The sequence below is a fragment of the Chroicocephalus ridibundus genome, chromosome 1 (genome assembly GCF_963924245.1).
Source record: "Chroicocephalus ridibundus chromosome 1, bChrRid1.1, whole genome shotgun sequence".
Taxonomy (NCBI): domain Eukaryota; kingdom Metazoa; phylum Chordata; class Aves; order Charadriiformes; family Laridae; genus Chroicocephalus; species Chroicocephalus ridibundus.
This window is the reverse complement of record NC_086284.1, coordinates 196093169-196236547: the sequence shown is the minus strand read 5'-3', so window position 1 is coordinate 196236547 and position 143379 is coordinate 196093169. Positions and strand designations below refer to the sequence as shown.

General features: G+C 39.7%; 6 protein-coding genes across 12 annotated transcripts in view; 3 read left to right on the top strand and 3 right to left on the bottom strand.

Annotated features, from left to right (window-relative positions):
• WASL (WASP like actin nucleation promoting factor) overlaps positions 1–45829 on the top strand; it is a 51152-nt gene extending 5323 nt beyond the window's left edge. The window contains exons 2-12 of one of the 2 annotated variants that reach the window (XM_063323297.1): positions 22193–22327; positions 23441–23527; positions 24071–24167; positions 29237–29260; positions 34042–34210; positions 37517–37559; positions 37928–38081; positions 38839–38856; positions 41250–41770; positions 42911–43019; positions 44797–45829. In XM_063323297.1, coding sequence (XP_063179367.1) covers positions 22193–22327; positions 23441–23527; positions 24071–24167; positions 29237–29260; positions 34042–34210; positions 37517–37559; positions 37928–38081; positions 38839–38856; positions 41250–41770; positions 42911–43019; positions 44797–44858 — 1419 coding nt within the window. In that variant the 3' untranslated portion in view covers positions 44859–45829. The remainder of the gene's footprint in view (positions 1–22192; positions 22328–23440; positions 23528–24070; positions 24168–29236; positions 29261–34041; positions 34211–37516; positions 37560–37927; positions 38082–38838; positions 38857–41249; positions 41771–42910; positions 43020–44796) is intronic. The other variant, XM_063323298.1, reaches the window with a different exon arrangement.
• Positions 45830–64602: 18773 nt separating this feature from the next.
• On the bottom strand, positions 64603–67431 carry LOC134511801 (uncharacterized). Its single transcript, XM_063326374.1, has 3 exons — positions 67387–67431; positions 65560–65877; positions 64603–65197 (listed from the first exon to the last, which is right to left on the bottom strand). The coding sequence occupies exons 1-3, from the start codon at positions 67429–67431 to the stop codon at positions 65162–65164; spliced, it is 399 nt and encodes a 132-aa protein (XP_063182444.1). The 3' UTR covers positions 64603–65161.
• Positions 67432–68204: 773 nt separating this feature from the next.
• Positions 68205–74421, bottom strand: LMOD2 (leiomodin 2). The gene is made up of 3 exons (XM_063323296.1): positions 73940–74421; positions 68749–70083; positions 68205–68389 (listed from the first exon to the last, which is right to left on the bottom strand). Exons 1-3 carry the CDS (start codon positions 74210–74212, stop codon positions 68363–68365), a joined length of 1635 nt encoding a protein of 544 aa, XP_063179366.1. The 5' UTR covers positions 74213–74421; the 3' UTR covers positions 68205–68362.
• Positions 74422–85448: 11027 nt separating this feature from the next.
• ASB15 (ankyrin repeat and SOCS box containing 15) lies at positions 85449–99513 on the bottom strand. The gene is made up of 10 exons (XM_063323295.1): positions 99428–99513; positions 94038–94166; positions 93477–93529; positions 93250–93381; positions 92668–92826; positions 90363–90608; positions 89587–89758; positions 88646–89216; positions 87922–88075; positions 85449–86453 (listed from the first exon to the last, which is right to left on the bottom strand). The coding sequence occupies exons 2-10, from the start codon at positions 94151–94153 to the stop codon at positions 86281–86283; spliced, it is 1776 nt and encodes a 591-aa protein (XP_063179365.1). The 5' UTR covers positions 94154–94166; positions 99428–99513; the 3' UTR covers positions 85449–86280.
• Positions 99514–103220: 3707 nt separating this feature from the next.
• On the top strand, positions 103221–107164 carry NDUFA5 (NADH:ubiquinone oxidoreductase subunit A5). The gene is made up of 5 exons (XM_063323293.1): positions 103221–103334; positions 103766–103810; positions 105496–105612; positions 106334–106399; positions 106958–107164. Exons 1-5 carry the CDS (start codon positions 103314–103316, stop codon positions 107057–107059), a joined length of 351 nt encoding a protein of 116 aa, XP_063179363.1. The 5' UTR covers positions 103221–103313; the 3' UTR covers positions 107060–107164.
• Positions 107165–107314: 150 nt separating this feature from the next.
• On the top strand, positions 107315–138953 carry IQUB (IQ motif and ubiquitin domain containing). Of its 6 annotated transcripts, none has more exons than XM_063323287.1 (12): positions 107315–110956; positions 111454–111931; positions 113136–113297; positions 113401–113576; positions 113821–113976; positions 115927–116137; positions 120221–120396; positions 125200–125370; positions 126700–126876; positions 128557–128805; positions 132812–132997; positions 135114–138953. In XM_063323287.1, the coding sequence occupies exons 2-12, from the start codon at positions 111487–111489 to the stop codon at positions 135279–135281; spliced, it is 2277 nt and encodes a 758-aa protein (XP_063179357.1). In that variant the 5' UTR covers positions 107315–110956; positions 111454–111486; the 3' UTR covers positions 135282–138953. The 6 variants fall into 6 exon arrangements, with proteins under 6 accessions (XP_063179357.1, XP_063179356.1, XP_063179362.1 ...); XM_063323286.1 differs by having other exon boundaries at positions 107315–111110; XM_063323292.1 differs by lacking the exon at positions 111454–111931.
• The last annotated feature ends 4426 nt before the right edge of the window (positions 138954–143379 follow it).

Genomic DNA, 143379 nt, shown 5'->3' with positions numbered 1-143379 from the left:
CCGCATGTGAACACTCTACAAGGCATTGCATCTTGTAGCTGTATGTATTTGAGACAAAGCATCAATTTGCAAAGTGTGATATTTGGTTCAGGAGTAAGAGACAGAAATTTAGGTGTTAGAATCCCACCATTGTCAGTAGACATCACTGACTTATCTAAATCTCCTATTCAACTTACATTAAGTTAGAAACTTACAATTATCAGCTGAATTTCTGTCTTTGTTTCAGTGACTGTAGTGGTTACATCTCTCCTGACCATGCTTGTAGCTCATGTGCTAGACACATAAACTTGTGTCTTGACATGCAAGGTGAGTCCTGCTACAAATTTCAGTCCCTGTGTATGTTACTTATGAATTACGTGTTGCCAAACAGAAGGTGATCTAGTAAATAGGCCTGGAACAAGTACCTCATTCCATTAAGACTTCAGTGCTCTTGCATTCTCTTCTGAGCTACTTTGTAGATCTCTTCTGTGTTTTGGAGATAGTCAGGTGTCAAAAGTCTCCTAGCGTCTCTGTGGTTAATCAGCTGGTCAAGTATGCCACTCATGCTCCTGATAACGTGCTGTGGAATCCTATAGGGTACAGACGCAACAGGATGAAAACAATTTGTAGTCACAAGCAGTTGTGTTGTAACTTATCAGCTCTTCACAGCTAAGAATCAGGTGGAGGAATTTAGAAGAGCGTGAAGTTGTAAGACTCAGATGAACAGTCATGTTTTGACTACAAGATTTCCTCCAAGATGTCCAGATACCATTTGTTTAGGAGAACTCCTAAGGAAGAGGTAGCTTCTTGTTAAAAGATAAAGATTGAGTTTACTATTTCACGCAAATGTGTAAATGGAAAGACTCTACTTTGTTTCTTCTTTAAAGGAGAATTGATGTGACATCTCTGCATTATCTAATCATAAATATCTATTTGAATGTTGTCACTATAACGTTTCCTCTATGAATGTTTCTTCTGGAGTTCTCAAGGGTTTAGTATAAGCCCAATTTGTAGCAAGTAGAGTGTACAAGATCTATTTTATACTGTGCAATTTCAGGGTAAAAAGGTGATAATGGAGAATTTTCTAACTTTAGATCTTGAATCTCTTCTGTCTATGGAGTTCTGGTACTTCTGGTACATGCAAACTATGACCAGAGTTCTGGTACTTCTGCCTGAAAAAAACTTCCCTGTCTTCTGTAGAGCTTCTTATGACTTTTATTGCTCTACTGTTAGTGTCTGTAGTAGTGCAGGAATTAAGAAATTGTTTACTGCTATCATTGGTAAGTAGTGGCTGCAGGTGCCAGCAATGGCAGCAACTGCCACTGTCAGCTCCTAGCTCAGTGCTGGCATGGAGTGAAGTGTTGAAGTGGTTTGCGTATGATGAGGGAGCATCATCTAGGAACTTTGCAGTAGTTCATTAACCAACATGACACAAGGTTTGATTCTTTCATTGACCTTTTATAGGCAGAGCTGTCTGCAATGGAGATGGGGTTTGTTGAGCTTTTAAGCGCTCAGTTTGTTGAAGAAAGTTTGCTGTTCACTTAAAGCAGCGTGGTAAGATTTATGGTGTCCTCTCTTCCAGTAAGTGTGTTTCGTAGGCTTGTCTCTTGAGGAATCTTTGCAGTACAGAAATAAAATATATTATAGTGCAGGAGACTTATGGTTTCATGACCTAATACCTAGATAATAAAACATAGGAAGTAACAAAAATGTGTCATGGGCACTAGACAGAGTTGCTTATTGGTAAGTTAGGGTATAGTTTCCTTGAGAAAGGTTGGCATTATGTGTTACTTGGGCACAGAGGGACTTTTTTTTTTTCTTTTATTGGTCAGTTTGTTTCCCTTGTAACAGTAAATCATGCAAAGTGGATTTAGGGGAACTAGAAGTATATCTTCATGGGTGGTTTTAAACAGCCCACTCGACCAGGGCATGACTCAGTCAGATGCTGTACAAGATAGTTTTGTTTCTCAACATATTTGCTTGGGTACGCTAACTCTGTGGCTTCCAGACATGTTGTTTATGCCTGGATAACCAATAAAATGGGCACAGTAGGTATGCAGTTACCTTCAGGGACAATTCCAGTTAAATTCTAAGATCCTGAAGTGTGCTGTGATCTTCACGTGACAGGAGCAGTGTTCTATAAGGGCCAAATGGAAAAAGAAGAGATGTCATGCAAACAATCACTGTGACACTTCCTTAGAAAGCTGCTCACTTGCTTAATTCTTCAAATTCAGTAGTGTATTTTCAGCTACCTGTGAGTTAAAGGTATACATCCTGACACCTTTTCGTGTTTGTGTAGTGAGTGACACATTAGGCATCTCAAATTAGAATGCCAGTGTTAAGAATACATGATTCTGGAAGAAGTTCATTAAATGAATTACTCAGTTCCTGTAGACTTCATGTTCTGCGGAGATCATTGCTGGCAAGGAAACTGGTGCTGCAGAGCTCCACAAAATATTGGCGATTTGCAGATTGCAGCTCACCTTAGGCACTTGCTTTCATACCTTCATCCCCACTTTGTTGAAACTGTTTTCCCTGTACTGTTTATTTGACTAGCCTTAAAATCCTCACTCCAAGGCATCCTTTTTTCTTTTAAGTTTTCTGAGAAACGGTGTTAACGTATTTTCCAGTTCTCCAGAGTGTCTAGCTGAAAGCCGCAAGATCACATTAAAGCTTGCTAATCAAGGTCATAAGTGTTTCCATTTCTGTAAGATGGTTTCACACACCATTTTCCCCTTCAGAATATTATGTGTAATTCAGAATTCCCCTGCATTTGTCTAATTTCCCTTCAAATTGAATGTGTTACTTTGCCTTTATCCCCCCCTCCTTGTTAATTAGCCACTATGTAGTATCAGAGCGGTAGAGTTATACAGGAACCTCTCTCTGCTCACCAAGCATATTTTGTATGCAGGGGTACTATGCCTGCAGCTTGAGAAACACCGACCTAATGAAAGAAAATGTGGCCTTCTCCTCTTTGAAAAGCTAAGAAAACTGTCCTACATTATTTGAAGTCTTAATTATGAAAAGATAACTCTTGCCTCTAAGATAGCAAACGCTTTTAAATAGTGCGTTTACTTCAAGTATTATCAATGATGGTTTTCCTAAAAGTTAGGCAGCACTTGGTGCGATTATTTGCAAGAAAGGTTAAGTTAAAATACAGATTCCTAGAAAAACTTGAGTATTTAGTAGCAAGGCCTAGTACTTGTCTTGCTGTCTAGGCTGAAGAACAACAAGAATATTTGAATATGGGAATTTGTCATTAAATTGTAAATGCTTTCTTCCCCCCCTCAAGGTGACAGACAAGAGATCTATTTATCTGTATGTGATTTATGGATAAGAAAATAAATTAGTATTAATTTGTTGTATTAATATATTTCTGTATTGGGGATAAAGAAAAGTAAGAGATGTTTTATAACCTTCTTAGTGCATTTTATAGCAGAAGCAGTAATTTATTGACTTAAAAAGAATCTTAGTTTCTATGTAGAAAATAAAGCTTTAAGACTTTTATACAGCAGATTACTTTATAGTTGATAATGGTATTTTAGGAATCAATTTAACCGCTATTTATTTTGTAAGTCCAGTCCTGCTGATTTGCTTTGAAGTCATGCAGAAGATAGTGACTTCTGTCCTCCGAATCTTGTGTCTCAGCTTTCATTGGGGTCTCCTTGCACTCTTTAACACACACACACACACACTCTTTTTTTTTTTTTTTAAAACAAATATTCTGTCCTTCTGTCCCAGCAAAAGGGTTTTCTCCCCGTATTACCTCTTTCCCTCTTGTCCCTCAAGTGCTTCCAGGATCTTCCTTTCTCCCTTCAGCCCTGTATGTGCATGCGCAATCTGCACAAAGATCTCCAGATAGAAGTGTCTCTCCTCCTCACCATTCTTCTCTCTGCTTTCTTACCCCGCTACTTCTCAGTTCCACAAGTGCTTTGTTCTTGCTGGTGAACTTTGTTTCTCATCAGACATGTAGTCGTTCCCATACCTAGTGCTGGGATGGACCCAGTTTGTATTCTTCTAACTTACCAGAGCATTGCACGAGGAAAGAGATGAGGAGAGGAGACAGTCTCTATGCCAGCCAACTGTTTGCTGCTGCATACATAGAGTGCACTTCAGCCTGAGCTATGGCCATTAGACGTTTCTCTCCTATTTCACCTTCACTGGCCCAAAGTCCTTGTTCATGTTGCTATAGAAAAGAGAACTTTTTGTGGATAAGAGGGGGGGAAGCAAAACCCAGAGTATGATATTCCTCAGGCTTCTTGCACTGCTCCACCCTCCATTGCTGCTTCTCCAGGGAGGACCAGACTCTCCAGTTTGTAAGCTGCTATATTAAGAAACCGTATACTGAAAGATACAGCTTCAGCAACTCCACAGGCTCAGATGTGAAACCACAGAATTGCTTAGTCCTGCTTTGAGTGAACCGTAAGTTATTTCCTGCTCCTCTAACCATGTGACAGCTCTCTCTGAGAGCAGCTAAGATGTGGTCATTCTTTGTCGGTAGACATTTTTTTCCTTTACTCCCCCTCAGTCAGCCAAAGCAAATAGAAACATCACTTGGCTTATGACACTAACTATACACAAAGGCATCCAAATAGGCTCCTTTCTGTAAAACTGTGCTTGATTTTTGTGGTTAACTGAAAAGAGGAAGAAAACTGAACATCCTATAGTGGTAAGTGTTCTGTGCAATATCACAGGCAAAAGCTTCCCCTTGCGTTTGCAAAGAAGGAAGCAGTAGATTCTAATAAATAAAACGCAGGGCAGTTTTTTCTTTATTTGCCTTTAGTCTGTAACTAAGAGGATCTCAGGTATGAAATTCATTTTATAACTGGGCACACAGAATTATTAGCATTTATATTTTTAGTAATCTAAAATTTTCAGAAAAATAAAGGTTTGGGGCTTAATTTTGTGCAATTTTATATGAACCAGTGTTTTTTAGCCATACAATGGCTGTTGTCATTTGGACCTTTCTTAAACAATGTTGGCCTCTTTAGGTGTTATACTGCACTGGTAGCACTGTTCGCAGGTTGAGTAGCTGGAACTTTAAATTTAAAACTATACAAGATTTTAAAATGTCATTGCAACAGAAAATGCTGTTTGCACTTGATCTCTAGAACTCAGTAGTGACTTAATTTTAAAAAAATAATTTATTGTAGCTTTGTCTTTTGAGGGATTTTTCCGTATCATATTCAGGTGCCAATATTTATATACTTGAGAGACTGCTGCTACATCTGTATCTGCACAGAGCATGCCCTTCCTTGCTTTAGTTCAACCGTGTACAGGATGCTACACACCCAGTTGTGTTGCAGTTTTGTTTGATAGGATGAATGGAGATGGATTTGATGCTAAATGTTTCTCTAGGAGATGTAGGTCTTACTTATTTCATGTCATGGTCTTCACTTAATCTTTTTATGTCATTTAGATGGTCTCTCTTTCAGTGCTTCAGTTCTTCATTGAGACTTTTCCTTAATAGTCTCTTTGAACATTTCTGGCTTTTGTTGCCTGTAAACAACAAATCCTGTCTGTTCCTCTGCCCTCTGTTCATATTGTTTATATGAAAGTTGTTTATTGAACGAGTGTTCTTGCTGCTGCTCCAAGCTTCACACTGTGCAGCCAAAGGGTCCGTCCCTCCCACTGGCCATACCTGCCTGGACCATACCTTTCTGTCCCTGATAACCAGAACTGACAGGCTCAAAATGTGAGATACCCACCTAGGGTACGTTGAAGCTTAGTAGCAGAAGGATGCATCTTGTCCTTTGTCTCACCTCTGGTCTGTCAGCCAGCTGTGCTAACAGATTGATGCTAACAAACATAAGTAGGGCAGTAGCATGAACTCAGGCGTTGTTCTATGACTGTCCATGGTGTTTAATTCGTTGGCACGCTTCCTGATACAGGTTTGGGTAATGCTAGCTAGTACTTGCCCAAATTAATGAGCATGGTTTTGGGAACAGAATTGGTATAAACACAGTTTCTAATACACGGTATGGGTAGGGCCATCCTTATCCAATTTGCATTGTGTTGGGAGGACAGAGAGAGTTCCTGTGCAGATGTACCACTTGCTATTGGATCCAGAAAGTGTCCCTGGTCCTGGTTACCAATATTTGTGCAACCAGTGAAAGCTACCAGGAGACAAAAGCAACTGTAGTGCTGAGGATGGGGAGATGGAAGTGAGCTATCTGTTCTGGTGTTGTCAGTAGCGTGTACATCACAGAATAAGGGTCAGCTCTACTGCTGCTTTCATAACTGTCCTCTTTGACATCAAGCCAGAGTCAAACCTGGTTTTTCTGCCAGCAACAAAATTCAATCTTGTCTCTCTGCCCCTAGAAATTGCTTTTGGAAACCTGAGACAGTGCAGGTGACTAGAAGTTTCCAGCAGATGAAGTGTGCCTGTGCATGTAACAGCCTACTGCGGTGGACAAATTATCAAGTGCATCTGATGTACTGTGAACACAAGCTCGTGAGGTTCCTGGTCCTCTTCTCTGATTTCAGGATAAAAAAAAAAATAATTATTTTGTCTTTTGGTAAGGAGATCTGGCAAACTTGTAGCTGTGCTTCTACAGACTGCATTAGGTACAGCAGGGGTGACCTTAAGGGCTCCTGTATTTCACTTACTGTGCTTCTTGATTACAGAGCACTGGCATAGCAAGAAAACGAATTCCTGTCTAGAGCTCTCTTTTCTGATGAGTCGTTTGTAAGTAATTTAAGAGAAGTTCTGTGCATTTTTAGAGACTCCAGGGATGTGCTAAGGTCTCTTGGAATCTTCCCTGCAGCTGCATTTTGGTGTGTTTAGCAGTTTTCTGTCAGTTCAGATGCAACAATTTGTTTCCCACTTAAGCTCCAGAGACAGTTATGCTACTTCACACCCTAGAACTAATGGTGGTTTAATCATCACATACTTTGTCTGTTCTGGTCTCTCACCTTAACCATTGATTCTGTGTGGGAGGTAAAGGTGCAAGCTCATGAACCTTTTCAGTTCTGTCTTGTACATCCACTAGATCTGTTCGTGTTTAGATGCCTCAGTTCTGTAGACACTTAGGTGAAGTTTTTATTTTATCTTATTCCCCTGCCGTGTCCTGTGATCTCCTTTTCCCCCTCAAGCCATATTTTTTTCCAATGTCTGCCTTTATAAGTCAGCACTGGCAGGAACTGGACCCCTGGTGATGCTTGTTGCTGTATGAGCAGTTCTCCCACAACAGGTAGCCTTTGCTTCAGAGCAGAAGGGAGATAATAATCCATCATGGATTTAGAAGCTGAGTGCGTTTAGTCTTAATTTCAGGATGGTGACTTGCATGTCAGTTCTGGCTGCGATAATTGTTCTAGCAATGCAATGACTCAGTCCAGTATCCGTATCACTGGAAATAACTTCTCCAAGGTCGCCACATACAGACAATATCACTGTGATGCAAGTCTGAATTAGCAAAGGGTGTTACGTAGTTGGCTTATTCCAAATAAACAAACCAGCCATAAATAAGGATGCCTGCCATGCATCATCAAGGCTGTTTTTTCACTTCACATGCTTTGGGCGCTTCGTTGAAGTGCAACATGGTGCCCTGGTTTGTCGGAGTAACCTGGTCCTGAAGTGACTGACATGTCGCTTCTTTGACTCTGGGATTCTTCAGAGGACTGTAGCGTTTGTCGCTGAACTGAAGCTTTTCTGTGGGGATTGGCAGATTTAGAGACCTTAGTTCCACATCAGCTAATATAAAACTCTGTAAAAGTTCTGTATCGTATTGCACATCCCATGGTAGATGGCAGAGGCTTTCTCCTGAAGGATGCACTTTTGAATAATAAATGTTCTATGGGACACTTTTATTGGTGAAGCTGGCTAGCCTTTCAGTTTATTCTGTACATTCTGCTTCATCTTCTGTAAGTAGTCCGTGCACCCAAGAGTGGATTCTGGACTACCAAGAAATGAAGCTTTATTTTCTTTTTTCCCCTCAGGCTTGCTCAAGGACTCTCTGTGTTATTGGCACACCCCCATCACCATCTTCCTGTAGGTCTGTAGCACAGTGTTGAGGTTTCTGGCAAAGAGTTTAATTCCTAGATCTTTTGAGGATCCAGTTATACAGACTTTAACCTGATGTTCATAAAATTCACCATGCTGAACCTCTAGCATTGCTATTATGTTGGTCCCACTCCTGTGATTATTTCTTCCAGGAGATTGGAAGAGATATATATTTATATACTCATATAAAGTCTTTTGAGTAGGGTGTCACTTTTCTTGAACTCTATCTTAACTGGGTAATCAGCTTGTTTTCTCCAAGCTATATACTCCTGGGACTGATATTATCTTTCATATATTCAACATCGAGAGTTTTCTGTTTCTGCGCTAAGGCTGAAGCTGTTCAGGTGCTCAGAGCACTTGGTGTAGTTAGTTGATCACAAAGGAAGGGAATATCCATACAAAAACTGGAAACTCAGTGTCCGCTTTGGCACGGGATACCTTCTTTCAGTCATTGGCGTTTATGTTGTATCAGCACCTTTATGGAGGAATATCTCATTTACAAAGGTGTTACACACCTGAAAAAATTAATTACTGTGTCATTAATAACTTTTTTTCTGTTTAATGGTTACAGTCAGTATTAATGAACGTTTTTATTCTGTTAATGGGGTGTAATTAACACACTATGACACACCTGTCATAAAAGCACTGTAACTTACCATTGCGTAAGTGGAGGTTTTCAGAGAAGTGACAAACACTTGAGCTGACTGTAAGGCTGTTTCCAGCTCTCCCAAGCAGCAGGAACCGGTGACACTGGGCATGTTTAGCCTCACTGTCTGCTCCAGAACAGACTCAGAGACTTGCAGAAAAGTAGCTCAGAAACCGAAACGTGTAACATTTCAAATCTGATGCTTGATTAGGTTAATGATACTGGCTCATTGGACTGATGGTGCAATACAGATTGATTGTTTTCAGTATTTCATTTTCACTGAGATCAAAAGTAAAGCTATCCTAAGATCTTTTTCGTTAAAGTTATTATTCTGGCTCAACTTGCTGTATTTCTTTAATTCTGACAAACTCACCAAAAAGAGTAAAGGTCTGTTTCAGATCTAACATTTCTTCTAAATGTTCTTTAAAACAAACATTCTCTGTACTAAGAATTTTTAAAATATCTTAAGCTACTGAGTTCATGTTAAAATTATATTGGTGTGACTTTGTGGATTCTAAACTCTTGTATTGATCTAATAAACATTGATTTTTTTGTTATTGTAACCTTTGTTTCTCACATAACATTTAATGCTACTTCAGTACTGTTGTAATAGAGTGAAATAATTTTTATATTATCTGAAAATTCAGGCTGATACCTTCTTTTAACTTTTCATGTAGCATATATTTTTTTATTGCTGCTGAGCTATGTTCACACGTTATGAACAGGAACACAGCAGTACTGGAGAGCTAATTATCTTAATTTTTTTGTGGGGATGCTTTTGTTCTAACCCATCCAAACATTTGAATATTTAAGAATAAAAGATTGAGAATAATATCACTGCTTCTGTTCCTCAATTCTGCCTATCGTTGCTCATTAGAACTGGTGCGTGAAGTTGAACTACCAGCTCTGCACTAAAGGAAAAAATAAGTATTGTGTGATTTTAAACTGGAAGCTGGTGTCTGGAAATGGGCACCAGAGTGTTGAGTGCAGAGGAAAAATGCATCCTGCTGCTGCCCTCTTTCTACAGCACTTTTCTTGTATACATAAATACTTTATCATTAACTGTAAATATGTAGATTCTTTACAGTTTTTGCTGTTCTGGTTGTGCCCGGCAGAGTAGGCATCCTTGTGGAGAAGTGACATTCTGGCACCTTATGGAGTTACAGAGGAAGAATTTTGGCTTCGGGGAAGGAGCTTTCCCATTCAGCAGTTCTCTGGGCATTTATTTTTGGTAGTGGGTAGTAAGTTCAGAAAGAAAATTGTCAACTCCATTGTTAATATCTGAGTTTCAAAATTGTTCTTCATCTGAACTTTTTTTTTTAAAGTCCTAGCTTGGCAGAGGTCAGTTGTATCCATTTCTTTTTTAACGTTGAAAATTGAGTATCGCGAATTCCCTTTCTTAAGCTTTTTTTCCCATCAAAAACTACACTTCTGTATTACCTTCGTAATAGATAATCCAAGGGGAAATCCAGAAACACAAATTATACAGGGGAGTTTGAGTAGAAAATGAGGGTTTGTAGTACCTGGCCTGAGAATTTAAACACAAATCTTGAGCTGCAGAGCCCGTGCTACAGGCTGTTGCTGAGGGCAATCTCTTAATGCAGTTTCTAAGAGGCATAAGTAGTAATGTCAAAAGCTAAACTAAAATATCTTTAGCGTCTTTCATTATGTCACCTTAATCCTTCATAAAAGAACCTATATATATATGGGATGATGATTGCCATTATTGAAGGGCCGTGTCAGAGCTGGAATATAGTGCATAGTTTTCAAAACTACTTTCGTCAGGTGATTATCTTGTTCCTCTGCTATTGCCAACATCAGATTTAATTTTTTCTGGTATGTGGTCTCATGATTTTCTCAGTCCTTATGTACTAAGACTGCAGGGGTTTTTTGTTGCTCCGGTGTCATGGAAGAAACCCCTGAGAAATGCCAGATAGGTGGGAAATTACTTTTGTTTCATAAAAATAATTTTCCTTTTGCCATTAAGTTTTGAGTCATGTGCTCTTTATTCTTACATCTTAAGGATCAAGTGTTAAATATGCTGTGTAAAAAGTGTGATGACGACTTCCAAAAGCATTAGTAAGTTTGTTACGAAGAGTTTACAGCTGTGGTTTGTCTAAAATGGAAATAGGTGACTTACCTTAAGCCTGAGATTTGCGTAGAATTGGCCACATAAGACCACCATTCTGTGACACTGCTTCCAAGATACTAAAGTTTGTTTGCGAGCAGGTGAATTTAAGTGGCTTCTGGCCTCCACAGAGCATTGGTAAATGCAGTGCTTTGGACCTACGCAGAAGGAGCCGGTACAGGCAATGACAGTTGTAACTGTTTGCTGTGATAAATGTCACTTTACTGAAAGGGCATCCCTCATGGTAAAAGAATATCTCTATTTCCTTATCTAAAACGGTCAACAGTGACCAGGCTATCAAGTATTAGTCATAGAATACCAGGTTGGTAGGGACCTCAAGGGTCATCGGGTCCAACCTTTCTTGGCAAAAGCATGGTCTAGACAAGATGGCCCAGCACATTGTCCAGCTGAATCTTAAAAGTGTCCAATGTTGGGGAATCCACCACTTCCCTGGGGAGGTTATTGCAATGACTGATTGTTCTCACTGTGAAAAATTTTCCTCTTGTTTCCCCAGGAGTAACTCGAACCAATTACGCTGCATCTTTTCCATGTGACTCCTTGTGAAAAGGAAGCTTCCATTTTCTTTGTAGCCACCCTTTAAATACTGGAACATGGTGATACCTCCCTGCTCCATTTGGGGAGAAAACTAACACTAGAAATGTGGAAATAAAGTTGTCTTAACCTTTGCTAATAGCAGAGAAGATAATGTAGACACACACAACCCCCCAAAATAATGGATTTCAGTCTGTGGCAGCATAATGCTTTTTTTTTTTTTTGTCTTTATCTGTAGTTCTCAAGGCACTCTACAGAGTTAGAGGTCCATATCACCATATTACAGATGAGGAAACTGAGGCACGGGGAAGAAATAAATGCAAACATTATGCAACAGGCTATTGCCAGAACTAAATGAAAAATAGTAGTCTCGCACACATTCAGCTGATGCTTTCACTATTAGGTACGTCTTCTACTCTGAAAGAGCTTTTAGCATTGTATCCCTGGAATGAGCTTTGAATACAGCCAGGGATCATAAGACTGCTACACCTTCATGCTATTTTTTCCCGTCAGTATATCTACTTTCTAAGACTTACAACTGGGAATAACCTTTTTGATAGCAGATTCAGTGGTTGGTATAAAAAAAATAATCTTATGTACAGTTATGACTTTCCTTATATTTCTGACTTGAATTATCGTAACTGTTCTGTTCAAAGCTGAACTGCTGAAGGAGGAACTAAAACCTGTTGTGGCACAGTAAAAGTGGTGGTGGGGGGGGTTTGCATCTGTAAGTAACTTTATGTAAGTGGATTGAGTCTGCTTTACAGGACAGGACGCAAGTTGTATGCACAATTGCAAGACCAGTTGCTGGCTATTATTCAAAGAGGTTTTACTTTTAATAGCCTTTTCTCAAATTTTTTAATATTTTGAAGGGGTTTCTTTGTTTTATGTTGGCATGAAGTTGATGTTTTCTTACAGAAGAGATTTTTTTCTTTTAAAACAATGTAAGCTTTTTTATTTCAGTGTTCTCAAATTATCTGAAGTCAAAATTCCATATTATTTTCTTTCCTCAAGTGTAAAGATCATAAGAAAAGTTCACCTAAATGTTACCTCTACAAAGCAAATATTAATATTTTTTTTTATTTTTTTTAAAGCTGGACCTGGAAGTACCAGTAGGTGCTAAATAGCATTTTCAAGGGCTCATTAGTGGATATTCCAGAGCTGGGATAATCGAGGAATTCCTGAGGCTTATGTTTCACAGACTTTTTTTTAATCAATTTAACTGTTGTTCTGAAGACTTTTACTTGTGAACATGATGATACATGTAGCATTAAGTGGGTCTATAAAGAACTACAGTAGATCTATCTTAAAAAAACCCAACAAAACAAAAAAAAACCCCAAACAACCAAAAACACCCAACACACAACCCTGTTTTGGTTTTTATGGAAGGTAAGGGTCTGAATTCTAATATATTCTCTCAAATCACTCTTGTATGTTCAAAGTAGCTGTGAAGATCTGCTTATAAGAACCTGCATTAAATATAGAACTAGTGTGTAGCATCTGGAAAAATGTGTAGAAAATGGAATGGTTGGTGAAGGCTGAAGAAAGAGGACCATAGTGCATGAAGGCAATGGTTGCTGGTAGAAGAGAATGTCGAGTCAAAGCAGCTGGTTCCCCTTGCAGCTGAATAGGCAATGGAAGAGGACAAAAGAGATTCGAGCTCCAATTTTATCCCATGGGCTGCTCGAAACTCCTGATTCTTGCCTTGAATCTGTATGGCTTGAAATGTCAATCTGCAATTACTGTGCATGACCATGAAACATAGTTTTGAGAACCAGTTAATCTACATATCTGTACAGTGCTCTGTTTGTGTAAGGATCATCCTGGTCTTGGGAGTCTTAGTTAATTTAAAATGGCTCAAAATTAAAAGGTAGACTTTAACATTGCATCTAAAAATTCCCTGAGCTTTGAAAAGGAACAGTCTTACGTGCCTTGATTTTGAGTGTCTTGGGAGGTTGGGGTGGGAGTGGGAACTGCAAGACACGGTATCATTCTTCTGTAGTGAGAATTTTTGCTCCGTTGCAGTAGGACAGTGGCAAATTTTTGGACGGCCTGTGCGCAGCACACTTTTATTTGTTCTGAGAGTTTCTTCATGTGTAATTTTAACAACAAAACCCAAATAACTGCGTTTTGTCATGTGTCTGCTGCTTTCTGGCCAGCCACGATTTCATCAGCGCTAAGCAGTGAGATGCAGCTGAGTAAGCTGCTAACGATGCTGTGCCGGACAACAGGAAGTGACAGCGTTCAGCCTGCTCGTCACTGAAAACCCCAGGTTGTCTATGTCATCTGGTAAATGATCTGCTAAGCTGAGATAGACCGGCTTGCAGTACTATAATCTGGAGAGTGCTTGTGGTTATGGTTATGTCATATCTCTGTCAGGCTGAAGTTTCGCATGTGTTGTCTGAACTGAGGTTGTAGGATTTAAAAATATCTTTATTCCGCGTCTGATAAAAACATGTCTCTCTTAATTAATCACGCGCTGTTTGATTTGGTTTTATATGTTATGCTGTTTACCCACATCTTAATTGTTGGTCTTGTGTGATCCATAGTTGAGCAACAAGTGTTTGAAAAGGAGTGGGTCAGCTCTAGCTGAACTGGGGCGTTCTGGGAGGTACTGGAAATGTAAATGAACTTGTATCTGAAGACACTTAGAAAAAATGTGAGCTGTCTGTAAGTGCCTGACCAAGGATTAGGAGTGAAGGATCGCTTTGCTAGACAACTGCAGACTTAAGTCTGGACAAGCACTTTTATAGTTCAGTTTTGTTAAACAAGCAGTCCCTTGTTTCATCCCTCTTTTCTTGTAACATCACTTAGTGATTGCTGCTACCTTCTCCACATCAGTAAAACATCTTCAGTGAGGATATTGAAGCTGACTGAAGCTGAACAAGGCAGGGAATCTGTTCTTGGGTATTAACGTTTTTTGTTTTTTTTTTTAAAAATGGGTTTTGGTCTCTTGATCTCTTAAATGTCTCGGGCTATGATGTGTTGTGTAGAACTGTCTTTTACCTTAGATTTAAGATCTTTCTGTTTCAGAAATGATAGGAAATACGCAAAGTGGCTTTTTGACATTTCAGAAAAACCTCCTCTCTTCTTTCTCCCTTCAAATAAGAAAAAGGCAACATCTCTTATGCAGTGGCTTTATTTTTAGCAGAGCTTAACTTTGTGTATAGGTGGAAAAAATATTAATGTCTTAGCATCTATGCATAGTGCGTTTTTAAATTAGTGGGTGGTCACAGGAAATTAAAAAATGAAAAGCAGTATTTGAGCTTAAAATTGAACGCTGTTGGTGATTGTGGCAAATAATTTCACAGGCAGTAGAACTGGTGAGGCCTCAGTGTCTTCAGTTGAGTAATTTTTCAGCTTGCACCAAATAAAGCTTTTCTCATGTGATTGGGTATTTACAAAAAGATCTCTTATGTCAGTTCTGTCAAATAATGTGAAATCTTGCTTTAGTTTTCCTGTCTGTGGAGCAGTCAGTCTGTCCTCTGAAAATAGTGTCCTGTAAATGGCATTAAAATCAGAAGATTGTTTCCAGCTGCTTAACTTGTTGAAATCTGCCAGCAAACTTCTGAAGTTCTGTATTTCTTCTTTCTATGGGAAACTAGTTTAAAATCCTCTCCTGTAGCATCTGAAGGTGACTTTTTTTTGCAATACACAATTGTCTTTAAAGGTAAGGTCATTAGTAATTTGTTAAATATGTCTTTAACAGCTGTAATAGCTTTAAAAATTGAAATAAATACAGTTTACCCAAATTGCAAATAAAGAAGTATCCAAATCCCCAGTGAACAAACACTGTCACATGTTGGATTTATTTGTGAAGATTTTAGAGGCAACCTAGTGCAAAGACATAAATTATAAGCCAGTCTGAGAATTGCAAAATGTAGCTTCCTAAAATCCAATTTCATAGTAAAAATAGTCCTTGAAAAGTATTTTTATCTACAGAAACGTATGTGTACTATCAAGACGGTATCATCACTTTTTTTTTTTTTTTTTTACAAGATGCAGTGACCATAAATAGCCTGATCCACTGTTCTTGAGGGGGAAAAGGCTAAAAAGACAGTTGGATGCATCCATTGTACTTATTTTTCTGTCATCTGGGGCCATGATCCTTGTAGTCCTTCAGACGAAGGTGTCAGGAGGAAGCAAAAGCAGTCTGCCTTTAGTGTCGCAAGTCTTTTCTCCTTGTGCTGTTTGTTCCTATCTCCATCCTTTCCCATCTAAAACTGCAAAAGTAATTACAACTTGACACTTGTGAATGCTTATCGAGACCTTTAAAACTTGGTGAAAGTGTTGATTTGTGTTCATATTTCTTGCTGTTATGCCCGAATTGCAGCTAAACCATCATACTAGACACCCATGCTAAAGAAGGTTGGATTACCCACTATCCAGGGCTAATATATATTGTAGTATTCTGAACCTGATTAAACTCAAGTTTTCGAAGTTTCTGTAAAAGCACTAGGAAATATTTTTGTCTACTCTAGCAAATGCCTCTGCTACTTATACTGTGGGAATTGTTAGGGAAGTATACTTGCATGTTGTTTATGTGCCCTAATTGGTTGGGGATCATCTGAATAGTGGCAGGCTTACTCAGTTAAAAACACGGTTGGAGGAGATTGCAGTGTGTGCCTTCTGTAGGATTGCATGGTGATGAGAACATTCACCCTAGAAGTGGGTTATCAGCTTTTCCTAGCAGGAAGGGAACACGCTGTTCCCACATGGCAGGAGACATCCTCAGTGCCAAGAAAATAGCTACGTTTTCTCTTGAAATGGGACCTCTTGTGCAGAAGGGAAACCAAACCACCAGAAGGAGCGAGCAGAGCTTGGTTGTGTAGGCCACCAAAGGCCTTCCCATGAGAAGGTGAGGAGGTTCCAGGGCCTGGTCTCTGCAGCAGGTTTTGTTTATGTTTCTGTATTAAGAGTGATGAGAGAAAATGCATAGCTGGGTCGAGCACCGCAGAAACGTTTTTGGAAGCTATGTATGTTTATGACACTGAAGATAAGGTAATTGCAGAACAACATGAAGGTATTGTCAGTCTAACTCTGGTTTTGCTTGCTTTGAATAACAAGAATTTATTAAAGTATCGACATCTAATGTGTAATTGCTTAAGCATAAGCTTTTTTGAAATAAACTAAGATTTCAAGCAATATTTCTACTTGATTGGTTAGTGTTACGCTTTGGATTGTTTTTCTGCAGAATGCTCATAATCGAGAGAAAGAAATGTCAGCCACTGAGTTCTGTCTAATTGCCTAATTTTCTGTAGATTAGTCTTGATGTTTTATAGAGTTAGCTACCCTGCATTCTCACTTCCGCTTTTTTCTTATTCATGAGTATTAATGAGTTTCTATATCTTCCATGACTCAGATAATGCTAGGCTATTAGAGATTGCCTTGGTGCTGAAGCTTCCTGTCCTCACTGTGGTCAAGATCAGAGTTGCACCTCACTAAGCGTTTTCCACAGTGAAGTGGTACTTGACGTTACCACGTCTCTGTTCCTGAACCCTGCTGTCTGAGGAAGATTATTACTTACTGCGGTTTCAGTGTCAGTGAATGGCAACAGCCCTTTATTCTTGAACAGCCACCCCTAGAAGCACACTGCAGGCTGTTGTCTTGGTCTTGTGTCAAAGAAGAAATGAGTGACCCAGGAGCATCCAGCATCACCTGGTCAAGCTTCAGCATGTTGGTTTAGATGTAATGAGAATTGCCACCATAGTAGGTCTTAAAGAATGCCCGCCACACGTACCTTCTCACCATCTGTACTATTGATCAGGAAAAATTTTCCAGATACCTACTTTAAGGAAAATATAATAAAAATATTGATTTCTATTCTTACAGGGTTTGGATTACACACAGCTATTCACCATAGCTTTTTTTCCCCACAGAAATCCTCAAGTAGCTAATTGTGTTCACAGTGACTTTCAGGCTGAAAGTCTTCAGACTGACTTCATGAAGAAGCCACTGGCATTGTATTGGCATGGGTTTTTTTTTCCAAGAGGTTACTCTGCTTGGAAACAACTGCTGCTGCTTGTATTTTTACATTACAGGGCAAGGTCTGTTTTTCCCCCGTCTTATTTTTAAGATACTTCCAGGGACTGGGAAGTAAAACTAAGAAAAGCAAGTCTGTCATGTGGGATTAAATTACGTACATCTGCAGGGGTCTGCACCTTTATTGGAAAAACTGACTCTTAAAATTGGAAAAAGATTGAAAGTCGCTGCTGGTGTGTCTTCAGTAGTACTGTCAGCATGTAACAGCGCTGAACCATTAGGAGAATACATTAAACTTAGTTACATTTTTACAAGCACTGAAATGGGAGTGATTAAGCACTGGAACAGGTTTCCCAGAGGTGATTTGTAGCCTTTAAACTTAACTGGACAGGACCTTGAGCAACTGGAACTCTAGGCTTTTAATTACCCTTGCTGTGAGCAGGAGGTTGGACTGTAAGACTTAAAGAGCTCACATCAAACCAAAGTTATTTTATGAGTCCTTGATCTTTACACCACGAGCAGTTGTCAGATGTACGTGAACATGACAAAATCCATCCCGTTGGGTCTTGAACTGCATTCTGCTCTGGTGTCTACTGACATGGCTGAACATCCTCTTACAGCCTTAGTCTTGCTGCTGCTCTTTGTTGTGACTTTTGGCCCGCTATATTTTAATGTCTGTAGTCTCCTGTAATTTCTTAGCTTTTTACAATCCATGTCAACCGTAAGCAATCTAGTGCGATGGCTCTTTGTTGTAATGAGATGTGCCACTGTCTGTGTTGGCTTGCTTAACTGTTTCTGAGAAACACTGAGTTACAGCAAGTCATTAACTTGACAGGCTACTGCAGCAAATGTTCACACCAGAAGCTGATCAAAGTACACAGCTACCTGCTGCGCGGTTGGAAACTATCAGTGGCTGCTGTGATCACATTCTACAAATGTGCGATGACTAGTTGTGGCTACCTTTTGCAGGCAGAAGGTGTTTTCAGGAGCCTTTTGTTGCTACCACATATCCTGCAGTACGTGTGTCCAAGGATGAGACCAGCTCTGCCAGTGAGGCGGCCAGCGTACGGCTGACAAGACCAGACTTACTGTTTCATAGCTCATCTGTTTGAGGGGTGTGACAAGTCCCTGGAATCAATGGCATGTCCTCCAGCTGGAGGCTGACTTTGGAAAAAATAAAGGGAACTGAGGGGGTTGGAGGCTCATCTCCATGGCCCATCAGTAGTTGGTGGGCTACCTTGTTTCTTTCCCCTGTGCACCTTTTCCAAATATATAGGTATATAAAAAGGACAAGGTCCTCAGCAAAATTGTTCAGCAAAGCAGTAGTGCCAACCTCAAAATCCTTCTCCTGAAAATGCAGTAATAACTTTAGGTATTAAGTAACAAATCAGCTTACTATATCACAGATAATACATGAATTACATTGAGTATTTAATGGCAGTTCTGTCAATTCTGTCTGTGAAATCAGTGATGTGACCTCTTGTGAAGAAATATTTACATATAGTTTTAAAGAACCCATACTTTTAAATGCAACATTCTCTTCAAGAATGCTGTGAGAAACTGAGCTGGGTCTATCAATTGGCTTCAAAACAGACAAAATGAATGCTTATTCAGAAAATGCAGTAGAATACTCACATTATGATATTTGTGTAAATGTTCTCAGATGCTGCAATTTCGCAATTAAAGTTGAATTTATTTTTTTAATTGAATTTACGTTGCTAGTATTCATAATGAATAGCAGTAGATGAAGTTTATGATTCATATATTTTCACAGCTTCTAGATTTTGCAGATAAGTTTGTAAGTTTCCAAAGGCTGTGGATGATTAAATATTTTTGCCACTGTCTTCCAGAAACTGAATAGCATAAAGCACGGCAACACTGTTTTGCACGATGAAAACAGTGGCTGAAGTAAAACGAGTTGGATTTTATTATCCTTGTCCCTCCAGAAATACACCTTGTATTTTTTCCTGTATTGTCCCTCTAATAAAAAATGATAGTGGTGTAACAGTGGAATTTGTAATTATATGTTCTAACATGTGAAAACCTCATGGCAGTCTGTCAACACGAGGAATTTGCACAATGCTAATGAGTAAGTTAAAGTGTAATTGAACTTAAAACTTGGTAGGCCTCAAAACAACACCTACTTTAGACTCAGTGAAATTGTTCTCTAACTTGTAAATTAAGCTCTGCTTATAGGGTATCCAAGTGTACATTAAATCTATTATGATTATGCAGAATGAGGACACACTCTTTTTGTGTAATATTCTTCTGCCTACTCATGGGGTAGGTGCTGGATCAAGGTTTTATATGCAACTGTTGTCGAGTTACGACAGTTACTGGTTTACCCAGGTAATCCAATTGGTGCTTTTGCTGCTAGATACGATAGGAAGCGACATGTGGGGAACCCTCTCTTGATACAGATCCCTGTCTTCTATGGCTTGAATTTAAGCTGCTTAACTCCTGCCAAGACCCCCCCATTTGTGTGGGTAGTCCTGTTGGGGGAAGGTTAGTGGAGCTGGACTTGTTTTGGAAGGCTGAGACGGCTTCTTGCACAGACAGTGGGATGATTGCTGTGGTTGAATGTGATGTCTTCGTTTCAACTGTAGAGTGACCCACCTGTGCTCCTTTTTGTTGTCTTGTGTCTACATGATTATCAGTTCAACAATGAGATGATATTGGAGAAATGAGAGAAAAAGCTGTTAGCAGAAGTTTTGAACATAATCTGGCCAGCTGTGCTCAGAATTATGTCCTTGCCTGTTGCAACATAAGGGGTAAAATGGCATCTCTTATGCCTGTAACTTAATGTCAGCTGTATCGTTGTGGTAGTATGGCTAATTCAAGAGTCACTTTTTACTCATCTGACAAGTCCAGTTATGATTAAATTATTCATATTGCTCTGTAGGTTATAGGGAGATAAGTTTTATTCTAACTTAGCTGTAGAGCATTTGAGGAGGCAACTGCAAAGCTTTCTCTTCATCAGTCGGTCATGCTTTGACTTTTTCTGTAGGCTAGCAGAAAGATTAGTAGTCAGTCTGACAACTTCGTTCCTCCTTGCAACCACCTCTTCCGGAATTATATCTGGACTTGTGAAAGTTACATCACAGTTCTTGGGCAAAGGTTGTAAACTTCCCCAAGGAGTAGCTGTCAGTCTTGACTATATTACTTTGACTCTATTTTAACAAAATTGGAAAGTGTTTTGATAAAAAAAAATACTATGAAACTTAGGTTATTCTTTTGGTTATTTTAAACCAGTTGAAAAGTATGACATGGGTGATAGAGATATGTAGTAGATAATCTTATAATATGACAAGATATGCCTGCATTCAGGATGTCAGCTGTTTTGGCCAGTAGTTGGTGTTGATGAAGGCAAAGTAATGCTTGTAGAGCGGGTGGGGAAGACCTCATAAGGAGCCCATTACTCAGAATAGATATGATCCCTCTTGCAACTGTAACAGATCTATCAAAATATCTGCTTAGTGTTCCATATTGAAAAAGGAAATAAAGCTCTTTAACTTACAGAGAGAGAAATAGAGAACAAAACAGAGAACAGTGTGATTGTGACCCTGTGTTCAAAAGGCTAACAAACTGGATTCATACGGAATCTCATCCCTGATCCAAGAAGGATGTAGTAGGACTAAGTAAGATCATGTGAGAGTGACAAGGCTAATTTAAGTGTAGAATGATTTTTTTTTATTTTTTCTTGGTACAAGAATGACTTAAAACTTACCATTTCCTAAACAGTTGGGAATTTACAGGGTGAAGAAGTGTGACGAATATCTATAAAAGCATGGAAAGCCAACTATGAGGCCATTAACACCGTCTCCTAGTGTAAGAACAAGGAGGGACACTCAACTGATACTAGCAGGTGGCAAACTTTTAGGTAAAAGTAGCTAACTATTCACACGGTACATAAGTGAACTGAGAAGTACAATCCTGCCTCGTGTTGTGATGCCCAGAAGTTCACAAGGGTCTGAAGAGCGATTAGATAAATTCACAAAGGAAAAAACCAACGTGTGCTGTAAAACGCATATGGTGGCTCATGGGAGCTTTGAGGTCCATCCTGCTAGTCGCTGGGGGTATACTCCTGTAGTGTAATGGTGTACTCTTGTATTCTTACCTAGGCATCTGGTGCTGTTGGAGAGTAGATGGTGGGCTAGATGGGTCTGTCCCATTACAGAGCCTTTAAGCTTTATGTCCTTATGACTTGGCTGCTAAATAAATATTGTTCAAATGCTCCAGTTTTCATTCACTCGTCGGACTCTTAAGGTAGGACATGTGTATACTAGAAAATGTGCTGAGGAACATTCCTAATGACTGAAGCAGTCTGGTGTGGAATAATCTTTATCTCTTACTAAAATCTCTCAGTTTGAAAACCGGACGATTTCAAGTTGCCAACTGGGAAGGAGCCTAGCTCATGTGAATGCTCAAACCATGCCCAAGAATTTGAGGAGTTTGCTAGTTGGCATGGGTTAAAATCATGCCAGAGACCATTTGAACAATTAAGCAATGTAAACAGTTGCGTTCGAGTACCCGAGAGTGTTTCCAGGCGCTGTGTAATTTACAGTTCTAGATTGAGTATTGTATTTCTATCCAGTTTGAATTACTGAACAGAAAGAAATTTAGTTGCACAGTGGGGCTTCTCTGTTACTGCCATAGTTACTGGTCTGCCAGTAACAAGAAAAAAAAGTTCATTGTTCTTAAGCTGTCTAAATCTTGCATAGAAATGACAATCTAAAGCATAAAAGTGATTTGGGGTCATTTGAACTTTACTATGTTACCACCTGGGAAATCATCAAAGTTGCTGCTTGGAACAAGGAACAAAATTAAGAGATGCTTTGATAAAAGATGAAATGTAGAATTTATGATTTTTAACTTGAAAATAATAGCTACCTTTTCTTTTTAGACGATGTCTTCAGCAGTTGTTCAAATATATGCAGCAGATCGCAATGCCATGTGGTCAAAGAAATGCTGTGGTGTAGCTTGCCTTGTAAAGGACAATCCGCAGAGGTCATATTTTATCAGAATATTTGACATTAAGGTAAGCATCTTTTTTTCTTTTTCAGGCTCTTCAAGCTTGGTTGTATTCATTCTGCATTTTGAATTGGATGAGTGTAGGGTGTCGTAGCTACAAACTCATAGAAATTCTCAAGTAAATGGTTGCGCTTTAAGCGGCGCAGTTACAGTGCTTATTAATAGGCAAGTGCAACTTTCTTAGGTATTCCAAATTGAAATTATTTCATAGATGTCAACTTTTATGGATGAAATAAATACCAATACCATTTTCTTACAGCTCACAGAAGCTGTCATGTATGGATCTGATTAGTCAAACTAGTGAAAGTTAACACTTCTGTACAGGTGGCAACAATCTTTTTGTTTAGTGTGTTGGTGCATGTGAAAACTGCAGGACAAACAAGTGGGGCTTTTTCCCCCTCCACAATATGTACATTCATACTGAAGATCTTTGTCCTGGTGTATTATTTCACTCAAGACAGTGGGAACTAAGAGATGAAGTGTCCAAGATGTGTTTTCATAACAAAAATGATACTGAGAAGCATAAGTCCTACTGACTTTGCTGAGACATTGGAAAGCTTCCCATTATCTCTACAGCTAGGAACAGCTTGTTATCTGTCAGCGTTCAGTGCCTGAAGTCTCTCTGATTTGTTCAGGATTGCCATTTGGCGCTTGCATTTGACTTTGTGATTTGGTCACTTGACTATTAGACTTAGTGAGAAACCTGTTCCTTTGGTGCTGAACTGTAATGCTGTTTAAATATATAAAACTTTCTAAAAAGGTGAGTTTTTTGTTCCCTTTAAGTTAACTGTTTTCAAGTCAAGCCTGACATAATACCATGAAACTGGAAGTCTCCTTTATTGCTATTGCTGTTATCACTGTATTCCTATCACTGGTCACTATTACTGCTCCCAGCATCACTACTGCAGGATTGTAGAACTTGAAAGATGCAATAGTCTTCCACAGCTCTACCGCAAGTTCCAGTATATTTTGATTTTGATTGAGCTCATTCATTGGATTAATAGCAAGGCAGATGTTTAACACCATGCAGTTTCCAACTCTTAATAGGTTCTATTGTGAAAGAAGTTAAACTCTGCAATTCATCTAAGTTTTTAAAAATACTTTTTTTTCTTCTTTTCAGGATGGGAAATTATTGTGGGAGCAGGAGCTGTACAATAACTTTGTATATAATAGTCCTAGAGGATATTTTCATACCTTTGCTGGAGATGTGAGTCTCAACGTCTTTGAATATCTATTTTAAAATGCCTTTTATTTGAACAGTAGCTGCTTTTACTATAACTGAGGTTTTTATTTCATTCTGTAAACTATTTATAAAAGTACAATATTATCTGTGTTCCTTGAAGCTTTTTAAGCTTATTATAAAAGGATGTTTTAAATCTCAACTAGAAAACTTAATCCATAGGACACAAGCATAAACTGGAGTTTTTTATTTTCAACTCCCTTTAATGAAATTAGATTTTGACTTGCAGATGATGTTTGTGAAGTATCATATATTCTTAAAGCACAATTTTTTCTCTCCCCACTTTGATTTCAAGCTACAAGATTTTGCTCAGATTTGTTAGCCATGATCTCTAGAAACTTGATTAGTAGACAGACATTCCTAAGATAGAATGTTTCACTAAGACTTAGTTCCAAATTTGCAGTGATGATTTTTTTTTTTATTATACCTTCAGAAGGTCTAAGAAGACATTTGAGAAAGCCTTTGAAACATTTTCTTAGTCATGGGTGGGGGAATATTAATGTTTTTCAGACATGTCAAGTTGGTCTTAATTTTGCTAATGAAGAAGAAGCTAAACTATTCCGCAAAACAGTAACAGATTTACTTGGACGACGGCAGAGAAAATCTGGTAAATATTCAAATTAATCTTAAATTCAGGCTTGTTTATGTTGTTCTGGGGGGAGGCAGGAAACTACTTCTATGTCTGAAAGCTACTGGAGGCACTATTGCCATACTTACATTTAAAAGCAATTGTGTTATTAAACTGTGCTTCTTTTCTCTATTGTGCAAAAATAATATTTTTCTGAAATAATGCAACTTGATGCCCCTTGCTGTAAGTTTCCTTGTCAGCTGAGACTACAAGGTTGTGGTGTTTGAAAATATAGATCAGGAGGAAGCAAAAACGGTAAGCTGTCAGTGGGAAGACTAGAAATCTTTCTGTAAGCTGTTTTCACATTTGACTAAACCCTCTTTTTAGCTCTGGGCTGTATATAACTGATTTGTTTAAATTCATCCCAAGTGGATTGTAACAAAGATTTTACCATCTGGTATGTTCAGTAGTTCATGTGAATGAATTTTTGGCGTTGGTCCAGCGTTTAGTAGAGAAATATCTTTTATGCCAAACTAGTGATCTTGGCGGAGGCTAAGAACAGGAGACATAATGTGCCTATACTCTCCTTAGCAGCACAGGCCAGTCTGAAGCACAGCATGCTTTTTGCCAGCTGCAAGATGCCTTAGGAACATGGTCAGTGTTTTACAGGGAGCTCAGGCTTCCTGCAGATCTTGTCTTGGTCCTTTTCCAGGGAGCCCATAAACAACTTGCCTGTCTGACAGCCATATGTCCATGAAGAATAAGGTGATGTAAAACATGGGCTGGGAACACAGGGATATGCTCAGGCTTGCTGTCAGCTGTAGCGTGGACTTGCGTCCATTCTGGAATTGATTTGCACTAGCAGTGCAGCGTAGACTGATACAAAGGGAGGAAGCCCTCATATGGGAGTGCCATCCGTGCAAATATTCTTGGGAACCTATGTGATCTGTATGTATTCACTGGGATTTCATTCCGGTACAGTGACTCAGGTGGAGAACATTTGTTCTGGAAGCTTAAATGTCTTCTTTAAGATTCCCTCTGCTCAGAATTAGAGTAAGTGCATAGGGTTTTATGAGAAGTGGGGTCATTAAGAAGTGTCATTAATTGTTTCTCATACTTGTGCAAAAGTAATTTTGCATCAGCTTGCATCTCTTCTTCCTGAAGTTTCATTCTACTAGGTGTCTAAAACACAGTGCTAACAGTGCACAGACATGACTTGGGAGGAACTATGTTTGCCTTATTGGCCGTAACAAACTTTGTTTGAAAATGGTGGTTCAGTCAAACCTCCTGTTCACAGGACAGAGGTTCACCTCTGTCTTTCCACATAGTTGTTTGCGTTTTTTTGGGGGTTTGGTTTTGTTTTTTTTTTTTTACAGGACCACAGAAGTTTTTCTTCTTTAATCTTTGAGATAATATCTTGGGGTTTGTGCTAAAACTCATGTTGTAGGATTATCTTACTCCGTACGTTGTCTTTTAACAAACAAACAACTCCCCCTCCCCAAACACTTACAACTTGAAGACAACTTTAATTAAAAAAAGGAAAAAAAAAAAACTAAAACAAAAAACTCCACCTTTTTTTTTTTTTCTTGTTAAGAGCTGCAAAACAAGGATTGAAACCAATCATGAGATTCCTTAGTCAAGCCACCAGATGGAGTTCTGTATTTGTCATTGATGCGACTGTATCTAATTGTGCTTCTGAAATGCTTGGGCTTTGCACTTGCCCAAGTCAAAGTTGATTTGCTGCTGGTGTGTGTGTGTGTGTTTATTTATAAATGCTTATATAAAGCCATTTTTATATAATATCAATGATATATAAAAGTTCTATATTATTTATAATGTATATATAGATTGTGTATTCTAATGTGTCTTAACTTCTCAAACACAGAAGTAACAGTCTTGTAGTTTTGATGCTTTTCTGTTTTAATGGGACTTTTACTCTCATGCCTTCCAAAATATCGTTCATTTCATGGCAATGCCACCTGACATGCTTTCAACCCAAGTGAGTACTCCATGTGATCACTTAGCAGCCTGTTATACAGTTCAAGGCTTGCTAGGAGACCTTTCCAGGAGTCTTATGGAAAGCTTGTGTTGTTGGAAGGTAGCAAGAACAGCAGTTCTGGTTCACAAAGCTATGTCTTGGTGCTGAGCCTAGTACACAAAATATTGTCTAACAGCTGCAAGAAGAGGTATTCTGCGCTTCCTCACTCGGCTTGAAATGCACTCCAGTATACAGACAACTCCTGAGTAAGTGCATCTGGAGCTCCAGAGAGGTGAAAGTTTGGCTCCAAATAGAGAATGTGCAAAAACTTGCAAATGTACAAAATATCCAATAGAGAATAGAATGAGGGAGAAGGACAGAGAAACAATTATTGATGTGGTGTTGTCTTAATCTTTTTAATATCAGACTGGTTTTCATCTAGCTAAATTCTGATTATTTTTTTATTTTTTTTGATTTTTAAATTCAAATTCTTAACCTTAGATTAAGAAGAAATTACTATAATTTAATAGTTAATTTCTTAATTTTTTTTAATTCATCTTAAATTCCTAATTTTCTAACAGAGTTAATTTCTCTGGTAGACTTACGTAAATAATCTCTCCATTTACTACTTAAACTGATGCCAAATACTTCCCCTGGTAAGCAGGTTTCTCTCCTCAGTGCTTGTCAGCATAGTATATTCTCACTTTGGGTTTCTTGCACGGAGGTACCATTAGTTTTTATTTTTATTATCTTGCCTTGGGAGTGTTAACATGTTTACACACAGCAGTGTCCCCTCTGCATTCTGAGCAGTCAGCCATAAAAGGGCAGCAGAGACTTGTAGAACAGAGGCTTGTCTTAACTGCCTTTCTGAAGTAGGAGGCTTCTTGACTAACGTTTTATGGACTGCTCGTAGCTCATGGGTGGGAGCTCTGTTAGCCCTTTCTGAAGCTGCCTTGTTCCTCCACAAGCTTTTAGCTCCTGGTCCTAATGCACTTCATAAGCCTCAAGCTGGATATTTTATATGTGTGTTTTTTTCTTTTTAATCTTTGGGCACAGCTTTTTGGTTTTGCTGCCTGGGAGACAACGGCATCTCCGAAGTGCTCAGCTTGCATTGGATTCAAGTCTCAGCAGAGATCATTCTCGTTTCCAGGAATACTTACTAAAAAGAGCTGTGTTTTTTGGACATAGGCAGCTGGTGAAGTTGATCTGTTTTGGATCAGTAGGCATCTCCGTTTTCAAAAAAGGAGAAATCCACCACTCTCCAGTCTGGTCCTCTGCACTTCAGAGCAGGAGTTCGTATTTTCTAGTCAGCAGTGGGAACCACAGAAACAGATCTAGTATCTTTGGGCCACCAATTAATCTTTTATATACCCAGCAAAAATTACAGGAAGCATTTAAAATGTCTTGCTTTTATTTCCACTATCTTTTCTTTTGAACTCTTTCTTCTAATGAAAATTGTAATGGATTCCCATGGTTTGGCCCAGGGCCCACTTAACACTTCCTATGAATACCTTCCGCTTTTGCCAGCTTCCCATCCTGTGCCAAATGACTTGAAGTCAGTCCTGCGCTCCCCTTTGCTGTCTCTGACTTGTTGAATAAAACTCTAATTATGTTCCAAAAGTTGAGTTGGGGTTTGGGTGGTTTTTTTTTTTTTTGGCAACACAACAACAGTGGTTTCTTAAACTGAATATTCTAGGAAGAGAAAACACAGTATTTGGCCAAAAATCTTCTTTAAAAAAAAAAAAAAAAAATCTTCTCCCCTCAGACCTGATACCTTTTGCTGAGGCACCCTTGCAGAGATTTTCTACCTCTGTGCCTAAAACTAATCTGCCGTGAGCTAAGAGGCAACTGTCTGTCTTTACAAGGCTTGCTCAGCAAAAGTTGATTCTCAAGGGGTTTTGGTCACCTTCCTCCTGAACGTTTCATGACCTTGACAGGTTCTTTATTCCTACCTGAAGATCAGCTGACTGATAGGAGGCAGATGTGCCTTGCACATTTAGGATTGTGTATTTATTTGTTTTAAAAATATTGCTAGGACATGGTCAACACCATCTGTGGAAGCTCCTACTCTCTTCCCCTTATGTTTGTGTCTGGAAAAAAATAAAAGAAGTTAGCAGTTTTTCTGGGATTTGCTTAAAAGCGAAACGTCTGTTACAAATTCTTATTACAAAACTCTTGGGGGTTCCAGTTAGATTTCAGATACTGCAGATCTGAAAGGGAGTGACGTACAGCCTTCCTTGTAGAACCATGTTTTTTGGTGTGATGAGATGGCAGACTGCTTGCCCACAAGGCTACTGCTGCTTAAGAGTGTGTGTAGGTACACAGATAGGGTAACTGTGTACTGGAGGTTTTGAAGGACAGTTGCTGGGTAGGTAAGTGTCATTTTGGGGGGTTGTAGGGTAAGTAAATGTGGTGGATAGGAATTAATAACGAGGGAAATCTCCTTTAAAGGAGGATTTCCTGTTACAGGCTGAGAGTACTGAGGTGTGAAGTGTTTACAACTACATTTTCAATCATTGAGCCAAATTCTTCATGGTCTGTGAAACAGTTTGCCACTGCAAATAGAGTACCAGATTAGTACTAAGGTGATTCTAATTCTGTTCTGTATTATTTATTTCCTGTGGGATAATATAGGTGAAGTGTCTTGCCCCGGTGTCCTAGTTTCTTTGCATAAACCCCAAAATAATTATAATGTGGTTTAGGTTTTGTGGGAGAACAATACTATATAAAAGTGCTAATTATATCTCAAATAAAAATGAAGGAATAGTTTCATTCAGTGGAAATCAGAAAGCATGAGGTTTCCAAAAGCTTACTTTGATAGGTTATACCAAAACAGCTGCTCTTTGAATATTTCACCTCTACTTTGGAGTCAAAATGTCTGAAACCAACTCAGTAGCTATTTCCTTATGCTCCTACTCAGTTTGCTTGCTTGAAATAGGTGCTTATTATCTAAGATGGGGTTTTTATTGTTCTGTAATGCTTTGTTTCAACTGCACAAGTAGGCTTTAAGGATATTAATAGATTCTTAAGTATGAGTTCAAGGTTGTTGAAAGCTTCACTAGAAACTGAAATTTAGAATGAATTTTTCCATAATACCTAGGAATAAATATCTCTTTTTCTTTTTCAACAGAAAAAAGACGAGACCCACCAAATGGTAAGCATTTTACATGAATCACTGCATTTTATTTTTTCCTACTGCCGTCATGGTTTGTGTGTAGTTTTGTTTTGGACTTGTTCAGGGTAGTCATGTGGTGGCAAAAGCAGTAAACTCTTATTCTGGAGGCTAGTTATATTTGTTTTGTTTCTGTTCTTTGGTATTTGTTTAGTTGTAGCTTGAAAGACTTGTGGCTTAGCTGGCATTCGAAAAGAATGTTTTTGGAGGAACATGTTTCATTGCAAATAGGACAGAGGCCCTTCAGCTTAAGCTGAGAAGAAAGCTTTGTACTTTGCAATCAATTTCAGTGTACCTGGCTAACCATGTAAGGTAACATATGACAGAGGACCAAAAGGCTGTATTTGTCAATATTAAACTTTTTTTTGCATGAAGGTTTGTTTGCGTCTCAGGAATACATCTCACTGGCATGAAAATACAGGTTGCTCAGGAGATCCTCTCATTAAATGGATGGAAGGAGTCAAAAATATGTATAAATATGATCAAAAAACTTTTTACCATCTATTCTAAAATCAAGTGAAAAAAGCATATCAATGAACATCAAGTTTGGAGTCTTTGTAGTTCTGATTTCACACTGAAGTTAAAAAAGAATTTCTCCTGTGGTATTTCTATTGGCGGTCCGGAGCATAGGTCGTATCACTGTATCTGTTAGTTTGCTACTGGAGCAAGGGTATAGTCAGCTGATCATCTGAGGTCCCCTTATGACCTGACGAGGTAGTCTTAAATTTATACTAACCAAGACATCCAATTATCTCAGTAGGTCACCAAAATAGGTAGTCCATAACTAATCCTGAATTATGGGAACTGCTGATATCTTTTTATATCCCAATAAAGCCCACCCCACCACCCTGTGGAATACTTCTCAAAAAAAGTACTGTTTCTTTTTCGTAAACGTTAAGCTTTGAGGAAGTTGAGGCAATCATCAGTTTAGACCAGGCATTTTTGGTATCTATTCCTTTAACTGAGTCTGGGTTGTTTAGTTTTGAAGCAACCGAAGTAATACCACCCATTATTCTTACCAGCTTCTCTGAGCTTTCTGAAGGTTTTAACTGCTCTGCTGCTTAAGTGACATTTGCTTCTGCTCACCTGAACAGTGCAGCCCTGCTAGCAATATCTACAGAGCAGGTGGGAAGGAAAACAGCAACCCACCACAAAAATTTAGCCTTTGTCTCTACTGTAAATGCTACCAACAATAACACAAACCATTTGTTTGCCTAGTTTGCTATCTGTGATTAGAAATAAGATTTAAGAAAACTGAACGTGTAAAATCTAAGCCTGCAAAAACTTTTGTGCTTAAAATAGTCAGGAAACATTTTTTGAGAAAAATACTCGCATACTAAACTTATATTCATTGGTCCTGTGTTTTTATCCTGAATATTCCGTGCAAACATAGGTTTATACCAGATGTTTCGGGTTTATAATCACTAGTCAAAGTCCTGCGCATCTCTGCTTTGTTTCCCTGGGACATCCACATACTCCTTCACAACCTGTCCATTTTCCTTTTTGGATTCTGTGAAATTCTATAATGCCTGGCCTCTCTGCTGGCAAAGAGCTACGGGTGGTCATGCCTCTGTAGTCAGAGATGAGACACGGTCAGGGTATGGCTTATAGCCTCAGGTGGTTATGCTCTATACAGACTCTGCATTTCACTATTTGAAATTCAGTCTAGAGCAGATATATCCTATCAGCATGTAACTGGGGAAAAAAAAAAAAACAACTGTTGTAGTATGAGCTAATTTTTGTTTTATGCTCTATATGCAGTGAAATTCTATTGGGGAAAAAAAAATGGAACACCTGCTTTTTGTGTGCTGGGTATCAGTGCATAATTACCTTTAAAACTGAAAAACAAGAACAGTCACATTTCTGTCCTCACATGATCCATGCTTGAAATACGGTGGGGAATTTTGTTTTAGTGGGGCTTGTTCGTCTGGATTTTCTGCATGTGTTGAACCTGCATGGAAAAAGCACTCTGCCTTTTTGTGTGATGTTTTCAATAGTACGGATTTAAGATTTATTTTTCTTTTTTGTAGAATTGCAGGATTAAAATCAAATTGGCATTAACAGTTATGTAAAATGTATTAGTCTGTAATTTCCTGGGATTTATGTTCTACTCATTTGTAATAGCTAGGTCTCTTTATGCAAATAAAGAAGAGTTATTGTCGTTCAACTGACCTCTTAGTGAAGTTCTGGATGAAATAAGGATTTGTCAGAGAATTAGATTATGAGGGAATCTTTAAGAGCCATGTGGCAGAATTTTGTTTCAGATGTTAACTAGAACAGTTTGCATTTATTGTAGGGCTGTCTGTAGTCTGGGACAGATGCCTAGAGAGGTTCTAAATAAAATACAGAGACTTTCGTAGAATTAACATCTCAAAATGTTCTGTACTACGTTTTCTGGAGCACCTTCTGAAGATGTCACAGATATCGATAACAGTGGATGTTTAAGGCCACTATACTGTCAGGTACTTCCCAACGATGAGCTCTATATGCCTCTCTCATCTTCATTTATTGAGCTGTCTACACCTGATAGGGAAGGTGCATGTCTTATGATGGGAAAAATTTTGCTGGATATAAATATGGCAGTTCTAGAAGAGTGCAATTCCTTCCAAGGTTCTTTTATCCCTCGTGGACATCTAAGGTCTAAACCTGATGGTAAGAAAAATTTTCATCTTCAAGAGTTTGCTATGATCTCTGGTATGAACGTTGTTAGTATCAAGGAATTAGCATCAGGCTATCAGTCCTTAATTTCAGCTCAGCTGAATAAAACTTCAGTTTGCAAATGGCTGCTGCTTTAAATGGTTAAAACCGTGTGTGTTTACTTTATGATTTTACCTGCAAAATGGTGTAATTTCAAAGACTGTTAGGGATTGTGAGAAGAATATCAAGAACTTCCTAGAAGTGCTAGGGTACATGTTTCTTTTTGAACCTCAGTATAGTTTTTGAAACTACAAATATCACTGTAATGGTGAGAAAATATAATAGAAGATTAAAATGGTAAAAAACTCCTACAGTGGTTTTGGTTTCTAATCTAATGAAATTAAGACTGTAACTTTCAATTAAACCTGAAGATTTACTGAACTCCACTTGTTAAGTTTTGAGTTGATAGTATTTGGCAGTTGGTGAGTTAATGCTAACTTCAGGTGTAACTAACAGTACAGATTGGTTTTGGTTGGTTGTATGTGGTCAGTTTGGTTTTTGGTATTTTCAAAGGACAGTTGTCTAGATTATAACATTTCTAGATAAAAGCATTTCTGCTTAGCAGAAAGCACTTTAAAAATTCTTCCTGTAGTTTCAATGCAGTTTCAAATCTTGTTCTTTAAGACTCCTACAGGAACGTAGGAGTTGTCATATGGGTTTAGATGAGTTTTGTCTAGCCCAGTGTCGTGTTTCTGTTCTTGTTTCTTGTTCTGGCCAGTGCTAGGTGTTTCCCACTGAGGAGTTAACAGAGCTGACATTTGGAGTTTATCTATTGTATTGTCTCCTTCTCCTTTCTGATTTGGACTTTAGTCTGTGAAACCTAAGGCTTGTTGGTCCTTTCAGAATACTTAGGAGAATTTTGAATTATCCATACAAAATACAGTTACAAAACATGTCAAAAAAGGTTCAGATTTATCAAAGTCTAACTAGACATTTTTATCATCTGCCCACTAAGACTGTGTGCCCAAGTCTTATTTTAATTGATTTGCTAAGCATTGGGTAGTAACTCACAGCAGAGCAGAGGATGCTTTTCAAACTATTTCTGGCCAAACTGGTCCTAAATTGACTGCTTGGTTTCTATTTTGGAAGAATGAGATCGCTTATCCTTTTTGCAGGTTTCTTTTAATACGTGTGTGTGCATAAATATATGAAAAATGCATAAACTGCTTCTTAGTGTTTAAATACTACTATCACTTACGTCAAGGGTTATCTTCTGTCAGAACTGAAAAAGCCTGAGTGGAAAACTTGCCAGGTGTACTTATTTGCTAGTATCACGCAAGTAATAGCATACTAAAATGCTAAAATTGGCGTGAGTATAATTCAGGTGCATTTTAAATAATGAGAGTATAATGAAGAACAAGGTTTGAGAACATAATTCATAATGTGAGTGTTTAATTTCTATTTCTGGTGCTGTTTGCACTGTCACTGCTCTTCAAGCTTTGTTTCTTATCTGGGGCTTTTGCAAACGTGTCAAAGTATAAGAAATAAGAAATCCTGAATAGCTCCATAGATACCGTCAAGTATTTGAAGACAGTAGTGTGTCCAGAGCAGCCTTCTGAAGTTCTTGTGATGCTCTAGTTCTGTGTGCGATGGCAGAAAGTGTTCCCACTTGGGACTTAGTAAGCAAAGGTTCCCTCTCCTTTAAGATCAGTTTATTGTGCTGCCAAGGTGATCGCATGATGGCTCTTACTGTTTGTGGCATTCCTTTAATCTTGTCTAGGATTGTAACTGTGCTGAACCTTAGTGTGTCTTCTTCCATGTGATTTGAGCACGTAAAAGCTCTTTAGTTTCAAATTACTTTCTTGGCCAAATTTGCAAAAATCAAATTCTAATTTAGAAAATCTTTCTGCCGTTGCTCTGCTCTAGCAACATGTTTTGTTTTTTTCTTCAGCAAATAACTTAGTTTATGTTTCTGACATCCAGAACCCAGCCAGATGCATGTGGCACAGAGGACTATGGCTACAGTACAAGTATTTTGCCACTCAAAAAAAAAAATAATAAAATTGTAGGTTAAATATGTCTTTGTTGAAACACAGTAGTAAAAATCTTGTACTTTACCTTCACAGGCCCAAATCTACCAATGGCAACTGTTGATATCAAAAACCCGGAAATTACAACTAACAGATTTTATACTCCACAAGTCAACAATATTTCATATACCAAAGAAAAGAAGAAAGGAAAAACTAAAAAGAGAAGATTGACAAAGGCAGATATTGGAACGCCATCTAATTTCCAGTAAGGACTTTTTTGAGTTTGGGGTTTATTTTTGGTGGGTTTTTTTGGGTTTTTTTGGGGTTTTTTTGTCCGTTACACTTGCAGACGCTCAAGAGTTAAATGTGTGACTGTTGTGTGTAACCTGAACTACAGGGAATGCTAGCTGGAATGGTGCAGGGTTTTATAGCAAGTTAGTTTATACACAGGTGAGGGTTTTACTGCAACTATAAACAAAAAGTAACTTGCTATCCTAAAATAGTTTAGAAAACAATTTGGCTGCATAAAAGTGTCTTATTGAAGTGGTCAGCTCCATGCGGAGTCATATTTATCCTCAACGGTCAACTCTTTAACACTGTCATTCTTACAGCTGTGCCTGCTGAGCTGTGCTTCGTCATACAACGTACACATGCGGCTCCTGACTTGTCGTAACAGCAGAAATGACAAAGCCATATTTTTAGCTCTGGCTTTCTGTTTACAAACTTACTTATTCCTGGTATATAGGCTACTAGTACCCATATCTTGTGATGAAAGTATATGTGCATGCTTATACCTCTTGGGAATGGGTTGGGTTTTTTGAATATTGTTTCTTATGTGTCTTCAATCTTTTAGAATAGTTATGATGTATCATTTTAAGCTTCATTTTCATGAAACTTGGGTTTGGTCAGTTTACTGAATTAACTCTTGTTTTCCTGAACTATAATTTGGTATTTTAATCTTCTGCCGTTTAAAATAAACATACTTTATTTGCTTAAAGCAACAGGAATTTAAAGGGCTTGAGTTAGTTACTGGAAAGATCAGCTTCTGTGAAGTATTAGCAAACCAGTGCGGGGTTTACATGCCAAGTGCATGTCTTGTTCTTTTGAACCATTACTTTGCATCGTTTCCACTGACGTGCCTTCCCAGAATAAAACTCCATAAAAGTAATGCTGCTATTATCAGTTACAGTAATGTTACTGCACAGTGTTTTGAGAGAGTGCTCTGTAGAATGGGCTAGTGGACAGAAAGTTAAAGGAGAAATGCGATAAAATGCTTCCCTAACCAGACTGTGCTGAGACAATTCAGACATCAACCACGTTCTTTCTGATCTGCGTATCAGTGAAGTGCTGCATCTGTTAATGTCACGTAAACTGAAAAATGCAGAAAAGGAGGAAGAGTGAAAGAAAGAAAATTGAATAGTGATTGGTAGCTGGTCACTGTTGTAGCTCTACTGACGCAGACTTCAGCATATGTGGACAAAGTTGCAAATAATAATTTCCATTACTGTGTTTTACCTATGATCAGAATTTGTGGAAGGGGCTGTGCAGCAGCGCAGATATAAAATGACTTTGAGACTTTGTTTATAATGTCTCTTAGGTTCTGACCGTTGCAAAACACTATGTGCACTCATAAAATATTAAAGACCTAGAGAAGCTCAGAATAAGATGATAAAATATTTAATGAAGTTGAAACAAAAGATATGTTCCCATATCATTAAATGTAACATTAAATCCTAAGTGGTGAACCTTTGCAAAAGAAGATTGAAAGTCTCTTCTGTTCAGCTTAAGGTCTAGTTAAGTTTCCTGTAGAGTGCAGCTAAGTGTCATCTTACTGTGCAAGATACTTTAATTGCTGGTTTTGTACATACATATGGGAATTGGTGTTTGGTGGTGTTAAAGAAACATGCCAGTAGGATAACTTGTGTGTAGCTTGAGCTGTGATACTGGTGAAGACCAACACTATCACTGTTTATGCCTAATCAAAGTTGTCATCAGTAGGTACAATTTTTAAATGCCTTCTGTTAGACAGATGTGGACTTCCAGTGTTCTGAGAAAAAAATAATCAAACTACACTTAACATTAATATAACTTTTTGCTGTATATGTTCTTTTAAATAACATAACAGTTGCAGCTACCTGATAAGTATGCATTTTCATTGAAAAGACCTTTGAAAACAGTGTGTTACAGTGAATGCATACAAGTAACTTATTTTACTCTGAAAGATGAAAAATAAATGAGAAATAATGCTAATACTAATCCATGTAGACTTTAATATCAGTAAAGTACACTAAGCTCTGCATCGTATGCTCACAAACTCTTAAAAGGGCATCGTGAATTGCACAGATCAGAGATACACGGGTAAGATTGTGTTTGCTGGTAAACTTCTGTCAATTTCCATATGCCAGTTAATACATTACAATTGGATACGAGACTATGTATTAGGAAATATGTGTCGAATTTATGTTAAACAAGCTGTAGCTTAACATCTAGAATTCTGTAATCAATAAATCATCCTATATTTGGGCAGTGAAAGGCATTTAAAAACTTAGGAAAAACAGAGGGCTTCCCGTTTTTTGCCTTTTCTGTAGCGTAATACAATCTTTAAACCAGATTTCTTCTTGCCCCTCAAACTAAGTAGTTAACTAATCATAGTTATACCAAGACCAAAACGGATCACTGAGCTTCAGGAATCTCATTAAGAAAGAAAACTTGTGCTGTTGGTGGTACTAACAGACCCAAGCAAGAATATAAGGTTTGTTGTGCAAGGTACTGCATAAGGACAGCGCGACGGTCCTTGTAATTTGACAAGCTTAGTCTAGACCGTGTTGGCTACTAATGGCTCACCTGGTATTTTTAAAACTTTGAATTGGACTTCCTGAAGACTGCGTTGTGTTTCTAGAACTGGCCGTTGGCAAAAAGAAACCCAGAACATGGAGTGTTCTGTCTTCTGTAGCCAACAGCAGCTGCATGAAGTAGCTTGGAGGGGCACGAGCTCTTCTGTCTTTTTAGCTCATTATAGCATCACGTCAAATAATACTTTAGTAGACACATGAAATGGCTACTAGAAGCTTAGGAAGATGGCAACTCAAAACAGTCCTGACTTTTTGTTGAAAGAAGGAAGTGAATGGAAGAAGGGTGAGGAGAGAACAAACAGCGATGGTAGGGAAGAGGTGGTTTTCCAGCTGCATGACCCTCAAGACGTTGTCAGTAGCGTGAAGTCCAGTTACTGTATATGGCCAGACTTGGTCTCCCTTGATCTTTGTGCAGTCCTTCCATCACCGTCAATATACTATAGCACAGGGTGGGATGGAGCCTTCCTATTTTGCCAGAGACCATAACCTAAGGGGGCAAAATAACTTCTCCACTTGGGTTCTTTGACACAAGTCAAAAAGTGGGAGTAAAAGAAGTTTTACTATTCTGTTCTCAAGCGGGGCACTAAGAAATAAAAATTGCTTAGTGTCTTATAAGCCTGGAGGTAGAAGCTGGTAGTAATTTCTAGTTACCTTGGTGTCCTGTTATTGTAGTTAACAAGGTCCTTTTTATGCTGATTAAATGCACTTTTCTTTTTTAGACACATTGGACATGTTGGTTGGGATCCAAACACAGGTTTTGATGTAAGTAATTTAAGAAGCTATTCTAGACACTGAATAATTAAAAGCTTTAGAGGCTTTTTAATGTAAATTGTGAAGATCAGCATTAAGTAAACTTTATTGTATATCAAAGTAGTTATAAACTGTGATTTTTATAATATGATTCAAAGACATGTTGGAGTAGAAGGGAATAGGGGAAGACATGCAAAACTTTTTGTGCAAGGTACTGACTTGTCCTAAAATAGTCTTTTCTGGCTGAAAGGTCAACCCAGAGAAATGTCTTTGGCTTTGCTCTTCCTTTTAACTACATGGTTTGTGGGGTTTTTGCTAATACAAATGATATTTTTAAAAATTCTTCCAAGCTACTTAAAAGCAATGTATCTGGCTTGCAGGTGAACAACTTAGACCCAGAACTGAAAAACCTGTTTGATATGTGTGGAATTTCAGAGGCTCAACTAAAAGACAAAGAAACTTCAAAGGTCATATATGATTTCATTGAAAAAACAGGAGGTGTGGAAGCTGTTAAAAATGAACTGCGCAGACAAGGTGGGATTCTTCTTATTTCCGTATAAAAATTAGCAGGGCATTTTTTGCCTTAAGGATTAGCGTAGGAGCTGTTGGTGATGAGCAATTTTTGTTTCTCTTCTCTGGACTTCACATCACCGCAGTTGCATTAGATTTCATGATGTTTCTGTATACTATATGCTATGTAAAAATGTTGATGCATTGACCCATGAGAGTTCCCTAATGAATAAGGATCTTATTTGTGTCAGTAATTTCCAGTAACACTTAGTCTGACTGTAAGCTATACTATGCAGTATATTGCATATAGACCTTTCAGACTGTGTATGTTACATATTTATCGTATAACCTCGATCTTATAAATAAATTAAAATCCTATCTATATTTCTGTTGTCAGTGATAGTAGTGGCACATGTCTGGCAGATGTATGTGTGGTGCCCATTTACGCTGTCAGCGCTGTGTAATGAACCTTGCAACAGCTAGAGGCCTGCAAATTTTATATGAATATTTTAAGAAGAAAAAACGGTCTTTTTTTCTAATTTAAAGTAAAAAGTATTACTTTTGAGTAGGCTGATGCATTATCTAGTGGAACATAGCAAGTCAGTCTGAACATTACGCTGCCAATGTCAAACTTTCAAAAATTTGCCTAGAACGCTTCTCAAGAGGAACAGGATATAAATGCCGTTGAAATTATAGCAGTTTGAAACTAGTGAATAAATTGTTTGAGTGACTGAAGAGATACAGATTCAGGGTACAGTGACTTGTTACATTTATTCCTTAGGTCCCCCGCGGTGGAGCGGTATGTATTTGAGCTGGCATCTGAGCATATGCTTCAAAGTACTTATGCTGCTGTGTGACTTCTTTCCTAGATGAGAAACCTTAGTGCACATCTGTTTGACTGCAATACTAAAAACTATAGTCAAACTTCGTAGTATAATTTCGAGCAAAATTTCAGTTATGATTTTTTTTTTCTCAGTAAGAAATCTGTCCGTTTCTTAACTCTGTTTAAATGTTTACAGAGTTGTTGATCCCAGAGGACTGACCATAAAATTGGATTGAGAAGACTTGTCTTTGGAGTCTTATGACTAGCTTAAAATACTTTAAAAATGCCTATTTTTCTATTATGTATGCGTTAACTTCAAGTTACAGCCACCTGCATGTATGCAATTGAAAGAAAAGCTGCCTCGTCTTTAACATGCATGATGATAATCTACCTCTGTGCTTTTGGATAGAGGTAGATAAAATATTCCAGTATTTCAGTGGGTTTACCTGCAATTATGTTATTTGATGTGTAGGCTTGACTGCTGTTTGGAGTGTTCTTTCTCAACTGAAACACATTTTTCTGTGTTCTATTGCAAGAATTTCTGTGCTTACGTATTCACCCTGCTAGATGTTGACTTGAGAGTTACAGACACATTATTCTGCTCAGATAGAAGTTACTTTCTTGTTTTTCCTGCCCTTCCCCTAGTTTTTGGTACTGTTGTTGGGGTTGTTTTTTTTTTTTAGTGGCAGTACCATCAATAGAAGATTTTACATACTTTTTTTTGTTAATAGCCATGTTTAGATTAATGTGCGTTTATAAAAAAAAGTAAATTATTTCTTGCTTTGCTTGTACCATCTGTTGGGGGGGAAGGGAGTGTGGATGAGGTAATGGTGCTCCCGCCTTGCTCTCCTCCCTCATTTCACTCCAGCTGAGTGCAGACAAGCCTTATAAAAGCTCTTGAACTCTTATTTCCACAGATTGGATGTGGCACATCTCTCTGTATACAATGCAAGTAAAACCTTTCCCCCACAGGAAAACTTAAACCTTGTGTTCAAAATCTACAGACACTACAGACTCTGGAACATGACTATGTTATATATCTTTTCGGTAAAATACAGAATAACTGTCTGTAGTGCTTGCCGAGTAAATTATATTTGAAAATACTGTCCTCCAGTGGCCGAAAAGGAAGCTACAGTCATGTGTAACCAAAAAGTGGTGATTTTTAAAAAAATCAAGAATGTTGGCAGTATGTCTCTTGCAAAATATATAAAGTTTGAGAGGAGCTTCTGCCCATGTTGTTCTTTTGAAGGGATGGGAAAAAACAGAGCAATTTGTGGAACTTAAGAACATAACGCATGATTTTAGGAGGGGGATGTTTCTCTCAGATGAGCAGGGAAGGAGGCACTGAGGCACTAGTGTCTCCTGCTTCCTCAAAATCCCTTTTTTAGGGACGTCCCCTCTCTATTCCAGTGCAGACAGCCTACTTTATCAGCATTTAGCAGGAAGGATGTAATAGAAGAGGTAAAGAGGTATCTTCTTGAGTGTAATACCCTTTTCATTATTAAAGCATATGAAATAAAATGTGAATTTTCTTAGTTGTATGACGGCACCTGGATTATTAAGTAGTTACGTGCAACAACCACACAACCTAAAGTACCATAAGCCATTAGATGCTTAATGGAAGAGGAAATGAAATGGTGCTATTTAAAATGCCATTAGCGGAGCAAGTACATCTCAAGGCCACTTCATATAGAAATGATCCTGTGCATTGAGATAGCCCTGAAGTTGTTTCCTTTCTATGGTCCCTTCCATAAAGATATTATTGGAACTAATCTTCCTGAAAAGGGACTAAGAATCAGTTTATGCTGCATCGTAATGCATTAATAGGTGTTTTTGTTACTAGAAGATGATGCTTCAAAAAATATTTGCATCCTGTAATTCCCTAATAAAATAATGGATAGATTCCACAAAGTGGAAATTCTGTATTTCACTTTAAGTGTATTTTCTAAAATATCTTTCTTTTGCCTTCTGTCCTAGCTCAATAAAATTTTAGAGGATTCTTTTGAAAGTTTTCTACATTTTGTGATGAGAAATTGAAACACTACGCTTGGATTATGAGGAAAATTACTACCATAGGACCAAACCAAAATTAACGACCAAGCTTGTTTTGTGACTTTAGTTAGTCTTTGTGTTGCACTTGAAAATACATGACAGACACAGGGACTTATAGTCAACTTGGTTTGCATTAATATAAGCATAGCTTATATTCGGCTATATTCAACTTAATCCAGAACTGGTACAATTTGCACGGGCACAGAGATCCTTGCAAAAGGCAAGGCAAAGCCTTTTTATTTTTTCCGCTAGTCTCCAACAAAAGACTTAGGAGTATTGAGTAGCATGTAATTGTAAATTGTTTTGTTTCATTTCAGCCCCACCTCCACCACCACCGTGCAGAGGAGGACCCCCTCCACCTCCACCACCACCTCCCCATAGCTCGGGCCCTCCTCCTCCCCCTGCTAGGGGCCGAGGGGCACCACCTCCACCTCCTTCAAGAGCTCCCACAGCAGCACCTCCACCCCCGCCTCCATCTAGACCTGGTGCCACAGTGCCCCCTCCTCCTCCAAACAGGATGTATCCTCCACCACCACCAGTGCATTCATCATCTGCACCATCCGGCCCTCCTCCACCACCACCACCACCGGCAAGTGGGTCATCTGTTCCTCCACCACCACCACCTCCTCCACCCCCTCCTGGTCCTCCTCCACCACCAGGCCTTCCTTCAGAGGTTGATCACCAGCTTCCAGTTCCTGCAGGAAACAAAGCAGCACTCTTGGATCAAATCAGAGAAGGAGCTCAGTTAAAGAAAGTAGAACAGAACAGTCGACCAGTGTCCTGCTCAGGAAGAGATGCACTGTTAGACCAGATACGACAGGGTATACAGCTGAAATCCGTGAGTAAAAGCTGTTTCTCATCTACGTCCCCTTGGGACTTGCAAATGGATGCAGTATTGCAGTGTGAAGAGTAACTTGTGGCTGTTTCAGGCTGTATCATAACTTTTAGAGTTTTTTCAAAGTGATACTTTAAATGGTAGTACTGAGAAAATGCTTAGAACGCTTATTCGCTCTAGGGGAGTATTAGCATGAAATTGTCCCTGTTTTGAACTCATTTCTCACTTTTCAGTAAAGCTTTAAGCGTAACTCGTAAAGTGATGATACCACAGTATTGCAGCTGTAAAGAACTTTTGCAAGAACTAAGAAAGATTGCTGGTCTCCTTAATACTTCAGTAAAAACATCTAAGCAACTGCAGGGGATGAGTTCAGCAGTGATGGTACTGGAGGCAAACACTAGATTTTTTTTTTTATTATTATTACTGTATTTTTTTCCATCTTAAAATGGTCCTGTGCTCTGCAAACACTAAGGCTTCTAAGAAAGTGGCTGCCTGTGTCTAGAAAAGTGCCACTTGTGAGGGATGCCTCTGCTGTTTCTGCTGCAGCTCTGGCTATTACTATTAGCATTTCTTCTTGATGTCACTGAATATCTTTAAAATAATTTTGCCTGTAGGTACTTTTTTTTTTTTTTTTTTTTTTGGCCAGTCTCTTGCACTTGAGGCTTCTGATACAAAAAGCGTGAGGGCACGTTAATATTTATTTGCCATTACAGGTTTGCAGCATCAAAGTCTACTACTTTCAGAAGGGATTATCAGCCCAAAGCAGACCTGGTTAACAAACCCAAACAAGAAAAAATATTCTGTTGTATGTACCAAGGATAAAATAACAAATGATTATGCAACCACACAAATCGTGTCTGTACAACCATGTTAAGAAGCTTTCCTTCAGCTGCACACTCACTTCATGATAATCAGAGACGAACTATTTAATCTTGAGTGTGGACTACAGTTGTGTTGTATGACAAAAGAGGAAAAGTTGACTTTTTTATAAACAAAAACTTAGCTTGAACTAAAGAAACAAACTGCAATTTCGCTCTTCCTTCTGCCTGAAAATAAACTCGCTAATCTTATAAGGAAGTTTGTCTCGAAATACACGGGTTCTGTTTGCTAATTGCATCTTTCTAATGTGTCCTTTTTTCCAAGGTATCTGATGGTCAGGAGAGTGCACCGCCTACACCTGCACCCACCTCAGGAATTGTGGGTGCATTAATGGAAGTTATGCAGAAAAGGAGCAAAGCCATTCATTCTTCAGGTGAGTCTGATGGAATCTTTCTGACCTCACAGTGTCAGATTTTCAAGAGTTAACACTTCTACTCAGCGTAAAATATTGTTGGAAGAAAGCATGGATTTCAGCATATAGTCCAATACGGAATGCTCCAGGCAGACCCATAGTGACGGGCTGAGTGGTTACTTCGTGCTACTTTGAATTGTATAGTAGTTCGCAATAATACTGAATGAGAAATTACTAGTCAAGGTTAATATCCCTATAAAGATTTTTTTTTTTTTGTAGGACTAACTTACTTTTATCCACTAGATGTCTGATGAAATAAGTTATCAAAATATTTTGGAAGGAAGGCTTTTAATGCTTTCTGTTTCTAGAAGCCAAAGCTCTTGCAAAGATTCATGCTCTTAAAACTCTGGCTTCCAGTGTGCTTTGGATGCCACCTGCTGGATAATAATTAGATAAGTAGTGTTACTTAACTAGTCACATACTAGTGCTGAATCAACTTTTCATACTTAAGTTCTTGGGAAGAATAAGGCTGCAAGAGGATTTGCGTTTCTCAACTACCAGCTTGTAATAAACGCAGTTCAGTAGCTGCAGTGCAGCTGTTTGGTTACATCTCTGCTGTTTAGGCTTTGATACATTTTTCTTCCAGAGTTTGTCTTGTACCAAAACTGGGCTTGCAATCTGCAAACAGTTTGACTAAATGCGATATAGTTTGTTGATTTGAAGCCCTACATAGTGATCTCCAATTTTGGTACTTTACGTGAATTAAATTGGGTTTGTTCAGCCTTGAGAAAAGAAGGCTTAGGTGAGACCTTATCGCCATGTTCCAGTATTTAAAGGGTGGCTACAGAGAAGATGGAGACTCCCTTTTTACAAGGAGTCACATGGAAAAGACGATGCAGGAGGCTAATGGGTACCAGTTACTCCTGGGGAGATTCTGACTGGACACAAGAGGAAAATTTTTCACAATGAGAACAATCAGCCACTGGAATAATCTCCCCAGGGAAGTGGAGGATTCCCCAACATTGGACGTTTTTAAGATGCAGCTGGGCAGGGTGGGCCGTCTTGCCTAGACTGTGCTTTTGCCAAGAAAGGTTGGACCAGATGATCCCTGAGGTCCCTTCCAACCTGGTGTTCTGTGATGACTACCAGAAGGGGGCTGATACAGCATTTACCCAGGGAAGGAAATGCTCTTGCCCAACAAATAAGAAGTTTAATTTTAACAGGCTACAATTTTTAAATTGTGATACATATTAACAATAGTGGAAGGCTCAATAACGTTAACAAGAAATATTGATGTTGGTATGCATTACATATTTTAGAATGTTCCAGTAACCACAAAGGAATGTACTTCATAAATTTATTTTTTTTATCTGCCTGTACAGTAAACAGAAATCCTGTTATGTAGTAAACTTGGGGAAGCAGTTCTTACAGTTCAGAAGTTAATCTGTCCCTGAAGTTTAAAAACCAGTCTGGAACAAGCTGGTCACTCTGAGATTCTCTAAGTAAGAGTAATAAGTAGTAAGTGTTAAATAAGAACTTCTGATTCTTTTTCTCATAGCAGAAAGCAAGATACATTTTTTCCCTACCTGGGGCAAGGAGTGAGAAAGGAAACAGATCGTGAAAGTTAAATCTACCTAAACTGAATGTCATGTCTAGAAATCTCAGAGTATTACAAATGTATTGTTGTGACCTCCTTGAACTGAGTGTTCTGTTCTCAGAAAGTTGTGGGACAAATCAGTAACGCTTTTGTCATGTTAAATTGGTGCATGCAACTGACTTGCTTTTTTCTGTCTTACAGATGAAGATGAGGATGAAGATGATGAAGAAGACTTTGAGGATGATGACGAATGGGATGATTGATCATATATTATTATATATATATATTTTTTAAGGTGAATGATATACTAAACACTACTTTCTGTCTATGGATTCTGTAAAATTATCATGTAAATGTTCTACCAATTTGCTGTATATTTTTGTTGCCTTTTGCTTTTTTATTAATCTGTGCAATACCTCATTTAATCTGTAAAGGTTTGTCATAATCCTCTACAAAGCTACTCCCTGTTAATGTGTGCAAGTTTACACCTGGATGATCATGTACATGTGAATACTTTCCATTCCATCAATAAGGGAGTCTAAATGTAATATGTGAGACTGACAAAAACCTTAATGTAATTTAGTTATAATGCAAGAAGGAAAACACTATTTTCATACCCTACTTTTTCTGTATCTAAATTTTCTTATTAAAACCTAGTATAGCACTATGTTCTTTAAGTGATGCAGCTCTTAGTTTATTTAGCCCCTTCATTGCAAATGCAATGCTACGTGAACGTTGAGGCTGGTTTATACTATTGCATGGTTTCAAGTACGTCACAACATTGCAGTTCAAATCTTAGCAGTACGCTTTACAGAAAACAAAATCAGTACAGAAATGCACAGCTAGTTGTGAAGATTACCTTACCCTAACTGTAGCAATACTGACTGCTATTGAACAGCAGTAGGAATTAAATCCTTCAATTAGGGAACTCTCTATCTGAAGTCAAGCAGGGTGGTTTTACATTGTAATAGTGGTAAAGACATCTTTGATGCAGACAAGTTCAGTCTATTTTTTTTTTTTTTCCTTCCCAGCTCTTACTTTCAGAATGAAGAAGTGTAAATTACTGGGGGCTATACTGGAGGCTGGCAATTGCTACAGTTTGATTTATTTTTAAAATCAATTTTATGTGGTTTTCAGGCTGAAGGGCTGCGTTTAATGCTTGCTTCAATAATGTTTAATTACTTTTTAAAATTTGTAGGACGTTGGTGTACTAATAAAGTAAACATAAGTGGTATTGCTTTGCAGTCTTTGCGTTATGGTACACAACAAATGCTGAAACACCAATCCTACATCCATAAAGTTGGAAAGCCATTAACTCAGAATATACACTTTGAATAAATACTGAACTTTATGGCAATATTCTGTCTTCATATGTTGGCTTTAAGACCAAGGGTTGCGATGAAGATCAAGAACCCAATTCACAAGAATAGCATTTGAGTAAGTGGACGGAAAATGGGATTCTCATTTCACAGCTTGCACATTTATATCAGTTGTACTTCGTAGTGCAGTAAACATTGGCGTATCTGCCTATTACAAAATACTAATCTATGCTACGTGGGTATTTAATATCTGCAGCGTTAATTACTGTACTTACTGTAACTTTCAGGTAGAAGATCTTTTTAAAAACCACATTATCTGACACGGAATGTTTAGTTCAGTCAGTCATACTTGGAGTGTAGTTAATGCATAGCGTCCTGGGTCTTTGACTGTAGTCAAGCTATCAAACTAAATTTAAGTTATCGGAATTGTATTGACGGAAACCCAGTGTTGACCTGATCTTGACAGGCTGGACCTGCATGATACGGCTTGGATTTCTAACCCAGTTATAACCTAGTCTTTAGCGAATTAATTTAGTCGTATGAGAAGAAAGGAAAGTTGCTGAAAAGTAGTGGGAGAGGTAAGGTTGTAGTTAAATTATTCAGAGGATGCTAACTTCCTTCCAAGGGTAATTTAAGCACATAACTTGAGGAAAAAAATTTCCAAGTGGTCTCACTTTCTTGCGGTAACTTTTGTATTGCCCTCTGCTGCTAGAAACACTTCCTGCTAGCTTTGCTGCCGGAATGGCTTGAGCGTTGGATCGAGTGCAAGTGCAGCCTGGGGTAGCTAATGGCAGCGGAGTTAAGAACTTGTGTGTAAGGAAAATCTTTGTGTGGCTTTCATATAACTTCTGGCACTCCTCCCTTGTTTTTTATTGCATATAGGGCAAAATTAAGCAAATGAGGCCTCGAGGTTTTCCTAACATGCTGCTTGCTAGATATGTTTAGCTGTTATATTCCCAGGATTGGAATTTCTGTAATATAGTTAATAATTAAGCGTCACAGTTCATTAATCAAACTTCTGTTCCAGGTTTTGGGAGCTCTGAAGTTACCTTACTGAACAAAACTTTGATTTGTAGATACTGGCCAAAGAAAGCTTTTGGATTTTCTACTTCTTTTACTTAGTACAAAAAAAAAAAAAAAGTACACTCACATTCTGTGGTGTCCAGGTTAATATTTACTTTAAAGTAGTGTTTGTACATGATAAATTTCAGGCATAAAGACTGCGATAGCAGCGAAGTTAGTCCTAACTGCATGCTTCAGCACTCCGCCACTTGCACTATGAGCAGAAGATCGCGTTTCATGATACTGGTGCGTTGTCGCTAAACGTTGTAATGAAGGCCTCTCTTATATATTCTGGTTAAATGACTGTCCAGATAGCCTTAGCAATTAACAAACTAGCATGAGGCTTTTGTATCTCAACACTCTATGTGCATAGACAATATCAGCTAGCCACTTGTACGTATGAAATCCGTAAGAACTTCTCAATCATTCAGTTTTCCATTTATCAAACTGAAATTTTTAGTATGTGAATTTTTGAAATGTACAGTGAATAGGATGTTGCACTGGTGGCAATTCATCATGGAGCATAATAAAATTAATTTGACCCAACTAGCGTAAAACTGTGTGGTTTTTAAGTGCTAATTGTGGCACGGCTTTTAAAATAGACCTGCGTATTGATTACACGCTTGAAAAGTAACTTGGGTCGCCTCGCCAAGTTCGCAAAGCAGTAAATAGCCGCTGTCAGATCGCAGTAGTTTTCATGTCTCCGGAAAGTTGGATTGTGCTAGTGAATAAACACAATGAGCAGGAATGTGACACCCGGTGCCCCTGGCAGGTCGCGGGGCTGCTCGGCAGCTTCTCTGGAAACAGCTCCTGCTGCGGGCAAGCGCAGGGATCCAGCAACAGTTCAAGGTCAAACAAACCTGGCTTCATTAGTGAACAATGCAGAAGGGGTACTAAAGAGTTAACTCTTGTCAAGGAAGGCTCTAACTTAGGAGTTTTTTACAGATGTAAATCTTTGTCTTGCACCTTGTAGTGTTGGAGCCCAGGACACTTCAGCAGTCTGCGTTCCTCCTCTAAAGCAGCTGAAGAGCCCAGCACGTCTCGTTTTTATCTGCTGTGCGCTTTAAGTTTAGTACTTCTGAGGTTTTTAGGCTTTAAGCGCGAGGCAAAGTTGGAATTGTTACTTACAGGGTGTGCTGAGGTGTATTATTTTCTTTCCACTTAGTAAACAGAAGGTTACAACGTGCTTTTGAAAGGAAGCTTTTCTTACAATTTTGTTATTTGATGATGGTTACTTTCCCAAGTAAGACGTATGTAAAGAGGAAAAAGGAGGAGAGATCTTTTTGGTTTTGTTTTAAGACTGCTACCAACCCATTGCAGCAGCCTTTATCTAATCATTAGAGGAATTCCTGGTCTAATTAAAGTTCCTGAAGCTTAAGTACAGTGATAAGCAGCTTTATTTATAGAAAAGTGAAAATGGTTTAGGGAAGCTTAGAAGATACTAAACCTCTGTCTCTCAAAGGACCGGTGCCCTCTGGCAGGAGGGACTCCTGTGCTATGGCTTTGTTGGCTGCCTGGGGATTTCTTGTGAGCGAGAAGGAGGAAAGGGGAGGGTAGCGTGAACTAGAACCTGAGCTGGGGGGGCTTAATGTCCGTGTTCAAGCCTGACACTTCTCTCTCAGGTAGTGTTCCAACGTTGGAGGATGTTTATACAGTTGTGGAAGAGACTTTTTAATCACCAAACCGCTATGGCACGTCTGCTATTTTGAGCTTAAGAAATTAAGCCGTTAGTTGTTTGAAATCACAGATTTGAAATTAATGCAGATGCATGTTGAGAAGTAGAGTCATTCCATCAATATCGAAACATAAATAATGCGTTGATTTCTGACAAATTTTATTTCATGCTGAATTTCACGGTATTTGTGGAGAAACTGCTAAAATGAGCTAGAATAGTAATTTATCAGGTATTCACATTTTTCTCTAATGTCGTTTGGGGTCATACCTGCAGGACTTACCCATCTATAAACAGCTGAACTTGTGAAGTTGTGAAGCTTGATATATTTATTGTGGTTTTTATCTTTTAGTACTGAAGAACGTGCTTACAGGCCCTTTTGCTAGTGCTCTGAAGAGTTTTTGGAGTCTTTTTGGAGTGAAATTCTTGAGCCATTACTTCATGTGTGTGTTCTTTCCCCTCCCTGAAGCTTAATCATCTTTTCTGAGTTGTGTTACTTGAGAAGTATGAATTTTAAACTTGTTACTTGAGGATTAGATGAGGGGGTGTAAACTTTTCTGAGGAAAAAACTTCAGAGAAATTTTAAAAAACAGAACAAGTTTGAAAACAGATATAAACCCAGATTATATTTTTGTGTGTGCCAGCTGAGGGACACAACACGATCTGGAGTTTAAAGCTTAAGAAATAGGATAACGCTTGTAGCATGTATCAGACACAAAGTATTTGTTGAAGTGACGTGGGCAGGCGTGTGGAATCGGGAATCGGCTCTTCTGGATGTCGATGCCAAAGAACCAGGCAACTGCCGGAGCAGTTGAGCTGGATTTGGGGCCCTTTGTTCATAGATGGGGCTTTCCCAGATGCTCAGGACACAAGGTACACAGACTGGCAGACTGTTGAGAAATCTGCATCCTTCCCCCCCCCCCCCTTTTTTTTTTTTTCATAGACGGTACTGTAGAATTTTTCAGGTTAGAATAGTTTTTTGGACGAAAAGAGTGCTTATTTCATCATCAAGGGAAGAAACGATCCTCAGCGTATAGTCCTTTGTCAGGGTTACGCCTGTTCAGCTGTCAGCAGAGAATCTGCGTTTATTTTTAAACGCAAAATGAAATGGAAAAAAGCTGGTCTGGGGCCAGTTAACATAAAACACGTTTTCTGTGGTTGCTCTCCTGAGGGTAATGTGGGTAAGCATGAAAGGCAAGTGGCTACAGCAGAAATCTGCTAGGTAGTAGCATTCACTTTCAAGGTCCTACATCAAGAACTAAGTTTTCACCAGCAGTAGCTTTAGTTACCTACTCCTTGGAGAATATATTACTAAAACTTACCTGCTGTGCCCAAGTCAGGTAAGGGGAAGGTCAGTTCTGGAGCGCAAGCGAGCCCCTCGGCTGTCAGTTGTGTAGAACGGTGCTCAGCCCTGCGCTTTATATTTTTGACCACGCTAATAGTGGGTTACCTGGTACAAAAACAAGTAGCGAGCTCTTGGTATCAAAGTTGGTGCCAAGAGCACGTGGCAGGGAAGATACAGACGGTGATACTGCTGTTGGGTTTGGTTTTGAAATGGGGATGCTCTGGATTAGATCTCAGCATCCCATCCGGCTCCTGTCGAGGTTCTTGTCGTAGGTGAGTCAATGTAATTCCTGAGCGAGATGATACACGGACCTTTCCGTTTCTTCGCCACGTCTACAATTTGCCAAAGAGATATATTACATCTTTAGAAGTATTTTGAGATGACTTTTCCAAAACTTCTGCCTGAGTGGCATACTGTGGTTTGGAGAGGGAAATACTGGGTTTTTTTGGCAGGAGGTGTCCCCGCAGACTCTGCGTTCTTAGAAAAGTATTTGAATGTGGCACATCACATCGCTGATCTGCTTCTCGGCCAGGCAGCCCAAGGAGTGCGTTACTCCTTACAGAGAAAAGCAGTCCTTAAACACCTACTGTGTATTCCTTATGAATTACCCTAACTCTAAGGCAAGCTATCAGAGAAAGCAGAATTCTTATCAGACTAGGAAAAAAGGAAAGCTACCAACAAAATTTAAGACCTCAGCCAGCAAGATGCCTGGGAAGAAGGCACAGCCCCACTAGGCTTTTTTAGTTGCCAAAATGGAGGTAAATACATACCAAGAGTGTTCAGAGACCTTAAAAAAAATTAAAAATCTGATCACAAGTCTGCAGAAGGGCCAATAGAGTCCCGTAAAGCAAGATGAAGAAAAGAAAGGCTGTATGAAATCATTCTGTAATGTTTAAAGGATCCCTTTTGTGCTCTAAGGTCCTCCATGTGACCAGCAGAAGGAGGGAGGTGATTGTCCCCCTGTACTCAGCACTGGTGAGGCCACACCTTGAGTATTGTGTCCAGTTCTGGGCACCTCAATATGAGAGAGATAACGAGGTGCTGGAGCGAGTGCAGAGGAGGGCAACGGAGCTGGTGAAGGGCCTGGAGAATAAATCTTATGAGGAGCGATTGAAGGAGCTGGGACTGTTTAGTTTGAGGAAGAGGAGGCTGAGGGGGAGACCTCATCACTCTCTACAACTACTTGAAAGGACACTGTAGAGAGGTTGGTGCTGGTCTCTTCTCACAGGTAATTAGCGATAGAACAAGAGGGAATGGGTTCAAGCTGCAGCAGGGTAGGTTTACACTGGACATTAGGAAAAAATTCTTCACAGAAAGAGTGGTCAGACACTGGAATAGGCTGCCCAGGGAGGTGGTGGAGTCACCATCCCTGAATGTGTTTAAGAGTCATTTAGATGTGGTGTTAAGGGATATGGTGTAAGGGAGAACTTTGTAGAGTGGGGTTGATGGTTGGACTCGATGATCCCAAGGGTCTTTTCCAACGTAAATGATTCTATGATTCCATGCTGGCCTTACAGGAGCTGGGATACTCTTCTGACTCCTGCTAAACTAATGCCCCGCCTAAATACCTGAAGCGTCTCTTTCTCACAGATGCATTACCACATCTCAGCCCACACTGCTCTTGGCCATCCTGGTCTTCACTACCAGCGTCTTACTTCTGGACTCTCCAAACCTCATCATGAAAATCCAGTTAGCCCAATTGCCTTACAAATACCTTCGGCAGCCTGCAGCACGCAGCTGATGTGTAACACGTGAGCCATTTCAAAGTGAACAGAAGTTGTCCTGATGTGGATTCTTCTTTGGGGAAAAGAACTGGTTTCATTTTAGTTGAAGAATACTCTGAGATACTAAATGACCAATAGAGAAAGCTTTGCACTGATTGCTCTACTGAGCAACGTGAGAGATACATCAAAGGATAGCAGTAATCCAAGATTCATTCTTCAAGGAGTCAACCCAACATAGATCACTGCTGGCATAGGAAACAGAAAAATACTGGAATCTTTCTTTTGCTGCTGGGCATGTTGCCTGGTCTATTGTGTGGGCGGACTCTCTGGGCTGTGGACCTCAGGAAATCACATGGACCTTGGGCAGCAACTGGTCAGTATGATCACCATCGTTCCACTATTTTATGTGAGGAATCTGCCTCCTCAGTCAAGCTGCCCACCCAGTCTAGAGATGGTATCTGGATTTGGGATGAGTTGAGAGCAGCATACCTTGTACCTCCCGCTGTGGCTGCTGGCTGGCTAACCGGGTTACCTTCAGCTGCACTGCGGTGCAGAGCATTTAGTGAGACTGTATCTTCTGCCAAGTAGAAATGAATTGTCACGGCATCACAGAATGGTACGGGTTGGAAGTGACCTTCAGAGATCATCTAGTCCAGCCCTCCTGCCAAAGCAGATTCACCTAGAGCAGGCTGGACAGGAATACATTCTGGTGGGTTTTGAATGTCTCCAGAGAAGGAGACTCCACCACCTCTCTGGGCAGCCTGTCCCAATGCTCTGTCACCCTCAAAGTGAAGAAGTTTCTCCTAGTGTTGAGACAGAATTTCCTGTGTTCCAGTTTGTGCCTGTTGCCCCGTGTCCTGTCGCTGGGCACCACTGAAAGGATTCTGGCCCCATCCTCTTGACACCCGCCCTTTAGATATTTATAAGCATTGGTGAGGGCCCCTCTCAGTCTTCTCAGGCTAAACAGACCCAGGTCTCAGCCTCAGCATCTCAGAGAGATGCTCCAGTCCCTTGATAATTTTTGTAGTCCTCCACTGGACTCTCCAGCAGTTCCCTGTCCTTCTTGAACTGGGGGGCCCAGAACTGGACACAGTACTCCAGATGTGGCCTCGCCAGGGCAGAGTAGGGGGGGAGGATGACCTCCATCGACCTGCTGGCCACGCTCTTTTTAATGCACCCCAGGATATAGTTGGCTTTTTTGGCCACAAGGCTGCTGGCACATTGTCGCACAGTTACCTGTAGACATAACGTATCTCTGTTTCCTGAAAGGCTGTAGCTGCAACCCCCTGATTGGAAACGAGTGCAGTGGTAGTTGAAGTTGTTAGTCATGTTCCTCGTGTTTTCACTGTCAGAACAGCCTTTCTGTTGGTCCTGAAATCCTCCAGAAGAGTGATAAATATGAGACCATTACAGGTCTTCGTGGTTCCTGACTTTCCAATAAAACTAGATTATCTGCTTCCTTAGGTCCTTCCCCAAGCCCTTTTCAGCACTAAGCCTCTTACCATTGGCCCATTCTTGAGATGTTCCCTCACTGCACAGGTAGGACTAATGCCTTCTGGAAGACAGTAACAAGTCAAACTCTCTGAACATTTGCCATCTTGTCCATTCTTTGCCATAAAACTCACTCAGGTTGTTAGCAGGAAGACAATGCCCCGGACGAAGCTGCTGTTCTGTGTGCCAGAAGCATCTTGTCTAACCTCAAGCAGATTATCTCCTGGTGCTCCTTTGGAGGTGACTTCAAAGAGCAGTGTCCATCAGGGAGGACTGTCTGCATGAGGTAGCCCAGCAGCACGTACAGAAGCCTATAGTGAACATCACGGGGGAGACGTCCCCATGGCACAGGCCCCATGGCTTAGCGTTCCAGGGATTTAGCTGTTTTCTCTCTCAGAAACAGACAACGTGCTACTGAGAAATCAGGGTGGGATGCATCCCAGAATAGACTCCTGAATTTGTCCAACTCCGGTCACTCTTCAGACTCTGTCTACCTCCACTGGCCGTAATGAGAGCGTAGACACCCATTGTGCAGGTAGGCATCCGTACTCCAGACTCTTAGATGTAGGTGTCTTATCCGAAACCAGATCTCACCCCAGCTTGCCCTGTGCCTCAGCTGCCCCTCTGTGTAACGGTGGTAACAGCACATCAAAAGTAACGCATATAAATACACATAGACCATGGGACGGCAGTCTAGACATGCGGCCCTTAAAATATTTTAAATGCTATTTTATTTGTTAAAATTTAGTTATCTGTCTCAATTCTCAGAACAAAAACATCAGGTAGGGCTTCTTTATTTCTACCAGGCCTGGTTTTCAGAATCAGCAGACATTTTTAAGCTCTCGAAAAGAAAAACAAAACACACCTGAATCGTGTTTGCAAGGCAGAGTTAATCTGGGCATTTTGGTCATCCGTGTGTGCAAATATGGGGTCGTGCTCTAGTGTTGCCTTAAATTGTGCGTTTGAATTTACTATCTATCTCCTGTGTGATCAGAGCGCTGCAAACCCAGCATGCAGTTCCCCTAAAAAACTAAAAATAAGTCTTCATAAACTACGTGAAACACGTGAGTTCGGGGACTTCAAGTTAGGGAGCAGTTGCTGATGCCGTGGTTTGCGAGGGAAAGGTGCCGGGCGGGTTTGCAGCGCTCCCTCCCGCAGCAGCCGCCCCCGCGGGGAGTGCAGCGCCGTGATTGATGCTCTCAGAAGCTTAACTGATCCCGAACAGGGAGTCCTGGCCGGGGCCAGCCACCCGAGCCCCCATGCGGGCCGGTGGCCGATGGCCGGCAGCAGGAGCGGCGGCAGCTGCGTACGGCCCTATCGTATGGCCGCCCAGCGCTGCCTGTTTCATCTATCAGGCTTCCTTCATGACTGGCCGCGAACGGTCACACGTTTCTCCCTAAAGATGTAAAGAATATTTGTTTCATGGGTGTAAGTCATTATAAAACCGCAGGAATTGGTGCCCCCTCTGAATCCCTGCAGGTCTGCAAGACAAGGGGCTGCCGCCACGCTTTGGGAAAGCTCGGGGGCCTTGGAAGGTTTTAAGCACAGGAGGCATTCTGTTTATGGCGTGGATTTACTGCAGCTCCGCGTGTGCTGGCTCCTGCTGGTTTCGTCTTACTGCCTCGTCTGTCTCTATCGTCCCGGTTTGAAAGGGGCCATCCTGTTTTCATCAGGGTGCACGTTAAAGCTCTGACTTTGTTTGAGGAAAGGCAGCCAATGGCTTTGAAGTGTGTGATAATATTTTTGCTGCGGGATGACAGTCACGCTCTATATCCCCCCCCGCCCCGGGCTCTCGGATCATCGCGGGACATGAGGAGAAATCGTGACTGGACGTGGCTGAAATCAGATTCATTTATTTTCCTCTATTGCATTTCTTTTTCTACTATTTGCACTTGATAAATACTGCAGCCCCAGGGTAAAAATGTGTTCAGCTATTTCAGCTGAACAATGTGGTCCGTGGTTACTTAAAACTGCTGGACTTGCCGTACGTTTTGAGATTCCCAACTAAGAATTTATTAATCTTTCTGCATAATTTTCAGTGAACAGCTGCACTGTCAACTTAGAGACAGAGAGGTCTTCCAAGAAACACAAGGGCAAACGTAGCTCTTTAAATCTGACCTCCTGTTTTATTACTATGAAGACAGTTGAGTTCTAATTTAGCAGCATCTATTTTGCAGCATTAATGAAGGAAAAAAGAAACAAAGCCTTTGCCTTTTGCATTGCTAATTTGACTGAAACTGGCAAAATGTTTCTGCCCACGGCAATTTCTGAAGGTCTTGCTAAACAGAAGCCCATAGACGTGCTAACCCCAAAGTTTTTCATTCAGTCTAAATATTGGTTCCTCTCTGCACGTGTGCGCCAGTGTTTTGTTCAGGACCTCTAAGAATTTTCCTAGTGCTAACCAGGTGGGACTGTGGGAGGTTCTGTAAAGGGTTCAGGCAATAAAATGTTACTGCTCAAGTTGCAAATGGGGAAGACTCATTTCACCAAGGCTTCTGCAGAGGTTTGTGATAAAGGTACATGTTCTACCCACTGCTCCTGATTCCCAGCAGCATTACATTTTATCCAGTCATGAAATCTTCCCACCAAGCCGTATTTAGAACTACTGAACTGGAGTGAAGTCGTGGTATGGACTCAATCAGTCAGACTGTTGGGATGTTCTGGAAATAGATGGGATGGGAGCTCTGCAACAGCAAGCGCAGTGGTATGGCGGTACTTAACTAGCAATAGTCTCGGTCTCAGAGAAGAATAGGTGTTTAATTGCTGTCATACTTCAGCCTCAGGTTTGTAGAGTGGGTCCCTATAGGCTTAGTTTTTCTAATGGTCGTTGAGCAGCTCTCGTGTGCCATAGCGACCCGCTGGGGACACATGGTATGAGGTCGTCTCTGCGTTTCTCCACGGTTTCCTTCTAAATGTACGCTGTCTCAGGCACATAGCTGACGTACAAAATGCAAGGCTACGCTGGAGACGGGAGCACCTGAAGCAATCTGCACAGCACGGACGATCGGAGCCCCCAGACTCCTCTCCTGGGGCACGCGAGGGTTTGGCAGGGTTCATAGAGCACAAAGAAAGACTGGAATTACAGGCTTGGGAAGGGATTTGTTAGGCTATCTGAGGCAGTGCCCCATTACACAGAAAGACACCAGCCTGTACAAGAATATATCAAGACATCCACGAGTTCATATTACAGTTCTGGCAATCCTTGCAAGCTGGCAAAACATTTGGCCTTTGTAGCGGGGGTAATTGTTTGGCTGACTGGAGGCTGGCGCTGCATAAAGGACAAACCCCTCTGGTGCTGGAGAAGGCATTTAAAATTAAAATCAGGCTGATTCTCCACACTGCATTTTATTTATCAAATTCTTCTGATAGAGGATTTTCAGTACCAGAACAAACTTACTTTCTCCTCCGAGTTGCAATTACACATTTTATATGGGGTGCAGGTGATTGTGTAGCTGCTTTCCAACAAAATCTGTAAAAAAGATTTTTGGAATGCAGAAAAGGAGCAAATCTATATTAAAAATGATTTGTGGATTTTTTGCTTTAGAGAAATTAATGTTGAAGAGCATTTATTCAGATTCATAGTGGAAGTTTCAGTTTTATCTTTCTTTACCCACCAGAGAAACCCCTCATTTGCGTCTGTCACGTTTCCAACCACCAGAACAGGACCCTCTACCTGAAACAAATTCAGGGATTTAAAACCCTGCGTGATGCCTGCTAGGAAGTACATCCTTCATTGGTAGTGCGCCGTAAGATGAAAAGGTGTCTTATTGTTTGTTCTTGTTCAAGAGCTCTTGTCCAGAGACAGTGGGAAGAAAAAAGCAGCTTGATGGAGCTTTGGTTCAGGCTCTCTTCATGGTTTAGGCTTGGCTTTTCCTTACCTCATGTGCTCACGCCTCCCATGACACGAGCAATGACAGATGAGGATTAAAGGGGGAAAAAAAAAGGTTGCAGGGTGTCTTTTGACATGACAATGTGGAGCCCAGCACAGAGACGTGTGAGGAAAGGATTGACATTGACGAGAACACCCTGAGCCCAAGCTGATAACACTTGGGTCATGCTGAGTATGTCTCCGAGACAGTTATTAAACAGACGAATGTCCCAAAGCAAACGTGGAAAAAAGCAAGCCTTTTCTATGCAAAACACTGAAATGAAGGGAAGGGGCAGCAGGAGAAAATGGAAGTGATGGGGCATGCTTCCTCCGTAATTTTGAAAGTGGTAATTGGAGGAATGAGAAGAGACACGGAAAGAAGAAAGAAAAACTGACCATAGCTAAACCACTCTTGGTGCCGTGCAGCGTTGGAGGCCAAGCTGGTGAGAAAGCCCTTCAAGTGAGGAGTCTGACCACTGGCAGCGTGGTGCCCACCTCCGTCTCACAGCAAGGTGATCCCTCACACACCGCTTGGTGGAAAAGCAAACGAAAGCATCCTTAGTTCCTCATATATTCCGATGCAGCCTCCCCCCGGGTACTGCAGTGGGAGTCCTGCTCACAAGCAGCCGTCGGGGCATCGTGCAGGAAATTCTGCCACCGGTTAGCTCAGTGTTTGCGTTTTGAAGCATTATAGACTATCTGGTGTGAGAGGCAGGAGATCAGAGCAGAGCTACAGCTTCAACAGCTTTTCCAGACTTAATCCCTAATTTCACTTAAAAGCTGACTGTAATAAATTATGCAACTCCTGATCTGCTTTCAGGTCAGTCAGTTTCAACTCAATCGGACGTGCTGCTTTTACACTATGGTGTCCTGTGTACCCAAGTCCATTGCTTGCTTTTAAATGCCAGCAATGGCCCTGGAGACCTCCCATGACCTCGGGGCAGCAGGCAGCATCTCTTGCTGGTGGAACACATTTGAATGTTCTTTCTCCTTTGCACAGAGACCCTTGCAGCTCTCCCAGCCCCAGCAAGAGGACTGAATGGCCCTGCAGAGGTTTTCCATCCCATGGCTTGTTGAAGAACTGAACCGTTTGCCCCAGGAAGAAACGAACCCTCCAGACTTCTTCATGAAAAGCAAATGAGAGAGACAGGCACCCTGAATCTGCCCAAGAGATGCATTAACCTTTGATTTCGAATAAGGAAATATCCTATAAACAAAGCTACAGTCAAATTGAAATTCTCTTGAGACCACTGCTCCGTTTGGAGAGGGGCGTAAATATTTATCAGCTCAGGAAGAGGCTGATTTGGAAAGCAGGTGTTTAAACATTCATTGAAATACGGCACAGTGAAGTTCAAGTCTTCATTTTGAGTGGTCCTGGGCATGTGAGTCCCACCACAACAGCAGCACTTGAGACCCAGAGGCTCAGTCTGGTTCTGTCACTCCGATCAGAAATTCCACCCTGGCAGCGATGAATTGGCCCATCCCTGATGAAAGAACCACCTCCGCACCCATCACCCCGTTACCGCTTTATCCCAGGTGGCACTACTAGTGTCAACATGAGGATGAGACAGTATCAGAAAACTGACAGGCAAAGCAAGAGACAGGAGAGCAATCTTGGGTCACGCAGATCCCCAGATGTGATAACGACCCCATATTCCCAGTTGCTCGCCACCGTGCCTCTTCTGGCGGGGAATGTAGCTGAGGAGGTGCAGAGCGGCACGCTCCAGGGGGAACAGTTGACTCCTTTAGAATTAATCGCTCTCGGTGGGATCACAGCGAGCTAACTGTGCAATGAGCTATGGGCCCCGTCAGCTTCCGAATGGATGACTGTCAGAGGACCCAGTACCCTTAGCGTTGAACAGTACTAACATGCTATACAGTCACGCACAGATGAGGCCAGGCACTGCCAATCTGAGGTAGCCAAACAACCACAATCCATCGTGAATGGTCCTCCATGTCCAGTGTGGATGGTACAAAAACTAATGGGTTTACTTTCCACCTGAGAAGACAACAAAGCACTGAGAAAGACTTTCCAATGGATGGTTGTTCAGCGAGACTAGGAGCTCCATCTACTACGTATTTTTAAGGGCTGGCTTAATTCTGTTTGATCTTGTCTTGGAGCAAGGGCCGCTCTGGAAGCACTTTCTATAGCTAATTTTTATGCTCTATAGAGATAGGAAGCTGACACAACTTGCTCGATGTCCTTGAGGCACACCATGTCTCCCAGCACGGAGCTAGCAGAGCGGGATTAGAGCTCGGGATTGTCTGACACCCAGCTGTGATCTCAGTTCTCCATGTGACCTGAGGGATTCATCTCAGTGGGAATTTGAGAGCAGGAGCCAGAGGCACGGTGAGGTGATGTGGGCTGCTCAGCTGTGCTGGGCTATCACCATCCGCGGTTCTGTTGTCACAAAGAGCTTAGGGTATGGGTCTGGATCCAGAACAATTTAAGCCAAGCTAAATCCATGCTGCCCGACACTGACCTCCCTCTGTCCCTGGCCAGAGGTTCCCACCACCTCCCCTGCACCAGCAACACAGCACTGAACCTGCAGTGACAGGTCTGGGGAACTGAACCAGAACAGTCTTCCTTTTTCTTTGGTTGTTTTTCATTTTCTTTCTTTTTTGGGGTTGGTTTTTTTTTTTGGTGCTGGTTTACCTCCCCAAACTAACTGGTTGCAGGTGTGGTGTGAGAGAGGGGGCAGCAGCACACAGACAGGCAGGCATGAAGGGGGCAACAGCAGTGCTCATCTAGGGCTGCAAAATTGTCATGGAGCTGCTCCGACTGGTGTTACACCTAAAATCTGAGGATGTTTGGAGGGATTGGATCTCTCTTAGACTATTTTTGCTCACTCTAAACTACAGCAGAGACTGAAAGTTTAGCTAATGACCAGCTAGAGACATGGTTTAGTGATGATGAGTGTTAGGTTGATGGTTGGACTCGATGATCTGAAAGGTCCCTTCCAACCCAGGCAATTCTATGGTTCTATGAAGATAAGTCTGGCACGGGATGTCAAAAGTCATGTAACAGGGGCTAGTGAGGCACCCAAGCCTGTGTGCTAAACTGTGATGAAAAGCAGGAATATTTGCCCCATCTGAGTGCTGCCTGTGCAGACACAGACCTTCTGGACTGGTGATGGCACCTGTCTCACCGGCTCACAATACGGGCGGCATTTGCCTGTACCTGCCCACCCTACGCAACTGAGACCAACCTGCCGCGGTCAGGGCAGACCCGGCGAAGAGGAAAACGAAGAGCTGGAGCTCGGCGGAAGTGCTCAAGAGGACATGAAACACGAGCGCTGTTGCCTTCCAACTTGTTTGTGAAACACAGCACCACGTGCACATATGGCTGGCTTAAAGAGCAGTAAGCTGAGACCCAGCGAAGGGAGTGACCCCACTCTGTGTACACATAAACACTTCCTTCAGGTGCCTGTCAAATTCGCTGCTTTCACTGTAGCTCATTGACAGCCCTCAAGAACACTCATGTGTATGTTAATAGGAAAAATAAGGCTATAGCTCCAAATGGTTCTCAGAAAAAGCCCTGTGAAGAAAAGCCCAGGAAATATTTAGCCCTTCACAGGTAAATTGACCTAGAGCTCTGGGCAGAAAGGCAGAACAGGGTGCAGAAGGGATGCATTTCTTACCTATGGAATTGAAACTTCAGGTATCTTCCATGCAAGAAAGATAGTCTGATGGACAGAGGTTATACTTGGTTAGTCTTGTGAAATTATCTCCTAGGCCTCTCCTGGGAAACAGCCCCAATTTATCCCCCTCAGGGTGCATAAGCATGTCTCTGACTGTCCTTTCAGCTCCTTATATGCTTGTTTCTTAGGCGAATAAGTGACAGAAATGCCATGTCTTCCCTTTGACGGCATTCTTGCACAGACGACTCGGCCTTGGGATTCCCATCCTTGTGGCTTGCTTCATCTGAATTTACAACATTTCCTATTGGGCCATGGGCTGTGCTTCTCTTACCGCTTAGAAATACACTGACGCTCGTCATAGTCACTCAGCTATTCAGCCAGTTAAAACATTGCTGTTAGCTTAAATAAGAATAAAAATAAAAAAAACTTTAAAATGCATCGAATAGCTCTTGTTATGTGCAGATCTTGGAGCACACTTGAGCCCATGTGAATGTAGCCTTGCAGTATTGTGAGGCAAATCAGTACTGATATCTCCAAGGCAATTTAAGCAATATACGCGAGAGTGCACAAGCAGCAGAAGCACAGCCCAGGACATAACCCTCACTCTTGGCTCTGGGCTACATGTTCTGGCTCTTACAAGAGACCCACTGAGAATTTTTACTGTGACAACTTTTTAAAGAGAGGCCTCTTTCCTCATGTTAGAGTTCTGTAGAAAATAATGAAATTTTGCCACTAAAAAGGCCTTTTAAAATTTGTATTCATTTGAAGCTGAAAAAAAGTCAACTGTTACAGATAAAAATAAATACACTTGGCAGGCAGGCTATTGTCCTGCTTTCAACAAGGGCAGAGTTTTTCCATATTTCCATTTTTCTTTTGGACTGACCCATCCGTTTCAGACAGAACAGTTACACCTGGGTCTGGTAACTCACCACCTACCCCACAGCCAGCCGGGGGTGGTCGCCCTATTTTTCCACCACCTTCACGAAAAGAAAATAAGCCGGGGAGCAGCGTGGACCATGGAGAAGCTGTTGGTCCATGCTGGGAGATACCTTGCCACAGCTAACCCTTACCAGCAGCTCATGTACTTCATCCCGATTCATACCTTCACATTGCCTACCCGAGCTGTGACGGCACCCCTTGCCCGTAATGCTCCTCCTTTGTGGCTCCAGGTCTTGGCAGCTCGGGGTGAGGCTGAAGACGGGGGAAGCCCAAGTCCCAGCTGGGAGGTGGGATGTTGAAATATCTCCCCTCAGAAGAGGAAGGTCTTTTCTTGAGTAGCAGGTCTTAAACATAAGTCCTCTGTACTTCCAAGAGTGAGAGAACTGTCAGATAAAATAAAATGACCAAAATACTACAAAAATCACAGTCTGGCCCAGAAACTTCATTTAGAAGTGCCTAACTTGAAACTCCATCAGTGGGCTGACATTTTGCATGTCTGAAAAGAAAAATGTCTCATGCTACTTATACAAAAGTGGCCACTCCAAATCACCAAGTGCTTCTGAAGAGAATCTTCTCAGTGACACAGGCACACAACGTGACTTCTGAGCAAGGCTTTAGCTCTTGGTTGCAGACACAATTGTGTGTAAGACACAATTATCACTATGCTATTCGAGAACTTAAAACTCAAAATGCAGTCATTGAACTCCTAAGTCAAAATAAACTTGTGTTGTAACTTTTGAGGAATGAATCTAAAAATGAATTCTGTCTTAAGTGCAAGGTTTTGGAAATGGAGATCTGTCAGACCAAGACAGTGCACGTAGAGTGCTGGGGTTATCAATATGTGAACTAAATTCTGCTCCTTCTTCTACGCATTTGGTTCCTGTTGGTATCAAGTGTAGATGGTGTTAAGCCAGCATCTACTAGAAGACTTTGGCTTCCATGTCATAGTCTTTTTCTAAAGTTACATCTGACTTGCGTGGATTTGAGACTAAAGCAACTTATTACAAATTGACGGAGATCTTTACAACTTTCAATACCATTCCAGCTTGCAGATCCTGTGGAGCTATCACATCGAAAAGCATTAATATAACAAGGGCAGGAGCTTTTGTGTTACCACTTTCAGGTCTCTGCTGCTGGCAGCACACTATCCTTTTCATAAGCTACTTGCCTTCTTTTAACAGTAAATTGGTGAATTTGTCCATTCTTTTTTAATGGGAAAGCTGCTCCAAGAACATTCGTGTTCTAAGAGTTAGGAACTTTCTTCTAATTTCTGACCCAAATGCAGTCATGCACAGTTTCTGTCCTTTTTTTTTTTCTTTTCCTACTGCTAACTACGTCCTGTAGCTCTTTCCCCTTTGCAGTATTTATAGACGTGAGCTGAAATCCTTTTGAGCCTTTGTTTGGCTAGACTGATCCCACCACCTGTTCTCATCTCTCTCATAGGACAGCCTCTCCAGTTCCCCAATTATTCTAGCCATTTGCTGCCCCTCTTCCGATTCAAAACAATTTGTCCTGGCTGTTAGTTACTGGAATTGTACACACTCTTCCAGACGCTGTTTCACTTGGGCCTGCACCTGGGCATAGTTCTTGGAGCCACCTCTCCCCTTACATCCAGCTAGTGCAGGTGCCCTCTTCATGGGCACCTCATGGTAGCTATGTGTCACTGCACAACCTACAGGCAAGTCCTCCCTATTTCAGCTGTGGAGCTGCTCTGCCTTAATCATTGCTTTTGTATATCTGATGAACTTCTGAGGAAACCACGTGAGTGGTGGCATGAAAGCCTTGAATACTCACAGCTTCTCTTCTGTGCTGGGAGGGTTATGCTTGTGTTGCGCTAATGTGCGGGTAAGGGAGAGGCCTTGGCCATAACTTCCTGATCCCCTTTTCCTCACAGCCTATCAGGCCCCAGGACACCCATCCTCCCACCAGGCCATGGTGGGAGTTCCTCTGTCTTCCCCGCTGCATGCAGCACAGACTCAGCACCCAGAAATGGATGTGGCTTTGCCTGGAAGGAGACTCATTGGTGACCTGCCCTGTTTGGTGGGAAGGAAGCACCGTGGCAGAGCTGGGGGAGATGGACGGAGCAGGCTGTTGGACCAGCACCTCTACCCCCAGTCAAATTCCCCAGCTGCAGAGCAACTTGGGTAACTGTCCAGAACTTCCAATGGCGTACTCGGCAGGAGGGTGGGAAACTTTCAGAAGACGTGGAAATAATCTCTCTTGGACTTTTATAAGCTCAGATACTTCCCTAGGTGATGAATCACAAACTAAAGGGCCAAAGACTGGAACTACAGGTAACAGTCAACCTCTGATATTTCTGGTGCTTCGGTAGGTCAGCTTTTTCGCACCTTCTTACATGGCATGGATGCTCACATGGCTACACGCTGTGGGGAAGGGCCAAAGCATGAGCTGCAGTGGAGGCAGTGCCCTCTTGTTGGACTACCCAGAGCGTGGGGCTTCACAGGGTGGCACAAGCTCCAACCACCACGCAAGGCTGCAGCCATTGCCCAGTGCAACTGGGTGGCACATCACGCCTGCAGCAGCACCGCAGCGGCACACGGGAGGACGCGGTGTCAGACTCAACCACAGTGTGAAGCTTGTGTTTTCTGCACAGTACCCAACCCACCCCTCCTGCCCCTGGGCCCAAATCTGGGGAAAACTCACAGGAGAGGTTTAGTTCAGTGTAAAGAGAGGAGGCAGGTTTTGCTTCTTTTCTTCCTTGGGAAGACACAGTATTTCTGCTTTTCAATGGGACAGTCATTTTTGGAATTTGTGAGGAGATAAATGATGTTCTAAGGTTGTTCTAAAGACACACAGAGGTTGTTCCTAAAGACTTTATAACCCATTGTCCTCTCCTGTCCTTTTATGTCTTCAGTGACAGAAAGCACTCGGTTATCTTTTGCAGCTCTTTTATTGCTGACCAATTCATTTTGACAGATTTTGGTGTGTTTGTTTCTCTGACTCGTCTTTGAGAGAAAGTGGGAAGCTACCCACTGCAGAGAGTCCTATGAGTCCAAATGAGGAGCACACCTGCATCCCGGGGCTTTCTTGTCCAGACACCGCATCCAGCTCTGATAGGGGCACAGGAATGGCTGTGCAGGTGCTGGCCCAGGGGCCACCTACCTTCCAGGTCCCACAAGAGGCGTTCAAAAGAGATTTGCCTCCCTGTGACTCAAGGGAAGGGTACGGAAAGTGCACAGAGTTTACAGGCGCGACCTGGGCCCCAGGAGAAATGCCCAGTTGTGAGGTGTTTGTTCCCTGGGCAGGAACACATATTGGCACCTCTTGGCTCTTGCTAAACCATCTTCCAGTCCAGGAAGGTCTCCCAGTACCTCCCAGAGAGGTTTCATGCGCTAGCCATACAGTGCTCACTTGCCTATTTGAAAGGAAAACAGATTGCTCCTTGGAAGCATCCGTGAGGGAGCTTGGTGCCACCGGCAGCAGGGCTGACACCCACCCGAGGAGGGAAGGTGGCTGCCTTTCCCTTCAGCAGGGCATCAACACGTTAACGAGGTGTTGCTGGGGGCTCTGCTTCGCGACTCTGCAAATAGGAAAGAGGTCTTGAAATGCCTCCAAGTGAAACCACTGGGAAATTTATGTAGGCAGAAGGTAATTACCCAGATTAGACTTTGGCTAAGGCGCAGGACTGACACTTCGTGAGGGAGTGTGCCGTAGGAGCTTAAATAACCACACACGGCTGACGCTTCCGTGACTTTACATTTTAGCTGAAATACTAATCTCCATCGTCAGAGTGGGCCGCACCCCAGAGGGGACCGATGAGCCGCTTGTCAGCAACCAGTCAGCAGCTCCATCTGAGCCCTCGCAAGGGCTGTGCCCGTCGCCCTCCCCTTCTGTAAAAGAGTTACTCCAGCAGCTTCTACCAACATGAAAGATGAATCTTACCTTCCTTTTTTCCTTATTCCAGATTTTCTTCTTCTGCATTCTTCTTCTCTTCTCTTCTCTTCTCTTCTCTTCTCTTCTCTTCTCTTCTCTTCTCTTCTCTTCTCTTCTCTTCTCTTCTCTTCTCTCTTCTCTTCTCTTCTCTTCTCTTCTCTTCTCTTCTCTTCTCTTCTCTTCTCCTCTCTTCTCTTCTCTTCTCTTCTCTTCTCTTCTCTTCTCTTCTCTTCTCTTCTCTTCTCTTCTCTTCTCTTCTCTTCTCTTCTCTTCTCTTCTCTTCTCTTCTCTCCTCTCCTCTCCTCTCCTCTCCTCTCCTCTCCTCTCCTCTCCTCTCCTCTCCTCTCCTCTCCTCTCCTCTCCTCTCTTCTCTTCTTTCTGCCACTTTTCAGTATTCACTTTCTTCTATATTATCTTTTTCCGTATCAGTTTTCACCTCCCATACAGAGAGCTTCCTAACTTCTCTCTCCCTCTTTCTTTAAAGGTTTGGTTTTTTTTTTCTTTTTTAAACATTTTCTTGTTTTCCTCCAGATCTTCTCCGTTGTGCTTTCCCTGAGTCCCCTCCCTATCTTTTGTTCTACCTTGCAACTGCTTAGCCACTTCTGGCATTTGCTTAAACATTTTGCTGTTTCTCATCCTTCACAAAGCTGCTGGGGACAAGGTCTGGGGTCACAGGTCTCCTCCTGGCTGTTGTCTACATTCCAGCATTGCTTCCATCTTCAGAAGATCCCAAGTTCCAGCTTCCATTTGGTGGTGGGAGACTAACCATAGGTTGATTTTTATGCCATGGGAGACTATGCAATTATAAAGGCAGCTAAAGACTAATTGTACGTACCATATTTCCTGTGATACTGGATCTAGAAATACTCATGAGTTGTAGTGATCCTGAGGCAAGAGGAAAAATGTTGGAAAGTGTTTCAGTTAGTTATAAATTGCTTTTGGTACGTTCTAATCAATAAATATAAAAGCAAAAAGGTATCTTCACTGTTTTCTTGCCTTAACATTCCTGACAACAATGGATCCCCTCTCCGTTATGCTTCATTTCCCTCCAGGAATTTGTTCATCTTTCTGGAATAATCTGTCTCATTACTATTTCTAGATAAAAGCTTAGCTCTATTTTTCCAGTGCTACTGCAATGTTGGGTCACCTTAAATAATTACTTCTCTGTGGTGTGGTTTTATGCAATAGAAATACTAATGTTGATATTTATTGTTGAGATGAGAAAACTAATTAATATTTAGTAGTGTTTGCAAACATATATCATAGAATCGTAGAATGGTTTAAGTTGGAAGGGACCTTAAAGACCATCTAGTTCCAACCCCCCTGCCACGGGCAGGGACACCTCCCACTAGACCAGGCTGCTCAAAGCCCCATCCAGCCTGGCCTTGAACACTTCCAGGGATGGGGCAGCCACAGCTTCTCTGGGCAACCTGTGCCAGTGTCCCACCACCCTCACAGTGAAAAATTTCTTCCTAATATCTAATCTAAATCTACCCTCTTCCAGTTTGAAGCCATTACTCTTTGTCCTATCACCACATGTGCTTGTAAAAAGTCCCTCTTGAGCTTTCTTGTAGGCCACTTTCAGACACTGGAAAGCTCCTATAAGGTCTCCCCGGAGCCTTCTCTTCTCCAGGCTGAACAACCCCAACTCTCTCAGCCTGTCTTCATAGGAGATCTCCTCTTGCTTTCAACATTTTGGCCACTGCTCAGATTTCTTCATGTTAGCGCTAACTTCACACTAGCTGAAGCACCCAGAACTATAACTGATTCGAGAGAGGGAGATGTCTAGTACTACACGAAGAAGGGCTATTCATGCCATCGCCTGTGATGTGATACCTCCAGCTGTGCATCTCCAAATGATATTGGCTCTGCTTCCACCATATCATATTGACTGTTCACACCCTGCTTGTTGTTCAGCTGATATCATATGAAAGCCTTTTTCCACCTGAATGCTAGACTGCTCTTCAAGTTTCTCTGTCTGATTGAATGTCTGCACTGGGGTTAGTTCTGCCTAGATACAGCCACATGCACTTGTACTGAACAGATCTCAGTTGAATAATTCTGCTGCATCCTTAAAATATCCACATTATTTTTAACCTTTAAGTCAACATGAACTGCAGCTCTATTCATTACTCACTTCCCCTTCTGTTAGATCAAGATTTAGGACCTGGTACGTAACACGAATGACCTGATACAGCCCACAGCTTAATTTTATTTGTATATAGCCTTATGAACTATTTTTTCCCGTGTCAGTATTAAACTGCACTAACATACGGGATCAGGTATTATCCTCCAAGAAAGCTTGACTGGTGCAGCTGAGAAAGATCTCAAATTCTTTCCCAGGAAACTTCCCTAATGCTCAGGAACTTGACGCAAACAGCTGGTAGGTTTTCACTCACAGAAACCCAGGACTATGTGTCTGCTTGAAAGCTTCAAACCACATTTATTGTAACTAAGTTCATGGAAAAAAAAAGAAGAAACCACAGGTTGGTAAACTATTACATTTCAGTGTGAAGAACTTGTCCGGTGATGTGCAAAGAGATATTGAAAAGAATATCTAAATAAGCAGCAATTTCTCAATAGAAATCTCATTAAATAAAAAAGAAAATTAGTTCCATATTTACAGATTACAAGGCAAATGTATCCTTAAAGCATTGTTTCGTATGTAGCGGGTTTACTTCTTTGAAATGGTTTGAATCTAAGAGTGTACTTTGAGCGCAGCTTGCTACACAGTCTATGTTACCACCAGTGAATGGACGAGTAGCTTCTCCTTGACCACTGCAGTACTCTGCTTCTTCTGTTATCCAGGCTTTCACCGAAGGGCTTCTGGTACCTCCACCTATGAAAGGAGGGGTGGGGTTGCATGGGGAGGGTGTTCATTACATTTGCTGTACAGTCTGGATGGCAAAATTCCTACCGGAGCTGCAGACACACTCCCAAGATCCCTGTGCTACGCAGCATCTCCTGTAACAAGCCTGAACCTGGGAAATCACCCCACCTTCTGTCAAAATCACTGTCGAATAGAAATCAGTGTGCTGAGAAAAGCCTCATCAGAGGAAAGCCTCCCCCCCAATGTTTTCTTATGCTCACATTTCTAAGAATGTTATTTTTATAATATTAAATATGTATGTACTAAAATTAATTGAGCTTGCGCTATAGCTGAGCCACAAGCAGTTACTGAAATCTGATCTTACTTACCCGCCTCAATTGCTTTATGCTGCTTGCCCGAATTGCTTCCATAAGGTTGTCATGGAGAGACCTTTGTGGGGTGGAGGGACGGGTGGAGGGTCGTGAACCTTCCTCTGATTTTCTGTCCGAGACTGATTTTAGAGAATCTTTAATTTCTTTCAATATGCTGTTCTCATGCTTTTTGCTTTTTTTGGCTTTTTTCTTTTTCTGTCCATTCTGTAAGGCTTTCTTTGAGCTTTCTTGCTGTTTGATGACTTCAGCTATATTCCTGGTTGGTGCCTTCTTCTCTGGAATAACGGGGGGAGGAGGAGGAGGAGGAGGCGGGGGTGGAGGGGGAGGTGGGGGCGCAGGAGCTGGAGGCTGACTTTTCACTGGCAGTGCTTTCTTAGGGAGCTTTGGAGAGGACCAAGGTGAGCTCTTAGGTGACACATAAGGTGAGGACCGAGGCGTCCCCTTCTGCAAGCCTTTGGCCTTTGGATTGACGGCTCCATCACAACCAGACTCTTGTTGTCGCTGCTCCTGCATACGCTTTTGCCTTTGTTTATCCATATTTCTTGTCAGGATACTTGTCATGCTCATTCTTGGGCCAGCAAGGTCAAAGTGGTATCCAAGCTTGACCAGGGTGGTGTTCTCTTTCAACAGTTTAACTATGTCCATTTCCACCTGGCTGCCCATGATGTGCCTTTGATTGTGGAACCGCAGTTCAGTTAGAACTTTGTTATTCTGCAAAGCTCTCATGATGGCCAGCACTCCTTTGCCTGTGACAAAATTTGACTCAATATTCAGGCTAGTTATATGCTGATTTACCTTTAACATACCAGCAATAGCTATTGCAACGTTGTCATCAGCATGCGTGTTAGCCAAGCTGAATGACTTAACCACTGTGTTGTCCCTCAGGGCTTGAGCAAATTGGATAAGCATCTGTGAAGTGATGTTTTCAATGTTGTTCAGATTGACCTCCGTGGTGTCAGGGTCGTTGCTCCTAACTTTTTCCAAAGCATCCTCAATAACTGTTGGATTTCCGCAAGGGTGGATGGCACTGCTTTTTAAGCTCAGATTATCGGTGTCTTTTCCATCGTGGCCATTGAGTAAGTTTTGATTGTCCTTTGCACCGTTACACTTCTTGCGTCTGATGTGGTCGGAACTCCTGCTGTCCCCAGGTCTTTCACCAGCTGCAGCATTTTGCTTTTCCTCATCCTCATCATCACTGTCATCTTCATCTTCCTCCTCATCTTCTTCATCATCATCCTCTTCAGTATATGCCTCCTCAGACACTTCACTATTGCTTTCTGTGAAATATTCTTCTTGGATATCTTCTGAATTGTCTTCTTCTTGCTCAGAGTCCTGAACAGGAACGTAGGTGTGGGTGTTAAACACGATTGCATTAATGTAGCTACTGCCTTTTTGCTCAAAAACAATTATCTTGAAACTATATAAAATAATATTGAAAGCTAAAAATAAATCCCCAGAAACACAGAAAGTAAGGAGAACTGAAAATGTTTCAGCAACTAGCACCTTTTTAACAGTATTTCTTTCATATCCTTTAGAAGACAAATGCTTAGCATAAATTGGAACAATTTTACTGACGTCAATGATTTCTGCCAATTTGATACAAGATATTGCACAATGGACATAGTTAATGCTTCCTATGTGTTGGCATGTCCACAAGGGGATGTTATCTGGATCCTTGCCAGCAGAAACGTAAGACTGCAATTTCAGAATGGACGTGATCTATGAGCAACAAGTTTCTTGATTTCATAAGGACTAGACATCTGTGTCAATGCCCAGAGTCCCTTGCATATGTTAGTACATCTAAAAAGGCTAAAGGCTGCCATGATTTAGAATACAGAGAGTGTTTGCACATGTAAACATACATATTGACATGCAAAATAATACAGAATTATGAGAGTCCTGTTGAAAAGGCTCAGGATGCACTGTATGGGCTATACACCCTTAGAGCCTATTTGTGAAGAAAAAATTCAGATGGATTCCCACGGGTAACAAGCAACCACATGTCAACAATCCCCAAATGTTTGCCAAGAGCTAAGACCGCTCACCGACAGCTGTCACAGGTCAGACTGTAACTCGTTATAACTCATCGCCTACGGAGTAAACTGACTGTTTTTCTAAACGCCAAGGTTATTTTGGTGTGTTTGGTGGGCACCAAAATGGCAAATCTGGATCTACTTCTCAAAGGTCTGCCTGGTGCCCTGGTCAGCAGTTACGGTGGCAGAGGACAATTCTCTGTGCAGGAACAGCAAAAGGTCTGCACTCCAGGGAAGTCTCAGGCTCCTTCTGGAGGACTCCAGAAGCACGGCAGCATTGTATGGGCCATGACTGAACCCACACGCTGTGACCAACCTTAAACCTCTTGCTCAAAAGGTTCTCTCATGTCCTGTTTTGTCTACTGGACAAGCCATAGCCTATGCCTTTTTATATACATTTGTAAATGTTTATAAAATTTTGGATGAAATATAATTGTTCAGTATGCATTACTTAAGCAACATTCATATTTTAATGTTTGTAAAATACTAGAGGGTATCTTACAAAGCCATTACACTCTGCAGAGACACAGCGATTCTGTTTTGTGCTTCTGGAAAACAAAAGTGTTAACAACATGACAGCCTATTTTTAGGAAAGCTGTGCAGTTTTATGTTTGCTTAATTATCTGGCTCTAAAAGCGCAGGGAAAGGCTAAAATAAGAGTGATGACAGATCGCATGGTACTGTTTCACAATCTTAAGCAGATTTCTGTGCTGGGACACACAGAAAACAGACTGTAATTGTCATGTTTGAGGAAGCGTGGCTCTAACGAACCGGGACATGGAGGGGTTTCAGCCTGTTGCTGCTGAGCATTCAGCGCATGGAGGGCTTGCAGGGTCCGGCCCCGTTGCTTCTCCTGTGGATCATGTGCGGGAAGGCCCTTACACTGAGAGATGCTGTGCTACATAGAGAAACAGGGCTGTGTTTAAGCCAGGTTTGTTATGGGACTGAGATTTCTATCCGTAGCTTTTATATATATACACACATATGTGTGTGTAAATATATGTGCGCAGACTTTTAAAAGCTGAAAACATCAGGTATTCAGGAACCCATCTGCATGGCTATGCTTTTATCTACCCAGGAATATATACTACAGCCTTCAACACAGCTGCAGATGAGCAGAAGTTGGTGCCTCTAAACGGACTGCTAATACGTTTGATAACACTAGGTTAATACAATATATATGTGTGTGTGTGTGTATATTTATTTTTTTTTTAGTAGCATTTCTGGGATCAAAGGGGGAATTTAGCTTCCTGTCACATACACCATTTGGTGTCATAACCATCTGCATGCTAATTTTGAAATTGAGCACTCTTCTCCTTGCAGATCCACGGAGACACGCTCTGTAACTGTGGCAGCATTTCAGCGCAGGACTGCTGCAGGCAGCCTGCAGGCCTTCATCTTACTCCGTAGTAGTAACTCCATGAAAAGTTAGGACTAAGGTAGTGCATGCAGAGAGGTAAATATCTCTGGAGGGCAAGGCATTCACCCTAAAAGGCTATCTGCAGGATGTTTGCGTTCTGGAGGGGCTGACCTCTCACCACTAACTATAGAAGGAGCACAAAGAACCTTCTTCGATGAGGTGTCTAACTTTCAGACAGTTGAGGGCAAGAAGAAAATTGCTTTCAAGAAACTCAGAAGGAGCTTTCTTACTGCCCTCAGGGGAGGGAGCCTTCGTGCCCTCTACATCAGCATGTCAACATTTTCGTATTTACAGATGCATTTAGGAAATTTCTTCTCAGATCAAAAAGTATAGAGGCTTTTGCTGGCACTTTGGGGTTTAGCTAGTAACCATCGTTAATGCTATAGAGCCATGGAAAAAGAAAAAAAAAAAAATCCTGCCATTATATAAGACACCAAACTAGTCTTGCTCAGAAGGTTTTTTGGAACTGTCCAGGTTTCGAGTTCCAGTCTCAGCTGGAAATAAACATTAATCTTGCCATTGCCTCCCTAGGACTTGACAAACAGGGAGTGAAATCAGCGTCTGCAAGCTGATACTAATGGTTTGATGACAGCTAGTGGTCTGCGCGCTTGCCTGAAAAGACATTACACCACCATTCACAAGCAGGAGAAAACACTTATGTGTAAAGAAATCCTGGATATTATTATTGGAAACTAATTTAATCCAGGCGATTTTTCTCTAGGAAAATATTTTATCTAATGTACAAACAGCAATTATTTCCTTGTAAATGAACTGAGCTCCTGAATCAAGGCTGTTAGAAATTCTGAGTCCAGTTTTGCTGTCTTTGCCTTTGTTGCATTATTTTCTACTCAAACATGGGAAAACACGTCCTTAGAGTCAGAGCCTGGTATGAAGCAATGCTTAAAAATAAAAAAGCTACTCACAACCCCAAGTCCCCACTTTGCTTTGAAGTTAACGTGGAGCCAACGTGAAAACAGAAGTCGCTTTTCGATAGAGCTCAGTCTCACAGATTGTTTCAGCAAGGGCCTGGGGGATGCCGACATGGACATTAGCTCAGGCTGAGAGCGCCCATCGCCTGCTGGGACCAAGCCCTTCGCTCCTGCCCGGCTGCGCTCTTCATTCGCAGTCCAGGCACCGCCTTTTACTATTAACGTTTTTATTTTGCAGGACGAATTGCCTAACAAGCACTACTGGTCATTTTCTGGGGAATACAGACAAACGGTTTGGCAGATGACTCTACCCCAGACCACTTTTTAAATAATTTACAGCTACCCTCTGACCACAGCTGCCAGAGGACTCCCGAGCCGTGCCAGGGATCCTCAGCAGGAGCAAAGCAACAGAAGCTGCTTCCTGACATGCTTCTCAGCAGTCAATACTGATTTTTTTGAAGGAAAGGAAAAGGCACTTTTTTTTAGCTTTTAAACTATCCAAAAGTCCACGTCACTACCTGGCAATAATTTCTAACACGCCCTTTAAATTTTTTCCTATTCTAATCACTAATGATAGTTTTCACAGGACTTTCTTCTGTTCTCAACTGAGCGTTTAAGGCACCTCCAGAGAGAGCAAAAACCCTCTGAGCCAATGCACAGCGCTTTAGCAGGCACAAAAGTATGGCTAACAATGTTCTTAAAAATGCTACAGGAGACTGTAAGAAAACGAAATCAGTGAGTGAGGTTATGCCAGGGGAGAACAAACCCAATTTTTCTAGGAAGCGGCGAATGCCTCAGCATCTTACCTTGTCGCACGCACCCAATCTCTCTTTTTCTAAGAGTTTCCTGGTCTCCCTCTCCCAATATGCCATCAGTGCTTCCCTGCTGAAAGTCCCCGTCGGTGTTTTCTCCGTCAGGCTCTTCTGCCGTTGCCCCACCGGAAGGTTTCGGTCGGGCTCTATGTCCTCCAGCTCCCGCTCCAGCTCCTTCAGCTCCTCTTCAGTGAGAGAAGCCAGGAGCTCGTCTTCATCAATGTCTTCATATTTACTGAGCTCTCTTCTGTAGCCAAAGGTAGACATGGTCCCGCTTGGTCAGGCTGGTACGAACCTAAAGTGACCAGGCATTCAAGAAAGCTGAAGCAGGCAAGCTGTGTCTCGTTTGGTCAGCAACTGTTTCCCTCTGTAGCGGAGGCACCCTTTTAAGAGTAATCATCAGGGGCTTACGACAATGCACGAAGGGATGAAAGCATGCTCCGTTTTAAGCATCAGACGTCAGCTAGACATCTGAACAGCAAGAATGTCCCAACACTAGTGTTTGCAGGTCCCTTAAAGAGGGGGATTATTGACACACTGGCCATGGCCATATTTAGAGCAGGCGGCCAGCGGGAGAATACCAGCCTCGCGGACGGGGGGGGCGGCGGCAAATAAAACCCCGGGCGCATTCACACCGACTTCATGTCCAAATTGCAGCAGAGAAAGAACAATGAAAATCCATTTAATCCCGAGCTGCCACAGGGGCTGGAAATAAAACGCCCTTGCCGCTGTTCAGCGGACTTCCTCTCGTTTTCACGGTTTTCGAGCGGAACCGCGCTGCTATCCCGCCAAGGTGTTTGCAGGAGGTTGGGATCGGTGGGAAGGCAGCCTGCGGGGAGGAGGTCGGCGTGACAATGCCTGCAATGTCACACCTTGCCTGTAACAAATGACACAGCTGGATTATTTATTATTTCCCCCCCCCTTTTTTTTTTCCCAAGGACGATTAGAGGGGGAATCAGCTTGACATGTCCATTTAGAGCTCCTGTGAGATTTTTTTTTCACGTGGAGAATTGCTCTTTGCTGGGGGAGTGAGCAGAGTCCCGCAGAGCTCCAGGGGGACCAGCCCTGGGTGGGCAGCAGGGGCTCCGTCTTCATCACTTCTGGCAGCCCCCAGCAAACGAAGGCCTCTAGCGGCTATTTCAGTTACCGGCCATCGCTTGCTGTAGCTGATTGATGTGCAGCTGGAGAGCGCCCTTCAGTTCTTAATTTTAAATCTATATCTATGTGATCATGTCTGCTAATAAATGATATATTATTCTGATATTATTTTTAGAGACAGGTATCTTCCAATGTAAGAAACTGCAGAATGAAAGGTTAAACTTCACGCTGTTTTTTTCTTTTCTCTATTAGCAGTGCACGATGGTGAACTAGCAACGTTTTCTGAAACATGCCGGCCAGCAAACTCTGCAAAACTGTGTTGAGAGAGAGAGAGAGAGGGAGAGGAAGAGAGAAAGACGGAGAAAAGGTTGGGTTTGGTACAGGGAAGTAGGAGCACATCTATAACAACATATATTAACCTTATTAAATGGTAATACATGGTGGGTTTATTTTTAGACAGTCAAGTCAGTATTTAATGGAAATGTAAGTGAAAATAATTTCAAGTATTGCTCTTGTCCAACATCATCTCTTTTTGGTTAATATGGATTGGACACCTGAACTGACGTATGAGCCAAATTGCTCATTTAGTTGCATGTTGCTTTACTGGCAATGGAGAGAGGAGATCGAGCATGATTTTCATAAACAGATTTGATAAAGGAATTATGTTTTTCCTTTGATCATTTTTTATATGAATTTCATGCAGTTTAGCTTGCTCAAGAAGTGGGATGAAAGCTTACAAGCTTAGTCTTCCCTAACAAATGAAACACAATAATGAAGCGGACTAAAGAATATTGTGCATCTTAAAATAACATAACTATTTGCAGGCCATTTCCATTGGCCAAACCTTTGCATAAAATAAAAAAGAGGAAGATGCAGAACAGTTTGACTGATGGAGCTAAGGGCGATACCTTCATGGTGTAAGATGCTGTGATGGGTCACCTGTGCCTAGACAAGTCCGTGGGTCAGCAGAAGTTCCGTTCACTCTTTCAGCTGCACTTGCAGAAATCCTGCTTAGGCCAAATTCTGTAAAATATGAAACAGCAGGAAAAAATAATAAATACCTTTTTTCTTTTAACTTTGCATCGTGAATGCTGACATCAACATTAATTACATGTATGTAGCAGAACTCCAAGCAATTCTAATTCTTCAGTATGTCAGGACAATGGTTCATTTTATTATCACTGGAGTTAGCCAGAGAAGCACCACAATAAAATTGTCTTTCTTGGCCACGTTTTTTGCAGACAACATTTTGTTGCAAACATTTTCAGATGTGGTTGGTCAGAAAATTTGCACTGGAAAGATCGTTTGTTGGAAAATGCTGATTGAAACTGAAATGCTTTTAGAAATGTGCTGTATTTTATCAGTACAACGTTGACATGTACAACATCAGTATGTACAATATTAAAAGCAAAAACATGCCATTAAAAATGAAATGTATTCAAATATACTGTTTCCCAGAAAATTCTGAGCATTCTGCTTTTCATTTTTGCCTCAGATACAACAAGATTTGTAAGTCTCTGAATTTTCCTGGGCTGAGAGCCCGTAATACAAAGTACAAAAAACCAGATACCTGAATTGTCTATTTAAAATTTTCTATGTATAATTGAAATTTTCCAAACTCAAAGGAACTTCAAAAAGCAACACGCATTGCTCACTTTTAAAATAATATTCCAAAGGAAGATTTAGTCCAGTCCTTGGCAGCAACATGAATATTACCTTCAATGCTACTCGTTGCTGAGGGATGATACAACACTGAGCCAGTGGTGATGTTTCTCTCTATATAAAATGTCATTAATATCCATTCTAGCCATGAGATAAGAGAATTTAAAGACGTTACTAAAGATGAATAAGGTATTTTATTGTAAATGTGTCCCCTGAAGCAGGAGGGAAATTGGCACAGTTAGGTGAGGTTATGAGAGGTTTGGATCCTTTCTTGTCACTCGTGGCAATTTAGGACCCATTCTTCATAGGGAGGGTGATGGGTAGAGACCCATGAACATTCTCTAGAACAATTTTAATAAAAGTAATAAGGCTGTAGCACATGTCAAATTGCACACATAAAAAGGATGCTAAAACTGTCGAGCTAAGTACTCACAGGTCACAAAATGAGGGGATAATATTTGTCCTTGCCTGCACTGAAAGACAGTCCTTAATTCCATAATTCTGTAATCATATACTTTGATCCCAGAACCACGAATCCCCAGGACCTTTACCCTTGTTCAGTGTGCAGGAGGGATCATGCACATTTCAGAACCAGCCGGTCAGCATTTTGGTTTGCCCCTGTTCTTCAGCATATCAAGACTACCAACGTGTTTCTTTGTCCAGCGGCCCTTTCAGGAGACGTGAAGGTGTTACCACCTTTGTGAGGAGGAACGCTGGAGGTACAGAGACCTTAAGACTGACAGTACCCACTAATTTGGAGCTTAGGATTCCCTTTTTGTGTGTATTTACCGTTATGCAGCACTTATGAGCTGGTCAGGGCTCAGTTCCTGTGGGCTCCAGCCGCTGCTGAAGCTGCCCAACACTTTGACAGCTCAGATCACAGGTTCCAGCTTCCGAGAGGAACGCCGCTGCAAAGAGAGGAGCGATTCCGCTTTCCTGTTATTAGCATTCCTGCCTGAAACCTTTCGTTCTCCTTCCGCAGCCCCATTTCTCAGGCATTATACGTGTTCGGATTTCTGGGGGAAAAAAAAAAACAAATGAGCAAAAAAATAGCAGTCTGAGCATCCTGTTATACCTCCCAGGCTACCTGCTTGGTCATACCATTATAAACAGGTCAGGAAGAGAGCTTGTGCTAGCGATGTGGCGCAGTGAACTTCCTTCCATCACCGAGGGCAGGAAGGCAGAGTGTGAGCCACACGTGGTACGCGAGGGCAGGTTTATACTGGTTGCACTGGCTGCTGTTTAGGATGAATCCTCCAAAGTGCTTCGCCACCCGCTCAGAGAAAACCCAAACCGACCTCCCCAGGGCCCTGCTGAAACCCCGCGTGCAGGGAATAAACCTTTCCACGCGGAGGCCATGTAAACTCACCACTCAATCAGCAGAATTATAGAAAGGTTTGTTCCCTTCAGGACCTGGGCTGAGGTGAGAGAAAATAAGAACTGGGAGCACCCATTAAACAGGAGGAGGATTCACTCTGCCGTTTCAGACACTTGGCACCCAGGTTCCTGGCTTCGAGTGGGACGGAGCCCACTCAGTGACAGCTAGGTTGCAGACAAGACTTCCAGTTTTTCCTAGCCTGGGTGATCTATTTTCTTGGTTTTAGAAGAAGATACGCTTCTAAATGTTTTTTTCCTTTCCAAGCAAATAACTATTTCAAGCAGCACGCAACAACACTTTGTTCTGCTTCTCGCATGTTTCCACACTTCGGGCACATTGGCCCAATAGCTGAAAGGCCTCGAGAAACACCTATATTCCAAACTGGAGCACAGGAAATTCCATCTTAATATGACGAAAAACTTCTTTACCCTGAGGGTGGCAGAGCACTGGAACAGGCTGCCCAGAGAGGTGGTGGAGTCTCCATCTCTGGAGACATTCAAAACCCGCCTGGACGCGTTCCTGTGCAACCTGCTGTAGGTGACCCTGCTCTGGCAGGGGGTTGGACTGGATGATCTCCAGAGGTCCCTTCCAACCCTACCATTCCGTGATTCTGTGATTCTGAGGGGTGGTACTCACCCCCCGCAGGGCAAAACCCACAGTTTAAATTTTACTTCCACCCGGGTGAGTGCAGGGAAAAGAACAGGCAAGCACAGAGAGGGCTGCACAACCTTGTCCTGGGGCGCGGGACAGGGCTGTCCCCGGGAGAGGGGCTATTTCAGTCACGGCTCCTGAGGACAGCCTGTCAGACAGATGCGTTGGCTCGTACCGAGCCGCAGTCCCACGCCGCAGGAACGGCTCCAATTGCCATAGAGCACATTAAAAACAATGCACCACAGCACGTCTGGGCTTCCCTCATCTCTCCCGCTGCCCTCCTGCCCGCAGTGCTCGCCCCCACCAACCCCCATTGCCTTTGCACCCCTCATTCCTCAACCGGCTCCGTCCCTCCTGCCACCCCCTCACACAGACCCCCAGGCACCAGCCCCTGGGCTCTCCCCCCTTCCCCTCTCCCGCCGCCTTGTTGCTGTAGTGCCTTCTCCATCCCTGTCCCTGCAGCCCCCCGCGCCTGCCCTCCCTGCACAGCCCCTCGCTGTCTTCACCCGCCTGTTCCCTGGCCTCCCCTTCCCTCCCCTCCTCGCACAGCCCCTCTCCTGCCCTCGTGCTCTTGCCTGCCTGCATTCCCCGGCCCAACTATATCATTTTATATATATATATATACACACACATATATACACACATATATACACACAATACATACATAATTATTATATATCATTATACATATAATATTTATATATAGGATCACAGAATAGAATCATAGAACCGCCTAGGTTGGAAGGGACCTTTAAGATCATCAAGTCCAACCATCAACCAAGCCAAAACCACCACTAAACCGCATCTCTAAGCACCACATCTACCTGTCTTTTAAATAACCTCCAGGGACAGTGACTCAACCTCTTCCCTGGGCAGCCTGTTCCAGTGCTTGATAACTTTCTGTCACTTGTCTGTTTTTCCCAATATCCATCCTAAACCTCCCCTGCCACAACTTGAGGCCGTTTCCTCTTGTCCTATCGCCTGTTACTTGGGAGAAGAGACCGACCCCCACCTCTCTACAACCTCCTGTCAGGTAGTTGTAGAGAGCGATAAGGTCTCCCCTCAACCTTTTCTCCAGGCTGAACAACCCCAGTTCCCTCAAACAATCCAGTTCTCTCGAAGAGTACATATAGTACGTATATAATACATATAGCTACTATATCTATAATTATAATATATATATTTTATATCTATATATGTCTCAATTTCTGTATGCTGCTTCTACGAGCCCAGGTTGAATGCAAAGTCCAAATCAGCCCGAGCAGACACGGGGTCAGCATCCTGGCACCTCAACAGGACTGCGAGGCAGACTGATGGGACAAGCTGTAGCTCTTTGCCCCAGGAGACGAGCATAACTTGTGAAAACTGCACAACACACTGTTCCTGAAAAGGATGTGTCATCACCTACATTTAACAGTGGTATCAGCAGAGCAAATGGGATAAAGCATGCACTGGAGGCATTTGAAGGAACAATTTTTCAGCTGCTTTTCTCTATGCCAGATGATTCTGTTGTCCAGTCCATCTCTCCTGGTGATGCCGTAAACAGGGAGTCACATGGGAGAAAAAGATCTTTCCCTTCATCCATGCTGGGGAAACAAAAAATGAGGTAAGTTTAATGATGACCCTGAACAAAAAGCAATCTTTGCTTGGGAATTGGAATCAGCATCCTAACTCAAAGACAATTTTTTCCCACTGATCCCCTGCAGCACACCCAGGCTACCGGGAGGGCAGATTCCAGGTCCAGATTGTAGCTTAACAACTCAGACCCATCACAAACAGTGATCAGCTTTCACTCAAAAACATGTGCATGTGGGCCGCCTTATTGCTCAGATTAGTTTTGAAAACAGCATTCCCAACAGCTGCTGGGGACATAACCAGAAGTCTATATACAACACTATATAGCAACAAGCCATGGGGCAACTGGTAATCTAGTGTATTTTGATGGTGGGGGTGTTTGGGTTGCCTTGCTTAGTGAAGCAAGTAGTGAAGAAATGAATGGCTCTGATAGTGCTTGCTGATGGGAAGAGCGTGCTGATGGGAAGAGCGTACAGATGCATCTTGGAAGAGAAGTCAAGAGGTTGACCTGGCTGCAGGGAAGCACCAGGGAAAAAATCGTCTGGGTGCAAATAAGAACGTTCCTGCACTACCAAATTCCTCCACCTTTGATTAAAAGAAGAAAAACTCACTGCCCACATTGCACAGGCACCCGGTGTCCTTCATCCATGGATCCTGAAGGTCTATTTGATTATACAGCAAGGCATGCAGCTGGGTGCAAGCGTGTGGAAGACTTTATTGTCCCTTTTGCCTACCTGAATCACACTAAAATAAGGAAGGCAAGGGGGAAAAATAAACTTTACTGAATAAAATGTCATTCCCATCCCTAGTTCTCTTTCCTTCCTACACAGCCAATACTTTTTAATCATCTTGTGCCAGTACAATGTCATGTTCTGTAATAACGGTGCGAGATGAACCTGCTTATCTTTGACAGCACAAACTATTCCTGCCAGGGCTTTGCTCAAAGCAAGCCCTTCACCACATCTCTGCAGGCTGCCCGTTTCCTCGGTGCCACTTTCTGCCACACCAAAACGATAAACTGCTTTGTACGCAGTCATGATTTAAATGCTCTTGCTTTCATATAGCTGCTCTCATCCCTCGGGAAGAATCTCGGTGTGCTTTACAAACCTTGCCAGCAGATCTACAGGCTATATATAGAAATGGTTTCACTCCCTACTGATGTACAGCCATAGGGTGACCACAGCAGCTGCTTGGAATTATATCGCGATATTGCTCAACAGGTTTGGACAGGAGGCCACTGTATTGCAAAGAAAGTAGCACGGAACTGCTGCATGCACAAAAAACGTGGGTTTTGGAAGTGCGGTTTGGATGGGGTGCTGTTTAGAGATCTTTAGTTAACCTCTTTTTTTCCCCAAAAAAAAGCATGAGAAAATAGGTAACATCTGCCAATGTGAGCTTTATATTATTCGTGGTGGTATTTGCAAATACACAGTAATTTGCATGTCCGGGTCAGGTAGTTATTAAATTATAAGTGATTTTAAAAAGTGCATGGATTTAACCCTTTGTTAATGCCTTAGTGCCAGACAGTTCTCCCATGTAGCTTAGCTAAACCTACAATTTGTCATTCCGATAAAAATATTGCTCTATTCCGTTATACACAGAGAGCAATACAGACAGCAATGCTTACTTCTATATTTAGCATTTCCTTGGGCTTTGTAACTTTTTTTTAACAGTGTCTGTTTATCAAGATTTTTTTTAAAAGGAGATCCCAGCAATATAAACAAGGGATGCAATTTATAGGGAACTAAACACAAGCAGCAGTACTAACTACGTAAATTCTCTACTTTAGTGTCTTTATTTATATCTATTTTTTAAATAGTCCATATTAACGATGATGAGAGATCTGGGTACCATATTTACTATGCACAGACTATGCAGCCATAAGGCAATGGTTTTGCCCAATCAAATGCAGAGATTTCTACTGAAAAATGTGAATTTGAAAATTACATGTCACCAGAGCTACACTGTTATATCAATCTTATGACTACTAACAATTTACTAATATATTTTTACAGCTTTTCTGGAGAGGCACGAAACACAGGTTCCTCAGGGAATATTTCTCCTGATCGAAGTACCTCTTTTGCTGATGTGAGTGACACTTAAGGGAGCATTTTAGAGAGAAAACGCTTCCCATTGCAATATATACCTTTAAATATTTATACAGTAATTTGGTGCACTTACCCATGTACTTCTTTCTGATTTATCCAGCATTTGTTCTGGTGAAGAATCGGGATGGGTTTCTTTGAACACTGCTCCATGCATTTGGAGACAGACAGACGGCGTATTTTTGAATCAAGGTCATTATCTGTAGGGTGCAGAAGAAGGCTTTGAAGGATAGGCACCCTGGGTGGTAAGGTGCCATTTTTAATCACTGCAGCCTAAACAAACAATTGCCAGTAGAAAGGTCAGGAAAAGAACAAGGCAGAACAGAGCCATTAAGGCTGAAAATCACTTTGGTTGGAATTACTTTTTTCTTGATACCATTTTCCTGAGCAGAGGTCTACCAGTTCTAAGGCTGATGTGAAAAGAATAGTAGGGGGAAGGCTTTAAAAGGATGGATTTAGCAGGTAGAGCGGAGCTGTGGCAGAGTGCACCAGGGAGGCAAACCTAGTTACACAGAAGACACAGTGGTGACGGCAAGAGAGTATTGATTAGGTGCATACTAAAGGGAGCGATGGAAAAGCAAAAGAGATGAGACCTGCTCTATAGAGATAAGCAACCATGAATTTATGTCACTTTTCTCCACGCAAACCATAGCTAACAGCTGGATATTTTAGAAGCTTTTTTCTGCCCCAAGTAAGGACCAGAAAAACTCCCTTTGGCCTACCCCAAGGTAGACACAAAAGAGCCCGTAGCTTTGTGACTGTTTTTTTCCACGCATGACTCCCGTACTATCAGGAACAGTCTGAGAAAGGACAGCGCAGGCACAAAGAGCCGGAGACAGAACAGTAAGTGCTGCAGTGAACAGTAGAATTGACCCCTCTCAATATCCAGAACAAGGATCTGCCGAGCCAGCTCCCGAGATGAGATAGGAGCCAGCGGATGGAAGCTTTATAGATGGCACGCAAGACATTATGGCCCCTACGGGAACAGCTGGTCACATACAGCACTCATGGCTATGGTTTGGTCCTTCACCGAGCTATGAAAACGCTTGCAGCTACAAAGTCCATCTTGCTGGTGCTGCAAAGGCTGACGTAACCACTGATGAATGTCTGGCTCCTTGGAGAGCTCATCAGTCCGGTGCAGCTGCTTGTGTCAGATTTTATGAGAAACAGAGACCAAATGACACCTCTGCTTTCAAACATTGTCCCCAAACCAACAGGAGTCCCTACCCCAGAGCATGCCTGAATCAATGCCAGGGCATTTAATTACTGATAGCCAATGTCGCCCATGGGGTGGGCATGCCATGGAATTGGGTTGCGGTGGAACACCCCATGAGTCACACCCAAATAGCAGAGAAAATTAAGTCCCAGCGTTGCAAGGGTTCAATCACAGCCCAAGCAGGGAAAAAAAGTAGTTTTTTCCTACCAATTTCTTCCTCCGGCTGCTGCCTTTGCCTCTTTCACACAACCATCTGCCCTGGACCAGTTTCATTTCCTGCTCCCACCATCACGTACTCAACTTCATAAAAGCAGTATTCAGTGGCCTGGCTGCAAAACATGGGAGCCAAAAGATTTGTGTCCAATTCCTAGCTGTGCTATAAGCGTGACATGGGGTAAACAGCTCCCTTTCTGTGTCTATCTCACCTTATATTCCATTTAAAACCAAGTCCTGTCCCTCCTGACTCCACCCATTTCACAGATGCCTTGGAAGCATTAAAGAGGCTTTGTCATAATGTTGTACTTCCTTTAGTATCCAGGGGGAGGAAAAACTCTTCAATAAATAACCAACTTCAATGTTGAAGGACAGAAAAGCTTTAAAACAGGATTAGGCTGCCTTCTGTAACAGGCTACCAAACAACAAAAAGGGTCCAGGATGTATTGTTTCAAAGATCGACACAATAATAGCACGTCTTTTTAGCTTACCTCATGATATTCTAAGGACAAGTCCATGATATTTTAAACACTTGGGGCAACGCTCTGTCCTAGAGCTGAATGCTTTGATGCCGCAGGCAATGTAAGTATTGCCTGAGGCGTGTATAAAGTCCTAAATATAAACCTTGGCCCATGAACTAAAATTACTAATGGAATTTGGCTCTAGCCACAGAAAGGGTTTAAAATCTCCTGTCTAAAGCCCTATTTGATCATGTTTCCTTAGCTGGTTGCCGTATACTGTATCAGATATGTGACTACTCAGATTCTTGTGCTGTGGTCACTGTATTCATTAAAATTACCGGTATTTAAGACATTATTATTAAGCCTGTATTTTTGTTTAGGAATTCCCACAGAGAAATATCAGTTTATAGGTTATACAGCATACATGCATTTAGCCCGGTACGTCGAGGAGGCATTGGCCCATGGAGCCTTGACCGTGGACAGCCGTGTTGGGTTCACTGGGCTCTCTGCGTTCAGGCCATGCCTGGAGTCACCAGTCACCCAGCGCATCCTCCTGTCAGGGGCCTGGCCCAGACACCAGATACCTAGAGATTTTTCCAGCAAAAAAACCAGAGGACATGCGTTGGAAAGCCAGACCAATAGTAGTCCTAGTGAGAGCCGCAGCAGCAATTGAGCCTTCTATTCAACCCTCGCCATGTCCCAGACCAGTAATTTTCACTCCGTCCATTTGCTCCTGTAAATCTGTTGTGAGGACAGAGGGGCCCACAAAGGACTGATATAGCTGCCTTGGGAAGTGGAATTTATATCTCTGACTGAGGTGTTAATAAGTTATATATGACAATGGCATCCAGCAAATAAGAAGCAGCTCCAAAGGAAAGGGAAAGTCAGAGTAGGGAGCAGGGCAGACGGATGCTTGAGCTGATCTTTGGTTTATGTGAGTGTGTGTGTGTGACCACCAGCACATCTCTTAAATTACATATTTAGCTAAACTCTGACTATGCACTATGTAATCCTGACATCCACCGACTGAAATCTTTTCTGAATTTCGGGGGTTTGGACTCTTTTTTGTCTTTTTTTCCCCAAGACGGAAGGGATGGTAGAATATCAAAGGAGTAAGTGCAATCCACTTTAAACAGAATAATTTAAAGAACATTTAATCGGATGTGTTTTTCTCTAGATGTGCAGAAGCATTCTGCCAAGTGCATCACAGCATCGCTGAGAGTGTTGTTTCGTCTGGTCAAGAAGTGGTCTGTCAAATCTGTGTAGGAAACATAACTGCAGTTATGACCTTGCAAGATTCCTCAGCCAAGGGGATATACTGCTCCATTTCCTCGTTCGTCTGTCTGTCAAAATCTACTCTTTCTTTAAAACAGCCTATTTAAAGTCCCTCTAACTTTTGTCAAGCATTAAAACATGCAGTACTGCATACACCGCAGACGTGCCTGGGAGCAAACGCTTCGGAAAAATAGCCAAGAAGAATCTTTGAAGTGTTTGGAGAATTTTATAATAGGAACGTGATTTTCAAAGTACAAAATGTGCTACATTTCATGCCAATTATGTGCATTTAGTGGTTTAATTTTCTTTGCCAAGCTAAATTAGGCATTTATTTTCTTTTACAGATAAACACTACAAACTGAGAGCAGCAATTGTATTTATCATCTTCATTGGGAAGTCCATCGGGAAAATTCTTCTTTCATTCTTTATTATTATTCTGAATTCCCATTTAAAGGGTACTGTTCTACATAATTATTACAGTGTCCTTATTCTGATTTTAGCCTATATTTAGATAGTACAATGTGTTAAACATGAGCTTTAATGTACTAGTTTTGAAGACAAATCTGTTCCCATAGAAGAGCTATTAAAAACAAGTATCAAAATGTTGTCAATGTATATAAAATACCAAGCAGGTCTTCAGCTAGTAAAAAATAGTGAGGAAATGAGTCAAACTACAAACTGTATGCAGTTATTTTTACAAACTATTCTAACTGTATCCCTTGTCCATACAGATCATATTCTCTATATAGGATATAGTTCTTGAGAACTGGTGGAAGTGGAAATTTCTTCATGGATGACAGTTTCTGGAGTCTCCTTAGCCCCAAGACTTTACGTATTTTCAGACGACACAGATGTTTCAATGGGCGAGGATTATCTAAAAACAATAGTGAGAGAGAAACGGTGGAAAAAAATCAATGCCATTATTCATGACTGTAAGCCAGTTCACAGTCCCCAAACTTACTCCAATAAAATTAATACCAAAATCTATTACCTTGCATCATTATTATTTTGTCACTTCTCAATAAAATACCACTCTTTTCACTTCAAAATTGTGATGATACATGCTGCTGATATTAATCAAGCTTCTTCCACCAGATATCTGCCTTTTTGGTCTTACTTTTGGAAATACACACACTGTACTCTGTCTCCAAAGCATCCAGCTGAACACCTAAACGAGGATCTTATTTAGCATAATCAATGGTAACTGACAATGTCTCCTTTCCCTAGGTGCCTGCCTTAAAAATTGCACGTTGAGCCCAGCTGTGGCACCTTCCATTTCTGCTCTATCAATAAGGCACCACAACCAGACCTCAGGATGCTTGGGCCTGCTGAGGCTTCTAAACACATACTTATTATCAGAATTTACATCAGTCAAAAGCTCAGCTTAATTTAGCCTTCCTAAACATAACAAAACCTTTCAAGGTACTTGAAATATTAGTAGTTAAGACTATCAAATTATTTTGACGTTTCCGTGACACGTAACAAAAAGGACTTCCTCTGCACTCCAGTGTAAAATACTAAAGCAAAATTAAATACAGGGTACCAGTTTTAAACATAATTATTTTGATCTTTAACAGCTGATGTTAAATCACGTTCTATTTAAAATCAAAAAAAAAGTCAAATAAAATTAATTCACGCAAAGAGAACATTTAATACATTCCCCAGCAGATTATTTTTTTTTAAGTTAAGGTGGGTGTAACCTATTGCTGGTGCCACCAATGGTGGAAAGCCCAGGCTAATGTGTAGAACTTCAGAAGTAAAGCATACATAAGAAATAGTATTCAACTACAGTATTAGTAATTGCAAGTCTAGATGTATATCACGTAAATTGGAGTTAGGACATGACGGTACACAGATTGTGATGGTACACTCACTGTCACCCCCTACCACCTTAAACATAATGGGACCTAAAACATGCTCTTATGATAATCCTTGAATGATCAGTAGACTGGAAACAGGATGGAAGTGTGAGCCATATTCCTCAATAAAAAATTTTGTGCCCCATAGCTGTGCAATGACTAGTGTCACATGAGTTAATGAGGATTTTGAGAAGTACCTCAGTGGTCTTGCTTAACTAAAAGGGCTTCTCATGCAACAGTGACATTCCTTAATTCTCACCAGGTGCATGTTTGCCATATTCCAGTCTGATTAAGTACTTTATGACCAGTGGCAATAGGTAAAAGATCTGTCTCAATGTGAGGACCGGATGACAGGCACAACCTGGTTCTTAGCTAGTACACTCTTGGACTGCTAGAACACTTTGGGTGAATGTGACCTCACATAAGCAATTAAAGTCTCCTATAACAAATCATAACATCATTAACTGGAAGTTAGATATTTACCCAATATCTGACGTATCTCTGTCCATTCTTTCTGTGTTTCTAAGACCAACTTAATTTTTGTGCATAGAGGAACATAATCCATGTAATCTATAAAAACACGAACCACTTTTCCTGCTAAATGTTTCAACCAAGGAACAGCAATAAAGTCACAGAACTGAAAGGGAAAACACATCAAGTCATAATTTCAAAATCTGTGGAGAATGCCAAAATTTTAAAGCAATTACACAAGATAATTTAAACAAAGTATTAGCATTGACCTCTAACAGTCATAAACTGACGCCTAGGTAGGTAACTTTAAAAGCCATTTTCTTCCATGCTTAACCTTTGTGATCCCTTAATTCATGTGGACACGCCTGAAGGCTAGTAATTATTATAACATTGCTGTAATTTGCAGCACTGTTTTGTTCAACAGCGATATCTCTTTGGAAACACATCTAATCCATTGGTTAGGACAGGAACAGAGATTCCAGAATCCTGCCCCATTATTTCTTAAAACTTCCTTCCTAAATCTCTAATGTATTAACTCCAATCTAAAACTAAGTCTATGTACATAATTTTCTCTATCGCAGAGTAGAAAATTAAAAATGGCTGGTTTATTTTTAGAGTGTTTTAAAAAAGGATTTTGCCAGTATATTAATCTTAATTCTGCACAATAATCTGGAATGTTTAAAGCTGGCTAATGGAAAGAGCAAAGTGAAAAGAAGGAAGGAAGGTATGTATTTACTGGATTATCCTTTATTACAGAAGAAGTCCACCCGGGGAGAATCTCATCCTCTGGAGTTGACCACACAAAAGAATTTCCAAAGATATCTTGATGCATACAGTCAAAACACATCTGCACATTATATCCGTGATTGAGCAACAGCCTCAGCATCACCTCATCATTCAAAGCATACTGAATGGCACTGGGGAAATGCGTATCATTAACCAACATAAAGTAGCAATTGACGTTTGCTCCGTAAGATAGGAGCAACCTTACAATTTCGTGGTTGCCAGCCCTCACTGCCACAAGAAGACAGTTTAAAGGATCCTTGTTTGGATTTGCCCCTGCTTTGAGCAATATTTCCGTGCAAAGAATGTCATTGTTAGAAACAGCAAAATAAAGTGCGGTTTTCCTTTCGTCATCGTAACTATTCGAAATGTGTTCAGCCAAGAGAGTATTGACATCAAACCCATTTTCAATGAGGAGCTCGAGACACTGTGAGTTCTGGCCATCTGCTGCTGAGTGAACAGGGCTTAACCCGCTTTTCTGGATTGCAGTTTGGGATGTGACCGGAATGAGATATTTCAGGGCCCTAAAAAACAGTGAATAAAACTAGTTAGGCATCACTTGCACGCATGAAGAAAATGACCCTCATCCAGCTATATGCTAAATTACCAGCTAGACACTTTACACAAGAAGATCCAAACACAGAAGCACCAGTTTTGAGCACTGTCAAATAGTGCTCAAAGCTGTTTCAGTGGTTTTCACTTAGTTCTAAGGAGTATGTTTTGCATTTTGCTTTGTTTATGCTAAAAAACACTTAAAAGTTAATTCAAACTAATGTAACAGGCACTTCTGAAATATAAATGATCTATACATTTGCAAGTTTACCAGTCTTCTTCAATGTGACCTTGTGCCACATTCTGTCTTAAAGAAAATGTAAAGTCCAAGCTTATACTCACAGGTAATGCCCCTCATAAGCCGCTTTGTGTATGGGAAGCAGTCCTGCCCTATTAGGCACATTGCCACTTCCTCCGTATTCCAAAAGAAGGGCTATGCAGTCTGGATTACCTCCTCCGGCTGCTTCAAACAGTATCGATGCACCATCATCTGCTAAGGCCTGGACATCTCCACCTTGAAGGAGGATGCAGAGCATATAATTACATCCAAAATGATTTGCAGATCATCATAAAAACAAGCCCAGAGGACTTTCCTCTTCATTTTCAGATGTATTTAAACTAAAACTTTACTAAATCAAGAAATATTTCCTGTGGTAAATTTAAAACTCAAAGGCAAAACAAGAGTTGTACAGATACAAGTTCAAATGCTCACCTGAGTGGGGTCTGCTTTGACTATTAGTGTTATACTTGAGGATTTTCAAAATTCTTGCGTATTTCAAAAATTCTTCTTTTCATTAATTAATACCAATATAATTCTGTACAAGGGAGGGTGGGGAAGGGAGTAAAGAGAAATAAAGCAGGGCAAGAAGGTCCCTCCTTGACTGAAATGGATTAGTGTCAACTCTGCCACTCCTCTCACATGCATTATGGAAAGCTGTAAGCATCCCTTAGGTTTAGCAGGAACATTCATAGATGCTTTCTTTCCTTCCAAGAAACCAAATCTTCTCATTCATCACTACTCTTTCTTTCCTTTTCCATGATCACCCTAAACTACCTCAACAACCAGGCAAGATGTATGCCAGTGCAGAGGTGTATTTCTCTTTTACCTGACTACATACCTTTATGAATAAGATGCTCCAGCACATCGCAGTGACCATACTCGGCAGCAACACCTAATGGTGTTACTCCATATCCATCCTTAAGGTTCACATTTCCACCATTCTTCAGAAGAAGAGCAACAATGTCTTTGCGTCCCTGTTTTGCAGCTTCATGCATTGCTGACCAACGTTTTACACAAGGCTGGTGGATACTACAGTTGTGTTTAATCAGCGTGGATGCCATTTCAAAGGAGCCCCTTCTTATAGCTTGAAGATATTTTAAAAAGGAAGAAAATAATACGATTACATTTTCAGGTATGTTGCCTTGAAAGTTAAAGACATCTAGTAAGTTTAGAAAAGCTTTTCCTTGTGCACTGATATGAGGAAATTAAAAAGATTTCCAGTCCTAGAAATGTGGGCATCCATTTTACTGGTAAATAAATGGTAATGTCAGCTGCTCGGGAAATCAAGGTAAACCAACACAAGCTGGAAAATATGTCAGTTTGGAGCACAAAGGGCAAAAGCAGCACCACTTCGATTCTGAGAAAGCAGAAGCAGGTGCAACACAAGGAAAAGCAACAATAACAATAACATAATATTCAATACGGTTCTTACTTCTGAAGTTGGTGCAAACATAACAATGTCCCCAGAAAATTCCACTTGTGACTTTGTCACCTGGTAACTCTAATCCTAGCGTGTACTCAGTGGCTGTTGTCAGACGAAGTACAGTTGACATCTGTCACACTTAAAGGGCACATTCTGCCCTTTTGAGGTTCAGGATTTGAAATATTCATGGGTAACTACATCTGCAACTTATTTACACAGAAAATAGTGATCCTGAGTAAAAGTCTAATTTTACTTCTGAACTACCCTTTGGAATAGCTGATCTCTCCACTGACTGGTGGGGCAGCTGAGGGAGATGAGCATGACAGGGTGAGAAAATTTAACTTTTGTCAATGTCCCATTATACAAGTAAGAAGGTTTTTAAGAGGCAACAGTCTTCATAATGATCCACAATTGCTTTGAAGTAGAGTATTACCAAATGTACACGGAAGCAGAAACCATCCCACTAGCCAGATCCTTATTCAGAATTTGCCTTTGTACTGAACAGCCCTTTAATCCAGAGCTCAAATTAAAAGGAGTAACTAAATCATGAGTATCATCTATTAAGCGTTAAGCACCTGATCCTCGATTTCCCTAGACTAAGCTTGAAATGTATGATGCACAACAATATCTACACCCACATTTTCAGCGTCAAGTGACACAAAAACATAGAAAGCATCACATAAACAATACATAGCTGACAAACCACATTTTCAGGAGTTTGTATAAAGAGATATTTAGGAAAAAAAATTGTCATTATAAGGGGGAAAGACCCTTTTCATAAGCTCTAGTTACTCTTTGCAGGATTCACTAAAAGCAAAGGCTGAAAATAGCTTAAAAGTTTCACAGTCTTACAATTATTCAAAAGAGCTGAAACAACACAAAGCAGAGGAATCCTCTGGAAATACCTCAAGGCCTTAAAACGTTAATACAGTAATTGCATCTTATGAAAGTTAACAAAAATTCAGAGAACTGAATATCTTAATACTGATAATTGTATCAAATATTGTATGTTCTTATATTGCATTAATTTCATAGATTCTCTTCAGAACGGAGATGTTTCGACATTCAACAGAAGATAAAAGTTCATACAGCTAAATTACTCATGTATAGTAAAGTTCATTTAAGTCTTCCAATAGCATAAAATCTTCCAAAGGAATCACCTTTCTTTAGATTGGGGTATTAGTTCGAAATGCAGTTGAAGTTCATTTTCAGTGCAAGAGGGGAAGGAAATAAGACGGGAGATTTTGAAACTGAAAATACCTGTCTACTCCCAAAGAAATCATCTGATAAAATTAAAAATCTCCAATACCTCCAGACCTCCAGAAAAGTTACATTCAAGTTAAAGCAACACCTTATTCTTGCATCATACTTTTACCTTAAGACGGTCAAACAGAACCAGGTTGCTAAAGGTCTTACAGCACCTCAAGATACCAAGAAAGTGCCTTGAACAAAAAAATAGATCCCATTTTCTCAGGAGCAGCTCAGCAATCACCTAAAGCATCAGGAGCATGTTTAAGAGCAGCTCAGTGATCACCTAAAGCATCATGAGTGCTGAACTGAACACTGGGTACATTTCATCAAGTGCCGGGCATTCAGTTTCATCTAAAAAGATGACCAGCACCTAAACCACACAAGCCAACAGGAGTAGTTGGGCAAGTACTTCGCAGAGGGGAAATGCTGCCATTCACTTTGTTTAAAACCATGGAGAGGAGGCAATTACCAATGAGAAGTGGAGTTTCTCCTTTGTCATTTGTGGTATTGGGCCAAACACCCTTTTCCAATAACGTTCGTACATTTTCCACAAAGCCAGCTTTTGCTGCCAAAGTTAATGGCGTTTCTCCATCGCATGTTTTATATTCCCACATTGTTTTATAAGATGCTAGAGGTAAGAAAGTAAGAAAAGATAAAACAAAATTAAAGTGCGAGGCTATTAAGACATACACGTGTACCAGAAATCCTTAAACACTAAGTCTTCATGAAAATTACTTATAATTACGTTTAACTTAACCTAACTGGTACTGCCAACCACACTGAATAGTGCACAGTAAGTTTTGCTCTGTCTGTAGGTTTCTGAACAAAACATTAAAAATTGCCCAAGTTCTACGCTGGTGTAAATTGATGCCACTTTCCCAAAAAGAAATTTTGCCTGAATACTTATACAACATAAGCAAAATGCTCCAAGGAAGATTTGATCATACTTTTTTTAGTAAACAGTTCTAGCCTGTGGTTGTGGATGGTTGCTTATTGCTCTATGTTTCTTTGGTACTCCCCTTATCTTGTGGGATATTTTTGTCTTACTCACCATCTAAAATGATTTCAAGTATTTGCTGAATTGGCTGAGCTGCAGCCTCATGCAGTGGAAACCACCCTCTTTCATCAGCTTCATCCAAAGCATATTTCTGTTTCACAAGTTCTTGGAGCCCAAATACATGACCTTAAAAAATCCAACAGATAAAGGAGATGCAGTTGGAAAAATAACATATGGAAAGCTCATTTTTCCAAACGGACTATTTTATTTTAGGGTTTTACCTTGCTTTATGGATGTTACAATTTTCCTATTTTCCTCACTAGGCGGTACAAAACTATCAAAAAAAGAGCAGAAAATAGAAAATATAAACAGGAAGTAGGTGCATTATATTATTTATTCAATGTTTTCCTTTAGGTTCTCATCTCAGACAACCTTCCTTTGAATACACCAGCTACAATCTTGATTGACCTCCTAAATTACACCTGTTCTGTGGACATTCAGAATACTCGAAGTTCTCGAGCTAAGCGCAACTTGTGCTGCAGGCTGACCTGATAAAACTCCTAATTTGGTAAAGAATTCTGACCTGAACTAAAAATCTGTATTTGCCCCACGCTATAGAAATAAAGCCTTCAGATTCATAAATGTTTTTAGGAAGAACAAAATCAACATTTGTATTTTGTTTACTCTTTTCAATCATTGCTTCAGACAGTGCTTTACTGAGAAAGAAGGTTAAGAGTCAAACTAAGAACTGTTTTAAGTATGATACAAGGCACTAAATATCAATGTCTCAAAACACTGTTAAAATATGGCATAATCTCTAACACACACTGAATTGACAGTACCTGTCATTATAGCTGGAAGACACTGGTGGTTTGGCCCCATTTGATTCTTGAATGCTAAGCTGTATGGCATACTCAGTGAGCAGATCTTCAACCAAATCTTCTCTTTCATCCATCATTTTTTATGGTGAGCTGTAATGATGATTTCAAAATACATACAGAAACATACTGTAAGGATCATATCTTGCTTAAGGTATTTTTTATAATAAAATCAGGTGTTTCCATAAATTTCTTTTAATTTAATAATGTTTTGGTGAGTTTATTCCTAGTTAAAAATGATGGAATTTCCGTTTAAAAATGGTGAAGAAAACAACCCTGGAAACATTTATTACTAGACATGCCATGTAGGATAAGCTCTTTTTATTGTTCACACACTACATTTGTCATCTACAGACAAATACTGGACAATTTGTGAACCATAATCGAAAGCTGTGACCATCAAGTCAGTGAATATATGATTTCCATACAAGCATCAATAATGAACCGTTATCACCACATGAATGATTCCTATCAAACACAGGCATACACAAGGAATTCATGAACATAAACACATATACATTTAAAAATTACAGACACAAAAAAGAAAAACACTCAATTTTTTTCAGAATTATTCTCAGAGAGGGTCTGCAGTCAGAATGAAACACGTCAGTTCTAAGGGTGATCACACATTGTACTTATTCAGGATTTACACAAACATCAAATTATTTCAGAGAAGCTCCAAACTAACTTGACTCTTTTGCATGGCGAAAGAGCATTTTTTCCCCCTTCCTCCACCCAGGGTGGCACTGGCAGCAGATACAAGATGGATCCACCAATCAGTGCCACCTGGACACAGGATTTCATTATGTGAAAGCCCACAGGATGTCACTACGGTTTAGGTGGTGACACGTCATCCAGTTCTGAATTGAGAACAACTTTACTATCTTTCAATAGTTAAAGGGGGGCTTTAAGAAAGATGGCGACAGACTTTTTAGCAGGGCCTGTTGTGATAGGACAGGGGTAATGGTTTTAAACTGAAAGAGGGTAGATTCAGGCTAGATATAAGGAAGAACTCTTTTATGGTAAGTGTGGTGAAACACTGGCACAGGTTGCCCAGAGAGGTGGTAGATGCCTCATCCCTGGAAACATTCAAGCTCAGGTTGGACAGGGCTCTGAGCAACCTGATCTAGTTGAAGACGTCCCTGCTTATTCCAGGAGAGGCTGGACTAGATGACCTTTAAAGGTCCCTTCCAACTCAAAGCATTCAATGATTCTATGATTCCATGAAAAGTTTTCAGCTGCAACCTGTATTCACCTCTCCTCTCCTGAAGCGGATGGGGATGTTTTCTCAAACGAAAAATAAGGGATTTGAGACTAACAATACCAAATTCAAAACCTACTTTATGTTAATATCATAATGTACAAGATTTTTGGACTTCACGGAGAGGTAGTTGTACAAGAAAACATTAAAATGGTTTGTGTAACTAATTATCACTTTTAATGATCGTTAATATAGTTAAAACAACCCCAAACAACCACAAACCACAAATACTTGCAAATCTTGCTTTATTTTTACACTGCCAAGGCATGATCTAGCAAAGCAGAGTAAGGACTTTGGAGTCTCTACACTACTTCTGCAGCCATGAAGTTTAATGGACATTCACAGAGTTCAGTACACAAGCCATGCAGCTATTATTTTCAAGGTGTGAGAGTAGTTGGAAGGCTCAGTGGATTAGTAACAGAGTATGTCAAACCTTTTAACTATAGTCACCAGCTTAAATTCAATCTGATCATATCACCAACTTTAACTGTGGCTTATGATCCCTATGCTTTTTTCTAGTGATATCACATCAACTGAACGCCTTGCTAGTAATTATAACTGTAAGGTCAGGAATGTTGCTCTTTTCATCTTCCTGTAGGTTCTTGAAGTGTAAAATGTAGCATTTATATATCGTAAAAGATATACAAGCAACAAAAACTTAAGTTAATATATGCCTAGCTGTACGTACCCAAGGTTCTACAAGTGGGCTTTGTGTTTTGACAAAGTTTCTCTGATTCAACCTTAGTGGCTTAATGCGTTTGTCCTTTAACCAGACTGGAGACACCAGATACTGAATTATTTTTTTAAAAAAGTTTTAAACTACTGCTCTCACAGTTCACGCAGTAACGTACTGTATCTACCACACAGAACACTTATCATCATCAAAGTGCTGCACAAATATTAAACAATTATACTAAGCATCTGTGGTATGTTTCTCACAGAACGATCACTGTGGGGTGTCCTAGTCATTTTGCAAATAGAGAAGGAACATTGTAGAAATTATTTGGATGCCATCTTCTAAAAATGATCTTCAAGGGAAGACTAATTTCTGCATTGTTCCTGTAAATTACCATTATAATCCCATTCACAAACAGTTGACTACTTAGTATACTATGATAAAGCTTGCAAACCAAAATTAAATTAGTAATGGCTTAGAGTGAGAATGACTCAGAAGCTAAAGGTCTCCTGGATTCAGATTCCCACATAATGCAGTTTCCCACCTCTTTCAATATGTACCGGAACCATGGACCAGGTTTTTAACTGCAAGGATGGACAATCTGAAGGAAAGCGGAAAAAATTTCCACTTCAGTCCCATCTTCTTTGAAGGAAAAAATATAGAACTTTGGTCTTGACTGTCACTTCTGACTGCAAAAAACCTTCCACAAATAATAATAAAGAAATATTCATGAATATATTCATGAATATATTTTCTTTTGGAGCTTAGAAGAATAAACCTTTATGTTGTTCATAAAAGACAACACTTTTCTGAAGGGTTCTTTGTTCCTTTGTTTTGTGTCCCCAATCAAGGCTTCAGCATAACAGTCCAAAAGAACATTCCACACATTAATTTAGACTGATGAACTGGTCAGCACAATGCAGACACACGTACCAAAATTTTTCACATGCTACCTCATGTTAAATCTGCTGCACATCATATCAATGCTTAGAAGTTCTCAAAGTTATGTCCTGACATACTGAAGTTCAGGTAGAACTCCTCATGCAAAAATGATTTCTGAAATTACCAAGAACGCTGACTGACTGATGTCATGTTAGACAGGACAGACAATACGAACTTCTCCGTAATTCTAAAAAACAATGGTGACAACATTCTGAAACTCGTATGATCAAAACAAGCTTAGGAAAGCCTACCAAGTTTGTTGCAGCAGTAAGAAATTAGTAAGAAGTTGAGGTTTTTTTTTAAATATAGTTTGCTTTATGCGCAAAGGAAGGTATCCCATCCCACGCCAAACTTCCAAGGCGCAATACAAAACACAGCAACTTCAAAAAGCTACACAAAACAAAGCAGCTGACCACCTTTTTTTTTTCCAAATGCTGCCACAGGTTTCTTATTAACCAGAGTGTAAGATTCTCATCATCAATAAGGCCATGAAACCAAGCCTTTCGTCCTCATCTCCTGTTGGCAATGCACTTTGTTGACAGGCAGGAGAATTCTGAGTCAAGGTTCTTTTGTGCGTTTATCTTCACTAATTCTAATTCTGATGGCACCTTAAAGCTTCCATTATTTAACCCTCAAATATACACTCTTCTTAAGAGTGACACACCTTTTAGACAGCAAAGACAAAATCTCTCTTAGACTAGCAGTTTTAAAAGAATAAATTACACCGGCAGCTGGGAGGTGCTCCTAATGAGACTAAACAGTTAATTTACTAAGATAATTTAAGGAAAAACGTGTAACATTCATAATCTCGTTTCCTCCACAACATCTTAAAGGCAAACACCTTCCTTTCTTCACACCTTTTGTTTTGAAAACCCTCCATTTGAAGACTTGATGCCATTGCGGAAATTTTTGAAGCATCTCTTTAATGAGTCACGATCATTCTTTCAGATCCACACAGATGGACGTTCATGCCCTGCAAGCCCTATTGAAGTTGCTGTCCTTAGGAGAACTGAGACTGAAAATTATTATACTACAGCCCATCATATTATATTTACCCCAGAACCTGAACCAAAAAGACTCCTGAGGACATATTAGCCTTAGATTAGACCCTCACATTGTCAAGTCTCTAAAAAAAGGCTTTTTTTATATATTACAGTATCTTTATGAAGATGTTCACATAGGATTTAGTCCTGTAACTTGATCAATGCCCTCCAACATCACTGATTCCAAGAAGAGTTAAGAGCACAGAGCATCTTGCAGGACAGTCATTTAGTAAGAAAATCCTTTCATTTTTGGAAAAAAATGTATTGCCTTTCTACCTCCCCTTTATCTCCAAAAGAAATCAGTTTACAGGTCATCATAGAAACTTGTTTTCCTTTTTCTGGTAATACAACATCCATACCCGTTTGGTCAGCTATCTCCTGCTTTGCTGTATTCCCCCAAACTGTGTTGCCACAGGCAACACAGAGCTCTGCTTGAACACAGACTTAACCAGAAAGGTCTTAGGTAAGGAGTATTTCAGAATTGTTGTGTGCACTGTTTTCAAATTATCTTAAACCACAAAAATTAATAATATATTATAAAATGAGAAAGTTAGTAAGGCAGCAAGTGACTGTGACATGGCAGAGTAAGTATAAGGCAAACAGCTCACCACACCACAAATGCTGGACACATTGCCAGGGGTCTATACGTGCTTTGAGAGCCTGATTTGCTATATCACTGCTGGTAATACACTGTGCTGAGGTGACAAGGTACGACTGAAGCACGGATGTTCCACTAGGATCACTGTGGAATATAACAGCATGGCTGGTACACCGAGCAGCAGCAGAGACGGCCCTGCTACATTACGTGATGTAGCAATGAAAAAGCTAAAAAGCTCAGCTGCAAAATCTTCTGTTCAAGAATGGAAGGTTTGCAATTACAGACCTAGGCACTAGATCACTAGAAACAATTGCAAATGCTTTCTCTAGACAAGTTTTAGTGTTTGTATTACAAAGAATATTTTCCTTCAGCAACATTTGGAATAGTCTGAATTTTTTCTGATATTTTTTCCATTTATGCCTGAAAAAATAAAGAGATTATTTCTTGCTGTTTTCCATAAAAGAAAAAAAAAGTTTTGCTCTCTTAAATTATGTTACTGGGTTTTCATTGAAAAAAATCTGAACTACTTGCTAATCATGGAAGTTGCATCTCTCCTTGGAAAGAAGCGTATCGAGCATTCACCACTCTTAAACACATAGGTATAAAGTTAACGTTATGTGAGTGTTAATGTTATTCTAATTTCTTATCCTTAAAATAAACTAGACAATCCTAGCTTTACTCTCTATAAATAGAAGGCCCTTAGGCATGCAAAGAGGTTATTCATAGCAATAAAATAATTAATAGCAATCTAAATTTGGACTCAGTCTATTAAATGTTACAGTTTTAAACTATTTCACTGTTAGTCTAATTGGCGAGCATAACACATATTCTCACCTTTTCAACCCATTATCTTGCCACTGTTACTCTGGGGCCTGCATTTTGAACAGCCAGGAATGGTGCCCTGCAAGCTGATGTGTCCTGTGATACTTCTAAAATTAAATACGCAGTTGCTAGATAAAATAAGGACTGACCTTGTACAACTGTAACATAAGCAGACTTGACCCACAGGAAAGTATTACACATGACTTCTCTAAAATCTCGTCAAATGTAACACGAGGTCTGGACGATATAATAAGACCATCTGTGCCCTCATTGGTTCAACAACTCTCATTAAGAAAATAAATTATTTGCCAACTTAATCTCAAGGGCTACATTAACAAAATCTGGTAACATATTTACATAAACTAAAACAAATCTGAGAAGGCTTAGCCTTCAACCAGTTGTAGATCCTGCCATACTACATCACAAAACACTAATATCTCTCTCAGGCCAATATGATGCAAAACTTTACAGGTTCAATGACAGCCAATTATAGTACTTATTTTACTAGATTTAGTAACTTGAAATTGGCCAAAGAAGAAGGTGGCACAGCACCACAAACAGCAGTGATGCAAAACCTGAACAACCCAGCAGTAACATCAAGAATATCAATATCCAGTAAGCTGAACCACAAACCTGGGATGAGGAAGAAGCTGGAATTTTTTTCTCTAGCTAGACATACATGTCACTGATGTGACACCTCTGTCTTCTTTTGGTTTTAACCAATTAGTTACTATCTTTATTTAGCAAAACGAACAGACAAAAAGGGAACATAACAAATTGAAACAACAAACTTCCAACTTATCTTTAATTGTTCTGATGAAATGAAATTGTACACTGTGAACTCTTCCATACCCCATGATTCACTTGCATTTATAGAACCATAAAACTGCAAGCTTAACTAAGGCACTACGTGCATCTCATCTTTGGACACAAGATCAAGAAAACCATTTAATGATGATAAATAATATTCATTGGAACTTCTTTTGCCAGTGTGACCTACTAAGTGTGGTGAGCCTCCAAAAAAAAGCCAGTACAACAGAAGCAGACAAACAGTACTCCACTGTTAGCCAAGAGCTGGTAAGAACAGAAATATATTCTTATACAATAAAAATATCTAAAATACATACTTATAATATATATAAAGAACATATAATTTTAAATTGCTTACCTTGATTTTTTTAATTTCCTTTACATAACAAGAATGTTATCAGAACTATCCATATTACAAGCATGGCAATGTTTTGCTTTTCAGGTCTCTTCAATACTATTTTGCATTACTATCTAAATAGTGTCTGATTCTGGTCTCACTTAGTTACTACTTATAAATCCATCAGTCAATTACGCTCCATGCAGGTAAAGGCAGAGTAAATAAGACTCCTGTCCAGATATCAAATCATATGGCAATTTACAAGACCTCACAGTGAGATAAATTCACTGGTGAGACAAAAAAGGGGACAGAAGTCACAGCTATAGCAAGGCCACCTTAGGGTGCCTACGCGCTGTATATTAACACAGAGGATAATACCCCTAACAGAGTCCCCAGTCCTCCAGAAAATAAACTGTGAAATACTACGTGGTTAGTTTGGGGGTTATGGGGACTTTGTTTTCAAAACCAGGTATATTAGCAAATGTACTCTGATGACACTTCTTAAGTCTTGGAGTTGTTATATATTCAAGCAAATTACGTATTGAAACAGAGTTTGGCAATTTGGAGAAATTCCTACTGTATCACTTCTGGATTGATTCAATGAACTGTCTCATCAACATATCTTACTGTTTTTTACTCTTTGTATTAGGATGTGGCAAGGACACCTACGTGCTTGGGTTGACTGAACAGATGGTTAGAACTAGTGTTTGAATGATGCTAACTGAGCTAATTTGCTTAAAGTTCGTCAGGCACTGAACAACATGGTCAGTTAGTGTAATCAGGATCACCACAGAGAAGGGAAAACCACAGAGAAAATCCAATAAAAAAGGCTGAAATTTTTAAAGAACCTAATTTTGATATGAAAGACAGATTCTGAATGCCTTGGAAAGAAACGCCAGGACTCTCTGATGCAATTTCAAAGAACTCTTGGGAGTGGAGAAGCACAAACCCTGAATTCTGATATAAACTGTACTAATTGCTTTGCTTTAGTTACGGAATGGAGGTAGCACATATTTTATTAAAAGACTAGCATTCAGTGAGAACTCTATGATATTCTGAAACTCAGTTTGCTGGGTTTAGTTACCAGTTATGGCAAAGAGGAGCTCGTGAACAGGCCAAAGGAATTATAAAGAAAAATTTGTCCGGAGTAAACACAATATAAAGTTCCAACGCAGCTATTACCAAATCTTACTCACTATGCAAAACTCACCCTTTAAATTAGCAGCTAGGCCATAAAGATAAGACTTAATACAAGGCCAACTGGATCTTCAAATGAACATCATGTTTATCTCCACTAATAATTTAAACTGTCTTTTTATTGGTCTTTTCTCCTATTCTATCTCAAGACTCTTAATTTGAGTTTTCCACTTTCCATCAGTATTTTACAGCTTTTTTTGCTTTAATAACTGATCACATTAACTCAGAAACTACCTATTTGCCATATTATATTACAGTGATCCTCATTTTTGATTCTGCAGTTAATTAGCCACTTTCAACACAAATTCTTGGTCAAACCAATTTCACAACTAAAGTTCATAAAAGGTATATGCATGCTTCTGCTTATTAAACAAATTTCAGAATATTTATGACCATTCCCTAAGGCAGAAGGTTACCCTTAGGAAGACTTGACTGGTAAACACATGCGCATACAACCCTTTAATACAATAATTTTGCTAAGAGCACATATATATATATGTAATATTTGAATTGTTCTGCATTATTTCTAAATTAGACCCTATTCCCAGGCATACTTACTGTTGAACACTGTATCAGTTATGAATTGGGAGGTCTTTATTTTTTACACGCATGTTGCAGAAAACTAGAATTCATGTACTTCTGCACACCCTAAATACCTAAGTGTTTCAGGAAAGAGTGACAGAAGCAGACACATACTCAAGTCCCACCTACTACACCAAAATCTCACCTTGGGCCGACATAAACAGCTTCATTTCCAAGTACACATCACACAAAACTGCTTCTGGCAGCTGCCAAATGTACTCCTGAAGCTTTAAGGCTTGGCAGAGTTGTTTTGGGTCATGTAAGGGACCTTTGAAAGCAACTCTGAAGCTTGGACTAAGCTTGGACACTGCAAAACATTTTGGAAAATAAAACAACACAAAAAGTATGAACCTATAATAGTTCTGAGCACTCATTGCTGCCAGTTAGTTAGCGATCGCTTGGCAAACCAGTTGATTTAAAGTACTGCTGTCAGCCATACAGAACATACCAAACAAATGCGCACCACATCTTTGCTAGATATGTGCTGAAAATCTAAATGCAACGTACAGCACTTCTGACTTTTGCGCCACGCGTTTCTCCTCATGGCTCTTCCAACGGAGCATTCCTCATTTAGAAGGAGCCAAGTTCTACAAAGTGCGCATAAGCTGCCTTTAGCCGCTTCATGCAGACAGTAACAGAACACAGGTTTATATTTAAAATGGGTGAGCGCAGCAAGGCCCGCACCGTGAGGCACGGCCCCCGCAGGCCCGGTCCGGCCCATCCCACCCCACTCCACCGCGGCGGCCACCACACCCCGGCCCGCTCTCGGCGCGCGCACAGCGCCCCACGGCGCACTGCGCATGCGCCGGGCCCCACTGCCCGCAGGGGCGCATGCGCCTGGCGCCACGACCCGCCCCGCTCCGCCACCGCCGTGCGGCCTCCGCGCACGCGCAGTGCGGCGTCCTTCGCCATGTCCTCTACCCGGCTCCGCGCAGGCGCACGGCGGGGGTGGGCGGCGCGTCCGGCGCAGCCATGGCGGGGGCGCTCAGGAAGGTGAGGGTTCCTTCCTGTCCTTGCCCTGCTCAGTCTTGGCGGGTCTGTGGGGAGAGGGTAGGGGGTGTCCGAGCGGGGTCTCGGCTCCCCTCCCCGGCCTATGGGGGGCGGCGGGGCTGCAGCGACCGTTAGCGGAGACGGGGCGCGCTCGCCCCGTCGTGTGCGGAGGCGGTAGGCCGGGGTTCACCTCAGCGGGAAGGATTCCGGCTGAGGTGAGTTGTCATGCGAGCTTCTCCCTCTCTTCGTCTTCCTCCCCTGCGTGTGCCCGGGTCAAAACACTGCTGATTAGTGTGATTGCCTGTGCGTGGTGCGAGGCAGAGGCTCATGTCACAGAATGGTCCCTCTTAGGTGTGTGTTGAGCCGAAACAAAATAATCAGATAGCGTGAGAATAGATGCTTAAGTATAATAAATCTCTGTGCTCTCTGTGCAGACCACTGGACTTGTAGGATTGGCTGTAGCTGAAAACCCTCATGAGGTATGTCGCGTGTCTTGTTCTGTATTTAATGGGTGTCGTCAGTGAGGTCAAAGCTCTTTGTTATGTATTTGCGTACGCAGGTGTACTGGGTACCTTAAAGAGATGCCGACTTAATGAAAGTATAAAAACGTTCCAAAGTGACACAGGAAAAAAACCTAATTCTTAAAAGACTAATTAATATCATTAGGATTTATTTTGCACATGTACTTTTTGTTGCATGTGCTGATTTCAAAAACCTCCTTTGTGTAAGTACTTCTATAAACTGGTTTTTGATGTCTCTCATCTCCAACGCAAAAGCAAAGAACTCTTTAAATTCAGTTCTTCATAAATGTAATTTCTGCTTTACAAGCATAAAGCTTTTTTTCTACTTTGTTGTGTTGTGTTTCCAAAAAGTACTGAAATTACTTAGACCTATGCTAAGGGGATAGGCTAGCCTTACATGATAGAGGCTAACCATGTGGTGCAAAGCCACATCAAGGCCCTGTGATGGGAAGCACTGCTGAGAATGGGATACTTCAGTGGCTCTCAGGAACCACATTAGGTGGTTCTTGTAGCAATTGGGTACTTTCTTTTTACTTCCTCAGGCTCAGTAATGAAAGTATCATGCAATTATAGAATGGCTTATGTTGAAAGGGACCTTAAAAATCATCTAGTTGTAACCTTCCTGCCATGGGCAGGGACGCCTCCCACTAGACCAGGTTGCTCAAACATCATGCTTTGCCGCATCAGCCATTACCTGTGAAAGGACTTCAGTAATTCTTCAATTTCTCCGTGCTTTGAAATTTCCCACTATGCAACAACTCAATTTCAAAAGTGCTTCTGCTTAGAAACAGTGTCAAAAAGACCCATTGAAAAAATCATTATTGTTTTGTACAAATTATTCTAGCTCCGTCTACAGCCTTGTCAAACACCTCCTGGGTGAACTTAATAAATTTTTTTTTCAGTGACTTAAAGCCAAGAGGAAAGAAATCAGCAATGCTTTAGTTGAAGTATAGACTCTGTGCCAGTCCCCTTTTCATTTCCTGTTTTTTCTTCTTTATGTTTCTTTGACTGCAGTATTCTGCTTCTATTTCTTATTGTTCCTATAGGACATCCATTCCTCTGCAGTTAGATACAGTTACCCAGCCAACACATGGCCCAAAAGCTGCAATTTCTTCACCCCAATGTGTCTTTTATCACTGCATTTAAATCCTGCAATAGAAGTTTCAGGTTTAATTTAAATCTGTCACTCAAAACTTTGCACCAGCACGAGGAGATGTGCCCAGAAAAAATAAAAAGTAGTTATGCTTTGGTAGCTTATGTGCTTCTTTATATCTTTCCCGGGTAATTTTTCAGAAACTGATGGTTTAGACATGAATTTGCCTCATTTTTTTCAAAAGTATGGTTAGTATTAGAAACACAGCTCTTTTTGTTTCCGTTTTTGCATCAAATGTACTGGAAATTGCAACTATTTTTTTTTTTTGTTTGAGGAATCTGACAATGTTAACTTCCAAGTCCCCATAAATCCTAGTCTTACCCGAGACAGACTTCTGTGGTTCAGATTTAGTTATTTTGTTAATGCTACATTTCTGGGTTGAATACCATATCTGTATTTTGTGTATAGATAGTTAGCTAGTAGGTTAAGTAGGACAGGAAGTTAAATAATTCTAATTATGTATTTTAACCATGTATTGTTATCACTTCAGCGCCTGCGAATACTATACACAAAAATCCTTGGTGTCCTGCAGACCATTCCCAAAGATGCAGCATATAGAAAATACACTGAGCAGATTGTGAATCAGCGATTTAATTTGGTGCAAACGGTAAGTACAGTGATGTTTCACAAATGTTACACATTAAAAGATTTTTAGGATGAGAAGAATCATTTTCAAAATGACTGGCTGTTTTTCAGGAGTATATGTAACTTTCAGGTATCAATTCGGAAATAACTGAAGTCTTGAGGTTTATTTTTGTTATTGACTGGAATATTCTGATGGTGTATTAAAAAGAATTGTTAATTTCTTGCTGATGTTTTCTGTGAAAATTAGAAGAAAACATAGGGTTGTTTTTCAAGATTTGTAGAACAGTGGTAATTTCCATATGCTTGCACAAAAAATGCGTGTGTCTTAGCACGGTCCTTGCCTTTGACATTTTAAAACACTTTTTGGTATATTAAACCATGTGATACTGGTATTGTCTATTTAAGGTGATAATTGGAAGGTTGCATATCACTTTATAAAAAGCTAAGATTAAAATTTTCTTTCAAGATACATACTGAAGCCTGTAGCTGCTAAGGCTTCTTTGTATGTCATTAAATAGTACTCATTTTTTGTGTTTATTATTGAGAGTTTGATGTTTGTTTTTCAGTAAGAAAAGTGTGTGAGATTTCTTTGATAATGTAAAACAACAAAACCCATCTAATTTGATGGTAGTTTTGAGGAAGACGAGAGTGTGTTCTGGTTAAATTACTGTTTTCATGCTTTATCTAGACTTTCTACTTCTCAGTAAAACTAAATATGTATTTATATACATTTCAATACACAGGAGACTGATGTGCAAAAACTACAGGACAAACTGAATAGTGGTCACATAGAAGAAGTCATTGTACAGGTAAAGTGGGCAAATTTAACATTAGGTACAAAAGGGAGTAGTGGTTTTCAGTATTCCTTTGGCTGAGCTTCTGTTCAGAAAATTGGCAGTTTTCCATATCTTCCTTTGGTGCAAAACAAGCAAACAGAAAAAAAAAAAAATCTGAACGTGAATTGTCATGTAGTGGTTGGGGTGACCATGCTAAAACCTAACACAATTACTGCTTACATATATACTATGTATACCGACACTGCTTCTTACAGAGTCTAAATCAGTGCACAGGGCAAATGATGGAATAATATTGGGAAATAATCCAAATAGAGTGGAAAATGCCATGAAGTTGTTATTGTGAATGACTAGGTGTTTGAATATTTGGAGGTGATTCAGTATGTTTTTTAAAAACAAAACCCAAAACTCTCAAAACGCGCTGTTCCTTTTGGTATTTATAGATGCAATTTGTGATAGTCCCTGACTGTGATAGGTAGTGACGTCACTGAGATAATGAACTGAAATAGAAGTAATTTAGTACTTTGGCAATTGTATAGAATTTAAGAATTTGTGTATGGTGTTTATTAACAGGCTGAAAATGAGCTTTCCCTGGCAAGAAAAATGATACAGTGGAAACCATGGGAGCCTCTAGTTGAAGAACCTCCTTCTGACCAGTGGAGATGGCCGATATAATTTTCAAAAGGGTATATCCTCTTGAAAGTCAAAAAAAAAAGTTAATTATTAATCTATTGTTACTGACTGTCTTTAAATTAAAGATTACAACTCGATAAAAATATATTTTGTCATAATGTCTACTTATATTTAGCAATCTAAAGACTGCTTCCACTTTCTTGCAAAAATGGTTTTAAGAAAATTCTTCTCAGCTGTTGTACAATTCTTGGTTTATTTCGTTTGTGATTTATTATTAACAGGGTATTTGTGCCTCATTCTGAGTTATTTTATAATCTGTATTTGCGTGTTAACAAATACACATATAGGCCATTTGAAATCAAAATCAAAGTCGTATAAAAATACGATCCCGCCGTTCTCTCCCACCTTTGGTGGTGTGCTTTTGCCAGCCGCTGCCGGTGTCTTTATGACCACACAGATACTGAGATCAGGGGTCTGAGGTCATGAAAACTAGGCTTACAAAAAATAAGTGTTTTAGATTTCGTGTGAATCTCTGTCTTAAACTGGCTGACTTTGCTGCCCACATAAACATGAACTCTGACTCGGGGGGAAGCACTGGAACAGCCAAGATCAGAAGGGTGAGGGGGAGAAGGAAGGACTGTCCCTTCAGATGACAGCGGGAGCAGGTTTCTTGGTTACCATACTTAGCATAACACATGCGGCACAAGCTGTAGTACTGGGGTCTTACAAAGGCTTTGTATGTAAACATGTATATTTATATATTACTGATTCAGACCTTGAATTTTACTTAGTAATATGAAAAAAAATGGTAGATCTTTCTGGACACATCTGGCTAGGTTCTTTCAAGCATTTAAATGGAAACAGTGCCTGCCTCTTCTGAAAACTTCTGTTTACAGATTTAAGCTTATAGGCCCAGATTAAAATATCCAAACTAGATCTAAGGATACTGCGAGTTTCCCTTTACTCACATTTTTTCCGTACATTTTCTTCATGAAGTTCTTGGAAGGTTAAAGAATGTAGCTGTATGACAAAAATCTGGTTTGTTAAATGTTGATAAGAGTGCCACTGCACTACATTACCTTACATACTTTGTCATAGCTGTAAGTCATAGTCCTTAGGCTTGTTAAGTTTACCTGTGACATCATTATTATTAATGATTAATGACATCTTTATTCATACAATCAAGGTATTAAGGCAGTAGGACAGAAGAGAAAAACTAGTAAGTATAGCTAATGTACTGACTCTAACGACTACTTTCACTGCGGTTTTTAGCTTTTTTTTCAACGATTATTACTGTAGTTACAGAAATGTCGACATTTTGAAAATTGAAAGAGCAGAAAATGTTTTGCTTCGTTGTTTGGTTTCGAAGTCTCTTTCAGTCTTGAAAAAGGTATAAGCTGGTCTCTTCAGAGAGAAAACCACTAGATGGCATTCCAGAAGAGAACTTTGCTAAAGTTAACAAACGCAGGTTTGTCAGAATATGGTGAGAGCTATTGGAATTTTTTCTACTCTTTCTTAACTGAGACACTGGCTGAACTCTTTTTGCTCAGTTATTTTCCCCACTTCTAAAGCTGTATTTATGTGACTTAAAATAACTGTCCCAGAAGCTCATGAGCTGTGTTACAGGGGAGAGGAGGTCTTGTTCTCTTGGCCCATTGCTGTTATCTGGCCTTGTAAAACTGAGTTTCAGCACTCAACGTTTTCTGTTCCCCAAGTGCACAAATACCTCCTCAATGCAGACCCTAGTATGAGTTGTTTACTACCTTGAGGGGATTTTTTCTTTTTAAGGCTATATTTCTTAATTTGTGTTCTCAGTGATTTTTTTTTTAATCTAAAGTGTTTCTTTCACGTGACTGAAAAATAGGATAATTTCCTAAATCTCTTTATCCAAAACACTAGATTAGCCTTCACAAATGCTTTAATTTAAGAATCAATTAACTTGAGTCGTAAAAAGGTTCTACTGAGTCATTAATAAGGATTTTTCAGCTTTCTGAGCTGTTTATCAAATTCTTAGAACATGTTATGATTTATTTTCATTATTATATCATTGGTTAAATTTGATTTCATTATCTTAGCATAAATAAATCTGTGCTACGTAAGATTGCTAATTAATTAGTATTATGTTGTAGCATCAACTTTAAATAGCAGTTATTGAGACCAAAGGGAGGAAAGAAAATGGATTGCAGTTTTGAGATGTAATGGTGTATGTCTTTTGTACAGTGTTTTGTAGTTCATGTCATCCTTGTTCCTTGCTAATTTAAAAATACATCTTTGCCAAGAAGAGAAACAGTAATTTTTACCTGTGATTAACTCTGTAACTATATATCTGATACTTAAATCCAGTGTAGCAACAAAACAGCACACGCATATTTTATAGGAAAGAGAAAATGTATATTAGGAGTACTATGTTGCAAAAATTTATTTTAAGGTGAATATGCTAGCAAGGCATAAATTGGAGACTGATGATTTTGTCTGGTTTTTCTGCATTAACTGTGTTGGAAATACAAGATTATGCAAAAGATTTTATCATTATTTCCTGTAATAAGGTAAATCACTGCAAGCCTTAGAGTTGACAAACTTTAGATCTTTAAAACACTTTTGAGGTAGTCTGATTGAAGTCGTTATGGGGGTGAAAATCACCCTTTCTGCAAGAAGGGGCAAAGCCTGTTAAACCAGAAGAGCAGCTTTCAGACTGCAGTACTGAAGGCTTTGTTCCTCCTGTCCTGCGATCTGTGCCGCTTCACCTGCTTTGAGTGAGTGGATTCTAAACAGGGTACTGTTTTCACCTGACATAATTTCTGATTGTGTTCAAAGGGAGATGAGTGAAAGTTCGATTTTTTTTTTTATTTTTTTTTTTTATTTACAGCAGATGTGCTGTTCCATTAGGAAAAAAAATGAAAAATCATCTTACAAACTGAAAGTGAGTTTGAATGTTTAATCAGGTTGACTATGTAATAGTGACAAAGTGACACAAAATCCCATAGTTTCTATGGATTTACTACTGGTCCTATTCTACCCTGAGTTGAAGTTCAATCCAGGTTTTGGAAAAAAAAGGGCATTAACAGCAGTAATGGGGAATTTCTGTCCTCCTTTTGTGGTGTCGGGGTTTAACCCCAGCTGGCAACTAGAACTAGAACCAGGTCCACGTTCAAATGCTCAACTGTGAAACTTGGTAACAGCGATGGTGACATACTGTTACTGGGTATGGATATCATTTCAATGCCTGATGAAATACGGCACTTTTTTTTTTCTTTGGGATTCTCCCAGGGTTGTGACACAGAATTGTGTTATGTCACATCTGAAATAGTTGTGTGAAGTCAGTGTAGTCTCAGTTTTCCTGTAGTGGGCTGAAACATGTGGGTGTCTCAGAAATCACACCAGGAAATTCGGTTTCATGTGTTTTTAATTGTGGTAAAAGCTTTTTCGTGAGCTCATCTTCACCTTGCTATGGGTCAGGGGACAAGACGCACAATGGCCGGGTCCCAGGCCGGTGTCTACCTGGAGGAAGCAGTAAGGCCAAGTTTCTGCAAGCGTTTCCGTTCACCGCGGTGGGGTAAAATGCAGCCGGGGAGGTCTCTCGCCTTTTGTCCTTTCACGCCTTTTGCCCCAAAAATGCCTTTTCTCCTCCCGGGGGGTGTCCTCTCCCGCCGGTGCGCATGCGCGCGGGCCCCGGCCCTCCCCAGTTGCTATAGCTACCGCGCGCGCCACCGGGGACCGGCGCGGGCGGCCCGGCGGGAGACGTGAGGGGAAACCAACGGACGCGGGGACCGGGCCGAAGAGAACCCAACCCGGCCCCGCATCGCGGCTGCAGCCCGCCCGTCCCCGCCGCGCCCCGCGCCCAGGGCGGCTGCCCCGGGCGGGCGTCGGGAGGCGCGGAGCCGCGGGGAGCGGCCCAACCGGCCCCGGGTGGCGGTGGGTGCCTGCCCGCGTGGGTGCTCGGTAGGGAGTTACCCCGTTGCCTGGCGACTGCTGGGTGCTGCTTCTCCTTTGTGTTGGGTTTGGGTTTTTTCCTCATTAATACAGGATTTGGATTCTTGCAGCCCATGTCGTTTCAGTGACAGCACAGAAAACCTTAAAGTTGTTCAGCCTCTGGGTAATACTCCTCTGTAAAATCTATATAAAGATCTCTCTATAAATCTATATAAAAATCTATATACTTATCTATATAAATATATATATATATATTCTTTATATCCACATAAGAGTTATGCTGACTGCCTGCTCACAATGTCATGCAGTATTATTATTTTTAAAGACCAACGAGAAGATGTTAAATGTTTTGCTGTTAGCGGAAGCGAAGCCCTCGTGCTATTCCAAATAGGCTATTTGGGAAGAGATAGAGGAAAAGCTTTTCAGGATATTAAGTCACCTGTATGTTGTGTAGTAGAAATGTCCTAGTTTGCAATTTTAAATAGATACTGTGATTATTCTTGCAGAAAGGTTAAAACATGCAACTGATACCTTAGGAAATGGAAGATACATCGGATAGTTGCTTTGAAGTTGTTAAAATGGAAAGGTCAGGTGCAGAGCAGCCATCTGCACCCTCACAACCAAGAGCAGTCAGAGAGGCCAAGGGTGGGGACCCAGCCGAGAAGCCTCTGCTTTCAGGAGCTACAGGCACTGCGCAGTCAGAGGAGGGCTGCGAGCAGCAGTCGGCTCTGGAGGAACAGGAACAGCCAAGTTTAGCACGGTGGGAATTACCCAGAGAAGGACTAGCCACTGAAGAAGGGATCGGAAATAACGAGCAAGATGTATCTGAGCCAGATGCCCCATTGAGCACATCACCTGAGAGCACATCTCCTGTTACCAATGAGAATTATTCTACTTTACTTGAATTGAGAAATTCAGAAAGGGAAGAAAAAATATCTCAAAATTCAGTACAATCTGCAAATACAGCAAGTGGGTCAGTAACAGGTAAAGAAGTTATTAAAATGTTGGACATTAAGGCTTTAAAGACTTATGTTTTTTTCCTTCAACTTGATTATGGCTTCTTGCACCCCCTGCCCTTATTCTGTCCATGTTTGCTGGGTTTTGATCTCAAAGTGACTTTTTAAATTCTCATATAAAACATTCTTGAAAAGGTGAGTAATGTATTCTTTTTCTCAATTTGCAGTAGCAATTTGTAGGCTCATATGGCGTTTTATAGTGATCTTTGTTTACAGAAATATGTGTGAGCACGTATATGTGTTTTGCACACATATTTGAAAAACAGCAGTGCATAATTCACATGAGTACATGGGCTACTGACATTTAGACTGGACCATAGCAATCACCTTACTTTTAAATTTTACTTTTTACACTTTACTTTTAAATTCCCCTGTAACTTACGTGCCACCCTTCCGTTATCCATGCCTTTCTTCTGCAGTCCCTGAGACACTCCATCGTTTCCTGCACTCGTTCCTCTCTGGTTTGGGTGTCCTGTGTTACTTCCCCTTCCTAGTTCAGCACCCCATTTTCTTAGGTCTTCAGAGTGGAAGGCAGCACATCCTGCTTGGCAGGTGAGCGCAGTGAGCGACTCTTCGGAGTATGGATCTGCTGACTGCCTTCCTCTTGGCTGGGCTGCATTTGGATACTCTCATTTTGAGTAGCTGGCCATCACTTCCTAGAAAGTGCACTGTACCAAAGCCAGATAGACTCTTATCTCTAAATCAAAAAGAATTAATTTCTGGAACTTCGAGTTAAGTAGATCTCATTCAGAATATAGTCTTTGAATAAACACCACAACGTCAAATATTGTGTGTAAGACGAATGATTCAGCCAGTGCACGCTTAGATCTGGTCTAAATCGGAGCAGGCTTAGGTAAGAACTTTCAATGAAAGTTCACTGGATAAATGGGTAACTTTGATTTAAAATTATGCATTTGCAAATAATTACATTTACTTACTGTAACTTTTAAAAAATTGTAATACAAATGACTTTATGTGGTGGCAGTATTACATTAGATATCTTTAAAAAGTGTATGGTAATACTGTTTCATCTTTCAAGTAGACTGTCTTTCCAGATCAAAAATCTACGATTATTCTGCAGTGTTTCAATAAAATCATGTCAGGATAAACTCAAAAGAGTTATTTGTTTGTTTGTTTTGAGAAGCTTATCAGGAATTAATTTTGACTTTTAGGAAGCATGACTGAGGATAATGAAACTTCTAGGAGGACTAGGGCTAACTTTGAGGACGCTATCCGTCCTGTGAAGTTATATCTTCATCAGGAACATTTTCCTGCAGAAGCAGTTCAACAGGATTACCACATGCCTGATGTCATAACTGTCAGAGTACAAACAGGTAAATGCTGGTTTTACATGCATATCAATATATGATTGTGCTCTAATCTCAATCTGTTACTACAATAAACCATATTTCTATCTTGGAACTTGGATTTTGACAGATTCTGATTCATTCCAAGATGTAGTTGTGACAATCGAAAGACCTACCTATCATAAACCATTTCTGGGTGGATTTAAGAATCAGATAACAGGAGTGGAATTTCATAATGCAGGATCACAAACGATACCCAAGAAACGACCTGACAAAGGAATTCAGTTACTTTGTAGAGAAACACAGGTAATGGCTTTGTACTGTCTTCTTAGAATGTTGTTTTTGCCACATGGAATAGAATGTTCATACAATTATTTCCAATAGGAATGAGGAAATAGATGAGAAATAACTGTGCAGTTGGAAGTATTTAGTGAATGAATATCATTAGTCTTGCGATTTTTGTTACAAATAGCTCATTTTGCCACTTATTGTAATGAGGGAAAAAAATTTCTGTATATTTTGATATAATCAGACATGCATTTTTCCCCAGACAGTTTTTGAAAAAAATAAGGCACAACAAACAAGAAATACAACATCAACACAGATGACTAAAATTGGCCTGTATGTGTCAAACATGACTGACAAACTAATAAGTCCTGGAAAGTATCTTACAGCGGAAGAATACCATAAACGTAGACTTGAAGCAGTAAGTTCTTACCTGTTTGAAACTATCTGTAAAGCAAAGTATTACAAAGGTTATGTGAATATTTAATGAGTGTTCAGAGTGTTCAAAGAGTGAATTTTAAAGTGAGCTGCAAAATATGAGCTTAATCTTCACATTTTGCAATCTTTCAGATATGGGGGAAGTGTGTGTTTGCTCTGTGTTTTTAGCCACATTTGAGACCTTGCAATTTCTTAACTGTTGAGCATTCTGAATTTACTGTTTTCTATCTTACAGTGACAATTAAGCTTCCATATAGAACATTGGGGATTAAAAGAGGCTTGTCCCTCTAGCATTCTCATGATCTTTTTGGAAGGAACTAAGCTACATGCATAATGATTGACCTCAAATGGATGGAGTATGGGGTTAGAATTTTGGAGACCTGCATTTGACTTTCGGGTTTTGTGTTTTCTGGGGGTGTTTGTTTGTTTGTTTGTTTTAAGAGACTTGATAGGTTACCTTTGGCAAACCAATCCGTTTTGGATTGTGTTCAAGTTGCCTGCTTTGTCATTATGGTAGAACCTGTCTGTTCAAACACACGCAATGGGTCTGTGGGGTTTTCTGGTGTGCTGGGTTGCCTCATGCAGGCAATTCTAATGACAGATTCTGTATATTCATTGTGCAGAGGATGCCATTTAGGCATTCCAAATTCCTTTTTGAAAACCACATGTTCAGTGGCTGCACGTCTAACTTAAGTATGCCGAACACCATGTTAGGTGGGGCACTGCTTTGTAAATGCTCTAGTTATTAATTTGATTCCTTAAAATAGTCTGACTGTAACTAAATGGAGAAACAGTTGATTCCCCAAGTGTCTAAGTAGGATAATTGTATTAACATGGTTGGCAAGATGCTTTGAAATCTTCGGGATAGAAGCTGTCTGTAAGAACTTCTTATTTGGTCAGCATCAGCTGACGGCAATAAGCATTTTGTAGAAGTGAAAGCCAAATAGTTAACTGACTACCAGCATCTTTTACTGTGATCATTAGTGCCACCTATTGAAATCAGTAATGTATCTATAGGTAATCTATAATGCACAGTGAAGAGACATCAGTTTGGTGTTGGTTCAAGTTGATGGATTTGCGTGGTGCAGTGTAGTTCCATGTTGAAATACTAGCTGAAGAGAAATTCAAGAGAAATGTTAGGTTCACGTTACCTCCAGAGACAGTATAACTGTATTAGTGTGGATTTGTGCTTGATAGCCTTCAACACTGAACAATGCTTATTAGCTCGTGGTATTGACCTGGCTAAACTGCTTACGGTGGAAGTGTTAACTCAGCTGGCAGCAGCTCAGGCTTGTGCGTTGTGCACCCTTAGCATATTACAGACATTTCCCTAGTCTTTAACAGCCACAGCTTTGGAAGGTGGATTTTTTATTTTTCTTTTTTAATTTCTGTCATAACAGCATTGGTAACTTCACTTTCATTATTTGTTTACAAATAAAGTGCAGTTGATTTTGTGTGTATGTGTGTTGATTTTTGCATTTAGACGTGTATTTGCAAAATTTCTTTTAAATTTCTAAATTCCCAATCTAGACAATATATAAGTGGATAGTAAAATGAGGATCTCTGCCCACAAAGCTGAAGAGAAAAGAATAAAAACAGTACCTGGCAAAAGGTGTTTTTTAAGGAGAGATTTGAAAAAGAAAAATGTATTTTGTAATTGCAGTTTATGCTTTAACTTGATTATTTGAACCTCTCTTCTCCACTGTACTCACTGATTAAAGTCCTGCAGTTACTTAAATAAATCAGCATGCTAGTGTTTTGACTAATAGTACATGACTGGTTTTGTCATGTACAATGTCAAATATTTAAATTAGTTTGAGTACAAGACAAATCTTAGAAAATGTAGTTAAATAGCTAGAAAAAAATAATAGTTAAGAAAAAAAATGCTGTATTGTTTTAAATTCATGATTCTTTGGTATTGTATCACATATAGGTTGTAGTATTACAGAAGTATTTCCGTCGTTGGCATGCTATAAATGTAGTACAAAATCTGAGGGAAGAAAAGAGGTTAAGACTGGCATGGGAGGCACAAGCAGAGTTATGGAGAAAAAAAGAGAAAGAAGAAAAACTGCGAAGGGAGCACGAACGAAGATTGAACCCTAAAACAAAAGATGATTTTGAGCTGCTGTACAATGCTTTAGAATGTAAGTTTTTTTTGTTTGTTTGTTTGTTTTCTTAAAGGGATACTTTTAAATCAGCAAAAGAGTACAGTTTGTTTAGAACAAATTCTTCTGTTTTTGACATGTTTCTGTATATACTTCCTTGATTTTTTTTTTGACTTACAGTGGAATTTCTTTAATTTTTAAAGAATTATTTGGCTTTCATGTATTTCTAGAAGCAGAAAAGGCCTTGATGCTGTCTAAGCACTGTTTAGCAATAACTAAAACATCCCTACCTTATCAACAGTTTTCATCACAAATCCAAAACGTAGCACCATACAAGCTACTATGAAGAGAATTAACTCTATCCCAGCCAAAATCAGCACACATTTTTAGAAAATAATCAGTTTGTAGAATAATGCTATTTGGCAGGTTTTTTGGGCTTGGTTTTTTTGGGGGTTTTTTTGTTTTTTTTTGTTTTTTTTCATTCATGGTAAGGTCAGCTAGAGAACAGGAACTGTTTTTTTTGTATCAGAGTTACTTCAATCTTTTCACTCCACGTTTAGGATGCTGAAAATAGTACCATGAAGAAATTAAGATCATTCCTCTTTTAATATAGATATTTTTTATAATGGATTAAATTTTGCCCAGAATTTTACAATATATGATTATTATTTATAAAGAATATATTATTTCTTTTGTCCTAGTCATCTTCTCCTGCTTTTTCTTCTTTCTAACTGTGTTGTCAATATTTTAAAAAATCTTTTAGGAATCCTACAGGGCATCCTGAAAGATTTACTTTTCCTGTTGGGGTGGATGATACCTAATATAGGCAAAACACTTCTAAACTTTCCTGGAAAAATAAGGTGAATACTGCAGATAATTGACATAATTTACAGGAAAATAATGTTGCAGATGTAACAAAAACCCTAGGCTATGTTCTTTTGGAAAAGCAAAACCAATAGAAAGCAGTGGACTTATGCCAGCATATTATGAAACTGCAAGGGTTCTTTTTAAAATGTCTCCTTTTAAGCAAGAGGCTTGCATTGTGACTTGTAATAACTCATATATTATCTAAGGCTACAGTGCTTGCTTATGGTATAACTCTTCGGCAGTTTGGATATTACTGTCCCTTTAGCAGGACTGGCCTAATGGATTACCTGCTTCATTACAAAGCTGCCTGACCTACCTTAAACCATCCCCGATACTTCTTCTATGGTAAACTGAGCATAAATTTGGTGGTATGTGTTATTCCAAGAGCTCAGGATCATGACTCAGGGATTCCCAAGTCATATGCTAATCTTTTAATCCTGTCATACACTGTGTAGCATTGTACAAATTGCTTTGTTTGAATGTAGAAATGACTTAGAAATATTACTGTTTGTGACAAATGTAAAAATTATTACTGGTCTTAAACTTCAGAATTTTGGGAATGGTATCTTCATGAGATTTGTGGTTTGCTAGGGGTTGTTTCCCCCACTCTTTTTCTTCATAGATAGTTAGCTTTTCACTTCACAAGAATCAAGCCCTTTTAAAGGTGTGTCAGACTAAGTAATCAAAAGCCAAGGTATCAAATAATATTTTTTTTCCTCTCCACTTATGGCAAGTGCTGCTACTTAGTGTCTGATTTCCCGCGATATTTTTTCTTTAAAAAACTCGCTTTCCTAGCTAATGTGCTATCAAATGTATGATCCGCTTTTTTTTTTAAAGCATGGTGAGTGTTATTTGCAATAGAAACAACAAAGCCGAGTTAAAGTTGTGACTGAGTGCTGAGATTCCTAATATTTTTAGATTTAAAATTTATGGTTATATAAGTGTCTCTTTTGCTTTAATGTCATTTGATTCACAAATAACAAAACTTGTAGCTTTGTATGTTCAGGAATTCGATATCTAGGCAACCTGAAAAAGTGTGTGCCGCTTCAAAACTGGAACAGAACAAACTCCAGTATTTGAAATATCTTTTTAATATTTTCTTAAAAATAATGGTCTGGTATCAATCTTTTTGGTTTGTTTTTGTTTACCAGTGTTGACTTGTTGTTTCTCTACATGGAGACTTGCAGTCGTGGTCTTTATTTTAACAGAGCTTAGTGGTTCTACGAAGTTTGTTGGGTTTTTTTTCCTACCTGCATCTGAAACTACTTCTACATTCTTATAGTGTCAACAGTCTACACAAGCTAAATCATTGTGACAGTAATAGAATGAGACTATTGTCCTCTAGAGATCTGTGAAGGTTATTGCCGCTGATCACAACAGGGAGATACTATTACAGGGTCAGCCAGCACAAGCAATTCCTGTTGGTACAAAGACTTGCTTGTTGACTGTATGGTGCTAATGAGATGTATATATATATTCGCTGTGTCCACATATAGAGACGTTGATTACTTATTTGAAAAGCATGAGCTACTTTGTTTTATAAAAACCAGAATAAAAATGATAATGAGTAAAATCTCTGTCTGTAGAACACATAATCTAAGAGGAATGTTTTTAAACTTGATTGCATGTGTGTGGTGAATCAGAAGGTGAGTATTGATGGTAATTGACAGCTTCTTCATTTGTTTAAGTACAAAATTGCTTACTGTATTTATTAGCTCTTTGAAGTTGCTGCCCCCTTCAGGCATATACAGCTTCATGTAAATTAATTCTATACAGTGCTTTTGTTTGCTGAAATGGCTTTATTTAAAAATATATCTTTGGGTACTCAGAACTTGTCAGACAGCTGTCATACTAATGCTGAAGCTTGGAGAGCCTTAAGGAAATGAATTGAAATATTTTGAAGTGGTAAACATAAGGTATTGTAGATAAGGAAGCCACAGGCAGAAAATAAACCTTCCTCCTTTCCCTCCTCCTGCCACTAATCTTACCTGATACAGGATGTTATAGGCTTTTCCAGTAAATGTGCATCACATACTGGATTGTTTTCTTTATGCTGGGTTTTGCTTTTGCATTACTGTTCTTCTGGAACAATAACAGCACTTTGAGATATTACTCAGGAATGTTGATGTTTTGGATCTTATAAAATTCCCTACAAAACTCCAGAGAGATTTGAAATGGAACAGACTCTTCAGAGAAGGCAAAAATTGTTACAATGTATGCAAAGGAAAACACTGTTCAGTGAACAGAATTTGATTTTACTAACAGATTTCTGTAACAGCAGGTAGTCTGTGTATCAGCAGTTATAGGCAAGAAATGGGTATTACAAAACAAAAACTGTGATAGACGCGTATGTATACATCTGTGGGTTTCTGTCATTAAGTACTCTAATTTATAAGTGCGTGAGGCACCTGTGGTTTGGTGGTTTGACCATAAGAGTCAGAAGGCCAGATTCTTACACAGCATGTACTGATTCACATGCTGCTGTCATTACCATCCTGTGGTTTGCATGCTACTTCCTTCCATTTAAAGGGTTCTGTTGTAAAAGAGGAAAAGGAGAGTAAAGCAATGACTGTCTAATTGTTAATGCACATCCATCTGCTTTAAATGGCAAAAGGTGGTACCACTGAAATATTCGGTGTAAGACCTGGAGTGCTAAACGTGACCGTCAGTCAAGTTTTATCTAAATTTTGGAGGACTTCAAGCATCTTTAGATTTTACTTATTTACACAGAGAGAAGCAGTAATATTTCCAGCACTGAGTACTAGTGGTACCAGAGCAAGATGCTATCCTTAATCTGTTGAGATTGGTATCTTTTCTTGTGACTTTGATGAGCAATTGTTTAAAAAGTTGCTATTGCTTATCCCTTTTGGAGCTGTTTGAGACTCAAATAGTTAGTTTAGTTATTTTAGATGCAAAATTGTGAAGAAATCATTTTATCACACATTTTCACAGGAGCTAAATTCTTTTTCTCACATAGAACTCCTTTTTCTCCTAACCCGTCTTTGAGTTTGGAGTACAAATTGGCAGTTTGGAATTGATGTACGTACACATACTCTCACAGAACATCTGTATAACTTACATTAATTTGTGAGCCATTTTGCCTGTATCAAAAATATGCATAACAATGAATTCCTTAACATAGAAACTAGCTTTTAACAAATAGTGAAAATTAATTATGTTATTTCTTAAATATGAAAGTAGAAGCTTCACTGGAAAAGACCTTGTAATGAATACTCCAAATATTTGTATTCGTAGTATGGAGGCAGGAGGAGACTGAACGGATTGACAGAACTCTTACTGGCGCTGAAAGAAAGGCAGCATTTTGTGGACTTCTGGAACAAGAGGCACAGCTGATTGCGTCCATTGGGAGACACAAACTAAATGCAAATGAGGAGAATCAACAGAAAGCAATACTGTACTTTTTGGCTAAGGTCAGTGATGTAACTTCAGGCTGAACATAAAGAATAACAAAGTAAAGGAACAGAAAAGACATCTGCAAACTAGCTGCCAAAAGTAACTTTTGTAGCTTTAACAGTTAATCATGCGAATGCTAATGTTATAAATATGCAAATTATCTAGTTGTTCTTGTCAATACAATTCAGCAAATTTGTTTTTCTAAGCTGAGAATTTCTCAGCTCTGTGACTGATTGAAGGACGAACAGTGTATCTTTAAGACTGTCATCTGAGATTTACCATAGACACTGGTAGTTGTGCATATATTATATAAAAAAATAGCACTGAGTGGATGAATTTTTGTATTATGCAACTATTCTGCATAAAGAACATGATTCTGATGGCACTGTTAACAGGATTAAAGGCTCAAATTCTAACTATTCAGAATGGTGAAAATGAGGTTATAAAGCATCAGGATATTGCATATCATTCTGTATGTTGTATTGTGTGCATTACAGTGATGTAGGAAACTATGCTCTTTCCTAATCTATTTTTGAAACTTTAAAAATCTGCCTATTACCTTCTCTTTCAAAAGTAATCAGTTTCACTAATCAAAACTAATGACTAGGTGGTCATCCCTCTGGTATATTCTGTTCATTGTTCTCTATAATGAAAACACTAGGAAATGTTATCTTTCAGGAACTAGATTTGTCATTCATTTCCCCATTGAGCACAGGCCTTTGATCATCATATGTCTGTCTTTAAGGGAAAGCATTTATTCTGTTTTCATGTACAGGATAGAAACCCAGAAGAACTTTGACTGAATCTTGTATCATATTGAATTCAGTTATTAATTCACTAGTTCCAATTGTGTTAGAACTTTAACTTGAGATTTTATTCTTGTATAATCTTGGGGATGAAACATAACATAAGTGCTTTTCAGGCTTTCATCTATAAACAGAGATAAGAACTCATTCATACACAAAGATGAGTTAGAATAGCATTAGATTCAATGGCACCTTAATGTAAAATAGAAAAAAAAATCCTTTGAGTACATTTCTCAGCAATCCATCCCCTCAGAAAAAAAGAATAGTTTAATTTCTGGCTGTTTTCATAGTATGTGACATGAAAAGTAATACTGGAACAAAAATTTTACTATCTTTTTTTTTTTTTTAATTTTGACTTTTTAGTGCTCAGAAGTAAAAATGGCAGTTTTGTCCAAAAGAGACTTTTTTTTTTTATTCTTTTTATTACTGATGTATGGGAACTGGATTGTAAAAAGTTATTTGATACAATCTATTACCTTTCTTCATTATGAAAAAATTACTTATGTGAAAAGTTGGTGGGACTGTTTAAAGTTGGTGGGACCAAGTTTATTGCTGTGATGTGATTGTATTCTCCGTTACTGCTTTCAAGACTGCAAAAAACCAGAAAACTAAATATTTAGGAATGATATCAAACCCTTGAATCATTTCTATGTTAAATGTTTGCTTCTACTATTTATAATCTATTTTGTTATTTTCTCAGAAAAAGAAGCCTGGAACAGTCAAAGTAAATCTATTTCTCTCTTAACTGAGTCTCTATCTTTATTTTTCCTTTAAGGACTGCTTTTCAATGTCCTGTCAATTACTTCCAGTATATATTCTCACAAGTTGTACAGTTCTCTTACATCTAGGAATTGGAAGCAAAATATTCTTCAGTACCAGAATTCCTAGTGACAACTGACATTTGGAGATTCAGGAGACAAAAGAGACAAGGCATGCTCTGCCTTTCCAAACAGTGGATGTGTTTCTGAAGCACTTACTGTGTTTTTCATTACAGAGACTGGTTTCTTTTCAGTTTGAAAATCTAGTGAGCCTCTGGACTACTGCAACTTACTTTTCTCATGTTGTTTTATCATGTCAGCTGTAGGGTTTGTAGTGTTGTTCTCAACTGTTGACATAGGTAGTAGCCTAACTCAGAGGTAAAGTTAACAATTTTTAAAAAATAAATTAAAAAGAATTTTGGAAATATCAAAATTAAATGGGTGGTTTATTATGTCTGTAACAGTGCAATATAAACACTTTAAACTGTAGTATGAAATTTATTGTTGGAGTACTAGAGTACAGATTATTTAGTTACTTCTTGAACTTTGAGCCGATAATGTTAATCTGGACGCTTGCCAGTTAAAGTTGAAATAACACCTTTCTCATCTGAAGACTGCAAGCATTTCACTTTGCTGCAATAGCCAAAATTATATGAAACTTGCTTCTCCATGGAAACCTTCATTCCCTTCTTTGCTGCTTTAAGCATGTACTTCCTCACGCGTGTGTGCTTTTACAGTGGTTGTTACTGGTTGTGTGTGCACTACATTCGAGGCGGTTCTTTTATATGCTGAGCTCATTCTTCTTCAGCATTTGTATTTTGAAGAGGAAGTACTTGATTAAGCTTTTGTACAGCAGTCGTATCTTCTTAAAGGAATTTGTAATTATTAACTATAGCTCAGTTCATACCTTTCATGCTATGTGCTGTTTCTGCACCAATCCTATGGATTTTTTTTTTACTTTTCTTAAATTTTTCTTTCTGTGTCTGTGGTGGTATGTTTCTCTCCTCAGGTGTTTATTTTTTTTTTCTGCTTTCATGCATTGGCAGCAGAGTGCAGTTATAGTAGTACTGCTCTCTGAAGTAATACAGATAACAGGATTATTGTAAACTCCGCAGCACTGCCAGCAAACTAAAAGGCAAGAAAGAGTTGGCAAAAAAATCTCAAAGTTTTAGTTTTCTCACATCAATCTTGAATACATGAAAATAGTCCTGAAATCAGAGAGCTTGTGATTCTTTGTGACCTACTGGAAATCTTCATATTGACAAGACCCCTGTATTTTATTTTTTTTTTCAGTAAAAAGCTGCATAATTTCTTCCTTTTTATATTATTTTATTTTAGATAATACCCAGTTACGATGAGGTAGTAAGAAAAATTACAGAAGTTACAGATATGATATCTTACTTTGAATAATGGAATAATGTAGATGACATCATAATACAGTTGATCTGTGTTAAGGGTCATTTGCAGATTGGAATACTGAGACTGCTAGCTCATATATGGGTTGTTGCAAATTTATCAGAAGAACCTAGTTTTAATAACCATTTCCTAGGTTATAAAAATTTAATGACCTACCCATTGAGTCTCCCTAGAATAAGCAAATGACCTTCCTGTCTTATTATAAGTGATTTAATTGAAGAAGATCAAATGTAGGTACTGAATTATCTACCCTGTGGAAAACAGTGATTTTTGCCAGTCTACCCTACAAAGGAGTTACAGCATGATATGGCTTCTAAGTTGGTGGCGGGGTTTTTTTGTTGTTTGCTTCATTTCTTGTGTTTTGTTTTGTTTTAGAATTTCTGGCACTGTACAAAGATAGTGAAACAAAGTTTCATGAACTTGCAGTAGAATGCTCCCTTTTAATGACAGAGAGAAAATCGTCTCTAGTTTTGCAGTTCAAAGTTTTCACTAAGGAATTAAGAGTTTTGTTTTTTACTAATGTCTGGTTTTGCTATTGCATTTCTTAATCGGTTTTGGCTCTGAATTGTGACCTCTGATTAACAGTGCCTCCTCTAATTAGAGTTCCACCCCCACTGATAATGTAATTAAATGTCAGTTTTTCCATGTTAAATCCTTTTCTCGATTATTTTTGTCTTTCTTTTGCTTACCTAACTTTATAATTTATTTATTTAAAAGTGAGGAAAGCTCTATTTTAATTGTGGTGGTGACTGATCATATCTGTTCTAACTGTCTAATATTCTTGGTATTTTTATGACTTATCACCATAGCAAGCCTGTATATTTGGTCAAAATAATGATTACGTCAATGCTGGGGTTGTATCCAGAAAACTACTTGGCATGTGAATGCTGCATGAACTGTTACTGTAGTTAACTCTCACTGAGACTGCAAAGTGAAGTTCACAAGTGTTTGTGAACACTTAAGTTTCAAATATAGTGAAAGAGATAATTAATATGCAGAACGAGGTTCCAAATAGCTGTCCAAATAGCTAAGGAAAGGGAGTGGAGTTCGGTAATGATGGGGAAAGGGTTTTGAATACTATCTTTCTGTTGGATTTAGGTACCTACCTCGCTATGAAACAAAGTGGTTTGCAACCAAATCCTTGAAAGAGGAGAATGGTTGGATTTTTCAAACTGAGTGGGGCAGTAAGACACCATGTAACTTCTCACTGTCTTTAGAAGTTAAAGATGTGCAAAGAGACAGTTAAAGTATTAGACATGTGATACGTTGTTAAGTTAGCAAACAAGAAGCTAGGTGAAGTAGCCAATAAGCTGTAAACTCATACTCTGCCTTAGTCAGTTTTAACAAAGTCTGTGTCTTCTATCCATCTATAGCTAGCATAAATAGACCAGTTCCCTGGAGATATCTTGTACTGCAGTAGATTCTGAGGCCTTAAATTTGCAATCTTTACACAGTCAACAGTTCCACTGATTTTTACTGATAGTTTAGACAGATTTATGACTGCAAGATGAAATACAGAGCAAATGTATTCTAACACTACTGTCAGTAAATTCATTTTAAATAAGTATAGCATATCCCTGTAAGAGAATATTATTTACTTTTAATATACTCTAAGTCAAAATTTTCATGACCTGCCACTTTAAACAAAGCGTGCAACTGAATACTTGCTCTGGTGGAAAAGGCACTGTATAAATACTGACAATAGAATTAGTCTTTTCTATTAGTCAAGGATTAACGTTAAGTACCTTTTTCACCTCTGGTGAAATTTGATGTAACATAATGCACTTGTTCAGCTGGTGATCAGATTATAATAGCTCAGTTATACAAATTGTTTCTGCAGTGTGCACAACCTAAGAGGTGGAAAGCATATGATGGAAAAGTCACTGAAATGGACACACAGTACACACTCCGTGCGAGAGAACTATTGGAAATCTACCGCAGCGTTAGCATGAATGACATCCCAAAAGATGAGAGACTGGATGTGCTGTTAACACTCAGACGTACAGTAAAGGTATGTTTTATTTTTCTATTTATATTTGGCTTGAAGCTGTGCTTCCCAAAGATACAGTCACTTATTTGTGTTGACACATAAGCAATACTTCTTCTGGCAGACAGATGCCAGGATGATCAGCTTGCAGCAAGAGAAATCCTAGTGTACCACCTGGCATGAGAGTGTAATTTCCATTCTAGATATACTCTAAATTCGTATTTCACTTTGATGCGTGCATTTTTCTTCAAGTTGTGTTAGAATTTAACTTCATGATTTTAGACTTTTTTTGTATATTAATACATAATACAATTTATTGCAAAGATTAACTTAATATTTGTAACAACTTGATGAAAACCATGGCAGAGATGACAGTGGCTATTATTTTTTTTTTTTTTTCAGTTCTTTGAAATGTCTATTTAGAACCTTATGTCTCTGTTGGGTTACCAGTTTTATGGGTGGCAAATACTGATTTATATTTTTTTTTCGTTTGCCCCACACTCCCCACCCCCAGTGCTGCTGCCAGCGTTCCCAGTGAATTAGAAGCTGGTTGCATATCTTTTAGTCTTTCATAGTTGTTTTATTTATTTATTTATTCACCTACAAGAAGAATAATGTGAGTTTCAGGATACTTTCAGGATGATTCTGTTGACATCAGACTAGAATAGAGTGCTGCTTCCTGGTCTTATTAAAACAAACTAACATCTTGCTGTTTGCTTTGGTAGTACCAGAATTTTGGTATTGGAAAGATGACAACACAGAGAAAACAGAAACTAATTCTTCTGCATTTAATTTTCCATATAGCATTGGGAGCACTGCTGGTTTGTGAACTCTTGCCCATCTTAATAAAAGTCAGTATTGCTGCAGTCCCCCATACCTTTTGTGTGGTGGGGTTTTTTGCTTCGTTGTTTTTTTGTTTTGTGTTGTTTTTTAACCATCTAGTGTGTATATACATTACACTTCCTATGACATAGTCAAAGGAAGCTTCTTAGGGAGATATTTCTTGGGGCTTTTAGAGACTGAAAATTTTGCACATGTTGTGTGCCTCTGCTTAGCATTTTTTAGTGCTTCAAGGTTTACAGTTGCTCACAGCTTGGGTATATGTACAGGCCCCTTAAAGCAGAATCTGTAAGCATTCTCAGTTTTTTAGTTCTTTACATTAGTTTTCTTGGAGATTGTTTTCCTAAGACACTAAGGGGTTCTTCTACGAACATGTTCTTACATGAACATACAGAGGTATGAATGCTGATTGGCATAGAATCCATAGTTTGTTTTCATATCTGCATTACAAATATTTTGTTTATTTGCTTCCTTATTGTTGTGGAGTTTATTTTCCTTTGTGTTTTCTTTCAGGAACATGAATGTAAATTAACACAGGAAATAGTGGAATTAATTGACAGGGAAGTTGATCTTATGTCAAGAGAAGTGAAAGAATGCAACTTAGAAGGACTGAGGAAAAGAATTTGTACATTATTTCTTCAATATATTAAAACTCCAAAGTTTAACCCTGAAGTTGCTAGGATACTGAAGGTATTATTCCTATTTTGCAGTCTGATGTAGTGGCCATTGAACTAAGGATGGTGGAGAAAGGGAATGAAAAACAATGAAAGCTTTTTTTGTTTTACATTTTGCTGTAGAATTGCTGGAAGAGTTCCTCAGGAAGTGAAACGTAGCAAGTACACAAGCTTCACACAAATAAGCTTATAAAATCATATAGGAGGCATGGGGCATAGACATGGGTATAAGAACCTGATGAGTGGCTGGTAGCACTGAGCACCCAGGAACTCTATGTGTGAAATAAAAAATATGAGAATTATAAATGGTAGATCTTATGGGATGGTAACAGTAAAATGTAATAGCAAACGGGGAACCAATAGAGAGAGCAATTATCTTTTTTTTCCACCGGACAAGGAAGGGGCAGCATCCCATGCATACAGAAAGGAAGAGATTGCCATTGTCAAAGTGATGCCTAATGAGTTTGTACCTAAGCAAGAGATGTTATGAGCTTCTGTTGTACAACTAGTTGCTACTTCATGAGAAGAAGATATAGCTAGGAAGCGGAGAAAGTGGTAGACACCTCTCAAGTTGTGTGATTGTTTTTATTTTTTGACTATGGATTACAATTAAAAATATGCTATCATATGTCGCTGCTTTAGGCAGAAACATGTGTTCTGCATCTGTCAGAAGAGGATTCCTCTTACAGTGGTTGATGATATCTCAGGAGCTGAGAATCTGTCAGTAAATGTTAGTCAGATTTAGAACCACCTAACAGTTATTTTACACTAGATTTATGAACAGGGTTAGCTAGATGTGTCATAGGAGAGACTAGAGATGGGAGTTCTTTGTCTTCTATATAGCTTTTGGTTAACTGTACCTTGAGTTGAAGGCTGAATTGCACCTATATTTGTATTTGAATCTTGTAACCTTCTGTAGATCATAAAAAAATATGGCAGTTAATCAACAGACAGTAAAAGAGACCAAATCCTTAGGGTACTTTCAAAAAAAGGCAGATGACCAAAAAAGGTAGCTGGATTATCAGACTATTCAAACTACCCAGTTACAGACTTGGTCCCTCTGCACAGACTGCATTATATTCTTTCTAGAACACCTGAAGCAATATGAGGGTGAGGAGGTCATTAGCAAGTTTAGTTTATTATCTTCCCCTGTATTGTTTTTGGACATGCAGCTCTGATGATTTTATATTCTTATGCCAAAATATTAATATGCCCATAACCTCAGAGTTTTATCTTTGACATAAAGGGAAGATTCTATATGGAAAATTAAATGCAGAAGAATTAGTTTCTGTTTTCTCTGTGTTGTCATCTTTCCAAAATGTCTGACAACCTGCATACATAGAATTGACAGCAAGAGTACTGGGACATAGTGTCTAGGATCTTTGTATAGCTTAAAAATTTATTGACTGATTTATATAATTGATTTTAACAAATACAATAAGAAAATACAATGTCTTTTGTCTTCTATTAAAAAACAAACAAACAAACAAAACCAACAAAACAAACCCAAAAAACTCAACCAAACAAAGAAAAACGCCAAACTTTGGGATATTTTAAAATAAATATTACTAGCTTTTACATATTAGAATACTTGCATTAATATATGTAAAATGTATTCTAACAGAGTTAGGGTGACACACAAGTAATACAAAGATACTTTGTGGTAATTTAACTTTTTTTTTTTTAAATCTTTTAGGTTCCACCAGATCCCTTAAAGCTTTATAGAAATGTTAACTTCTGTCATAGTTGCGAAAATTACTTACCATCTAGTGAGTTTCCTGTTCCTGCTAATTCCCGCACCATTGGCAGATGTCGCTTGTGTTGCAAGCTTGATAATGAGGCTCGGCGACGAGAAGCATTTTTGAAGTACAAGCTTATACTAGAAAATCTCAGAAAGTCTGAAGCTGATTATCAGGATGATGCTAAAATTGTCTTCCTAGTTCAGGTACTGTCTGAAAGAGCTTTGCTACTCATGGAAATCAATGGCTTTGACTATAATTTTTCTTTTATTTTGTGTATGTTGTTGTCAGGTTGAGAAATAGGTTAAAAGTTACAAAACCTTCTTCCTGTGATATGGTATGTTCCATACCATAAAGAGGAAGCACTTAAGCTCTTGTAGCATAGCTGTACTTTTAAAAGTGGTTACAAGCTATACATTAAAAGAAGGTAGAAGTCTAGCTGACAGGTCAAAGAATCAGATGATCCAAATTCTTCTTCTGATTCTGCTATGGCTATCCTGTTCCTTAAAGATACTATCATCAATAATGCTAATAAAACATTTTAAGCCCCATTATTTGCCCTGTTTTAATAATACAACTAAACTGTCTTGTGTTCTCAGAAGGAAAGAAAATAAAGGGGCTGAGGTTTTGACATTCCTGTTCTATGTCAGTAGAATATCTGTGTAGTTGGAAGTTTTATTGTTTTGCATTTATTAGTAGAGGGATTCACTAAATATTTTAATTTTCTAAATTTTTTGCCATCATCTGTAATCTTCTGCGATATTACTAAGTAGCTAATATTTCCTAATAATCATTACTGAAATAACTCAGTTCAAAGAACTTCTTGCCTCTGTCTTCAGAAAATCCTCTCTTTTAATTATTATTAATTTTTCAGCAAAAGAATTTGACATCCAACATCTACTGGGAAAGTTTTAAACCTGAGATAATTGCAAAGTGTTATTTATTGAAAATATTGAACAGCCAAGATTTATTTTAACTTTCTGAGATTTAGTAATAAAAACCTCTACAGCATCAACATTCATAGAATAGTTTTTTCAACTGTATTTTCAGTATGTCTGAAACAACATACAAGCAAACAAAAGCCAGTCATCAATATCCCGCTGTTATCGAAAGAAGCCATGCTGTGGTTTAGCACTCTGTCAATGTCAGCTGACAAAAGGAAGATTGGGATTCTTTAATTATCATGCCTGTGTTACAAAATATTATCAAAGAACCTGGATTTTGTAGACGTTGTTCATCCATATTAGTTTTCAATTAAGCTGAAAAGTTTTTTGTCTGTGTCTAACTTCGTTTATCTTAATACATAAACATCCTCCAAAATCTATTTTGACCTGTCTCACATCACATCACTTTGATGGCTGGTGGCTGTTGGTGCACTGAAACATGACTGCGTCTTAACTGCTGATACTGAAAGCTCTCACTTGCAGTTTCGTTTGTGGTTTTACCACTGCAACATGACTGCTTCTTAACGGCTGTTACCGAAAGCCCTCACTTGCAGTTCCATTTGTGTCTTTGACACTGTAACATCTCTAGATACTGTGTCATTTTCATCCAAACAAGCTTTTCTTTAGAGCTGTAAATATCTAAACAACAGAGGTTTGTATCTTAAATCACTAATTGCCCTGGGTTTTTTCCTAACATTTCCTTAAATTATTAAATTTTTTCTGAGTTACTTGCTTTTTTCCCCTTCCCTTCCCAACAACCATCTGTCCCCCTTCTGCACTTATATGCAGAAAACAGCTCTGAGGCATCTAGAAATGACTTGGGCACAACTAAAAGACTTTTGCAGCAGCTATGACAGCTTCATTCATTGACCAGTGCAGTACCGTTACTGGTTCTGATTGTATCGTCTGTAGATAGATGCCAGACTTTTGAGATAAGATAAAAGATTTTTCTTCAGATATCTTGCATACTGATTCTAACTGTGTTTGGGTTGACTACCTATGAGAGTGCTGCTAAGTTTTAAAAGGCAAAAAGCAGTTGGTGAGAGTTATGGTAGCTCCAGGAAGTTCCACTTACTGCAGCTAAAGACTTTTTTTTGTATCAAAATGAACTAGTTCAGCAAATATGTCAAGGCCTGAGGCTGCCTCTTATTCTTTCAGAGAGTTTAACTACACCATGCTCCTTAGAATAGATGGTACATACTATGGCTTTGACTTTTTTCTTGATGAGCAAAATCCTAATGGCAATGTCGTATTCATTTGAAGTTACAAATACACTTAACTCCTTTAGTAGGTTTGCTGTCTACCCTTGTTTCCCAGTCTCACCTGCTGAGCATTCAATGATACTTGCTCCTAACCTGTCAGGTGACAGTACTTGAAGGCTGTTTCTCTTTCTCGTGAGCACAGAACAAATTGGGGGGAGATGGGAAAGCATCATTTAAAATGAATTAGCTGTAAAATTTCACAGCAAAATGCATGCCTACCTTTAGAAAGTGCAGAAGTCTTTCAAATCAAACTCTTCCCCATAACCTGGGAAGTTTTAACATAGAATAAGCTTTTGACTATTTTTCATGCATAAAAAAAAAAGGAAATAAACCAGAAAAAAGGCGGAGTCAAATTATTGATCTGTTTTACATGGACCCTTATATGCCTCAGCATAGATTTTTGCAGGTTCTGGTAATTTTTGAGATGTGTAGCTTAACACAAAAATAGAAATACTTGCTTGTCTACTTAGAAATTTCTGCCTTCTAAGAAGAAGATACTGCGGTTATTTGAAATTTTGTGAAAAGGAGGAAATACTGAAAACAGAAGCCAATTAGTGAAACCTAATAAAGGAGGCCCTGTAGGATGAGATTTAAGACCAGATGTAGGACCAGTTCTATGTTCTTGGAATCAGTAGGCAGAGATTTACTACCAGTGGAGGTTCTAAGCCCAGCTTTTATCTTACATTTTCCCTGGCAAGAATTTACATGGGCTTCTGGATTTTGGAAGCAAGTTGGATGAGTATACACAAAGCTACATTTCACTGAAGCACTGTGTTGGTATAGTTTCGTTCATCCCTTATCAGGAATTTAATAAGTAACACGTAAACACCGTTATTTAATTAATTAAGTCAATATTTCTTTTTAGAGGGATGAGTCGTCTTCAAATGGTTAGCCTTCTTCAAATGGAGAAAAGCCTATTTAAAAGTCTGTTGTTTACAGACTCCTGTAGATAAAAATCTTCTAATAATTTTCCATGACTAATACAGAGAAAAATTAATAGTGACCGTAAAACTTGCCAAAGTTCAGTGGTAACTGCTGTCCCAATTTTTTATTATTTTTTTTTCTTTCATTCAGGAGGCTGTGTTTATCAAGATTTGGTATTGATTTCAGGTGGCTAGTAATAAATTAAACAAATTAAGATTGACATAAATTAGCCTTAGACATAAGTTAAAAGAACACTTAAAGGCCTCTCTGTACTAGAGGACCTTTACAAACAGACCTTCTATTATTTTTTGTTATTATTGTAGCACAGCTACCTGATCTAGTTAAAGATGTCCCTGCTTACTGCAGGGGGGTTGGACTAGATGACCTTTAAAAGGTCCCTTCCAACCCAACACATTCTATGATCTTATAATCTCATTTGGTAAAATGAGCAACGGTATCATGAGCACAATAAAGTCTCCATATGTTAACAGCAGAAGGAGGGGAAGAAAGAGAGCAGGCAGTGATTTGGGGTCTGTCATAGCTGTGATTTTTTCTTGTCCCAATTTCCCACATTTTCCAGGCCAGATTATTCTGATTATATGTAAGCTTTAAGTAATTTAGTAGTGTAATAAGTCATTTATCGAATAACATTAATTCTGAATGCAAGAATGAAATGGGGAAGTCATCTCAGTAATGACAGAGAAGAATTATCGTTATTAACTAGAAAGGTCTGAACAGGCTTAAGCATGCTAGATAAGAAAAAAAGCCATGAGATTTAGGAAGCTTTATAAGAGCAGTTAAGCAATCAGGATGTCAACACAAAATACGAATTGCCATTGGCAGAGACAATCAAAGTAAGAATGTAATATTTTAGAGATGATACAAGAAAAATGCAGTTAATAATTGCCACGCTATGCTGAAGGAAGATGTGGATGTCTAGACATTCTTTAACCAAATGATTATATGACATACGCATAGAAAAATTTTTACTCAAAGCTTTATTTGGTTTCTTATATGGTTGCAATGCTTTTGTTGTAGAATGAAACATGCTGCTTCCTTCTTAACCCTGTTTTCCATTTCAGCATCAAGATCTGCAGTACATGATTGAGAACATATGGGGCTCTCAGTCAGCTCTCAGTTCCTGCAGTGACCTCTATGATTTGGTTATGGTCAGATGGGATAAGCAGCGGGAGTGGTCTCCATGGAACACTATTCTCCTCACTAAAGATGAGGCAGATGCACATCTTAAGCTGTGTAACCTTGAGAAGGTAAAATTTGATGGGCTTAGTTTTTTACAATATCTATGTTATGTTTTTATGGAATCCTGTGACTAATGATGTTTGACCAAATTTAATCCTTACACTCATCCATGTTTAAATTGTCCCAATGTGACTATTGAAATTATTCCATCTGTACTATTAAATAGAACAGCCACTAGTACGGAGGGCAGCTGGCGTGTACAACTTGCATCCATGTACCTGAACTCTGTCTTGCACTGATTCTCTCTCCCGAAGTTGTGTGCCTGTGCTCTTGCACATGCTCTGGCCTCATTAGTTTCTGGCCTTATAAATTTCTCATCAAATAACAGCATGGCTCTTTGTCTAGAACTTAACCATTTGTCATAATAAGATTTGTCTCAATTTACTTTCTTACATATGTTTCGTTCAATTACCCCTGACAATGTAATCTCATAGCTTGCAATTAAGCAATTAAAACATAATTGCTCTTCCGAGTTAAAAAAAAAATTAAGAATTGGTTAAAGAAGTCATTGAAACTGTGTATTCTTACACTACTCCCCCCAAATTCCATATCTAAACATGGTACTTTGGTCAATATCTTATTCCACTGGACATCATATGGTAGACTATTTAGTTTTCTATGGCACGGGAGAATCCTGTGAGCTGTGTTTGTCCTGCAATTAGTAATGGATTATTAAGCCTTTCACCTCTAGGTTATTTATTTATGTAAGTAGTGATCTGAGGTCATTGTTGTGTAGTGTCCTTTTGTTCAGGGTGTTCCTAATTCAATCTTTAACACAATATGTGTGCATCACAAATGCAACTTCAGCTGTTACGCATTGCCCTTCTTTTGGAAAGTCTTAAGAGTATGTGATAATAAACTGACAGAGCAAATTAATTGCAACCTTAAAGAAAGGTGTGCTTTGGGGGCGAAATGTACCAGTCAGGTAATTCTAAAGGTAAAGGGAATCCTGCCATCCATGATATTTTTTGTGTGTGGTGTGCCCAGCTTGTGTCTTAAGCAGACACATCTTTATGTGAGCATTAGCTTTTAAAGGTAAAATCAATTTCAAGCTGGAAATTCCTTTGTTGACTCCTTTGTCTACTTTCAGTCAACAAAGATTGTTCAGACAGTGTGAATCTAGCGATGCTTCTCTGCACCCATAAATTTATGTTACTAGCATTATGGCAAGCAAAGATTCTGATTATGCACTTACCTGGTTTAACTTCATGAGTCTGGATGTCATAGGGAAAGAAATGCCATTAACTTGATTAGGTCCAGTGGAGATAGGAGTTAGGCCAGAAAAGCAACAGGTAAAGTATGCAAGCCTACCTAAAAATTGTAAGGTATTTTCACTTAGTTTTTGCTACAAAAATTAGAAGTGGACCAGCTATAGTGAGGCTTACCTTTCTTCACTGGTAATGGTCAAGGCTTTGTTTCAAAAAAAAAAAAAAAAAAAGTGAAATAAGGAAAATGACGCAAAGTTAGAATGTCAGAAGTTGAATCATTGTTTCTCATTCACTGAAACAAAAAAATAGGCCTTTCAAGCACTTTCTTCAATAGCAATTATTCATAACAGTGACTATAGCAATAGCGAAGGGTTTTTTCAACTAAATATTCTGGTTATTTATTACATCATCTGAACTACTACTGGTCACTAGAAATTTAGGAAAATGTCACCAATGAATGCAAAGGCTGACTGAAATGCTGCAAAATGCTTGCTGCCATGATTATTTGGAAATAATCACTCTGATTCTTGTCAAGTAAATTTCCTATAGTCATCACCTTGCAAATGTTGATGTTTAGGCATTGCCTTTTTTAATTTTCAAAGGTAAGTACAGATGTTCTTACCTAAAAAGAAATAAATAAGCTTTATCTTGAATGGATAAAAAAAATGCCAGAAGTTTTTCTGTTTTTAAAAGGTGACTAATATTGCACAAGGAGCTGTTAGTAATTTTCACTATTGGGCCATAAGGTAGCAGTATAGAACTGCAAAATATTTAATTTTTTATCATATACGAATAAATTATCTGGCTTGGTTTAGTAAAGGGTCACTATTTGTACTGTCTGAAATATGAAACAACATGTAGATTGCTATATATTTTAATTGTATTTAATGGGATTTGGATTTTTTTTTCCTTTCAGGCTTATGAAGCGGCATTTATTCACAGAATAAAACGTAAGCATATCCGGGCAAAAAACTACTTTGCTCAGATTCCAGCAATGGCATCATTTTTGCACAGGAGTGACAACCAGGCTAATGCAAATGAATTTTTAATAGCTACGCCTATTCCTACTGGGATAAAAACATAACTCTTAGGTGAAGTTAACTGAAGTTAAAGTAGTTAACTGAATTATTGATTAATACAATTTCTTTGGTTTTAAAGAAATCTACTTTTTCACCAATACCTTAATTGTATTACACAGATCAAAATAAACTTCTAAGGATAAAATAATTTGATCTTGGCCAGTCAATATAACTGCATTTCACGTTTTATAACCTCATTATTTAAGAAGTAAAATGTTGTTGATGAGCTTTGTAAATTCTAAATTTTTAGAGCAATGACTGCATTTCTGTGTGTCCCTGTGTGGCTTGGAACATTCTGTATGTAATGTAATATTCCTGTTGGGGGAATTAGCTAATTCTTTGTCACCTTTTAATTAGAAAAAATAATACTATAAACACTGTGTTAAATCTATTTCTCTTGTCTTAACCATATAAGGCAGAAACCCCGTCGAACCCTAAATTCCTACAGATCAACAGAATTGATACGCCCTTCAAAATGTAGCTGCTTTGCCTTGCAAGAATTTGTGCAAAAGAATAACTTTACTTTTTATAGCTCACCTTGATGGTCATAGTGGAACTGGCAGCATATAATTACTGTATCCAAGATCTTGAAGTTATTGTAAATCAGACTTATAATTTGAAATACAAAATGCAGACTGTTTGGAACATGTTTATTTTTTGAGGAGCTAGTGTTATTTAAAGTAGAATTCAGTTCTCCCCTAAACTTATTTCCTTATGCTTATATTTGATTATAGTTACAGAGAAAAATATGATATGGTGTACATTCAATAAAGTCCTACAGAAAGTCAAAAAGTTCTGCTTGAAACCTCTATTCTAGACATAGTATTGACCCAGGACAAAACCTTTTGCTCTGACAAATAGAACTGTATAGGAAAAAGCAGTAGTATTTACAAATGGAAATAAGCATATATTTGGCAGCAAACAGCTGGAAACTGGATTGACTCCTTCAACAGAACATGAACTGCAGAACCAGTACCTGACTGATCAGGGCATGCTAACATCAGTGGAGTCTTTCCATCGATTTTACCATTAAATTCAGATTCTGGATTTCAGTTCAGTACTGAATTAATGGTAGAATTGCAGCACCTGAGCATTCCGGTTGACTTATGTGCTTTCCTGGATCTCAGCCCTACGATAGGAAATGATGCTGAGATTGGGCTTCTTCCAGATTGCTAAAAGGATTTTTGTAGAAAATTATGGGTTGAATGGCAAGAAGGAAAGCATGAATCATATAGATAGTAATGTAAGTCTTTATAAATTTGTCGCCTATCTTTTTAAACAGCTTTTAAAAAATGTACTTTACAACCCTAGAGGATGATTTAAATAAACAGTAAGGAAATAATTCAAACAAATGTGAAAAGTCACTAGTCCATTGATTTCAATGCCATGGGGTGTTGAAGATTTTTGGAATCATAGAATCAGATAGGTTGAAAAAGACCCTTAAGATCATCAAGTCCACCTGTTAACCGAACATTGCCCAGTCCACCACTAAACCATGTCCCGAAGCACCATATCTACACATCCTGTAAATACCTCTAGGGATGGCAATTCCAGCACTTCCCTGGGTAGCCTGTTCCAATGCTTCACAACCTTTCAGTGAAGAAATTTTCCCTAATATCCAATCTAAACCTTCCCTGGCGCAACTTGAGACCATTTCCTCTTGTCCTGTCACTTGTTACTTGGGAGAAGAGACTGACCCCCACCTCTCTACAACCTCCTTTCAGGTAGTTGTAGAGAGCGATAAGGTCTCCCCTCAACCTCCTTTTCTCCAGGCTAAACAACCCCAGTTCCCTCAGCCGCCCCTCACAAGGCTTCCTCTCTAGGCCCTTTACCTGCTTCATTGCCCTTGTCTGGGCACGCTCCAGCAGCTCAATGTCTTTCTTGTAGTGAGGGGCCCAAAACTGAATACAGTATTCAAGGTGGAGCCTCACCAGTGCCAAGTACAGGGGGATGATCTCTTTCCCTAGTCCTGCTGGCCACACTATTTCTGATGCAAACCAGGATGCTGTTGGCCTTCTTGGCCATCTGGGCACACTGCTGGCTCGTATTCAGCTGGTTGTTGACCAACACCCTCAGGTCCTTTTCTGCCAGGCAGCTCTCCAGCCGCTCTTCCCCAAATCTGTAGCGCTGCATGGGGTTGTTGTGATCCAAGTGCAGGACCCAGCGCTTGGCCTTATTAAACCTCATACAGTTGGCCTTGGCCCATCAATCCAGCCTGTCCAGATCCCTTTGTAGAGCCTTCCTACTCTCAAGCAGATCAACACTCCCACTCAACCTGGTGTTGTCTGCAAACTTACTGAGGGTGCATTCATTGATAAAGATATTAAACAGAACTGGCTCAAATACTGAGCCCTGGGAAACACCACTTGTGACTGACCACCAACTGGATTTAATTCCATTCACCATCAGTCTTTGGGCCTGGCCATCCAGCCAGTGTTTTTACCCAGCAAAGCATACGCCCATCCAAGCCATGAGCAGCCAGTTTCTCCAGGACAATGCTGTGGGAAATGATGTCAAAGACTACTAAAGTCTAGGTAGACAACATCCATAGCTTTTCGCTCATCCACTAAGTGGTTCACCTTGTCATAGAAGGAATGTACAAAATTGTAGAATAATTCAGGTTTGAAGGGACCTCAGAATTCCGTCTCCGACTCAAAGCAGAGTCAGCTATAAGTTCAGACTGAATCGCTCAAGGCTCTGTCCATTTCAGTCTTGAAAATCTTCAAGGATGGACAATGCATAAACTCTAGTGGCAACATGTTCCAGTGCTTGACTGTCCTCATCTTAAAAAAAGTTTTTAATTTCAGTAGAGTATATTGTCTTTCATCCTCTACCATGCACAGCTGTAAAAAGCCTGGCTTCATCTTCTTGATAATCTATTCTTACGTTTTGGAAAGCTGCTATCAGTTTTTTCCCACTCCTCCTTTTCTCCAGGCTGCGCAAGCCCAGTTCCTTCAGCCTCTCCTCACATGTCAAGTGCTTCTGCCCCTTGAATTTCTTAGTGGACCTCTGTTGAACTTGCTCCAGTTTATCAAAGCCTTTCTTGATTTGAAAGGCCCACATCTGGCACAGTATTACAGAGTTATGCTTGAAAAGTTCTAGATTCTATATTCAGTTCAGTATTCTCAAGCAAACTAGTGTTTTGGCCTGCTAGGGAACTGCTCACACACACAATTCTTTTGGTTTACGCAGAAGTCCGGCAGATTGTCCCTGATAATGGCAGTACCATCTAATTGCACTGTGGAAGCTCTTGTGTAAATAGTTAAAAATTTGTGTTGCAATTATAGTGAATTGGATACTTGACTAATGTTTGTGACGTGGCAGTCCACAAAACAAGTGACTACCTGTATAAAGTGAAAACTAATGTCGTCCTTACGTTGGTATCCAAAAATGGCTTTTGAAAGCATAGAGATTGAACGTTTTGGAGGACATCATGTATTGAAAGAGAGTTGTTGAAAAATGGAAAAAGTATTTTCAATATTTTGGGTAGCTAGTTGAATCCTTTTGTTAGGGTAAAGCCAACATAATTCAAAAATAGGATAACATTTAAAAAAAAAAATCTAGCATTATTGAAAATAGTATAAAATCCTTCATGTTAGTTTTCTTTAATTGCTACTATGATCATCTTAAATGTTTTGATGATAATTTACTGAATTTAAAAACAATTATTTCTCCCCCTTTTTGTCCATCGCATTTATAATTGTATTTTGTTTTGAAAATGAATTAATTTTAAACTTTTCTCTAATAGTTACTGTGTTGCTTCACCGGTTTATGTAGCTTACAAGTGATATTAAGAAAAGATACTGGACAAGGATGAAGAATGAAAGTGTTCTCTGTATCAGACAGTGGCAGATACTGGAAAAGCTGACGGAAAAGATGAGAATAAGATTAAAAATACTATATTTCTAGAAGTCATTGCATTTTATTAGAAAAAGAAAACTATTCAGAAAAAGGGTCAGATCAGCCAGTTTCTGTTAGAACTGAATAAATTCTTTAAAATCACAGCTGATCATATTTGCTTGAATTTCAGAGTTACTCACAAGATGGTTTTGGAATTTGTTGGTAGAAAGGCATCTGCTTTGGAGCCTAGGTCTTTCCAGGATAATGAAAACAAATGATTGCAAAGTGTTAGTGCCTCTTCAAAGGAGAATAGACTGTAAGGTGACATTCTAACCTGCTCTCTTCACTTCTGAGAAACGGATAAAGCGATAGGCTTATATAGTCTCTTAAACCGTAGCTTAGAGGTTGAGACCATGGGGAATCCACGCTTCTGAAATACTGGTGAGACATGCTGGGTTTGCCTCAGCTCTTTCCCAGATGTGGATATGCACTGCCAGGAAAAGGGGATTGGTCCTTATGGCTTGTATTTCTCCTTCTGCACTAGCAGAGACATGTGGCCAATTACCATCTGCAGGTGTTACCTCACAGGACTCTCTTGTGAGCAGGACTCTTCAAGCACGAAGCAAAATTTGCCTTCTACCCATCTCTGACACCACTGGTAATCCATTTCCAGTGGGAAAAGTTCCAGCTTTCTTCCCGCATGCACAAGTGGATAATATGTTAATTTGGCAAAGAAACGCATGCATTTTGCCTCTCCACTCCCAAGAGGAAAGTCCATGCTTTTTCCAGGATCTAAATTTCCCAATTTATGTCTCAAAGGAAGAAGAACTCGGAGTAATTGTTCCCTCCACCTCCTTACCCGCAAGAGTTGTCCCAATGGATAAAGCATTAGTTCCCTTCTTAGGTAATAAAATGATTGTAAAATGTGATAAAATGGGATTATAAATTGAATATGTGAGGGTAGCAAAGTAGTTGCTGACCATTATTTGGCATATGGAAAATACTTTTTCAATAGTAAATGATACTGATAGTAACTGAGATTAAAAAAAAATAAATCCAAATCTTGGTTTGTTTTAATTATTATTTTTTTTTTCTGAAGAGCCTAAATTTGAATATGTCTATTACCTGAGCTGGGGGAAGAGGTTCTTTAACATGCTGCTGTAGTACCGTGTTAGCTCCCAAACCTATTGCTCAATGATCAAATTTGCATGCAGAATGGATGGCACTTATTTCTGTCACCTATCTATAGATAGTTCTTCTGGCTTATCTTGCACGGTAAATTGTCCTTGATACAACAGTCATCCCTTTTAGCCTGACTTACAGTCCTAAATTTACCTTCATCCCACACAAATCTGGCATTCACACTTATTCAATTTTTTTTACATCGGGAGTCTAGAATTCTGAACTTGAGAGGATTTTTTTTTTTTAAGAAAAGGATTCATAAGCAAAAGAAATTAAGCCTCCATCATCTTGGCCTTTTCTCTCCAATTATTTTTTATGAGTCCTTTATTTCAACTTTGACGGAATAAGAAATATATAGGATATGTGGTAGGCACCCAATTGTAAAAGAAAGCGTGTATACATCCAGGGAAATGGGTAGGAGCAGAATGTAAATACGAGGTATGTCAATATTATAGCTTCTCTTAACAAAATTATTTTAGCTAAGTGGAGACACATGCTCATGGGGCATGGTATTTTTTTCTTCATTGCAGTTTCATAATGATTTCACGGTAATCTGAGTTTCAGTATTTTGAATTTGTGTTGGATTCAAAAATGTCTTCATGTGCAGGCAGTTCTAAATCTGGCCTCAGGGTCACCTGTGGGTTTTCAAGGAAAAAGCCCGACGGAAGATGCGACAGCAAACTGTGTGTGCTTTTGTGTATACCAACAGACATCAATCAGAAGTGCTTTTAGGTTCCTGCTCGCAGATAAAAACCCACTGTGATCTCATCTCATTTTAATCAAATGAAAGAAAGGAATCTTTTTGAAAAAGCTTCTTGCAATAGGTATATTTTTTCTTATCGTTTGGCAAAAAATCTTTATATTTAGGAGTGAAGAAAAAAAAGAAAAAGGAGAAAATATATGCAGACGCATTTATAAGCCAAATTTACTGAGGGAGGCAAATTAAAATCCCACTCAATAGGTTCTTCTCATTCCTTTTTTCCAAAGCTTTCTTCACTTCAGTTGTTCCCAAACTGTGGTGGAAAAAAAAAAAAAAGGAAAATTCAGTTTGTTTTCAGTTAAAAGTTTGTGCATAAGTAATATGGTAACCTGAGAGAAAACAATCTGGTTTTGTTTCAAAAAGTTTTAAGACTGTTTCTATAAGGCAGAATGTGGAGAGCGTACCCACCAATCGTGCTCCATCTCACTTGTGTGTGATGTGGTTACCATGTGCAAACACCCTCCAAAAGATCTCTCTCAAACCAAGGGATAATCCAGTTTTTGAGATATTACCAGATGGAAAGAGACAGGGAAAATATACCTTTCTTTCATAATTCTCTCCCTTGTTTTAGCTTCTCTTTTGTTTCATTAACGTACCTTAAGTCAGCCATTTCGGGTGCAAGAAGCCAGGAATCTCTTACACGACTTCGGCTTTTCGTCCAGGGTGCCAGTGTTTGAGTAGGAACTCCTAAAAGAAGTTGCAAAAGCCAGCAGTGGAATTTCTGAAGCGGTGTAAATGCTTTAGCCCTAAGAAAATGCTCTGTAATAATAGAGTTGAGCGCTAATCACATATTTAAAAAGTATAGAATTATCAAAAAATTTAGAATTGAGTCATTTGCCCTTGTGGTGAGGTTCCTGTCAGGTTACAACACATATTTGTACAACACTATATGTTTGTTGGTCTTGATTTCCATGCATTCAGATCAGATTGTTGAGGCTTTCTTCTGGTGTGGAAATCCTGGCAGTGTTGGCCATGTTTACCAGCTGTATTAGTAATGGAGGAGACCCACTAGAACCTGCTCTCCATTGGTTCATGTTAGAAGAACAGCAAGATCTGCTACTTTCTTGCTCTGTTTCACAAAGCAAGGACCTCTGCATTGTGCGAGCTAAAGAATGAAAGGAATCACAATCTGAGAAGGCGTGCGCTTAGTGGACTAAAAGTAGTAGTAACGTGCTATTTCGCTAGGCTGGCAACTGCAATGCTAATCTAGCAGGTTCTGCAAAATTGAAAATTTTACTGGAAATTCTGTGATTCCTTTAGTATTCTGTGGCAACCACAGTGTGCACTCTTGATTTACATAATGCTGACCTTGGGTTCGTCTTTGTTTCTTGTATGAAGGTTAATCGTAAGCACACAGGAAGAATTACAGTCGATTGGCTTTGCGGGTAGGAGGTGCACACAAAAAGTGGCAAGCGTATTCTGGACAGTTATGTGAGAAACCAGATCTCTCACGTCCTACCATGGAAAAGTCAGCCACTTCGAGAATTACAAAGTATTTTGCTTGTGTTGACTGAACTATTCCAACTCAAACTAAAATCTCCCTGGGGCATCCCAGTTCCACCCCTGTCTTTGTGCTCCGGATTGCTGTCTTACTTGTACGCTCCCTCAAACAGCCAAACAAACAGCGGCTTGCGAAAAGGGATATGAAAGATTTACAATATGGCTCTGAGGAGAAGAGGAAAAAGAGCAATTAAAGGGTTAACTTCAGTGTTGTGTAAAGATAACACAGAGAAGAAAAGGAACATGTAGATGACTGGGTTTATTACTTCCCTCAAAATTACTATTTTTGTCTCACACATCTGATTTCAGATTGAAGCGATGAACAAATTGCCTTATATTAAGCAATAGCACCCTAACGGTATGCTGTGAGTTAAGGCAAATGGATTTAATTAATCAAGCTCCGTGTGCTCAGATTCAGAAGTGCATGCACTTGTTTATATCTTCTCTTACAATTGTCGCTGCGCTTCCTTATTTTCCCCTTATCACAACTTGTTTTAACATAGCTAACTTCCCCCCCTCCACCCCCCCCACCCCCCCCCCCCGTATTTTCCCTAACATGTGATTGTGAAGAGGCATCCGTGCCCTGTGCCGACCACGTGTTGAGTGACTGCTGCTGCCTAACGCAGTCACAAGGTGCAGAAACAGCTCAGCGCTTGGCAGGAGCAGAGAAGTATGCTGGAGGAATTTGCCTCTCAGCATGGTGAAATTATCTATGACTATTTTCATCCTGCATGAGGCTTGTGAAGCACTGGAGTCGTGTCAGGCTCTGAAGTGATTATCGTTTGCTCCTGACTTTTGATATTTTTCATTTTTTTGGGACA

Coding starts and splice junctions, on each gene's coding strand:
- LOC134511801 (XM_063326374.1), bottom strand. CDS start 67,431: ATGGTGGAAGCAGAGCCAATATCATTTGGAGATGCACAGCTGGAG. Junction 65,878..67,386: donor TTGGAGATGCACAGCTGGAG/GTATCACATCAC, acceptor AGGAGAGGAGAG/GAGAGGAGAGGAGAGGAGAG. Junction 65,198..65,559: donor GGAATAAGGAAAAAAGGAAG/GTAAGATTCATC, acceptor TCCTATTTGCAG/AGTCGCGAAGCAGAGCCCCC.
- LMOD2 (XM_063323296.1), bottom strand. CDS start 74,212: ATGTCTACCTTTGGCTACAGAAGAGAGCTCAGTAAATATGAAGACATT. Junction 70,084..73,939: donor GATTGGGTGCGTGCGACAAG/GTAAGATGCTGA, acceptor GTTCCTGTTCAG/GACTCTGAGCAAGAAGAAGA. Junction 68,390..68,748: donor GCATAAAGCAATTGAGGCGG/GTAAGTAAGATC, acceptor CTCCTTTCATAG/GTGGAGGTACCAGAAGCCCT.
- ASB15 (XM_063323295.1), bottom strand. CDS start 94,153: ATGATGGATGAAAGAGAAGATTTGGTTGAAGATCTGCTCACTGAGTAT. Junction 89,217..89,586: donor GCTTATGAGGGGCATTACCT/GTGAGTATAAGC, acceptor ACTGTTTTTTAG/GGCCCTGAAATATCTCATTC. Junction 88,076..88,645: donor CTGTAATAAAGGATAATCCA/GTAAATACATAC, acceptor TTTCCCTTTCAG/TTCTGTGACTTTATTGCTGT.
- NDUFA5 (XM_063323293.1), top strand. CDS start 103,314: ATGGCGGGGGCGCTCAGGAAG. Junction 103,335..103,765: donor TGGCGGGGGCGCTCAGGAAG/GTGAGGGTTCCT, acceptor CTCTCTGTGCAG/ACCACTGGACTTGTAGGATT. Junction 103,811..105,495: donor TAGCTGAAAACCCTCATGAG/GTATGTCGCGTG, acceptor TTATCACTTCAG/CGCCTGCGAATACTATACAC.
- IQUB (XM_063323287.1), top strand. CDS start 111,487: ATGGAAGATACATCGGATAGTTGCTTTGAAGTTGTTAAAATGGAAAGG. Junction 113,298..113,400: donor AACTGTCAGAGTACAAACAG/GTAAATGCTGGT, acceptor GGATTTTGACAG/ATTCTGATTCATTCCAAGAT. Junction 113,577..113,820: donor TACTTTGTAGAGAAACACAG/GTAATGGCTTTG, acceptor ATTTTTCCCCAG/ACAGTTTTTGAAAAAAATAA.